Consider the following 113,690-nt stretch of genomic DNA (forward strand, 5'->3'; position numbering starts at 1 on the left):
CACCAAAGAAAAACCATACTTTCGGTGTTCACACTACGCTCAAACCCTAATCATATAAATCGATATCAGTTTTTCTTTTTTAAGTGGTATCAATTTAACTATCAAGTTCTTATAAAAATTAATCTATATTGCAAATAACCAGTACATGAAATTATTTATGTTTCAAACGTCATGCTCTCTAATTTTTACTAAAACTTCATTAATGTTTAAATTGTGAGACAACTAAATACACAAACATGTAATATTTTTTCTATATTTGTATAGTCCTTTAAAAAAAAATATTAAAATGCATTATTTTATCGTGTAAACTTAAATTCCCTTTACAAAATACATTATTTTGATACAATGTTAACCAAATAAATTTACCGTAGTATGACATTTAAATTAAGAATATAATTAGAGAAATTGACATTTTAAATATTTTTTAAACTATTAGCTAATCATCATGTAAATGATTCATAATGTAAATCCCAAAACATGAAAATTAAAATAAAAATGTTTTTTTTTTACTGGTTAAGATAAAATATTTCGAAAAAAGTATAGTGCGTCTTTTACAATAAGAGAGGTGCCGTGCTTGATAGTACATGAAAGATGTCTTCCTTTTGGGCAAAATGGGACAATACTCGTAATTTGCATTTACAATCCAACCAACCAAGTCAAAATCAATTAATTGAAACTCTGAAAAATAAAACACGTATGTTATGTTGTACCATGCCAATAGCATTAACCTTTTCAGTAAGGAAATTCCCTCACCCCATTTTCAGCATGTTGTACATGCTAACACTAACACTACCTCTCTTGTCTTGACTTATCTCATTTATCAAAAAGCTCCACAAATCAAACAATAGAGAATCATAGAGTACAACTTACTTCCACAAGTAGGCCACGTACCAAATTAGAGACTATTTAGTATAAAATTTCGTATTTAGCTCTTGTTGTGTATGAAAATTCTTCGAATCAACAGTAGTCACAGAACTATGAGTGTTGTGACCTAGTGGATTGGGATAACCCGTAGCAAGATCTAAAAATCAGACACTCACTCCTCTGTTTTGTTTTGCTATAAAATAAAAAGGTCTTTCAAGCTTCTCACTCTGAATTCCAATACTCAAAAGGCCATCAAATTCAATGGCTTATGATAAAAACAGAGCCTCCTCTGTTTTGGATGGTTTCACTCTGAATCCCCTGCCATATCCTATTCTGCTAATCTTAGCACTCATCTTCGCCTTCCTTGCCATTTCATGGTACTTTTCCTACGAAGAAGTGGTTGAAAGTGCTGAAAAACAATTGAGTTGGCTACTTTTTGCCACCCCAGTGGTGCTAATACTCATAGTTCGTTGGTTATCATCAATGGAGAATTCAGATTGGTTCTCTGCTTCGTTACCGTGGGAGAGGCGCAGGGGAACCAACCAAAGCCCTTCAGAAGGAAGCTCTCCATGGGGTGTGGCTGCTTTGATCCTGGTGTTGCTCGTAATGGTGCAATTTCAATCCAACTTTCTTGACAGCTGGTTTGTTTGATTTGGATTTTTGGTTTTGTTTTTTATAGGTTGGTTTTATTTTTCTATGCCTTTTCATTTTTGGTTTTTACTTGCTATGAATCTGTGATAAAAATCCTTTCAATATTGTAATATGTTAATATGTAGATACATATATGATGGTGATTGTATGAATATATGAATCGTGTTCAAGGTGATTCTCATATGTTTATGTGTCACTTCTAAATGATGGCAAAAATGAAACTGAGATTTTTGGTTTTTCAGAATTTTTGGTTGGAAAAGAGGGTTGCTTTGGTGTGGCATAAGTCCTTTACCATTAAATTTGATTAAACAAAACCGATATTAGAGTCATAAAAAGTTAACCACTAAAATCAGTTCAGTGGTAATATTTGATTAGATGTACAAGAATTTAGGTTCGATTTTCATTATTGTCTATATATTATGAACTATTGATCCGGAAAAAGAAGTTCATGACAAAATTAAACAAGTATTTTTAAACACCATTTTCATGAATATGCTTATCCTTTTGATATAAAACTATGGAATTTCTCTGAGTCTTGTTCAAAACTTAGTTATATGCACCAGTTTTTTTAATTATTATTTATAGGACTCTCGAATCAATTAAAAATAGGATAGTTATACATGAAATTATGAACACATTAACATTAGAAACACCCCATTAACACTTGTCAAGCCGTGTGGTTTTCGTCGACAATGGAAAAAGGTTGCTATGCATTCCTATTAAATTAACTTGGTCTGCTTTCATAAATTTCACCAACACAAGAACAATAAAAGATTTAATTATTCATTTAGTCTCACCAATACAATCTTCACGTTTTAGTTCCTACACCTAAATATTACTCATTTTAACCCCTACTCATACACTTTTGAATTCGTTTAGTCCCTATAATTTTGGACATGAGGGGCCAAATTAGATTAAAAAGAGTTTGTGTAGAGACTAAAGTTTATGCAGATATAAGGATCAGATGAACAATTAAACTCACGAGAAAAGGATAGCAAAAACAAACCATTGAATTGCTACGCGGAGATCAAATTCCATGTTTCCACAAGTGAAACAACTAAAACTTAATTTACATAGAGAATATCAGCAAATAATTCAGTAATATATCAATATATGTGAATATATATGGCCTGCATGTGAACAAGAACATAGAATTTGCTACAAAGGCTTCTCTATAACTAGTGTGGTGATACCATGTGGGAATTCTGTCTCCTTATTTGAGAGGTCCTAAGAACCACTTAGAATAAAATGAAGATTAATAAGAAAATGATAGCAGTAGCAGTAGTAGCAACAAGATGAGTACATTCCAGCTTCAAGGGAGACACCACAGCTCGTTGGAGTGACTTGTGCCCAGAAAGCATGAAGCAAAAGTTGAGCCTTCCACAGTAGGAATATGAGAGCAAGAAGAGTATGAACAAGATGGGTGAGAAGAAGAGGAATAACTGAAAGTATATGACTGTGTGATTCTGCTGAGCCTTGTAGGTGATGTAATGGGAGAGCCACAACAAGCTAAGGACAATGCCTAATATCACAAGCAAGTGAAGAGTTGGAGAAAGAGAAGCAGTGTCCATGCTCTGCTCTGCCAATTTGTATCCCTGCTTCCATTCTGAACTTTTCTTCTTTGGGTAGAACCACCCCATTTTACTGTCTTTCTTTCTACTCAATGACACATGCAGAACTAGACTGTATCATAAGCACACTAGGTTGTCTTCTAAGGTTTATATAAGCTTCTTTCTTCTCATATCAAGTTAGCTTTGGCATATATTCTTTGAGTGCAACTTCTGTCCTACCAAATTTTTTTCTCTGTACTAGTAGTTCTTGCAAATTTAGTTTTTTCTTAATCATGTGCAAATTAACTTAATTGAATTTCCTTATTATTACCCAAATGATATGAAGTGAAAAATCAGCTTTAACTCACTTTTAACAACTATCAAGATTATCATCATTTTTTGGAGAAATTTTGATAACCAATGGAATGCAGAAAATACTTACATTAGCAGCACAACAATCATACATTGAACAAGATTGATGGAACGGAGTACAGTAATCTTTTTGACGCGTAATATTGTTAAAATATTGGTGTCGATTATGTATTGCCTTGTAATATAGTTTTTAAATCTGTTCAGCATTTCTTTTTTAGTTTAAAAAGCAAAATATCAAATTAGAATATCGTCATATCATAAGCAACAAATATATATTACACCTCTGTGTCTGCTTTTAGTAGGTACAGGTTTTATTGTTCTTGATTCTTAATCTCTTCTTTTTAACATACTTGCGTCATATTTTTAGTCCGGCTAATCTTGTCATTTACAGCCAACAAAAAGAACGTTGCAATATGTTAGACTGCTCAATAAAATTTTCTACCTACCTAAGAAAGGCCAACAATATTTACTTGTAGTCTGGTACCAAAAACCATAACCCGCTAATAATTTACAATGTTTGGATTGGCGTAGAAATCTACATTAAGGATATAATCACAGTGAAATCACTTAAAAAATAACTATTTGTTGCTTAAAAAATCCATGTCTCGCGGTGTTACCAACATGTGCGGCACGCTCGCAAAACACTTGAATTTTACTCAATAATTAAAGAGAGAACTTGCAAAGAGTGCCACTGGCGTGCTGGCATTAGTTCTATTGTTTACACCCATGTCAATATTCAATCAAGAATCTAATGACCATTAGCTGCTCCCTTTGTGAGATTCTTTTTCTTTCCTTTTACATGTTCGTGCAAGACACTGAAAACAGCCGTTTTTACTTGTTTATTATTATAAATTTATAACAACAGGTCACTCGCCAGCTGTTCGATTAAATTTATTTATTTCCCATATATATATATATATATATATATATATATATGTATATATATGTGTGCATGCATTCTCTTTGTGTTGCAGGGGGGCATTCTCTTGCTGTCACGTGGTTTAACTAGCACATAGAACCATCCAGAGTCTAGTTTATATAGAATTATATTATTTATATAGCATTTTACAATATTACTTTTATTTTTATCTCCATTAAACCAACAATCTTATCTCACATTTTTTTATCCTCTTTCTATATCTCTGTTGTATAAAAAAAATGATGCATATATACATAAATACAATTTCTGGTCCACGGTCGATAGGTGAAGGGATTTACCTTCCCTACACATTAGCCACTCTCGTCAACTTGGTAACAGAAGTGACTTTTAAGAAAGAATAATAACAAAACAAGTGACTTACATACCTCCAGAGAGTTGCAGCAATTAAAATATGGAAACATAAATACATAATTGTGGCTGCAAAAGCCATAAGCACTTGACTAAAACTGAGTCATTTCTCATTTACTAGCCTTTGTGCTCGAGAACTACACTACTTAATGAACTATCCTGAATGCTACAACAGAAGTGACTTTTAAGCCTACTTAGATAACAGAAGTGACTGTTAAAAAGAATAATAAGTAAACAAGTGACTTATACCTCCAGACAGTTGTAGCAATTAAACTAATGGAAAACTTAATTGTGGCGTCAAAAGCCATAAGCACTTGACTAAAACTGAGCCATTTCTCATTCACTAGCCTTTGTGCTCGTGAACTACACTACTTGATGAACTATCCTGAATGCTACAAGACAAGGAACTCCTACCTAACGAACTCAATTCAGTGCAACTGCTTTCCTTCCTTGACAACATGCTACATTTTCTTTGTCCAGATAACAAGTCCTGCAAAATCCAACACACAAACTCCACTTGAATCCAATACTTTTTGTATCATAACAATAGGTTACAAGATTTCCTTGAAAAGCAACACTAACCTGATCTGCAAACCCAGGAGTCAGGTCTGCAGTCACATCATTGGAATCCTCCTGTTTTTCAGCCTTGCTCTCCTTGGATGATTTGTTACTGGATTCTTGTTTTCCTGACACACAGGACTGAAAACCTGGATGAAGTGGTGGGGATATATGCTGGGTGGATTGCTGTTCAACAAAGGTATTGGGGACTAAATAAGGAACAAATGTTGAACAAGGGTTAGGGATGATTCCAGAATGTTGATTAGCATAGAAAGGGTATGGTTGCATGCCAATTGGAGCAGGAGGTATTGGCATTGGCATTGGCATTGGATACGGATATGATGGTGGAGCTAGCATTACTGAATGATCCATTGCAGTCCATGGAGACATAGTCCTGAGCTGTTGCTGATACTGATTATTCAACCTCTCAATATCCGATTTAAGAGAAGCCTTCTCTTCTCTCAGATCATTTTTCTCCTGAGACAACTTAAAATTTAACGAAATATCATTATTTCCTTTATCATTTTACGTAGTCATGTCCCAAAAGCATCAAGGCGAGATTCATCAGAGCAAAATGAGAAAATATTACCTCACATGATTCTTCATTAAGTGTAGTATATTCATCTTTAAGTTTACTAACTTGAGAAGTAAGGTCCTTTAGCAATTGAATAGTATCACCTAGAATGGTTGCTTTGTCATTTTTGGGCCTATCAGGGTCTGCATTTCAGAGTCACCACAGGCAGAGTTATTTAAGACGCTATTTAATTAGTTTTTACCATCACATGGACAAATTCTAAAGAAGCCACAGGCAACACTTTGTTTGATGCAAATTATCAGCATGTCTAACCTAAAGTAACCTCTGTTACATGTAGTTGAAAAAAATTAAACTCCAATCAGATTAATTCCAATACTAAAGTCATTGACATTATGCAAGTATGAAGATCCAAAGAAAACTCCTTTTTTTTTTTAAAATGACAAAGCAGCATAAAGTACTTTGTGGATGAACCAGTGTTTTGGGCAAGGCAAAAGAAATACAAACCAATGCCACTTGAATAACATAAAAACAATATGGATAATGTTAGTTACAATGCTTCAGTTATTATTAACACATCCTGTAGTTGGATATCATTAGTAAGTCAAGAATAACAATAGAATATCAAAAACCCATTACATTTTTTACCAGTCTACTCCATTTTTGTAATTTTAATGTGAGAAAGTGAAATTTGATTTACCTAAAATGTTGCCCAGTTCTACAAACTGTTCATTGAGCCGATCCCTCCTAAGCTTTTCTCGGTCAGCCTTTAGTGTCTTTCTTGCAGCTGTACAATCCATTGGTTCAACTTCAGACATTTGGCAGCAGATACATTAGTTACAAAAGGAAAAATAGTTTAATCAACGTTTAGATCATTTGTTTCAGCTTTGGAGAATAAGGAAAACCATAATTATCAAACTAATGTAAGCATTTTACTTCAACTAGTAATCTTTGTCATGTCCAAAAGCAATGACTTGAAAATTTATTTCAACACATTTAGATGAAGGTATTCAATTTCATAGAATTATAACCTAAATTCTCAGTAACTATGTAAGCTGGTGCTTATCCCATAGATTTTTTCCCGTTTAAAAACTCCAGAGCTTTTAATTTTCTCCATTTATTTTAATGTTTGTGTTGTTCTGTTACTGCTTAAGGAGGAATAGGGTATAGGAACAAAGCAAATTGTCAACATAACCTATTACTGCTATGAGCCAATAAAATTCTCTAATGACAAGATAAATCATTGAAGTTATTATCAGGCAGTACAATGACATGCTCGCTTTAGTTTTTCTTATTAGTAAATCAATACAATTCCCAACAGAATATCACATTATTTATAAGAATACCCTTATGATCAAAGCACGATTATAAATTTCTAACAATGTACAATCAATTTACTACACAATACTAGTTTAGGATTAAACAGATTAGCATGGGAAAACCCATGTCAATTAAGCCATAAGAATGAAAAATTCAACATTGGAAGGAGAAAGAAAAGTAAGACAAAAAATTGTACCCGTAATCGGGTTGAAAACGACGACAAGGAACTTCAATTATTGGAAGGAATTGAAGAAAAGGTATATGAATAATGTTTGATGATGAGAAAACATGAACGATAGAGAGTTTACCTGATTATCTATGGTTGATGATCCTCAATTTTGCCACTTCCCAATTCCCATTGGGATCATCAACTGTTTCCCACTTTCCCCTGTTATCTCTTCTCCCAATTTTTTTGGAATCAATTCCCAATGACAAATGTAAGTCACTGCCTTTATTTATTTATTATTCGGTGCAAAGGTCACTCGCATTGGATTGGACTATTCCAGTATTCCTAATGGATTGCGCTGTGCAATGATAAGAACAGATACATGAACATTCAACATATCATATTTGAATTAGAACATAACAGGTTAGGGTTTAATTGTATGACATAAAACAGTTTGCATCGCCAACATCACAAATCATAGTAAATCAAAGACTAATCACTCTATTTTTTAATATTCAACTTAATTTTATTATTTTTTAAAAATATAATTTTATCCTTTAATTATTAAAACATGTTTAATATTGTCATTATGGCTAGATTTAAAGTGTTAATAAAATTAGATAAACGAAGATCATTAAATATTTTTTAAGAAATTAGATAATCAAATTAAATATTTTAAAAGTAATTGGACTACATGGAACATTTAAAAAAATTAAAATCAAATTGAATAAAAAGTTATCTATTATTATTTTTTAGATAAGGATTATGAATGACAACAAATTGAGTGCTTGAAATTAAAAAAAAATGATCACAAAATGAAAGAGTTATCTAATAAAATAAATTATTAAATAAATAAAAGAAAATTCAAATTTGACTAGGCAAAAATGTTAAGATAAAATTTTGTCTAACTTAATTCTTTTGTTTATGAAATATTTAATTTGATCCTACTATTTTAAAATAATTAAACTTGCTTCTCTAATTTTTAAGTAATGTTTAATGTTATCTTCTGTTGTATTTTATTAACATCATTGATGTTAATTTGATGAAAAGATAACAAAAAAAAATTTTAATATAGAGGCTAAATTTTATAACATTTAAAATTTTTAATAAATTTTAGTTATGAAGAATATTTAGAGTACAAATTTATTTATTGGATTTAATATTGTCATATCAAATTTAAGCAATTAGCTGATAAGATTTTAAGTAATTTTCAAATTTTTTAAATATGATTTATTGATTATTTTTTCCTTCATTTTTTTCTTTATGATTTTTGAAAGTTTTTTTTATTAAAAATAAATAATAATTATTGGCAATTTTTTTTTATAAATATCTTTAAACTTAATAATATATATGTTAAAATAATATTTGATTGGTAAAAATTATGTTTTATAAATCAGTTTAGGATTTAGAACTCTACACAACATGGAAAAAAAAAATAAAATAATATAACAGTTTTAGAACACTACATTACATAGGAAAAAAAAAGGTGTTTTATATTTATTAAGTTTTATAATAATTATTTTAAAAGTTGTTTCAACAAGATTTATTAAATCTGTCATTGATGAGTATTTATTGATAAAATCTATAAAGATACTTAATTTTGAATAAATTTTAATCAAGAAAAAAAAATAGAATAATATTAAAGAAGGTGTTCCTAATAACGAAAATAATTAAAAAAAGTTATTTTATATCAGTGTATCCTCTAATAAATGGTGAGAAATCAATTTCTTTCGCTAAGTGAAATACTTAAAAATATTCAATTATCTACAGATGTTGAAATTATATATTTTAAAAATATTATTATTGTTTTAATAATTATTTGGTGAAGATAGATGGCTTGGATTTATATCGATAAACAACGCACGTGTTGTGAAGCTGTTGTACTTGTATGTCACGTTTAAATGTGTCTTGGAGTGTTTGGATTTTACTACTATGCATTATTTATATTTATAATATTAGCATACAAAATATATTTCATTTTTTTGGAATTATTTTTATAAATAATAAATAATAAAAACATATATAATAGTAAGTGATTATTTAAAATTTAGGTAATTATAAAAAAATTTACATAAAAACAAAAAAAGTTATAATTTATAAAAAGATAGTTATAAAGATAAAATTTTTTAAAAATATGAATTTCAAATGAGATAATTTTCTTTATTAATAATATAGATTATGTGCAAATATATTTTGTACACCATGAATATGATTTATTAAAAAATTTATTTTACTTTTAAAGAAAATGTGATATACTTTTTTCACACCTTTAAATTTATTGTGATTATTATTAATATTTTAAGTTTGATATATAATTAAGTCATAAAGACACTTATTTGTTATTAGTAAAATAAAAATACTTTGTACTTTTATATTTTATTTTATAAAAATATTTAAGATTTTTTGTTAGATGAGATGATATAATGTTTGATACTTAAATTTCAAGATTTTGAATTTAAATATTGTGTTTGTAAGGGTAACTTTTATTTATTTATATATATATATATATATATATATATATATATATATATATATATATATATGTGTGTGTGTGTGGTAGATAAAGAAAAACTTCAGTAATAGTTTTAATTTTTTGTTTAAGATCATGCGTTATATCATGAAACTCAGGTTGATAAATTACATATTGTAGCTTAGTTGAAACTCGGATTGTTATATTTCATGATAACTTCTATATTTATTTATTTCTGTTTTTACTTAATTGTTTTTTACTTAATTAATTAACCTTGATGTAGAAAATATTAATTATTTAAAAAACATGTACTCATTATTATTTTTTAAAATTATTTCTATATATTAAATATGATTCACTATTTTACGTGAAAGTAATTTTATGGACTTTTTCTTCAACAAATAGTTTTATTTATAGATTCTTTTAAGTTTTTATTTTATTATTGTTTTAATGTGTGCAATATCATTAAATGTTTATTATATATGTTAGTGTATAAAATATAATGATTTATTAGGTTATTACACTTAACAGTATAATTATTAACGATAAAAGGATATAAAACTACAATCAACTAAGATTAACGTACTAGTAATGCATGGATATACAAATGATAATATATACATGTACAACTAAAAGTTTTTATCAATTACTAAATTATATATAGTGTATACATGTCTGTACAAAATTTTGGTACTAAAGTATGAAAGAAATCCCAGTTGCCGGATAAACAAAACTACTAACAACTAGTCACACTATGATAACTCAAAAGATTTGTACCGTCACCATCCAACATAACCTCGAAACAAACTCCAACAGTGATCTATCCCTACTTTGTTTTCATACAAAGTATGATTACTCTGCCACGTAAAAACATAAAAAGGGTAAGGTAATATTCAAATAATCAACATAATTATTATAAAAGTAAAAACAACTATATTATCAACATAAACAACTTAATTCAACACACTATCAACTTACAACTTATTAATGTAATACAACATTGTTTCCAACTTGAACAACACACAATAATACCTCAAATATAACTCATCACAATTCAACATAGCATATGAACCACACATTTCAATCGACACAAGTAAGCAATCTAAGTGGATTGACCCTACAAAAATAATTACTCAATATTTTTAATCCAGTTAAATCAACAACTAGTTTGGATAAAATCTACAACACAACATGATTTCTTAGATATTGTCACATAAATTAGGAAGTCTAGTATTTTTGTTACGGTATAAAAGCTCGGATGTGAAACTACCATTACATTAGCTAGCATAACTAAGTCGCCTATGAGATTAGCATGTCGTCTATCATTCAAATACTATGTCATTTCAATACTTGATTAGTTATTTTAACCCTCAACATTGTACCTTGCTCTAATTTGGTAATTTAATACACGTAAGTTTCAACCCTACCCACATAAGGATCAACATTGATCGCTTGTAGTCAGTATGTCTCATCCTGTCCCATATACCACATCAACTAAGATCCTAGAAAAGACTCAACTGTCCACTTTAAAGGTCAACTTCCCAATAACGATTTTCAACAAACTCCTAGAGAACCACAACACTATCCTTATAATGAGATATACAACTTTATAAATAACATCTATTCTAATCCTAAATTAATGAACACAACTTTCAACACCATCTTAAGCATTCTCAACATAACTCATCAATCATCAATATACAACTCAATATACAAAACATATAACACAACTCAACCATCATACAACATGTAGTAGATCCAACTATATTATACATGGTCACCAATTTTCATCAAAACAAGGTAAATTAAGGCAACCCGCGCCTGACCCTATCCACCATACGCTTGGCACCATCTAGGTATTAGTTACTAGTTGCATTATAAACTCTAATTTTGATGTGTTGGTATTTAGTGTTTTACTACGTAACAGTTGTTTAGTAATTAGTGTGGTGGTCTATTGGATCGTTACAAATTATACTTTGTATTTATGGATAATAATTTGTATTGTAATATAAATTATTTTATCTATTCATAATTTATTTTAAAATATTAAAATATAATTAATAAATAATTATGATCAAGAAAATATTAAATTAGATTAAAATTAAAAGAATCTCTAAAATTTCTCTCATTATTTTTTTTTGAAAATAATAATGCGCAAAACAATTATCTGTGTTTTATATATAGAGATTTGTTTCAATTTGTTTTATTTGTAATTATTTATAAATAATTTTAATATTTAAAAAAAATTATAGTAAAAACAATATCATGTCATTATATAAAATATGGATCACAAACCTAACATATAATTTATTTCTTTAAAAATATTGATTTATATACATTTAAAATATAATTTATATTATCAAATATAGCATTTATATTATATATAGTTTATTATTATAAATTTTAGTTATATATGATAAATATTTGAATAATTTTACTATATAAACTTTATTTTTCTATATATACATCATTAAATTTTATAGTCATATATAATAAATATTTAAATATTTTCATTATATAAAATATATTTTTCTTTATATACATCATTAACTTTTTATTATAATCTACAAATTCAAATATATATAAAAAAATTTATTTACAATTTATATTAGTCATTTAATTTTTTAATAATGAAACACAATTTTTAAATAAAATAATATTTCTTAAATATAATATAAAATAATTTGTATTGTCAACATTTATTAAAATTATGCACATTAGAACCATGCAAGTGTTCAGCCATATACATAATATAAATATAAATTATATACAAATATGAATATATTATAAAGATAATATAATTTGAAATAAATATTTATACAAATTAAAATAATATAAATTAATATTTATAATTATTTAAATATTTATAATATAATATAATATATACTTAAATATAATTAATATTTTAACATTTATAATGTACATGTTAAATATTTATTTATATGATTAAAATTTAAAATAAATTATGTATATAAATAATTATTATATTTACATCTAAAAATAATATTTAAATTTTAAATAAATAGATATTTTAAACATATAAATTATCTTTTAGGTTTGCAATAAATAATTTATATTGGACTAGAATTTTTTTATATATTGATAATTTATTTTAAAAATATTAAAATTTAATTTATAAGTAATTATCATCAAATTAGATATTAAATAAAAAGTTATAAAAATCCTGTCTTTGAAAAGATCATTAAAAATATTATTTTACAAAATAGTTGTTTTATATAGATATTATATTTATTTATATAATTGATTATAAATTTTATTTATATTTAATAGATATTTGATATGTGAAATGTAAAATACTAGTTATTATTTAACTAAGAATATTATAGAAAAAAATATTATATTTTTAAAAACAAAAAGATGAATAGATTAAATTCCTTCTATTTCATAAAAAAAATGTCTTCTTAATTTTTGTTTTTTTTTTGAAGCAGTCTTAATTTTTGTGAACAATTAAGAAAAATAATAAAACTTTTAAATTTTTTAATGATATTAAAAATTTGTAACACAATTATAAGTTTTAGATACATTATGAGGAATAACAATTGTAGTTAAAAAATAGTAATTAATATTCAATTAAAAAATTAAAATAAAATTATTTTATTTTATTTTCTAGAATAGCATAATAAAACACTGAAAAATGAGTCAATTATTAATTTTGTCTTAATTTAAATGAGTCACCAAGTGCCACGTAAAAGGACCAATGAAAAGCGACGAATCCGACATCTAAGCTGGGAGAGGAGAGTACGGTATTTATCTAAACGACATCATTGTGAAAGTCGTTCGTCAGATACGCACCACCCCCATTACAAATCTCTGCATTTGAGGGTTGAAATTGAAACTGCTATTTGCGATACCACTAACCCTACACACCATGGCTTCCATCCCCAAATTTTGGGTCTTCGCTCTTGCACTTCTCCTCCTAGCTTCTCCTCTTCTCCAAGGTCTGCTTCCCCAGATCTAGATCCGATCCATCTTTCCTTGCATGTCACTATTATCGAGAGTTGTTAGTTGATTTATGAAAAAGAATACCCTATTAGATTTACTTTAGTGCCAATTGCTCTCTTTTCGGCTCCCCTTTTGAGCCCTGATCTGCTTTTCGATTGTTAAATTTTGAATATTTTTTTGGAGTTCTGATATTCGTTGGGACCATATGTTTTGTTCTGTTATCATTTTTTGTACTGAATTTTTACTTTGATGTTAGAGAGAGTGAAAGATCATTTTTTAATCATGGGCATTTTGTGATCAAGCACTTGCATTTCATTCATTTTTTTTATTGTTTGGAGCGACTGTCGAAAACAAATTCAGTATGTATTTGCTAACACAGGTTTCAAATTGAATTTCGGAGGTAGATTCACTTGTCGGGTGAAAATAATGCTATAATGCTTTGTTTTTCTGGAATCTGGTTCTGTTTGTTGCACTCTAATGTTTTTTGTTTCAAAATCAGCATCCTTTTGGCTGGCTACTCGTGTCTGTTACTCTGTTATTTTGTATTTTCTTTGCCATACTGGATTTCTCAAATAACTTGATAGGCATGTTTTGCTGCATCTTCTGCATGGCCATGATTAGATGTGCTTCTTTCTACTTGTTAGTTGCTAGGTGTCAGTCAGACTCAGACGATGCTGTTGAGACCACTGAAGAATCAAATGATATTGGCATCGTTGGTGATGATGTACAAGACTTTGGTGATGGGAACTTTGCTTCTGCTCCAGGAATTGATACAGTCAGTGTATTCCCAAAAAATAGTGCAAGATGTAAGAATCATTCTTTCTAGTGCACAAAAATATGGTTCATAATGCATTCTTTTGTTTTGTTTCATAGTGGATTGAATTTGTTTGTGCATGTAATATGATGCAGTGATAACAGCTGGAGAAGAGACAGAGCTGCTTGTTGGTGTAAAAAATGATGGTAATTCAATCACATTTGATACTTGGTTGTATTTTAGTTTGCAGTTTGATGCTTTTGACTTTTCAGTATGTTAACTGTTATGTTTGACACTACTCAGTAGTTATGCATGTCATTTGTGTCTTATAACAATTCAACGTATCTTTATTTTCCTTGTTTTTCTTTTACATTTTTTTTTGACTGATGTCCAAAGAGTGCAGAAACAAAAAAAAAAAAAATAAAGGTATTCATGCATTAGCAGATTAGCTTATTCCGTTCATTGTGTGGAATGAAAACAGGGGATACAAGCATGAATGTTATTGCAATCAAGGCTAGTGTTCACCTTCCTTTTGATCACCGTATGCTGGTTCAAAATCTTACTGCACAGGTATAAGTCGTTGAATGCCCAAACAAATTAAATGTGGCTAGTTATTTGTGATAAAATATTATACTGCCCATATTACTTTAAAGAATAGGGCATGCTTGATAAGTATTGATGAAGATTCTACAGAATTCTGAACAATTACTGGGAATATGTTAAATATTTATGTTAAAAAGAGAATTTAAAATATTCCTGCAAAAAGGTTTGGCTGGTAAAATGTAAAGTATTTTTTGTTTGGGTGTCCAAGAGTTTGAAGATAACACTTACTAGCCCCCCGCACCCCCAGTTTGAAAGACTATGTTTTAAAATGCTAGAACTGTTTCATATGACAAGGATTGCTATACTTTCCCTCTGTATTGACAATTGCTTTTCCACATATTTGTGAATGAATATCATAGATCTGACATGCCACTAGGTATGCTGGAAGGGGGTATGAGGAGGTGTTTGTGATGTTTTTCATTTCCTTTTAATTCCATCCTTAATCCATGTTCCCCATAAAATGTGAGCCTATGATTTTGTCAAGTTAGATAATGCTTAGCCATCTAAAGTAGATCTGCAAGTCCATTTGGGAACATTGGATTACCTTGAACAAATTAATTTGGGAACTTATGGTTAATAGGGCATTGCATATTTATTTTAAATGCAAGCTTTTGTTTTAATTGCAGGGTTTTAACAATGGTTCTGTACCAGCCTCAGCACAGGCTACTTTCCCATATTTATTTGCAGTCAGTAAGTTCTTGCAGGTATGTCCATTGCTTTAAAGGCCAATGCTTTTAGCTTCTGAGTGTGTAAAGCATCACAAGGGAATATTATACTCATTATGCCTAATGGTTTTTCTGTTATGCAGCCTGGGACCTTTGATCTTGTGGGCAGTATTATATATGAGATAGATGATCAGCCATTCCAAAGCACCTTTTTTAATGGCACTGTTGAAGTCGTTGAATCTGGTGGTTTTCTTAGCATGGAATCTGTTTTTCTTGTTACTCTTGGAGCTGCACTCCTTGTCCTCCTTGGGCTATGGATTCATGGTCAAATACAACACCTATCTAAGGTACTAAAATCTTTGATTTTTCAAACAATGTGCTATCAAGGATTGCCTTGTTAGAGTTTGCTAATGGTACTCTTCATAATATGTCCTGATTACTTGCACTTTGTTCTTGTTTGATTTGCTAACTACAATGTCATAACTCAAAAGAATTATTTGGTACTCCTTCTCTTGTTATTTGATTTCTAGTATTTTAGCTTGTGCGATGCATAGACTTGTTTATTATATATAATTTAATTAAAATTTGTAATAAATTATATCTGAAAATACTATATTTGAATATGTAAATTATATTTAAAATAAGCATACATAAATGTTTTTAAACGTATAAATTATATTTTAGATTCATGATAAATAATTTGTATTGTAAAAAAATATATTTTTATTAATAATAATTATGATAAATAAAAATTAATTAGATAAGAAGTTATAAAAATCCTTACAAACTCTATTATTGAAGAAAAACTCCTAAAAAAGATAGAGGTTCATGTTTAATATATAGGGATTGATTTTTTGCTAACTATGGTCTGTTACGAGTATGTTACTTGTAAAAGAGTTTATTGGTAGTTCCTAACTCCATGGTTCATTCAAAATTCCGGCTAAACTCTATTTCATACTAGCTGGGATTTGGCAGTATATTAGTTTTAGATTTCTACCCTCTATCCATTACCATAATAAACTCTACTACGGAATTTTCATTTGTCAGAGATTGTTAGATGGTCTAGGTCTGAGAGAAATATAAAATAATCTGCAGCTTTGAGTGTGTTTGTTTTACCGTTTGAACACTGTTCAACAGTTTTTTTCCCCCCACTTTCCAAGACAGAAATGTAGAAGCAAGGAGGATGGATTGGTGTTCAGTTGGATGAAATGTAAAAACAAACACACACTTTGTAGTAGAAGTCATGTTTGCACGGTTTTAAGCTATAACTGGTAGGGTAATGTACAACAAAAATTGTATATCACTTTTGTGCTTATCTCTCTCTATTATTAATAATATTTCTCTCCATAATAAATGAAGTCATGGATAGAGATAGGTACAAAAATGTTGTATGAGTTATTGTACAATTTTTGTTGAACGTGTAGCATCACTCTAACTGATATGATTGGTGTAATCTTGGTTTGGGTTCTTAGTTAACTGAAGCGAGAGTCCATTTACTCTTGTAGCATACAAGAGTTTCTCTCTTGTTTTTTAGGGAAGGTCTTAGTTATCAGATCTTACACATACAATATTAAGATTGGTGGCTTATTAGAATTTTAATTTAAAGAAATTCTCAAGCTTTTCTTTTTATTTCCTACCCAAGCCACTTATTTGCATCATTTTTCTGATAATCTCATTCTTGCACATGAATATTTGGTCAGAAAACAAAGAGGGCTCCAAAGGTTGAAGTTGGAACTAGGACTACAGATGCTTCAACAGATGAATGGCTAGAGGTCTGTTCTTATGCTTTATACTATACTTATTGAAATGTCATATTTAATGCTTAAACTTGTAATGTAACATTATTGGGCTTATGAATTTTTTTCTCTTCCCTTTATTTTGACACCAGGGAACTGCATATACCCAGTCTCTGTCGAGCAAGTCAAAGAAGAAGAAGTAGATAAGCAATTCTCACGTTCAGCCACACATGGAATACAGAATCCTGTAACAGACTAGCATCGAGTTTGAGAGAGCACGAGGAAATAGTTGTGAAATTTTGGCTGAAAGATCTAGCTTTCTGTTGTAGCTTAAGAAAGTTTACATTTTCCCTTTCGAATGAAGTTGAGCTTTTTCTAAACTAACAGGGATTTGAGTTAGGAAGGATACGACATTTGAGATGTGGCAAAAATTTTATTAGATAATGTTCATTTTACCTATATTTTGTGTTTATTTTGGGCGACTTTGGAATTTTGCTTTCTAATCCATGCCTTTTCCTGGTTTTATATTTATTAACACGGACCTGGTTAATGGAATGGAAGTTTTTGACATGGGATTAATTGAAAGTGGATTTGTGGGGGTCGTCAGATATATATCTTGACCTAGTGGAATAAGATTATTATTGTTGTTACAAAGATGTTAATGTTGAGCTAGTATTATATGGTGTCTGGAAGTTAGATCTTAAGACACTCTTTGGAACCCCATAGGACACAGGAAGAAAGAAAATTGGAGGGAGAAATCCTTACAAACTGGCATGTTGACTTTTATTCAAGAGGAATAAAACTAACTTTTTGGATGATGAGAAAACTTTGGAAAAACTGGAGGTGAAATGTTTGTTGGTTTTGAAGGAAATGCAATAAAATGTGGGTGAAACAAGATTAGGGATTTGAACGCAGTTTATGGTGTTTGATTATTGAGAATGCAGCTAATAGGAAGCATCCTTCGAGGTTTTGTGTGGTTTTTATTCCTTATGTAGAATGCTTCTAGTCTAGCATGGTTAAACTTGACCAGAATTTCATGGAATAACCAGTTGAGAGATTTTTTTTTATTAGTTTAATTAAATAATCGATTTTATCCCAGTTGAAGAAACGTAAATGCACTTCACTAATTGGTTTTTCTTTTGTTGGTATTGAAATGATGGCAGGTTCGTGCTAGAGCTTAATACTTTATTTTTTATTTATAGAAATTAAATGATCATAACAGGCATCCTATTTTAATTTTTTTACCATTATTTCAAAATTATTACAAATCATCCGAGTGATGAATACTTTGTTTAAAATGTTTTTATTTAATTTCATCTTATTTCATTTAATTAATTGAGATGATTTTGATGTAATTGTTTACACAGTTATTAAATGAGGGATATGACTGGAAATTTTCTTTTCAGACCTTAAATTTCTTAAGAACTTTTTTTTTTTAAGTCTAAAAAGTATAATTTGAGAGGAGATAAAATTTATTATTTCCTTTTTTCCACTTGAATCAAATAATGTCATGTAAAGCATTTTTTTCTTCTTCTCTTCTGTATTTTATTTTTTTTATTTTTTTTCTTTCATTTCATTACTTTTTCTTTATTTCTAAATAGACTGAAAAAAATCCGAATATCACTCATTCATTATTATATCTTGATAAATGATGAAAATAATTAAGACAATTTTAAGGAAGAATAAAAAAATGTAATTAATGAAAACAAAACTTTTCCAAGTTCTTAATTTATTTAATGTTGTACTTTTATTTAGCTTATTTATTTATTTCTTAACAAGTATTCTTTAAGATTTTTAGCAAAATTCTTTTTTTTTTCCTGTGAAAAAATATTTTTTTAGCAAAACTATTATTTTCATATTTCTTCCAAAATGTTTGTTACATTTAAATGTTTTTTATTTTAAATTATTTTGTTGTTTTAATTTTTTTTTTGACACCTGTTGTTTAAAAAGTTAAAACAACAAATATACGACAAACACCAGTATTTTTCTTGATAATTTTGAAGAGTTGTAACTTTCTTTTTTTAAAAATTTATTTACTTCAAAATGTAAATAATATTTATCATTTTTTATAATTTATTAAATAAAGTATATTTATCTCTAAAATGTATTATTTGCATCAATGATGTAAAGTAGGCTATTTTTTAGATTTAAATATATTTTTAATTTTCTATAAAATAAATGAATATTATTTTTGGTTATTATTTTTTATTTTTTTTATTTTTATTACTATAAAATTAAAAATTATTGTTTTTAGTCTTTATTATTATTATTATTATTATTATTATTATTATTGATTATTTGCTTATATGTTGAATGAAGTTATGGAATGTTAAATGATCATCTTTAATTGGAAACACTGGTTAATATTTATATCCTATATTAACATGCCATACTTCTATTTTTTTTTTTAATATTTTATATACATGTTATTTATTTATCATAAAATATTGTCGAGGGATTAAAATTAGTGATTTCTAATTTTAGAAGATGAAAATCAAATAAAAATATTTTACAATGATGAAAATCAAAATTTAATTATTTTACATAAATAAAAAACAATATATATATATATATATATATATATATATATATATTTAAAAAAAAGTTATGTTAAATCAGTAAATATCTGTAATGATTAATGACTGCTCTATCATTCTTTGACTAACTGGAAAAAGGAAGAAAAAAAATTCACTGTAATTTGGACTATATGATGCCATATAGTTAACCATACAAAAGTAATTAATAGATCATAGGCAACGGGCACTTGTATTTCAATCTCGATTTATATATCTGTCAATGATCTGTCACAGCAAATGCCTACAGCCTATATCACAACTGATTCTGTCCGGAATGTATCAACTAGTTAATTTGTGCTAATGTTTCATAAATTTATACGTACTTTTATAAGATTAATTTTAACTCCTAATATATTTTTCTCTAAATAATCCTTTCTTAGTAAAAAAATTAAATATCAATTTGATATAATATTAAATACATATATATATATATATATTATACAGACTATTGAGAACATTAATAACAATTTTATTTTATAAATAGTAGTATAACATTTCTCTATAAAATTATTAGGTAAATGAATCATAAATTGAAAAGAAAAAAAGTAATAGTATCTAAAAGATGTTATTAATGCATTCCCACTATAACACAAATTTTTGATTAAAAAATTGTTCATTCTTTAACTAGTGTCATAAATTTCTGTAGAAGACTAGAAGTGATGTTAATCACGTGGCACTAGGCACCTGGGGCGACTGGATGCATTAATTATATTTATTAAATGCTTTTTATTAACTTGGGCTTATATTTAATACTCCCTCTAATGAAATAAGAAATCAGTTCACACTGATTAAAAAGATAGTTACATATATTTAATTTTAATGATTTTATATAAAATGTGTATTAAATATACTAAAACATTCTTAATTATAATAACTATAGATAGTATTCTCATTTTTAGCATCCTAATAAATGCGTATTAATTATCAACATGTTAATTAAAGGTGAGACGTAAAAGTATAATTGATAAAAAAAAATAATTAATGACATCTTAAAAGATTGAAATGATAATTAAATAGAAAGAAAATTTTACGATAAATTCGACAATTAAGAAGGAAGAAGAGTACATGGGCAACGATTAACAAAATGTTATATTTGTTTCTAGATGGAACTCTCTTCGCTTTCGGCACAAATTGAATTGAATACGCCGCTTAGGCCTAACCACCAATTATAGTATATGTATCCAAGTCAATCAATGAAAGAGATAGATGGACACATTTTATCTACTACTGTATTGAAAATTGAAATGCAAACCCAGAAACAGGAAAATCGGCTATTAAATATATAACATCGTGACTAAAAGTATCCCACTATGCATTAGAAGAGTGTAACTTCTTTGTTTTTCTGCTTTTCTTTGGAAACATTCCACTTGCATAACATTATTTGGTTTTGTTGCTGGAACCTGTAACGTGCATGGAAGACAATACTCACTGTAATGCAAATTATTTCTTGTCAAACAGTTTCATTATGTTGTGAAAATCTTAACCACTACAGAAAGAGGATAGTCGTTTTTACATTATTTCTTGGTAACCTATATCCTACTGTAATATAATAGAAAGATAATCCTCTAGCGTGAATAAGTATAACAATTCTTGTCTTAATTACATTAATTTAGGAGCTTGATATAATGTGTATCTACTTGATTATATTAATCTAGGAGTGTAATTTTTTTCTTTCACTAAGAACCAGCCTATATATGTTGTATTTTTTTGGCCAGTATCTCTCAATTCACTAAACTAAAGTGTATTGTAATTGCAACTGTTCTGAAGGATTTTTCCACACATCTTGTTAGTGTGTCAACCAATTAAAATTAGTCGTGCACACTTGTAGGACATGATTTTACTTATTAAATATTATTTTAATACAGCTAAAAATGGAACATGTGAGCATCAAGCCTTACAACCACAGGACTTACTAAGAGGCTTGATTCATACTAGTAATTTACATATGTAGTAAAGTAAAAAATAAAAACTGTAATTTGAATCCTTGCGGTTACGTAAATAGTGTCTAACGGATGTGTTTTTCATAAAAAAAAAGTTACAGAAGAGAAGTTCGTAGAAACTGTTCTCTATGTGTTTAGCATACTAAATTACTAATCCTGGTAAGATTTGTCTTTGACTCGATTTCGCGTTGAGGACATTGTATATGTGGCGAGAAATTAATCACACAAAAATCAAATGCGGAGTTGGGAGGTTGGGAGGACAATATATATCTGTCACAACCTTCTTAAATGGTTCTTATCTGTCACGGGGAGGACATTGTATATGTAGCTTCTTATTATTCCCTTTTGATATTTACGGTTCTATCAATAATAATTAGGTCAATAACAATTCACAAGCCATTTCATAACATTCCTGAACTGCAGATGAAACATTAAATAATGACTATGAATTATGATCAATTTGAGCAACAAAATTGAAGAATAACTTGTTGAAAACAAAAAAAAAAACTTTTTTCCCTAGGTATAAAAGTGAGAGAATACAAATAAGCAAACACTATAAAGAAATAGAAAAAAGATTACACAAAATTTTATTTAATAGGATTCATTCTTTTATACCTATGTCTATAAAGATATTCATTATTTTCAAATGTATTACGTGTGTGTTTTTTAAAATTATTTTTACAAATTTTATGAATAAAACTTAAAATTTCTCCTTACAAATTTTATGGATGAAACTTGAAAACCTTTACTTACAAGTTATATGAGTGAGTCTTGAAAACTTATCCCTCATAAGTTTTATAGATGAAACTTGAAAACTCTTCTATTACAAGTATTTTGACAAAAATTGGAAGCTCTCATTCACAAATTTTTTAGCAAAATTTGGAAATTGTCTTTCATATATACTATAGAATAGGAATATATATATATATATATATATATATATATATATATATATATATATATATATATACATACATATATATATGAGACCTCTCATTTAAGGTGGTGACAACTCTAAATAATTACACCATCGTTAGCTCACATCAACGAAACACGTAACCTAACATCCACACTACTAGGAAAACTTTCAATTCAAGGGATCTGTCTCCCATTACTAAATATTTATTCGAGACTTTGAGTCAGTCACTTGAAGCTTTGATACCACTGTTGGAAAAAAAGAAAAAAACTTCTTTTTTAAACATAAGGATGAGAGAATATAAATAAGCCAACACCATAAAGAAATATAAAAAGATCACACAAAATTTTATACAATGTGGTTCAGCCCTTCATATCTATGTTTATAAGGATGTTTATTATTTTCAAATGTATTACATGTATATTCTTGAAAATCCTATCTTCAAGTTTTGTGAATGAAATTTGAAAATCTTTTCTTACAAGTTTTATGGGTGATACTTAAAAACCCATTCTCACAAGTTTTATAGGTGAAATTTGAAAATCCTTTCCTCACAAGTTTTATAGGTGAAACACAAAAACTCTTTTATTACAAGTTTTTTAAACAAAACTTTGAAATCTTCTTTCACAATTTTTTTGGCGAAACTTGAAAACCTTCTTTGACATGATCCCTTTTTCGTTTAAGACAGTATATCCCTTTATAAGTTAGATGATTTCTTTTTATGTTAAAAATTTTTATTTATTGCCCTTACATCTTAATATTAGAAGAGAAAATAAATATTTAAAATAAATATAATATATTTCAATTATACTCAATGTCTTAAAAAAAAATCAATATCTTTTAAAATCTAAATAGTATCTCAAATATTTGAATTATTTTCTTAAGTCTCAACACCTATGCAGGTGTTTGAGCACAAGGTCATATATGTTGTCTTTTTTCTTCCCTAGTGACATCAACACCAATATTTTGTATTTTTTATAAATTTTCTAAATGTGTGGTTTGAGTGATAAAGAAACGGTTGACTTGAATGGTTCACGTTAATCTCGGTAACAGCTCAAGCTAGGAAACTTTCTTGGCTGTTAGCAAGAATCAACTTCATCCTTTCATGCGTGAGGAAGAGAAAACATTGGAATTCTTTGTCAAATCAATTAACATCTCAGTAATGCAATAAAAAGCATTTATTAGAGTACCATTTAAGTAGGTTGTGACAGATATTTCACATAAAGACATGCTTTAGCTGTGCGGTTGAGAAACCATGCATTCAATGAATTAGATAGTAATTTGTTAATGGAAAGCTGGTGTGAGCACGTTATAGTCTTTTTCTTTGAGGATCCCTACTCATATATCGGCCCTTGCACCATGTGAAGTTCTTAATTTCAGTGTCGGTGACATAATATCCAAGGTTGTATATATTAGGCTTCAGAATCAAACAGTATAGTCACAAACCATAGAAGCTTAACAGCTTCTCAGTTCTAATTCTGCTTTATTCTTTTCTCTCCCTTATTGCATATTGTCATTAGGAACTGTAATAGCAGTTCCTTATGCAGATTTTCACCCGGCGCCAAGGAGCACTTCTGTGCTTCTGGTTGTCTGTGCTTTTTGTGGTAGTAGAATTTTGCTATGGTGACCATAGCACAGTTGAGGTAGTTGGACTTGGAGAATGCGCAGACTGCAAGGAAAAAAATATTAAAACTAGCCAGGCTTTCTCAGGTACATTGTCTCAATGACATAGTACATGCACATTATAGATTTTTTATGTTTATTTTTAACCACAGTTGCATCAGTACTTCTGACCACCCAGAAAGGTGTCCATTACACGCCCATTTTTGTAGGCTATATATTTTTACGGTCTAACGTGGCAGATAATTTTAGTCTCATGTTTCTCCTACCTATTTGGATATAGGAATTTGAGATTCATGGTTCCTTCTACCTATTTTGAGTTTTGACTTGAAAAACTAGTGCAAAAAGTTGATCTCTTCTAAACATGCATGAGTGTAGAGTGTAGACCATAATGCATGGTTATAGCCGCACTTAATTGATTGGCTTTAAATTACACTTGTAAAGAAGCCAAATTGAAGAATACATAAAACTGATGATCACTCATACATATATATCAAACGCTTTATTTATGTTAGTTTCTTATACTTGTTTCTTTATCTCTCTCTAGATGTTAGGTGTGCAAAAGTTATTAATCTTGTGGATTACTTTTCTGTAGGGCTACGCGTGTCAGTAGACTGCAAGGCAGCAAGTGGACACTTTGAAAGGAGAGGGGTTGGTGAGGTTGATGAAAATGGAAACTTCAAAGTGTCCCTTCCTCATGACATTGTAAAAGCTGGTGAACTCAAAGAAGAGTGCTATGCTCAGCTACTCAGTGCATCAGCTGCACCATGTCCTTCCCATGATGGCCCTTTCAGCACCAAAATTGTCTTAAAGTCAAAAGCTGATGACAAACACACCCTTGGTCCAGTTGGGAAACTCAAGTTTTTATCAGTGACGTGTGCTTCAGCCTTCTTTTGGAAGCACCCCCTCTTGCCTAAGTTTCCTCCTCATCCTCCTATCACCTTCCCCCCTATAGTAATTCCACCATTGCCACCGAAGATTTTCTATAAGCACCCTCTCTTTCCTCCTTTCCATAAACCTCTCCCTCCTCCTGTGCCTGTCTATAAACCTCCTCCATCCCCACCAAAGGTTGAACCTCCTCCATCCCCACCAAAGGTTGTGCCTCCTCTTCCACCAAAACCAAAGCCATGCCCACCAAAGGTTGAGCCTCCTCCAAAACCAAAACCTCCAAAGCCAAGCCCACCAAAGGTTGAGCCTCCTCCAAAACCAAAACCTCCAAAGCCAAGCCCACCAAAGGTTGAGCCTCCTCCAAAACCAAAACCTCCAAAGCCAAGCCCACCAAAGGTTGAGCCTCCTCCAAAACCAAAACCTCCAAAGCCAAGCCCACCAAAGGTTGAGCCTCCTCCAAAACCAAAACCACCAAAGCCATGCCCACCAAAGGTTGAGCCTCCTCCAAAGCCAAAACCACCAAAGCCATCCCCACCAAAGGTTGAGCCTCCTCCAAAGCCAAAACCACCAAAGCCATCCCCACCAAAGGTTGAGCCTCCTCCAAAACCAAAACCACCAAAGGTTGAACCTCCTCCAAAACCACCAAAGGTTGAGCCTCCTCCTCTTCCACCACCGGTTCCAACCAAGAAGCCATATCCACCAAAGTTTAAGCATCCACTTCTACCACCGGTTCCAATCTACAAGAAGCCACTTCCTCCACTCCCTAAGTTGCCTCCACTCAAGCCACTTCCACCACTTCCCAAACTCCCTCCAAAGCACTTTTTCCATCATCCCAAATGGCCTCCACTACCTCCAAAGTCCTTTTTCCATCACCCCAAGTATGGGAAATGGCCTCCACTACCTCCAAAGTCCTTTTTCCATCACCCCAAGTATGGGAAATGGCCTCCACTACCACCTTTTTCTACTCTTCCTTAGGCTATATATATTGCAGAGCTAGATGACTCTCGATCGGGTCTACAAAATATGCATGCATGTTTTCTGTCATCTTTTGTGCTTTCCGTATCATCAAGGATTTAGAACATCTATTGTTGCAAATAAAGTCTCGGAAGGATATATAGGGCAAGTGAAGAAGGGCATCAGATGAGAATATAGAATTCAAAAAGATGAGCAATGTGATTAAGAAGTTTGAAGTGGTATGAAGTTTGAGTGTGATCAATTGTTGTTTCGGATGAAGATCATTCTATTTGTTTTAAATTAATGTCACGTGTATATAGGTGCATTATATATGAATGAATAATTAAGCTTCCAAGTGTCTTTTTCAGAGCATAAGAATTTGTGATTTTATGTAAAAAATAAATTTGTGATTTAATAGCAACCATTTTAATATACTTAGCTTTTTTTATTACTTATAAGTCTCAATACAAAATAAAGAAAAATGGTGCATGAATCCGATACTAATAAACACTAAAATAATATATATATATATATATATATATATATATATATATTTTCTTCCTATTCTAGTATATATAAGTATAAGATTTATTATTTTATGATTATACGTTAATTTAAATTAATAAAATATCAAATATCAAATAATCTCTAATTTTTTTAAATACTTGCAAATTACATCTATATAATAAAAATTAATATAAAATATAAATTATTGTTGATATAAAATATAAATTATTACGTATAGTAAGTTACTTTTAAAATAAGTAGATGTTTCATCTTTTTATATATATATATATATATATATATATATATATAACCCTAATTTAAAAAACTTATCATTATATTTTTTTTCTCGTATTATCTTTTTATTTTTTTGACATTACACTAAAATAACGTGTATAGTTCAAGACATTTATATGTAATCCTCTATATGAAAGATAGAATTCTTTATTTCTTATCCATAATGAAATCAAATATTATTCATATTCACGACGAATTATTTCTCTCTCCTCAACAATCCTTGCTCATCCTTGGATATTATAATAAATGTTACATATAGTGACATACAAAATGTGTTATTATAAGTATAATATATGTAGGTATATATCTATTTAGCATATAGCTACACACAATTTTAGTGTTAATTTTGAATGAGATTTAACAACATATTTTGTGTATTACTATAACTTATACCCACACTTTTTAACAATATATCAACATATATTATATTTATTGTATAGGTAAAAGTAGATAAGTGTCATTATAGGATTTGTCATTATATGACAATTTTCTTGCAGTGGGATCACGTAAAATTTATAGTTGTGTTTGAAAATCAGTTCAAAATCAATCTGTCTATAAAGTTGCTTTATGTTGGTGCGATGAAATTCGATAAAACTTGTTCAACTTATTTAAATGAGTTTTTGAACACACTATATTCAAGCAAGTGTATAACTCACACTATGAAACTAGTGTGTGTAACAAATGTTTTTTAGTATTAGTTAAAATAATTAAGAAAAGTAAACAAATATTTTAATGGGATAATTGATTAGAAAAAGTTATTTTAATTTGATAAACATGTGTTGCAAAATATGGAAATTATGCGATTCTTTGAAAAGTTGATAATGTACCAAGGTTATCATGTTTAAAAAAAAAACATAATATAAAAATGACTTAATATGTTTTAGTCTTTTAAATTTAAGATAAATTATTTTTATCTCTCAAATATAAAATTATTGTTTTTGGTTCATGTATTTTTAAAGATCTTATTTTAGTATTTTAAGTCATCAGTAATATATCTAAAAATGATAAATTTATACAATTATACACTATTAACTAAATTTAATATGATATTTTTATTAATAAAGATAATAATAAGTAAATTTTACGCGATAGTATTTGATACATTTTCTAATAAAATTTGAGTATCAAAATTATTTTTTCTTTTAAATAATATAAACTAAAAAGATCAGTTTTATGATTAAGAGAATAAAAGTAAATTTGTTTTAAATTAAAAATTAAAAATATATTTATACCTATAAAAATGAATATGTTTGTTGTATGAAATATTTAATGCTTGTCATTTTGAACCCTAACTAATTTGAGTTGTTTTTTTTTTTGTTTTTTTTATTTATCGATACTAATTTGAGTTAAGTGAGTTTTCTTAAGATAAAAAAATATTAAATTCTTTTTATATTTTTTCCCATTTGTTTATATTTATAAAAAAATATTGTTACTTAAATTAAGTAAATATTGACAGATTTATCAACAAAGTGTAACACAATTGTTTGATACTTAAGTTTCTTAAACATATTGCGAGAACTTCAATTCTTCCAAAGAAATTAGAAAAAGAAAACTTTAATTTAAACTTTAAATGGATGCAATTAGTTAAGTACTGCGAGATATCTCATGTAATTATTTGAGTATATGTAAATTAAGGTAAGAAGAAAAACATAATTATAAAACATCTAAAACAATATTGATGCAATTAATAATATAAATATTTTATTGATAAAAAAAATATAGGCATTTGATAAAATATTTAATAAACCAAATACTGTTTTAGTAGCTATTCAGGAAAAAAGTTATGCTTAATGTTAATAAAAAATATATTTTGATAATAAAAATAAAATTTAATTTATTTCCAAAACATATAAAAAAAACAAGTATTCGAAAATCAAAGTAAAAATGATTTAGATTGATTAAAAAAGGTTAAAGTAAAAATATAATTTATTTTATTTAAAAAAGGCTTAAATTTATTACATAAATAAGATACAAGGAAATTTCTTATGAACTTTGCTACTTTGTATCATAGTCAAAAAGTATTCGATACCATTGATCAAACTCCTCTAATTTTTTTTTTTGACGTTTAGGAATTGTTTGTTTGTGTCTTTTAAGTTTTGTTTTGTTTTGTTTTCTTTAAACTTTTTGTAAAAAAAAATCACTTATTTAAGTCCCAAGTGTAATGAATATAAATTAGTTTGGCTAAAAGGATGACGGATTCTAGCATGAAGCAGTGAAAAATGTGCCCATAGATGAGACACTACAATGTCTTAGAATAACAGATTTTTAATAAAAAAATATAAAAAAAATCACAAAAATATTTGAGAGTCATGGTGATCCCATTGCGGCCACAATAACGCTGTTGTGCGCGCGATTACGGTGATGAGGCCACTGCGCGTGCGGCCACGGTGAGAACATTGTTTGTGCAGTCATGATAGTTCGACAGGATGACATTGTTTGAGGAAAAAAAATTATTTTACCGGTTATATGAGTTGCATTTCTTTAATCTTGTAGGTTGATTTTTTTATTAATATATCCAATAATTAAAACTACGCTAAAAATTTATTTTGGTCCCTTATAATAATTGTTTGTTTTAATTTAGTCTCACTTTTATTTTTTGTCTCAATTTGGTCCCTAATAAATTAATTAGTTGTAATGTCGGACTTCCGCTCAAATTATTTAGACGGAGTTAACTATTGGTCACGTGGAAGCTACGTAGATACTACGTGGAAGCTACGTAGATGCCACGTGGAAGCTACGTAGATGCCACGTGGATATCAAATTTTGTCATGCATCTGGAACCAGAACGACCTGTTCTGAAACCGGAACAGCCCGTTCCGGTTGCACTCATGGTGTGTAAATTTTGCATCTGGAATGACCCGTTCCAGATGCATTATTTAACACCAATGCGTGCAGCAGAACGGGCCGTTTTGGCTTCCAGAACGGGCCATTCCAGAATGCCAACCAACATAGTACACCAGTGTGGTTCAAAAATCGAAAGCAAACCATTTACACATGCGCAATTTTTTTTTTATCTAAAAAATAATATATTTTAAAAAATAAAAAATATATTCTAATATATATATATATTTAAATTATCGTATGTATAAAATATAAATTTCAAGGAGTTATTTATTTATCTGATATTTGTCAAACTTTTGTACTTTTATTATTTATGTTGATAAAAAAAATTAAAATTGTAAAAATTTATATCACATATTAAAAATATCTTTATATGATAAATAAATTAAACTTAATTTTTATAAGATTTAACATATTTATTTATATGTTTTTATTAGTGTTAAATTATTATTAAATAGGTTTTTAAAATTATTATGTAACCAAACATTTTAAAAAATGTCTATGACAGATAAATATATAATACTTATAACATGTATTTTTAACAAAAATTAGGTTTAAATCTGTTAAATTATAATATAACATAATTTGACCTAGTTTATTTTCATTCTTAATCATAATTGTAGATATAAAAACTTGTAAAAAATAACTATAATATATATTTATACTTTTAAAAATTATATATAAAATTTTTAATATTATAAATATATGAATAAGTATTGTCCTCACAATTTAAAATTTCTTGATATAATTATCAACCCGTTCCGGATGCAAAATTAATACATCAGGAGTGAAACCAGAACGGGTCGTTTTGGTTCCAGATGCATGACAAAAATGACATCTACGTAGCTTCCACGTGACTTCCACGTAACATCCACGTGGCCAACAGTTAACTCCGTCTAAATAATTTGGACGGAATACAACCAATTAATTTATTAGGAACCAAATTGAGACAAAAAATAAAAATAAAACTAAATTAAAACAAATAATTATTATAAGGGACTAAAATAAGTTTTTAGTCTTAAAACTAATAATTCACACATTTTTTTACTATTTCATATTAACATTCTTTTTTATATATTTTTAAGTAAAAATGTTGCGTAGAAAATGATTGATAAATGTATGTTGTAAATAAATACTAGACTGTCCGAACACAGAAAGCGCGAAAAAGAGAAAAATCAAATGAAAAGATTAAACTAAACCCTCCCATTGCTGGGTTTTTCCCTTAGTTAGGGTTTAACTTTCTCTTCTTCTTCGTCTTGCTCGTTCTCTCCTCAAGCAATGTCCGATACAAGTTCCGTCGATGCTTCTCTGTGGTGGGACTCATTCACTGTCCTCCTCACCGAGCTAGAAATTTCCTCTCTGTCCTCAGATCTCCCACCGAATTTGGTACACTTTCAATAATCTATGCGTGCCTTCGTGCGCCTCTGAATTTGTGCACTTACATGAATCCTTTTCATGTTTATTTAGGCGAAGAAGTTGAAGGACAACCATGCCTGGTTCGTGGACTTACTTTCGCGCTTCAAGCCGCCCAATCAGAAATCCAAGCAAGCTTTGAATTCAAAAACGCTGAAAATTGGATCTCACCAGCTCACTATTCAACCTCACCTGAAAGATAAAGCGTTGCAGATTAGCTCCTGCTTGGTCAGTTACTTCCTTGTTTGTGTTTCTGCTCGCTTAATGATCATTACTACAATATAAGTATCATACTATCTTTATGTGATGTTCTGCATGTTTCAATTGCTGAGTGAAATGTTCTGACATTGAAATTTGGAAGTTTATTTGGTGGTTGGAACTTTGGAAGTGATGTTATCTTTGATATGTGCTGCCCATGTGTGGGGACAAGTGTTGTTTTTCATTATCTATTATGAGGAATTTATCTATTAATGTCAGTTATCCTCTATCCAGTGTGTTATGCTGAATTTTGAGAACCTCATGGTGTCTTTCTATTGCCATTCTTGTTTATTTCAGCTGCTAGATGAGGTTCAATCATACATTCTTGTCGAAACGTCCATCAAACATAACAATACTGCTGCTGATTCCACAGCTCCGGAGTTTCTTCACTTGGTCAGTAGCTTAATCCCCTAACTGCTTTCCTGTATAACACTGATGTGGTCAAGTGCTGCTTTTTACAATGGTCATGCTTTGTACATTTTAGAAGGATTTGCTGATCTAATATTCTTTTACTAGCAACTTTCAAATAAAATAACATTAGTGGACTGTGTGAACTGGAGTCATGGTTGATGGATTCTCAAAGATTATTTTTAAATTTTTATGTGACAATCTTTGTTTGGGACTTACAGAGTAGTGGTTGGGAGTTGCGAAGTTCATTATAATAATTTAAGTGGTTTTATACTCGTACACAATGCATTTCAAGCTACATGTTGGACTTCAGTACATAGTTATTGTTAGGATATGGAATAAATGGGATTAGAGTAGTTATTAGTTAGAGGGATATCATGGGCTAGGCCCATCACATCTATAGATAGGAGGTTACTTGGTAGAGAGGAGACATTCAGATCTTTTCATTTGTAAATTGAGCTTGGGCTCTTTGTCAAAGGAGAAATTCTTTGTGGAGGGGAAATCCTTGGAGGAGATATCTTTTCATCGTATTCAATACAATCTTTCTTTTCTTTCTCTTTCCTAATTCTTGGTTCCTAACAATTGGTCCAACTTGCTGGCTGTTGCTGAGAAGAAGTGGAGACTACAACAATGTTCTGGAAAAAGTGGACCAGTGATCTATTAGAGGTTAAGTGAATGTTGCAGCAGTTGGTGAAGGAGCAAGAAATCAAACACATTAATAGAAACAGAGAAAACTCAAGAGAGAGATAGTGTCAGGAAACTAAACTCAGAAAATGAATTTTATTATTGTTAGTGAATACAAGTGAACCAGCTATATATATAGCTGTAAGGAAAACTAATATGTACCAAATGTAATGCAAATTACATAGAAATGAAATTACACCAGAACATAAACTGAACTTAGTTATATCTCTAATACTTAAAAAATGAGTGAGACGGGATTGCTGACAGTATTTTCTCCATTATACTTGCTTTTAAAATTTAAATCCTGTTCCTTATTTCTTTGCTTTCTTTTTATGTAGATGTTAATTCAATATTACAAAGAGCGACAGTGCTTGCTGAAGTGCATCAGGTGGATTCTAATGCATGCTAGTAAGTGTATCGTGTTGTTTTTATGGCCACTTAGTACTTGTTTTGTTAATTCTCTATATTGGAAGACATGCCTTCATGAGCACACACGTTGAGTTTGCACAGGTTTATTAAACATTTTTTTTAATAGACATTTAGTAAACATTTTTACTTTATGTTAATTTCTACTTGCTGATATTTCTTTGGATTTTGACTCTGCATTCAGTACACGATGGTCCTGTGTCTGAAGGCAATACCATGAAGGAGGAGGCAAGAAAACTGTTTCATGATGGACTGGAAACTAAATTAATATTGTTCTTTGACAATCTTTTGTCTTGCAGTTACCCAGAGCAAATGGTATGTTTAGTCTCCACCTAACATCCTTCTTTAATTATGCATGATTATATTGGATGGGTAGCTAACTTGTGTTTGGTATGCAATCCTCACATAATTCGATGCAATTCTTTTAATCTTTGTGTATGTTGTGACATTATTAGCTGAGTTTTGTTGTATAGCAGTTGCCTTCCTGCCCAATTCTTTCATGTTGATTAGTGTGTTGTGTCTCCAAGCCCTGGGATGTTGTACCTGTATTTGATCATATGGAGTATGTGAAACACTAGACATTGGAATAATATTTTTTCATCCTCTAATGAAATTTTTCTTTTTTTTTCTTTGATTAGTATCTTAATCATATGAATGTTGATTGAAAAATTTATTGCTTGATGACTGTGAATTCTGAAATGCTTGAAGGATGTTGATCTTTTTACTCTGTGGGCTGAGGAGACTCTAATAGAAAACAACTTGGTTCTAGACATTATTTTCCTAGCATACTACGACTCATTTTGTACCTGTAGCAGTGAAACATGGAGGAAGTTTGGCTCTCTTTACAAGGTATAGTGATATACTTCTGCTGGGGCTTGTCTTGTGATATTTTATTGCATCAAATCATTGCTTAAAGTCATCTTTTGGATCCAGGGGGTCTTAGCTGGTGATTTTAACTTGGGAAAGCTAGCAATTACTACTGAAGCACAGCAGTTAGCTTATCATGCTAAAGTTCAGATGCTGCTTATTTTAATAGAAACCCTGAACTTGGAGAATGTTCTTCAAATGGTTCATGATGAAGTACCTTACAGGTTAGTATAGTATTTATTTATATCATATCATAATCTGAAACCTCATCTTTGATGCAATGACTGGCTGGATGCTGAACTGAATGTGGTCTTCCTGGCCGTGTCTTGAATCTAAAATAAATTTCACTTTGTTATAGAAAATATCTTGCTGTCTAAGGCAATCATGTGATGTTCGATTCTTTGAGGCCTTCCTTCCTTAAATTTGTCATTTCATTCATAAATCAAGTAGAATATCAATCTGCAACTAGATTAAAAATTGCATACTTCTGTCCTATTCTGTTCTTTAGTGATATCTAGCTATCTCTCACCTTGAAGGCTCTTGTTTTTGTTGCTTCTAGTTTTTGGGATGTTCAGAATAGCAAAGTTATATGCTATAGGTCATTGTTAGAGTTCATCGATTTTGCCAATAAGTCTATTTTTATTATTGTTGATTTTTTTTTAATTTGTCAGCTTTGGATATGGAACATTTCCATTTATTTGGTTTCATATAGTGGTATTCCTTGTCTAGAGCTGTGGGTTTTGAGTCAAATTTGTCATTCCTAGTATAATACCTATTATTTTATTAGTTATACAGTGTTGCATAATATAACTGTTAGTATTTTACAGTTGATTTTTTAAATCAACAAGTTCTATTGATTGTTGCAATTCTGTTTGGATTTCCCAGGAAAGGTGTGTCTACTTTTTCCATGACTGATGTCCAAGAGATGGACGCATTAGTTTCTACTTTCAATGCTTTTGAAATGAATGAAGCTGGTCCTCTAGTTCTAGCGTGGGCAGTATTTCTTTATTTACTCTTGACACTTCTGGAAAAAGATGAAAACAATGAGCTAATGGTATGTGGTTAAGTTTTGTGTGAATTTCTTGCTTACTACTTATCATGTGTGTTATATATTTGACTCTTTCTTTTTTTGTGTCCAGGAGATTGATCACATTGGTTATGTACGTCAAGCCTTTGAAGCGGGATCCTTGCATTATTGTCTTGAAATTCTTGAATGTGACATTTTGAAGGAATACGATGTGCGTTATTTGGACTTGGGTAACAGAATTTGTTATAGTGGACTAATTTTTGTTAAACCTTGACCAATTGCTTTCTTTTTTATTATGAATCATTTAGATTTTACTTTATTAAATTATGTTTATAAAAAGCGAACTAAGCTTGATATATTCTTAATTTTGTATGTTCTTCTGTATAAATTATATTATAAATGATTTCCCCTTTACATTCAGGGCCCGGTGTCTGGATATCGCAGTGTTTTAAGAACATTCATTTCTGCATTTATTGCATCTTATGAAATCAACCTTCAGGTATGGTTGTAAAATCTGTTGTTTGTTTTTAGGAGATTATTTACATTTCTCATTTGTTCTGCTTCAACAAAGGTACAGTCTGAGGACAGTAATCCGAGTTTGATACTGGATATTCTTTGCAAGATTTATCGTGGAGAGGTTTGGAAGTGTAATCTTTGTCCTTCATTTCACTTGTTGCTTCAACATCATGATATCTGCTAGTGATCATTTATCAATTCAATGAATGTGCTCTTTAACTTTCAGGAATCATTATGTATTCAATTTTGGGACAAGGAAAGTTTTATTGATGGTCCAATTCGTTGTCTTCTTTGTAACCTAGAGAGTGAGTTCCCTTTCCGGACAGTAGAACTTGTACGATTGCTGTCATCCCTTTGTGAAGGAACTTGGCCTGCAGAGTGTGTGTAAGTAAATAAATAATTAATTTCTTTTTGTTATCTCATATATTGAAATAACAGTAGCATTGGTCCATTAAATCCAAAGGAACATTTTGGTTTCTTTAGTTGTTGGTTGCCTTTCTAATGGATGCATTTTTTCAACAGGTATAACTTTCTAAATAGGTCTGTTGGTATATCATCCTTGTTCGAGATTAATACTGACTCACAGACAGTTGATGTCTCTCGCATAGTTGAGGCACGACAGGCAGTGCAAGTTCCTGGCATTGAAGGTTTTTTTATTCCAGCTGGAACTCGTGGGCGTGTCTTGAGAGTTGTTGGAGAGAATACTGCCCTTGTACGATGGGAGGTGAATTATGCCAATATTTTACTAACTAACTATGCTTTAATTTACATTTCTAAGTGCTTTCTGTACTACCTTGATCTATAATAATAAATTTTCTTCACAACTGGTTATTGGTGGTCTGGAAATAGATGAGTTATATTTTAAAATGTTATTGCTTGTTCTAGTCTTTATTTTGTCTCCTCTTTGCATTGCACTAGGATGGGAATAACCAATAAACTGAAAATTATGCCAATCATATTTATATCTAGAGAGGCTTGTTCCAATAGTTCCTACAGTATTTATCTGTAAATTCTTTGATCATATATTATACTTTAAGATTAGTTTCCCTATTTCCTCTTTTATCTCTTAGGATTAGTTATCATATTTTTTTGTCTTATCATAATTTGTTTCCTTAATTAGCTAGGATTATGATTAAGATAAATAAGGGTTAGTACAATATGTTTTATGAATGTATTATGAATATATTTTAAATCTGTAATACTTCTCAGTTAATATCAATTAAGTCTTTCATTTTCTTTTATCTCTTTTCCACTCTTAATCTAAAAGTAGATAATCTCAACAGTGATAATCAAATAAATGAAGTTGTTTTGGTTTCCTTTTTTCAAATGTTGTAATACTCCTTATAAATTTTACTGTAATTTGAAGGCTATATTGTTACATGGTGTGGGATTCAGACCTTATCAATATTATTTCAATTTCTCTGTTCATGCTGACAAAATCTTCTTTTTTCTAGCATTCACCATCTGGGATGTTTGTATTAATCCTACATTTGGCCCAAGAGATGTATTTGAACAACAAGGATGAAGTTGTTTGCACTCTTGACCTGCTTAGTAGATTGGTGTCCTTTAACACTGTAAGTTGGTGAAGTTTAATTGACCATTTATTTTCATTTGGTTCTTTGTAAGGATGCAGACACTGCTGGGTAATTGTTGCAAATCCAGCATTATATTTCTTATGAGTGGCATCATGTATTTTTAAGTAGTATGTTTTTAACTTTAACATCTGTCAATTAATAGTTACTACAATAACCTTTGTCTATCTATGACATTTGGTCCTTGATTCTCTTACCATGTGCACAGGGTATTTGCTTTGCTGTGATGGACATTAGCAACTCTCTGCAATTTCACGCTGTTGACTCAATGAATGAGCAGGTTGAAAAGAGGGTCTGGTAAATTATTCAATTTGAATATTTTTCCTATTGTTCGTGTATTTTCTTTGATTAATTTATGATGTATTCTGTTTATCTCTTGCTTGGCTTATGTTTTTAAAATGATATATTTTTCTTGTCTTTACAGGGTGGTTGAGATAATTTGCAATCTAATAAAAAACCTGTCTCTGAATGCCTGTGGTGCTGCACTTATGTCAATGGGTATCAAGATTTTGGGGATTATGTTGATTTGGTAATTGAACTTATTATTGATCAAATTTCTGCTAATCAAATGTTTGATCTGTATGTATATCCTTTTTGTCCTAAGAGTATTTTGATGGATTGTTTAAGGCTTTCTACTTGTTGGCTCTTGATGATTTAATTTGTTAATGGACCTTCATTAGTTTTTGAATTAATGGTGTGATAAATAAAAGGCTAGCTAATTGTTTTCCTTTCATATCCAGTTCTCCATCGAATGTTGCAGCAGCCACTCTAAACACAAATCTGTTTGATATCACTTTGCAGACACCTGTGTTCAATGTAGGTGGTAATGGCTTGTCAAGGTAAAGCCTTATCGTTAAAATAGCATGCATATACAAATAGGCAACTTATGGTCTTCACAAGATTGGTTTAGAACTGTGTGCTCACATAAGAAGAAATGGGTTATGTTGATTAATCCTTTTGTCTCCTATTCTATGACTTTACATTTTCTTATAGATTTTTCTGGTGGCATTTGGTCTCACAGTGTCATATAGAATGTGAAGTTACATCTCCCAGTCATTTGTCTTTTTACAGTGGGTCATGGTTGCTTTCTTGCAAGCTGGCCAGGATGCTTTTAATTGACTGTGAGCAAAACAGTAATGACTGCCCCTTGGCAATGTCAGGTATGGCAAAATTGATTTCTTATCCACTTTACTGTTATAATGGTATTTATCTGTTTCTTATTGTTTGTCTCTTGCTTTCTTTGTGACTTAACTTGGTCTGGAACTTGGTTTACATAATAATAGATGTTGTTTCCCAAATGCTAGTTAGCAGCCTGTGCAATGTACGACGATACTTTTGTTCTAAACACAATTTATGTGAATAAATTATTATTATTTTACAATTGGACTTCACTGACAATATAAAGGTTTTCTACCATCAACTAATCATGTGTTGTCATATTATTAAAAGATTGTTGACTTTTATGATATTTATTTTAAAAGTCATATATAGGGTGTTATTTAATTGATTGATTATATAAAAATCTTTCTGTTGTCAGTATATCAAAATTAAACAATAAATTTTGTATAAAAATTCTATGCATTAAATCTTAAAGGATTAATTCAATAAAGGATTAATTAAAACCCTAAACCCCAAACTTGCAATAAAGGATTAATTCAATTGAATTGTTTGTTTGCCATGCTTTGTTACTTCTGTGCTAGATTAAATCTATTTTATCTCTAGTCTTATGTAGTGGTCTGAATCTTGCAGTGCTAGACTTCACCATACAGCTTGTAGAAACAGGAGTAGAGCATGATGCTCTCCTGGCATTGATCATTTTCTCTTTGCAGTATGTCCTAGTCAATCACGAGTATTGGAAGTACAAAATGAAGCATATTAGATGGAAAATAACATTGAAGGTATATCCTGCTTCTGTTCAAAGACAATTTTGTACTCAGTTTTGAATAAACTTTACTGGAACACTTCTAAGATTCCTAGTGACTGTGATAACTTATGAAAGAATGAGAATGAGCTAGAAAATACAAGTAATTGTGGGAAACATTGTAGTTAGACCGGTACGAAACTTGTGATTTGTATTCCAATTTGAAATATTTCTAAAGAAATTGCTACAAATTGCACGGGGTTTGTTTTTTTACCTCGAATCCTGCAAATCTCTTCTGTGTTTGATAAATTGCTACTCTTAGTTGGATCATGGGATTCTAGCACCGTTGGGTCACACTGAAAAATAGGGTCAGGTTGCACGATCCATTCAGAAAAGAAAATTCTAGGGTTTTATTTGCAATTTTTTTATATATAATTCAACGAAAGGTGATGTGAATTTTCCCTCCCATGAACCGATGTCAGATTATTGACGAATAAAGGCATATTTCAAGTTTCAGTTCAAGTTGCAGAACAGAGTTGGCAGTTTGATTTTCATTCAGATCTATAAGGGGATGAAATTTTTTCTTTCGATGGGTCCAGTTAATACAATAATCCAACTAAGGGCAAAACTTAATGATTATGAGTGCGATTGATTCAGCGCAGAGATGAGGTTTGGGTCTAGTCACTACTCAGTACTCACTAGTCACTAGTGTCTGCGGGCGTGGTTGCTTGTCTGTTGGGCTTGGGCCCATGTTTGTGTTTTCCCATTTGTAGTTTGGTGGTTTGGATGTAATGGCAAAAATATAAAGAATTAAATAATTATGATTATAATAATTTATAAAAAGTTGAAAGATATTAAGGTATTACAAAGTTTAAATGATAATTAAATTTTATTTGCTGTTTTTTAAGGGCTATTCACCTAAATTTGAGTAATTATTTTTTTCCCATTATTTTGAAGTTTATGTTACAAATTCTTTTAATGGCATTTTTTTATGATTGATAATGAATAATACCAGTCATGGGAAAATTATTATAATAATTTTTAAAATGATGATAGATATTTAGGTATTACAAATTTTAAAGTTAATAATTGAATTATTTATGCTTTTTTTATATATTTTTTGGGGTGATAGATCTGTATTTGAGTAATTATTATTTTTTTTTATAATTATTTTGAAGTTTATATTTTACTTTTTTTAGTTATATTTGAGCAATTTGACTCAAATTTTGGTAGGTAGATGTTTTTGATATTTCTCTATGTGAAAATACTTTTTATGGCATTTTAAATGATTGATAATGAATCTTACAAGTTGCAATTCGGGACAGTTCAATTCATGAATCAGAAAATAGACCTTCCAATTCATGATACCAATCTCTATCTGACAATCATGGTGGGGAACAATGAGAAACTGAGAGTAAAAACGAGAGAGCATTCCTTGAGAAACTCTAATTCATATTCTGTAGAACCCAAGTTCTTTTATTTATAAAGTTTTTTTGTATAGTTTGAGATAACTGTTATTACTGCTAACAAACTATAACCTACTGAGCTTCACGAGTACTTTGAAGAGCTGACTAACAATCACAATTCTTTCTGAAAATTGGCAGTTTGATTTTAATGTAAAAATAAAACAAAAGAAAAATTTGGGTTCCTTATATGAATTTTCACGTTAAAATTATGATGAATTACTCTTTATATGTTGAATTTGGTTTGTGTTTCTAGTGGTTCTCTGTTGGCCTTTTTGTTGATGGGAAAAGTCTCTGTAGTTATGTTTGATTTTTACTGGTTTTCTTGTGCTCCTGTGGTGATTCAAAATTCCAGATTTTACTATGCTGTGCATTATTTTACGCAACTTTTTATTGCTGATGTTTCAAAGGCATGTCCAAGGCAATAAATTAAGTGCATTAGTTTTTGGTGCTTCAAAGTCGACGTCAATTGCATCATTATTGCTATCACAGTGGGGCATGATTGTGGAAAATAATAAATTTTTAATGTGGCTTTTGTGATTAAAATTATGCCATTTGTGATTAGTTTCAATTTTTGGGGGTACTTTGCAGGTTCTTGAGTTGATGAAAAAATGCATTTCATCAATTCCTTATTATGGAAAATTGGGTGAGATCATACGCAACGTGTTGTTCTCTGATTCTTCCATCCATAACTCACTTTTCCAAATTGTTTGCTCTACTGCTCATGCTTTGGAGGTGACATTTGTTACACTTTTTGGGTTTATTTATCACCCATTTGTTAGTCTTCTGCTTATTCCTACATCTTATTGAGAAAATCATTCCCTCTTAACAGAAATTGCATGTAAGCCGCCTCCTTGACCCAGTGGAAATTGAAGGGTTACAGCTTGCTATAGGTTCTGTTTTAGATATTCTTTCAGTCATGTTGACCAAACTTTCTAAGGTACAGAATCATAAATATGCATGGTTTTATTAATTTCTATGATTGCAGAAATCCATATTGATGGAATATCATATTATTCGAGTTATGTGTAGAAGCTTAATATAAACATTGTTTTTGCAGTGTAACTTACTATTTCCTAGTTAATATCATATTGATGGAATGATTCTGTGGTCCAGGATACATCATCAAACTTTCCAGTTTTTCTCCAAGCAGTGTTCTCATGCACGAAACCGGTTCCTGTTGTCACTTCTGTTTTGTCCTTGATTTCATACTTTGGAGATCCTGTAAGAACACTATCCTTGCTTAAATTGGAGTGTCATTTTATTTTTCTAATTCTTTTTATGCATCTACATACCATGCACTGCACACTTGCAGTTTTGGTAATGAGTTTTTATTGAACAACAAGAAGCATCTGCCTGTCTTCTTTTTTCTTCCATGAATTAGATATCTGTGAACTTTTCGGTGTACTCTACTTAATTAGGCACAACTCACATGTGCTGTAATATATTATAATGGTATTAGCTTCAAGGGACTGATATTGTTGCATTTAGTTTGGCATGCTTGCTGACACATAGTATGCGTTTCATTGTGCATATGATACTGTAATCCACTCAGTTCTAGTGTTCTACATATCTTATAGATTATGTCATTTATTTTACCATTCTTTCAGAGTGAATATGTACTTTTTAATATCTGATGTTCTATTGCATTGCTTGACAACAGCCATCTTCTTGTCTGTGTAGGCCATCCAATTTGGTGCTGTTAGGTTAATTTCAATGTTATTTAGCATAGCAGATTGTATTCAACCATTTTCGTATGGAATCACATGCTTCGTTCCAGATAATGAGGTTTGAGGTGTTAATTTCTGTTTCTTTAAATTTATTGTCCTTTTAGCTTTTAAGCTTCATTTGAATAAATTTTTTGTAATTGGTTTTAGATAATGAATTTGAGGCACTCTGTCAGCTACATACTGCTGGAGCAGTCAGTTTCAAATGAAGATCTCTTTGTTGCAACTGTTAATCTGTTTACTTCTGCTGCACATTACCAGGTTTGAATTAAGTATAGTAAATTAAAGAATTACACTTTCTCGGGAAGTACAAGGTTACTTGCACTGATACCAAACTTGGTTTTCTTGGTGCTGGCAATACTAGAATTAGAGAGAAAAGTAGAAGATTTGAGTGAGAAACTTGCTTGGGAGAGTCTCTTGGCTCTATCGTATATATAGAAATAAGTCTTAGAACTAGTATTTTAGATTGTGCGATGCACAAGATAAATTTTTATTTTATGTTACTAAAATTTATAATAAATAATTTTCAATATATAAATCATATGATAATTGAAATTTATTATAAATTAATATTTTTTTATATTTTGATCTAGGGTTGTTTTTAATTATTCATGATTTCTTTTAAAAATATTCAAATTTAATTTAGAAATAAAAATGATAGATTAAAAATATAATAGGTTAAGAAAATTTTCTTAAAACACTCTTGTTAAAAAATAGTCCCTAAAAACACTTTTGTTCAAAATAGTTATTCTAATTTATATATATAGAAGATTTAGGATTAGGGTCTAACTCAATCCCATAAAATTTGCTTGTAAGGTAAGGATTACCCTAGCTATACAATCTCTATTAAGTCATATTTCTAGTGGATGCAGAACTAAACACACCCCTCGGGTTTGCAAACAAGGCACAACCTAAAGAGGCCTCAATTAAGGTGGGCCAAGGTGGCTGCAATTAAGTCTTCTTTCAAACAAAATTAATATTACAAGATCTACAACGGAAGGCTCGAGTTGTGGCAAGGGGAGGGTCTTGATTTGCGGCAAGGGGAGAGATTTAAGTTATGGCACTCCACTTGGATGCTGGAAACCACAAGCACACCAGCATGCAAGTGGAGTACCATAACTCAAATCTCTCCCCTTGCTGCAAATCAAGACCCTCCCCTTGCCAAAATTAAGAGTCTTCCATTGTCACTGAACTTCTTTGTAAATTTAACAATGAGGAATATATCCATTGTCACTGAAATTTTTGTAAATTTAACAATTGAGAAATATATCCATTGTCACTGAACTTTTAGATTTGCTTATTTGTTGTCAAGAGAAATATATCCACTGTTCTTTTTTTTTTTTAATTAAAGTTTATCAGTTTATTGCTAGTATTAGAATATTCTTTTATGTTAATTTGTGTATCAGTCAGTTTGGTAGTCCATTCTCTGTCAACTGTTGCCAAATATTTATAGTGCTTTCACCAAAGGAATGATGTGTGCACTGGACGGGTATAACCTTGTCAAGCTTAGAATGCTGTAAATGCTAATTTCAAAAGTTGTCAGAATTCTGCTTCAGTCTCTTTTTTGGGGGGAGGGGGATGCTCAAAGTGACTTTTCCACCTTATTTAAGTTTGTGCTCAATCACCCTTTTCTTATTTGACATTCCTTTTTGCAGCCTTCTTTTATTGTTGCTATCTTTGCTCCAGATGAGAACACTGAAGACCACTTGAGCATTGGTGATGCAAAGCTGCAAAAAAATGAAACTTCTCCTATACCAGTAGTGTCTAAAAGATCAAGTCTTGTAGATGCACTTATGCACTATATTGAAAGGGCAGATGATCTGATCAAGAGGTTCAAACTGTGTAGTAGTTTTTTATTTTTTGGGGAGGGGCAGGGGTTTATCTATTATTGCTTATGCAAGTTATGCTTTTTGCTGAGTAATCATTGTATTTTTTCTATCTCCAGCAATCCCCGCATTCTTCTTTGTGTACTTAACTTCATGCTTGCCTTATGGCAAGGGGCCCCCCAGTATGCCAATGTCTTGATGTTGTTAAGAAGGCATGGAAAGTTCTGGAAACACTTGGCCAATGCAATCTCAAATATTGCTGGCAGTGAAATTCCCCTGCTCAGGAATCTGAAAGAAAAAGATGCTTTCAATCTGGCATACTGTTTCCACTGTCAATCTGTCATACTGGAAATCATGGCATATGAATTATTCTTGCAGAAAAAGTTGTTTCATGCAGAGTCACTTGTGAAGGATGCAGCTGATTCTAAGGACAAGGAGCAAAATGCCACAAAAATTGATAAATCTAAAGCCACAGATCATCATGATCTGAAGGGAATCTGGTCTTCATGGTTCAAAGACTCTGTTCTAGAGAAACTAATAAAGTCATACACTTCTGGTGGATATAGTAATGATATATATTGTGGTGCAAAGGTTAGCCTGATGTTATTTTACTTGTTGATTTTGTAGCGATTCTTTTCATTTCAATTCCATGCATGTGCCAGGTCATTGAATTTGTTATACATTCACCGTTCAATACATGTTCCATACTTCCATTCTTATTTTCCGATTTTACTTGAGTCTCCACATGGTCTTTTGTAAATCAAATGATAAAATTTCTTCTTGTTTAAGTATGCATGTGATGTAATTATAGATATACATTATGAACTTTTCTTTCCTTCTGATTTACTTTCATTATGTGAATATTTTTATGTGTGCTTGCATGTAAATTTTCAGGTTGCCACCAGTTTATTCTCTGTTCATGTGATGATGAAATTAGCAGTTTGTGACTCTGGAAGTTTATCTGTGTCGTTGCTTCAGAAGATACATGAAATTCTGATGAAGGTCCAATGTCTAATTTCTTTTATTCTATGAATATCATTATGCTAATTTACTATGTAAAGTGGTAAAGGGTATTAATCCATATCTCTTTATATATCATACAAATCTTTATGAATATTTTAGGTTTCAAAAGTCAACTTTTATGTCTAAACTTTTTGTGTTACATATTGAAATTAAACCATGTGTTTTTAGTTGACTATTAATTCAACATTTTCTAATATATTGAAATGTTTCTATGTTTGCAGTTGAGCGTTCATCCTGCTTTTTCTGAATTGCTATCTCAATATTCACAACGTGGTTACAGGTAACTAGACTCACGTGTTTGCTATTTGTAATTTCTCAAAGAATTTTTATTTCACTTACATGTTATCTAAGACTGAGTTGGAACATCAACAAACAATTCATTTTGCTGCATATAGTCATGCATGTCGATTTCATGGAAAATCACTTACCATTTAGAACACACTGATTTATCTATGATAGAAACCAGGTATCTTAAAAGAAAGAGTCCAATTCCCAAAGGCCCTCTAGAGATCACCTCCAATGCCCAAAGGCCCTAATTCGCACACAATCGACAAGACATCTGTTCCTCTCGACCTCTCTTATTTATAGCCTACAAGTCATAATTCTTAATCATCTCATCTCAGCCCAACTAGCTCCCTTATTAACAACTACTAACAAATGGTAGCAGAAATCTAAATTAACAGACGCCTAACACTATCATTTTATCGCAAAGAACTGGGAGACTGAGAATTTAGGAAACACCCTTTTTAGGAAATCTTCACTATTAATTTGTGAACAGCCTTGCTTTTCCTTTCCCCCATACAAAATTCATGTCTTGAATCTACCTTGTCTAACCGAAACAAATGCATATTTTCTTGTTATGTATATCAATTATAATTTATTTCTTTTCTTAATTTGAAGTGAGGGGAAGGAACTAAAGAAATTGATACTCAGTGATCTCTATTATCATTTGCAAGGAGAGCTTGAAGGGAGAAAAATTGGTATTGGACCATTCAAAGAATTATCTGAGTTTCTTGTTGAATCAAACTTTTTGGGAACCTATCAACACCAGTTCAATGAAGACTCTTTTACAAAGAACATGCTTACAAAGAATGTGTACTTGTTTGACCTTACACATTTGCGAGCAGATTTGAGGTTACATGTGTGGGATTGTTCTAATTGGAGAACGTCGAAGGAGATTGCGGAAACCATGTTGCGTTTCCTGCAGGATGCAAACTCAGTCATGTTGCTTTCAAGTTCAAAGCTTTCTGCATTAAAGGGACTGATAGCTGTGTTGGCTGTCAACCATGATGATGTGAGAATTTTAATTTTCTGATTTCCTTTCATAGCTTTTCCATATCTTAGTAATAGAATTAGAGATGTAAGTTACAAATGTTGAAATGTTCATGTGGTAGCTCAACTTCTCTGTTGCATGGTCCTCATGGTCGTGAATTTGAGCCCTGCAGTTGGTTTAAGCATAATTCTTATAGGTAAAAAGTATGCTTCTGATTTAACAAAAAGCAGCATTTTACAGTTTGAAACATTATTCTTTGTATTATTGCACTTAAAATGTCAAGGACTGATTAAAAATGTTTGAATTGGTTTTACTGTGTTGAATAGAAGTTATCAGCAGGATTCTTTGTTTTCTAATTATCATTGCTTGACTGCAAGGAAGTACAGTAAAAATGTATTTTTGTGATGAGGTTTTATGGATTATTTTGAGAAGGGTACCATATCTATTTTGCAGTTTGTTTACGTTAACAGTGGAAAAAAAAAATAGCATTGAAGTTTTAGCCTGAATTTATCTGAATATTAAACACATACAGGAATGAAAAATCTGTCTAAGGACCATTAGAATTTAGGAACATTTTAGTGTGTGAGGTACTTAAAACATTGATGTTACTGTTTTTTTTCCTTAGTTTTTAGGTTATTCTTTTTGTATGGTTCATTCATAAATGACTTCTTCCTTCCTTTTGTTTCTGACCTGTCTCTGTTCAATCTTCATTTTTCACATGATCTTGCAGTCACAAGGAAAGGCTACAACTGGAGAGACCTCTGACAAACTCATATTCACTTTCATGGATAATATATGTCAATCTTTCCTCGCTACCATAGAATCATTATCATCTGTACTAGATGCCTCTGAGGATATTCTCAGTTTTCTTGCATGTCAAGTAGAATTACTCCTCCACTTGGAAAGAACTGTTTGCAAAAGCCTCCCCTTACATGTATCCCTACTTGTTCTGAAATGTGCCAGTTCAGGTCTTAAACTATTGAGTGCGCTGAAGCCGTTACCTTCTGAGGCTAACATGATCATGAAACTTCTACTCACATTGCTGCTTTCAGTACTACAGTCTAACTCCTTCGATGCACATTCAGGTGGGGCAACCGATGAGAGTTCTGGTGAAGACTTCTCAAAGGTTTCAAATACAACCCTAGGAATCCTACCCATTATTTGCAACTGCATTGCGACTTCTGAGCATTGCATGCTATCCCTGTCAGTTATGGACTTGATACTGAGAAGCTTCTTAACACCTAGGACTTGGTTACCTATCCTGCAGAATCATCTCCAACTGCCAATTGTTATGCTCAAACTACATGATAAAAATTCGGCCTCTATTCCAATAATAATGAAGTTCTTTTTGACCCTTGCACGGGTTAGAGGAGGTGCTGAGATGCTTTATTGTTCTGGCTTCTTGTCATCTGTGAAAGTGCTATTTGCTGAATCTGGTGAGAATTTCTCAAGAATTGGTAATGAGAATCTCGGCAGCTCTAGCGAAAAGTTAGTAGTACCTCGAGATATTTGGGCAATTGGATTAGCTGTGGTTACTGCTATGGTTAAATCCTTGGGAGACAATTCTTCTGGCACTGCTATTGTGGACAGCATGATACCTTACATTTTTTCAGAGAAAGCTCAACTTATTTTCTCTTCTCTGAATGCCCTAGATTTCCCTTCTCACGATCATGACAAGAAAAGACCTCGAGCACAGAGACCATTGATTTCGCTTGCTACTCTTAAAGAAACAGAACATACTTTAATGCTCATGTGTGAGCTGGCAAAACATTGGAATTCATGGATTAAGGCAATAAGAAATGTGGATAGACAGCTTAGAGAGAAATGTATCCATCTTTTAGCCTTCATTAGCAGGGGATCTCAACGCCTTGGTGAATTGTCAAGCAAGAATGCCCCTCTTTTGTGTCCACCTACTGTAAAAGAGGATCTTGAAATTTGCTTAAAACCTTCCTATGTCAATAGCAGAAACGGGTGGTTTGCTCTTTCACCACTTGGCTGTGTTCCAAAGCTAAAGATCTCTTCCTTCTCAACTGCATTATCTACCTATGATCAAGTAACTGAGAGTACCGCTCCTGTTCCAAAAACATGCTTCTCTGACACTGTTGCCCTGCAGGTATATAGAATAGCATTTCTTCTTTTAAAGTTTCTCTGTTTACAAACTGAGGGTGCTGCTAAAAGGGCCGAGGAGGTTGGGTTTGTTGATCTTGCACATTTTCCTGAGCTTCCAATGCCAGAAATCTTGCATGGACTACAGGTACTGTGAATTTCACAAATGACATGCATGTAACGTTTATATTTTTATAATATGCCCAAATATACTAGTATGTGAAGTTCTGTCGATGGTTTGGTTTGAGTGTGCTTAAACCTTTAAGCCAAAATTTACTTGTTTTGGGGTGCCTAAATCCAAGAAACAAATAATTGGATGTCTGTCAGAGCTTATTTTCTTTTGGGTGCAGGATCAAGCTATTGCCATTATTGCGGAGCTCTGTCAAGCCAACAAACTAAAGGTCTCCGCAGAAACACAAGATGTTTGCAATTTAATGTTGCAAATACTTGAAATGGCCTTGCACTTGGAACTCTGTGTTCTGCAAATTTGTGGCATAAGACCTGTATTAGGGCGTGTGGATGATTTTGCAAAGGAAGCCAAATCTTTATTTAGTGGTAATATTATTCTTCATCCATTAGGTTGCACCTGTGTTTGATTCCATTTCCCTTTTATTTATTTTATTTATTTATTTTTTTCAATATTTCTGACGTGTGAAGAAGTGTTGAATATTTCTTGATGCCTTGTGCAGCATTGGAGGGCCACGCATTTCTAAAAGCATCTCGCAACTCTCTAAAACAGATGATATCTTGTGTCTATCCTGGATTGCTGCAAGCAGAGAATTTCGTATAAGATTTGATGTAGACAAAAAGAGCACATTATTAGTTGTACAGAATTTCATAGTGCCAATTAGTCCGCTTTCTTTCACTCTATGTTGATAGGTATTCCTTGTGTTGATATATAAATGTGGATTTTTTTTATGACCGTTCTTTGTGCTTCATATTCATATCTTTTTCTTTTTTAGAAAGGGTTGCCGCCACTCTTCTACAAGGGGATAATTCATAGGTAGTATGTTGGCATGATTGTCGGTAGAAAATGAATTCTTTCGGGAGGGCCCTGCACGGTGAGTCGGTGATGGTGATTTTGCCCAATGCTATCCTGGTTCCGCCTGATCAGGACCTATTTAAAAGGTAGATAACTTTGACCCAGTTTTGCAAGGTCAAATACTATATTTAAACCACAGTTCGATATTTGTGGTAAAAGGAGTATCATGTCTCAAAATGAATCATAGTTTGTTGCCATATTGTTAATCATGTCTTCAAGGTTTGCTTTATACATCGTTTATTAATTTGGATCTCTTCAATAGGCATCGAACGACTTCAAATATGGCTAAACTTGGTCTGCAATTCTATTGGTTTTTATAGAATTCTGGAAAAAATTGTACGCGACTTATTTACCCATTTTCGAGTACTGAGGTAGGTGCAACCGTAACTTGAGATGGTTATTATCGCTTCATTCGGTATTGCCATGCGCGAGGTTCCTAATCCACAGAATTTCATTATATAGACCGATATAAAACAGAATAGTAGACATGCGAAAATAACCGGGAAAATGTATGTAGCTATCTTAAATTTTCTTTTATTATCAGGAATTTTGAATTATAATTTCAATTATGTGTATAACGCACCTCATTACTATGTTAAAAAATGAAGTTTTCTAACAATTCAGCTATTGTCTGTAAGTTGTGTGCAATCCATCGTTGTTGATTTGAAGTGATCAGTGGACTTTATCTTTAACCATTTTATTAAAAAAAAAAAACATTGTTACCATACCACCATCCGCGAAACGAAATACTTTACACTTATACAGTAAAAAAAAATTAATAAATAAGTATCACTTCAGCTTTGTTTTTCTATTTATTAGGTTTTTATTTATTTAATTTTCTTTTCATAGATCAAAGATATATATGATTGCGATCAAAAGGAGATAAATATGTATATTTATTTGATTTGATAATGAACAAACTTTTACATTATTCTTTATTCTTTGAGATGAATATTTTTTATTTTTATTTCTAATATTCTAAGTATTTTTATTTTAATATTAATTTTATATAATTTTATCTAAACAAATATTTTATCATATTATTGCACAGACTAAATATTTATTATATGTAATTAAATTTATAATAATTATATATTTAAGTAAATATTATATTTAAATATATAAAAATAATTGACTTAACAATATCTTTAATTCTTGCAAAATGCTTTCATCCTAAGAAACGTTTTCTTTGTTTTTTATTTTCTAAAATTTATAATTATTATTTTTAATCCTAGGTAATTATTATTAACTACTTATTTGTTTATTAAAAAATTAATAACTATATCGATGCTGATCTCAACCATTAGTGTATTATATAAACGTGTAACCTAAAAAAAGTTTTATAAATTTTTAAAATAAATTATTTATATATTTTAGAATTATTGTTGAGGATAAAAAATAGTGATTTTAAATTTTTGAGATTGATAATTAAAAAAATATTTTTTTAATAATTAAAATTAAAATTTATTCATTTTATAAAGATTAAAAATATGGAGACTCAGTGTCTTGATTGTTTTTTGTCTTCTTTAGTTTTCATACTTTACCAAAAAAAAATATTCTATAAAGATAAAAATAATCTTTATAAATTTTATAAAAAATAAAAAAATAAATAGTATTTTCATGAATTTAAATAAAAAAATACTCATTTTACATAAATTAAAAACATATATAACTTAGGATATTTGACTCACATGAAATTAGTTTGAAAAATGAAAATTCTAAAAAAAAAAAAAAGTGTAGCGAAGGTGGAAAAAAATTACTCATTTTATAATGCTCTTTTACCCTTTTTCTACTTTCATGCATTTTATCTGTTAGATTCTTTTACGGACTTCATTAATTGTCCTAAATCACAAAATTCACAATCTCTTCCACCCTCCCATCCCCACTGTGCTCGCTGAAAACTCCTGATTCCAAAATTTCTTTTGTTCAAGATAATTGTGGTCAACGCTTTGGAATTGTGTATCCAGATTAACATCATTATCTTTCTCTTTTACTTTATTAAATGAATGTGTGTTAAAGAGACTCGATCTTTAACTCAAGTTTTTATCAATACGTTTTTTTTCCTTTTTTTATTATTATATTTATTTATATAATATTTAATTTAACTTATTCTGATTTTAATAATAATAAATTTTTAGTCTCAAATTAGAAAAGAAAAATATTCATGTATATGTTAATGATTTTATTCAAATGTTTTAGTGAAAGAAAATTAGACTAATCAAAATGTTATATTACGTGATAATTTATTGAAGAAAAAAAAAAGATTTACAAGACATTCTTATGATAATTTCTAAAAAAATTAAGAATATATCAATAAATTACCGATAACAATATTTATCTTAGGTTATTGATGAGAAACTTTTAATTGAAATATTTCTTCTTAAAATGTTTATTTTGAAGATTTAGTTCATAAGACTTGAAGTGAAGAATTACTAAAAAGGCATCTCATTTGTAAAGACTAATAGATACAAAAAAGTATTAGATGTCAGCATCAAACATAAAGAACAAAGTAAAGGGAAGATAATGTTCTCATTTTAAAACAAGCAAGAATAAAAAAAATAAAGAGAAATCACTCAAGCTCAACAAGCTATATTATTTGTTGTTTGATTCTCTAATTTCAAAGAAACCCGCTTCATATTTATAACTCTAATTTGTAATAGAAAAAAGAAGTGAGATGTATTCTTCTTTAGTGAATGTTCCATAATAAGATATTAACTTGTGATCTTTGCTTGTTACAAGAACACAAAAATCTTTTTTCTTGCAAACATTTTCTAGTTAATATTGAGAGTATAATGGTGTAGGAAAGAAAGGAGAAATCAAAGAGTTGTTGTGTGTAGTCTCATAACAGGTGATCGTGAGATTGTTCTTCTCAACAGGTGGCTGAGTGAAATTTCTCAGCATGTGACCATGTAGTAGTTGTTTGTATTAATATGTGGCTAAATTTGTTCAACAGTTGGCTATGATTTTAGTTAAAAATCTCACAAAGTTGTGTGGGGACTAAGGGGGGTGTATTGGATTAGGATTTTAAAGGACTTTTTTAGTTAAAAAAAATCCTACGGATTTTAAAAGATTTTGCAGGATTTTCATGACTTTTAAGATTTTGCAGGATTCTACAAGACTTAAAATCAGGATTTTAATAGATTCTGTGGGATTTTGTAGAAATTTCATGGATTTTTGACATTTGATAAGATTTCAAAAAAAATTTCATACATTCAAATTTAAAGAGTCAAAGACAAAAAAAAAAAAAAAAATAATGTCTAGAGAATTAATAATAATAATAATAATAATTCTCCATAATATCTTGTCCTCTTAAATAGCATTCACTCACATATTCATATCTATACTAGTCCTCCAAGCATTAGCGTATTTTCGCTCTTGTTCCTGGATTTGAATAATAGGTTCAAAAGTATGATCTTCATTAATTGGTAACGTTGAAGATGAAGGTTCATCCACTACTTTAATTGGAAATTCATCAGAACGACATTCTTTACGTAGAAAATTATGTAGTGTTACACATACTAACACAAGTTCTACTCGTGTCTTAAATAAAAATGGAGATGCTGACTTAAAAATTGTGAACCTTGATTTAAAAATACCAAATATTTTCTCGATCACATTCCTTAAAGACGCATGACAAAGATTGAACAATTCTTTCTCATTTTCAGGGTGATTACCCGGACCTGCAAAATCTTGTAGATGATACCTTACACCTCGAAATGGAGCTAAAAATTGGCGTCGATTAGGAAATCCACAATCCACCAAAAAAATAGTTACCTAATTACATATGCAATATATATAATATTAGTATAATAATAATAATAATAATAATAATAATTATTATTATTATTTAAAGAATAAGCATTTAGATATAAGGAATATATATATATATATATATATATATATATATATATATATTATTTTAGTTATATATTATATGATAATTTTTAACGATATTTATAAATATAAATTATTCTAACAAATATTTTAACAATATTTCCTCTTTTAAAAAATAAGCTAATGAAGGCATAAATTCTAAACCCTAAAAAATTAGATACTGCAACGTTTTATGTTAATTTTCTCTTTTAAAATATAAAAAAGTCCTAATTTCACAATATAAAAAGAAAAAGAAAAATTCATAGTAAAAAAAATAAAATAATTGTTGAGTCATAAAAGGAGGAGAATAAGAGTAACAAACTTAAGGGAAGAAGATAAATCGCAATTTTTATGCTAAGAGGGTTCTTCCCCCAATTAAGATCAATTTTCATCTCATTTTACTCACAGAAACCCTAACAAATTCATCTTTTATATATATATATATATATATATATATATATATATATATTGTAGAGATTATAATATCAATTTCATCTTTCACTTTTTTCTTTTCTTGATGTGTGTTATAAAAAAAATTACCACTTAAAAGTTAAAATTTTAAGCATTTTTTTGTGTTATATAAAGGAACAAATTCAACTACATAGAATAAAATAAAGCAAGTCAATTAAAGAGAACGAACAGAAAAATATAACAAATCAATGACACTATCATTTATATATCAGAGTTTCACAAAATAGGAGAATGAGATGAGAACAATATTACAATATTATATATGAGCAATGAACAATAGTGCAGTATTATTAGCAAAGAAAAAATGGAGAAGACAAGAGCATAGAAAAAAAAGATAAAAAACTCACTTGAAAAGTCACTTCAAACAATCCTTCGAAATCCAATGGGTTTGGATGGGATTGTTTTATGAATTTGGTATTTATAGATAACACTAGAAAGTCCTTCAAAATCCCTCTCACACAACAATCCTTTAAAATCCTTATATTTTTGAATACCAATGGATTGTTTTTAAGTTGTAAAAAATCTCAAATGAATATCAATGGATTTTAATGGACTCTTAAAAAAATCTTGAAAATCCTGATTGAATACCACTGGATTATTTTTAAGTGACATAAAATCCTGATTGAATACCAATGGATTTTTTTACTCAAAAAAAGTTTTTTAAAATCCTACGAAATCCTAAACCAATACACCCCCCTAAATGTAGCCTGGTTGGAATGAAACAATATAATGATGTGTCCTTTCTCTACTTCCTTGTCTCTTTACTTTATTATTTGGCTTACAATATTTATTGTTATATCATTGCATAGTCTGAATCATAAACAAGTAAACTCATAAATTGTTCCAACAAAATACACTTAGTACAAAATCAAATTTTACTCAAACAGTTTGTCTTCTGAAAAATTGATTTGAAAAAGAACAATTTTTAAAATGAAACAATTCAACACTCCTTGTATTTTGACATTCACTTCAATTGGCATTAGAGTTTGACTCTTAAAGTTGATCACACTTAATAGTGCAAGATAAAACATCTTGAAGAAATGATGACTATGCAACTCCCAACTATATTCATTGTTGAAGGATCCTCAACAAATAAACCTCCTAAATTTGATGGAAAAGATTGATACTATTTTAGAGATAAAATGAAATTATTCATGGGCTCACAAGATGTGAATCTACTATAAATAGTCGAAGAAGAGTCATATGTATCATTGAAAATATCGGAGTTATAATAAAACTCAAAACAAGAACGAAATGTTGAAGAAAAAGCAAGATGTTTATTAAATTTAAAAGAAATTCTATTTGACTTACTCTAAGAAGAACTGAGTATGAATGTTTGCAGTGTGATATTATTTGATTTTTATCTTAAAAGTCATTCAAACCAAACAAGAAAATTACGTATGGATTAGTTTGAATGAATTATGAAAACTGAACAAGATCAAAACAATCTTTTTATATTTTTGTTTAATTTGATTTTTGCGGTTTTTAAATTTTGTTATTTTAAAATCAACTAAAATATATAATATTATGTTATTTGTTTAAGATTATACGTAAAAAAAAACATAAAATTAAAAGTATGCAGATATTTAATATTTAAGTTATTTTGTGTATTTAATATCGATTCTTATCTTATTATTTCTAGTAAAAACATTTATTTAATACAATCTTAGTTATCATATTAATTTTCTTTTTCTTATATATATAGATTGTCACTTTAAAAAAAATCTTATTATAAATAAATAAAAATTTCTCATTCTAAAATTTAGTTTATAAAATATATTTTATGTTATGTGTCAATTTTATATACATACACTATGTATTTGGAATATATATAAACTAAATTATATATATATATATATATATATATATATATATATATATAAATAAATAAAAGTAAGTACAACTTGATTTGATTTTGAGATATTAAATTTCAATATAAAAATCGAACAAAATCGTACAATTTTAAAAAGTTTATAATCAAACTAAACTCTAATTTATGATTTTTTTATTAGTTTTTAATTTTCAAGATTGATTTGCGATTCTTTTTAGTTGATTTGATTTTGAATAACTCTAAAATTAAGTATAATATAGTCAAAGAATACAACACAACAAAAGATATGTGCGTGGGAAAAATTAAGAGTTACTATGAATGTACACATCAAGTAAAAGATTGCAAAGTGAATATAACTTAACAATTTGAAATGTTTGAATAGCCTTTTAATTTTGAAATAATTTTAAATTTTTGTAATATCTCACAATATACAATAATTTTTTTTCTTAATATAAAATATTTATAAAAAATTTAAAATACAATTATATGTTTAAAAATATTTATTTATATAAAATTTAAATATAATTTATATATTTATATATATCATTATATATTTTAGTTATATATAATAAATATTTATCATGTACATTGTACGAGTTAAAATACTAGTACTAAATAGAGATTAAATTAGGTCAAAATTATAAGAAAAAAAATTACAAATCATTTAAATGATATTAATATATTAACATTTTTTTATTTGTATTTATCATTAACTTTTTTGTCATAATTTATAAGTTTATACACCAAATTTTTTTTTTTATAATTTACATTAGTCATTTTATATTTTTTCATAAAAAAAATTAAAAAATTAAAAAATTAAAAATTTAAAAAATTAAAAAATAACAATTCTAAAATATAGATATATAAAATAAATATATGCACAGTACTTACAAACATACACAACACATATACACAATATATACATATGAATATATACTATTTATAAAAATTATGTCTTTTTAGTGTACATTTCAAAGTTTTTTAATTTAATTTAATTTTTATTACACCTACTAATTAATTATTTAAAATCACTCTTCCTCGTTGTTAAAACGCTGTCTCATGTTTAATTTTAATTATTTACACATATTTTAACATTTTAAAACTTTAACTAAACGAATTGATTCAACTGATAATTGAATCAGAAGTCAATCTGATAAAAAAAAATTAAATTGACATATTCCATTGTAATTTTCAAACACTTTTAGTGTGTGTAAAATTAAAAAATTTAGACACAACCTAAAATTGTAAGCAGGTCATGTAATTTTAGGGAGAGTACAATGGTTATTAATATAATGCTTCTATTCACTATATATGTGCACATTATTTTCACATATTAGTTAAAACATAAATTTTATGTACTAATATGTAAACCATGAAAATAATTTTTTTCACTAATCTAATGTTTTTGTTTGTTATATATGTTGCAAATTTTGTATATATCATCTTAAATATAAATTTTATATATTTAATATGTATATTGTGAAAATAAAAATCTTCAATCTTTATTTATTTATTTAAAAACATCTTTAACACATGGTATTAGTTTTATTAAAATTTATGTGTATGACATATACATGATGTGTATATTTTTTTTAAAAATTTTTTTAATAAAAATTGAGTCATAAAATTTAATTTATAACTTGTCAATCGACCAACTTTTGATTTATTGACTAAGTATCCTAACTGACTTGATAATCATATGATTTTTAAAACTTTAATTTTAATTTTAATTTTATAAATAAAATACATAAATATACAAAATATTTTTTTATACTAATCTATTATTATAAAGATAATATTGTTAAAAATAAATATTTACTTATATATACAATTTATTATAAATTATAATTATATTTTGATTAATATTTAACATAGAGGTTAAAATACTGGATTAAAACTTTTTTATATTTAATAAATATTTAATCTGAAGTTAAAATACTGGATTAAAAATTGTTTTACGGGAGTTATCTGTACATTTCTTTGTTCCTCTGTACTCTAAACAATAAAAAGAAAATGAGTGATATCACTTAAACTCTGCATTGTTTTTCTATTTATTTTTCAGGTAGTTTTTAATTTTTATTTTCTACGATCAAAGATATATCTGATTATTTATTTTATTTAAAAGAAAAAAAACTTTTCCTTTATTATTTGAGATTATAAATATTTTTTAATAAATTTTTATTCTAATTATTAACTTTATAAAATATAAATAATTTTTAACGTAATTTTAATCATAAATTTTTTATTTTTAATTCAAATAACATTTTCCAAAATTTAAATTTAATTTAGAACAAATTTAGTAGAAATGATTGACTTGACATAATAATGCATGTACCTTATCTGGCTTATCAACTACTTGTAAGAATATTAATAACAATTTTATAATTAATTAGTTTTTTTTTACTTATTGATTTAGTAAATTAAATTATTTTTATAAATACTTTTTTGACAACATAAATATTAATCAACATAAAAAAATTATATTAAAAAATGTGATAGAAATTAATTAATTTGCAGTTTTTCTATTTATAAAAATCTAACATGGTTTCTTAATTTTGAATTGACAATGACTAATTTTGAAAGAATTGAGGACGATGGGTGGTCTTGTCCAATCCACATGTCTCTTTATAAAACAATCCTTGTCGCATTAGTTTGGCCCCATCTCATCTCTCTCTACTCTCTTTTCTAACATCAAGTAATTCTCACGCAATCTCATTAAAATAAAAAATAAAAAAAATTCTCACAATGAATATATAAATAGTTTTTTTTTTTTTTTAATAATATAAAGATAATTTAAATTTTAAAAAAATTAAAATAGAAAAGTATGAAGCGGCGTCGTTTGTTGCGGCCTGAAAAAAGTCCACAACTATGAATGAAAGTCATTGGCATAATGACAAGCATATCCGCGACCTAGGATCCGCTCACTAACCCCAGTCAAATTCAAACTCAACCATAGTTACTCCATTTCACCAAAACATGCCACGTGTCCCAATCGAACGGTCATTTCCAAAGATATTCAGCATGACGCGCCACTATAAATATCTCTCATCTTCACTCCCAAGGTCCAAACCCTAATTCATCTTCTTCATCGTCACTTTCATCTCTGCAACTATGGCTAACCCTAAGGTTTTTTTTGACATGGCCATCGCCGGTCAGCCTGTCGGCCGTATCGTGTTTGAGCTCTACGCCGACGTGACTCCCCGCACCGCCGAGAACTTCCGTGCTCTCTGCACAGGCGAGAAGGGAGTCGGCCGCAGCGGCAAGCCTCTCCACTTCAAGGGCTCGTCTTTCCACCGTGTGATCCCTAACTTCATGTGCCAGGGAGGTGACTTCACTGCCGGAAACGGCACCGGCGGTGAGTCGATCTACGGCGCCAAGTTCGCCGATGAGAACTTCGTGAAGAAGCACACCGGTCCTGGTATCCTCTCGATGGCGAACGCGGGTCCTGGAACCAACGGATCTCAGTTCTTCATCTGCACGGCTAAGACCGAATGGCTCGACGGGAAGCACGTGGTGTTTGGACAGGTCGTTGACGGAATGAACGTGGTGAAGGAGATCGAGAAGGTTGGATCCAGCTCCGGCAAGACCTCCAGGCCAGTCACCATCGCCGACTGCGGTCAACTCTCTTAGATAGACGGTGTTGACCCGAGGCTTTTATATGTGCTGGTGGCTCTGAGTCTGTGTTGTGTTTCCCGGTGTCGTTTTACCTTTTCTCTTGTCGTTTAGGGATTGTGGTGTTATGATGGAAAACCCTTCCCTTTGAATCCTTTTATTTTCTGTCTAATATCCGTATGTGGTTCATAGAGTGAATGGAGTCTGTTATCAGAAACATAAAAATGATGAGCTACCTCAATAAAACTTAGGAAATTTCGCATCGCATCTGATTATCCTTTCATTTCTATGTATTTTTCTTGTTTCTGGATGTAGTCTTTTAATTTAACTGATTAATGATCACCAGTACTTAAATCAGATACTAGAAACATTCTTACTTTGATAATTAACTACTAAAACTGAAAATTTGGTTTTGTTTCTCTGATGTGGAAAAACTAAATTATGACTGTTGGTGAGAGTTTAATTTTCTTCAGTTATTAGAGTTTTTGATAAATAGTGATCAGTACTGTAATTTTATTTATTTTCTAGACATCTCAGTGAAAAAAATCTGATTTGGTTTTGGATGGTTTTGACACTTTGCCTTAACTTTGTTGGACACTTTTGACGTAACAAGGAAGTTGATTTAGTGTTGATGGGAGATGACACGTGCTAGTGTCCGTGTCCAGATTGTGTGAACCTAAAGCATGGACAATCACAATTGAAAATATCTGGTACTATGTGATGTGCGGACTAAGGATAATGTAATATAACTCATAATAAAATTTAAGATGAAATTAATAAATTGATTGGGATGTGGTGTGCCGCCACCGCAGTTTTCCTTGCACGAGCTTTTTTGTGATTTTTTTTTCATTTGTTGGTTTTGATGATTCAGTTTTTTCATATCTTCTTTAGTGTTTTGTATGGTACTGAACTACCAATCTCCTAAAAATTGCTTGGTAGTTTTTAAATTTGAGTTGAGTCTTGAATCATTAGGAAACAATAATAAAGTTGGAAGGGACCATATTCATGCCTACTCTAGCAACTAATTGAGAGGTTAAAACAAGGATAACATAAATTCATAGAGGTGAACCCTTAGATGGAAATTAAATGAAAAAGTTAAACCTGTGTACAATACAACACACTGATTCCTCGTCCTCTTCTTAAACCTTGATCAAAACGCTTCTTGTTTTCATTTAATCATTACTAAAATGCCAAGTTTTTCTTTTGGTAAATAAGAACTGTGCCATTCCCGCTATGACAAATTGACAATTGTGGGTGCAAAAGGTTTTCTTCTTGACTGGAAGATTATAAGACTGATTATGAAATTTCATGATACTTTAAAGTTGAAATTAATTGTGTGAAGAGATTATGTTTGTACTTAAATTCCACTGTGCTCATGTTACGCACAAAAGTCTGTCATCTATATTGGAATAGAATGTATAAAGATTCACATATACATGTAGTTTTTTTTTTTATTATTTAAAAAAAAATTGAGTCGCGGACCTGTTGTATTCTATGATGGTATTTTTATTTTTATTTTAATTTTTAGAGATTCCTCTGTCAGTGGATAGTCTTTTTAGGCAACAAGATGCTGCCTTCAATTTTTTATAGATCAGACATCAGAGAGCGTAGAAAGAAAGCATTCGAGTAATAACCACTCAGCATGGGTGGTTGGGGCTGCATTCAAAGGGATATAACATGCAACGTATAAAAAATGTTTGCAAAATAAATAAATAAATAATGTAACACATAAAAACATGAGTGTAATTAGATTTTTACACATAAAAATTGCATTTTTTTAGATTTCATATAATTTATCTATAAATATCTTTTATATGAACTCATGTTAAATGTGCATTGTGATTTTGATAAAAGGAAGTGTCTAACTACTTTAGAACATCAAGTGATTTTTTGTTAAATAAAAAAACTTATAAAGTGAATAAAGAATTTTCAAGGTAAAAACCAACATAGGGGTATATTTAAACATATTTTTTTAAAGTAATTTCATGTTCTTTATTTTTTAAATTACTTGCAAAATTTTAATGTAATTATGTTTAAAATTGTTATTTTTATTAGAAAATGGACCATCCTAATCCTTGGACCTTGGTGGAGTAACTTGTCCATGGTTCGGCCCAAAGTCCGTCCTGTTGTGCCTAAACGTTGGGTCATAGGTCAATAACTAGGCATGCATATTTGGTTGAAGAATTATCAAGGTATTAACACTAGTCAGCGGGCAATAGGTCAATTACTAGGCATGCATAATTGAGTTAATTTATTTAAAAAATAATCCTTTATTTTTTATTATAACTTTTAAATGATTATCTTTAAAAAAAATCTCTCGTACCACCCTTAAACGTTTTTAAGAACTTTTCTTGAGAGAATTTTTAAAGATTTATTAAATTTCTTATCTAATTTGATTTTTATTTATTATAATTATTTATGAATTAAATTTTAATATTTTAAAAATAAATTTACCCACCAAATATTTTATGTTAAATACAAATTTTTATTTTATGTGAGAGTATTCTTAAGGGATTTTTTTTTCAACGAGAGCGTTTATAATTTTTTTAACTTATTATTTAATTTAATTTCTATTTATCATAATTATTTATAATTTAAATTTAATATTTTTAAATAAATCAATTTCTATATATAAAACATAAATGACTATCTTTGTAGGGAGTATTTTTAGAGATTTCCTTTGGCGATAATTTTTAAATATTATTTCAAATTTATATTTAATTTAATTTTTATTTATGAATTAAATTTTAATATTTTAAAATAAATTATCAATTAATAAAAATATTCTTGCACTACAATATATATATATATATATATATATTTATTCAAATTTTAAATATAATATATATATTCAAATATAATATTTATTTATATATATTTATTTTAAATTTTAGTTATATATCATAAACATTTAATATGTGTATTGGACAAATTAAAATACTAGTTGATTTAATGATAAGGAATTTTTTTCCCCAAATTTTAAGGGTGAATAATAATTTGATATATATATATATAATAGATTGATAGAGAGGGGTTTTGAGGAATTTATGACTGATTATTATATTAAAACGTTACATATTATAAAACTGACGAGAAAATGTATTTTTAGTAAATAATTTCATTCTGTAGATTAATAAAACTTGGATAAAAAAGTCCATTCTTATTTTTTTATGAAATAATAAGCATCTCAATTTTTATAATTATTTATCGTTCACATGTTAAGCACTACTTTTATATATATGTACAACTCAAAAAATTATTGTTTTTAATAAATAATATGTGAAAATATATTAATAGTATAAAAATTTAATATTATTATTTAATTGTAAATTATTATTTATTTAAATTTATTAATTTTTATAATAATTATTTAACAAATTAAATTAATATTTTATTTTTATTGATATATGGTGTAAAAATTATTCCTCATACATTCATAAGATTAACATTTCTAATTGAATTTATGTTTTATTGAATAAAAAATAGTGTATCAAGTTGTTATTACCATTTTTCATATTGTTTATCTTTAAGCAATAGTCGTTATGAAAATAGGTTATTATATTTTTCTTATCATTTATCTTATGAAACTCACTCTTTACACAAAATAAAATTTATGTAAGTTTTATTAAATATGTTTTATTTATAAAACTCAACTTAAAAAAATTATTTATTTCTTTATATAAGACTTCATAATATTTTATATATTCATGTTTGTAAACTAAAATATTTCTACTTAAAACATGTTCTCTAAGTAGTATTAATTAAAAAATAAGTAGTATAGAATATTTATTCTAATTAATTAATAGAGAGGATGAATGTTAATTAAGAGAAAAAATAATACAAATTAATTTTAAAAAAAGATATATAAAAATAAAATAAATTTATTTTATCAAGTAGATTAATTATTCTTCTTAATTTGAATGATAGTGTATAAAAATTAGTACCATTCCATAATTTTACATGGGTGTATATTAGAAAGAGAGTGTTTAAAAGGCAAACTGTCCGGCGAGCGGAGCTGAAAAATACGGTTGGGCTGAGTGCGAATCTTCGTTTCCTCGGAAACCCTAAAACATAGAATCTTAGATGGAACTGACATGGTTGAGTGCCATTCTGGTCGGGGCTGGTTATCTTGCTTTCGGTTACTTCATTGGTTCTCAGTATCCCCCTCGTTTCCTCTTCTCTCATAAACTGTTGACTAAACATAAAGATGATGATTCACTTCTCAATGACACCGATAATAAGAAGAGGAATAGTAAGTCCAAACTCAAAGACCCACTTGAGATTGAAAAGCTCGCTAATATTCTCGATGATTTTAAGATGGTACTCCTCAAAATCCCTCTTTTTTTTCTTCCTCCAAAACCCATGTACTCAATCTTACTTGGTTGCTTCAAAAATCGTTCGTTTTTCTGCAGATACTCGTTGTCAGGAATGATCTTAAAATGGGTAAAGGGAAGATTGCTGCTCAATGCAGGTACGTAATCTTTAATAATATTAACTTTGAAACTTTGAATATGCTTAGAATATGAGACTTTTATTGTTCTGGTTGTTTAGTTTGTTGAAGTAGACTAACATAGAGATCCCCCTGAAGTCATTTATCTTCGTATTTCAATTCTGTGGACTTTATTTTTTAATTTTTTAATAATTATATTCTTATTCTATGAAAACCTGATAAATGGTTCAAACTCACTACATTGTTTCTCTTTTTCTTTTTTAATTGCAGTCATGCAACTTTAGGCCTTTATAAAAAGCTCCTTCATCGAGCACCAAAGGCTTTGAATAGGTACTGCCGTAACCTTGGTTGCACTTGAAGGTTATCTTGCATTTTATAATTTCATTATGAAGATTCTCAATGTCAATGTGCAGGTGGGAGATGTCAGCGCAGCCTAAGGTTGTTGTCAAAATTGAAAGTGAAGAGGATATGCTGGCTTTGCAAGTAAGTATTGTTTAGGGCAATTTTGTGCTACATTAGCCAAGTTATTGTGTAATATATGTAAGATTTGTATTGGACACTTCCCTGCTATACATAATCAGTTATTGGTTATAAATTTATAATTATGATCACAATGAAATTAGATTGGAAGCCAATTTACTTTTATTTAACAGTTATAACTCCTCACTTTTCCCATAAAGTGAACCAAATCAAGTGGTCTGGCCATATTTAACAAATGGATTATGGATGTAAAGGAGGACAATGAGAGAATACTTTAATGATCATAGAGCAATGTAAGGCAGGCAAGTTTGGGCTCTAGTGCGAAAATATTGACTGTAACACATGAAACAAGAGGAAAATTGCTTCTATACTTACTAGCAGCTGCAAATGTTGTGTGTAATTTTCTGAGGAAACATGGATAAGGCAAAGATGTGAGAGCTCTTACATAGTAGCATGCAATTTGGCTGTACTTGGTGAATGTGCAGGGAGAGGAAGTGGAGGGAAATTCATTCAACATAAAATATTGATGTCCAAAAATGAAAAATTAAAAAGAAAAAACCCTATGCATTTATTAGGCCCAAATGCTTATTTGAATGACATAATCTGACTGCTGTTTTAGCCTTCAGCGAATTGAATGGTAATTGGTAAGTACAGAGGAAGTTGGACTTCAGAGTTATGGAAATGATAGAAGTGAGAGCTTTGAAAGAGTGTAATTTGGATTATACACAATTAATGCTCACAGAGACGGGAGGTATGAACTTGGTCATCCAAAAAGATGAACATTCAACTTGAGGCTTGGAACTCAAACTGAATGTCACATTTTGTATTATTTCACCTTGTATTATACACAAAAGCAACTTCACAATCTTTGTTAGAAAGTGCAGTTAACTTGTGAGGGAAAAGAATTACTAGCTTGTCTAATTTAACAAAACAGGATAGCATAAAAAGGATTATTATGTTATCAGAAAAATATATTTTCAGAATCTCAAGTAAGAGCAGTTATCTTGTGAGGACAAAGATTACTAGCTCATCTAACTCAACAAAAAAGGATAGCATAAAAAGGTTTATTTTGTTTTCAGCAAACTATATTCTTAGAATCTCAAGTAGTTTTAGCTGTGTTGTTTTGTCTACTGATATTATATAAATTGTAGAGCCATTTATTTCTGTCTTGTTTTTGTAAGGGTAAACATATTTTTTAATTAATGAAAACATGCCTATAAAAATTGACGATAGTGTCTGGTTTGCATTGCTCTCTTCCATCATTTTCCCTGAGAGTACATGTTTTTTGTTCATATTTATCTTAATAGTTTATATATATCGAGTAAGTTATTTATTTATTTATTATTATTTAATTTTAATTTTTTTTATAATGCATGGCTCCTTTATTTAAAGCTGGTTTTGTATTAGTAAAATTATTGTTTGATGTGTTAGGAAAGTGCTAAATCTCTGAAGTTACCTACCCATATCACAATTGATGCTGGCAGAACACAGATTGCACCAAGTGAGTATTTGAAACTTCCATTATGTAGTTTTTTTAATAGATATCCAGTAGTTTTCATCAAGTATCATATAGCTGTCAAATTATATGAAAATTTGAAAACTTAATCATTTTAATGAGAACTTTCTATTCTTAAAAAAGTTATTTAAAAGACAATACTTCATGTCAATTTTCTAGATGTTTATTAAATTGTGTCTTTGGAAGCCAATGTGAAGTGTTGATGCTTGCTTCTGCTTCATGTATGTATCTGTATCAGTTGTTGGATATGTATATGATGCTAATACTCTTAGATACTTTACTGTTATTCATGAAGTATTTAAGTTTTTTTTTTTTTGAAAATCTAATGAAGGTATGAGATATAGATGATTGAATAAGATAACGCATAGAAGCATTGTCTTTGATTAACTAAACATGAAAGTTGTCGTCTTTACCAATGATACTCAAGGAGGGAATAAGATTGGTACTATTCCTATTTGTAGGCAATAGGCAATGATTTCTTATGACAATGATTTATAATTTATATTTTATCATTGTTCAAGAAGTATGCTTTTAATTTAGATTTTTTGAATTGCAACTAAATATTTATTATGTGTTATGAACTCTTATACATATATTAATATTAATATATATTTTAAAAGTAGTTGTATCGTTGTGATGCATTTGTATTATATCCAATACCTGATCTGATCCTTTGGAAGCTGTGTCCAGCTAGAGTAGAAACTAGAGATAGTTTTCCTGCATCCCCCTAAAATGAAATGGTCATCTCATGATCCTTTTTTTAATATTGAAGTTTAAGTCATGCTCGAATTATGTTGTTTCATACACACATACTGTGAATATAAGAGTTGCTAAGTTGGCTCTTTTGGACTGTCTGTGTCTCTATCTCACGTGAGAAAAGATGATTTGATTTACATTTTAAATGGTAAAGTTAGATAAATGACAGGCTTTTCTTTGGTTATTCGATACATATTCTACTTGTTGTAGCTGTATGATATAAAATTTTGTATATATTTAATGCTTATGAGTATGACAGTTAATTTACATTTTTTTCCCTTTTCTTTTCTAGATTCCAGAACAGTGATGGCAATTCTCGGTAATACTCTCCTCTAATGCACTTTCTTGGTTATGCAAATTTATGACCTGTTTACTTTGGTTTTTATTTTTTTCCATTTCTTGTTATCACTTTTAATTACAAAAATACCTCTTTATTTTTATTGTCTATTTTCAAATTTTTGTATATGAAATAGTAAAAAAAAATAAAATAAACCATTTTCAATATTTTCTATACAAATATTTGAAAACGAAATAAAATGAAAAGTAGGTGAGATTTTTATAATTAAAAGTGAAAACTAAAAATGCAACTAGAAAATATTTTCTTAAATCAAAGAGGTCCTTGCATTTTGTTCTTATGCAGCCAGTTGTTTGACCTAATATATGATATTCATGTGCAGGACCTGTTGAAGTGGTAGATGAGGTAACAGGTGGACTGAAACTTCTTTAGTTTTCTGTCGGATCAACATGTTGCATTGTTTACCATGAACCTGAGTGTTCGTGAAGGATAACAGACTGCACTAATTATGGGCCTCGTGAAGACTTACCATGTTCTTTGCCCACAAAAATTTACGATTAATCTTTAGTTGACAGTAAGGATAATGATGATGATGAAAGCTTTTCTTTGGAGATTTACCATGTGCAATTCAGTTTGTACTAGATATATATTCTGGTGATTCTAGGCACGGTGCCAAAAAGTTTTGTTCATGGCGGTACCATGATTGATGTTGGAAGGTATATGAATTTATTTAGCCACCAAAATAAAATTTGGACATGCCATATGGAATAAGAAAATATAGGGAGTATATTATATAGCACTCACTACGCATGGATTTAATCTCTGATAAATGAACGACGTGAACGCTGCCAACTAATGCATTTTTTTTAGCATATATGGATATAAAGTCACTCCCTTGATTCTAAAAGTTGTTACTATCAGAGAAAATCCGACATCAGGTGGTTCATTTCAGAATCATAATGTTAACTTGGCCATTCTACCATCAAAGATAAATCGTGAGACGGTTTTTCTTGTTTTATTACTTTTTTTCTTGAGTCGGTAGGTGTTCGAAAAGTTTTTCATTAGGGCTACGCTAAAATTCTGAATTGGTAATGATTAAGTCCACGAAGGATATGTTCTCAAGTTTGGGGTGGAGGGAGGGTAAAACATGATCTTGTACCTGAAACAAAAGGTTCGAGAAAGTTGTTTTCTGTTGTCTGCAAATGACTAGGTCGAAAACAATGATATTGTTGTAATTAAAAAGTGAAAAAAAAAATTAAAAAAAAACACAAATAAATGGACTATAGTATTTCTCATTTTTGTTTGTTTGTTAAATAGATATAACTATTTTTTTATCATAATTATTTATTAGAGTAAAATAGTGTGTTTAATTGCGACTTTATATTTAAAGTAAAAATGGAATATAAATGTGAAATCATTTACTTTTTTAATATTTCTCAATTTTTTTATATCATTGTATAGAGATGAATGTATATAAATGTCATTTCATGAAAAGAAAAGGAAGGACAAACGTACAAAGAGTGTCCAATCCTTTTCTTCTTAATTTTACACTAAACATAAATGTATCTTATAACATTAGAAAAGAAACATTAAGCGTATAAAATAAATGACGCAAAAATGAGATATATGATAAGAATTGAATAATAAAAAAATGAAAGCTATAATAATGGAGGGAAAGGAAATAGAACTGTTTCTAGAATAAGAGACATGAAGGAAAATATCAACAATTATACAAGAAAGAACAGGACAAACGGAGAATAGTCAAATTACTCACCTTGTTTTCTTTGCTTGTTCTCCTTCTAACTCTTGTAACTAGGACTTGTTTTTCCTCTTTTTCCTTTATACTTTTTTCGTGTGACAACAATCTATACAGTTTTAGTTACTATGACTATTTTTAGATGAGTACGTGTTCTTTATCTTACCTTTATTTGTAGAGATGTTTTATGGTAAGGTTTTAGTCTTTTTGGTGTGTTGACAAGGGTAATTTGTATCATAATTAATTCAATTACTATTGAAAAATAATTTGTATAGTAATTAATTCAATTCCTATTAAAAATATAACTGTTATTGTTAATTAGTAATTAGTTCAATTTCTCATTTTTTTTCTCATCGCTTTATTTATGGATCACATGTTTAAACTGTACTTTACAATAGATATGCTTGGTTACAACCTAGCATATAAAATGATTAAACCTAAATTCATAATTAGTGAAAGGAATATAATTATATAATTTTGAAATCATTGAATTAATTTATAAAATTTGGAATGTTACTAATAGTCGCCAATGGCATGCGAAAACAATGAGTTGCAAGGAAGTGAAGAAGCAAATTGAAGTTGAACCGTGGTGAGTGGTGACTAGATCAAAAGGAGCGTGTTTATTGGTATTTTGGTGGATGAACAAGTTGTGTGCTGGTTGGCACAAATCATAGATTTGAATCTTCGTTACTCCAGTTGCTTGACGCCAAGCTTCAAGATATCCATGTAAGTCTCTGATCTCGGCATGAATGATTTGTCTTCGGCCAAACTGGAGAGGTGATCAATTTATGTGCAAAAGATGGCCCAATCATTACTTATCTGCGACATCAAAATAAAAAATGGTGACTGACTACATAAAAAAAGGTGTATTGATATTTAATATTGGGTGAAAATGAGTCTTAAAGTGTTAGACTAACATTTTTAGGCAACTCTCTGCTTTAAAAATAGAAACTCTTCTAACTAACTTCTATTGAAGCTTTATTTTTTGGACATTTGTTCACAGTAAAATGTTACTTTTGTCTTTTAACAAATTTTTGTAAAACTGTTTGACTCAACTTTTCCTTTTAATTAGTAGTAGAGAAGTCCCCAAAAAACCTGCCAAACACTACCTATTGTTCATGAGCTATAAATTTTGTAGTTTTCTTGTTCAATCAGCTAAACCAAAATTTGTATCAATTGCTTCACAAGCAGTCTATTCTTGTTTCACAGCACTGTATGTAAGCACCACTCTTGACAACAAACATAACAAGCTACACAAACATTTCCTACATACAAATAGGCCTTGCAACTAGTTTCAAATCTTTTAACCGGTTCTTTCACTTCAGGAAGGTTCAACTTTTCCGCTACAGAAAGAACTAAATTGTAAGTGATACTAACCTTTTCCCGCACTCTTCTGATTTGGATACGACACCATATCATAGTACTTATGCAGACACCTACACGTTCAGGCTTCAGACACCCCATCTTGTTTCAGGCACCAACCTCTTTTCCAGACAACTCAGCCTTAAGAGATTCTATATACTTTTGTCTTGGCCTGACCCTTTTCAACATGTCATTATTCAACTAAATGCTGTGTTAAGTTCTCCATTACAGTGACAACCATAATACGGGCTTAAACTTTTTCTAGAGCATGCATGTTATACCAATCTAATTGGTGCTTCTATATTAACCCTTCTGCAATGCTTTTAAATTTTGTCTTGGCTTCATTCCTCTCCTCAACATGTCATCACGCAATTCAAATGCCTTGTCGATCTCTCCATTAACACAGCAGCCGTATATTAGCAAGTTACATGCAACCAAATCTGGTTCGAGACCTTTGTTTAGCATGTTATCCCATAATTTAACAGCTGGTCCTACATTGCCACTTCTGCAATACTCATAAATTAAAGTTGAATAGGTAATACAGTCAGGGAAAATACCATTTTCAGTCATTTCAGAAAGAACTTTGGTGGCTTCTTGAAATCTACCCAGTTTGCAGAAGCCACGAATAATAATGTTATATGTTACAGTGTTTGCTAAAAGCCCTTTAAGCATTGCATGGTGAAGCCCTATAGCTTCCTTCATATTTCCCTCCTTCGAAAGACAGTTAAGAAAACAGCCATATGTGATTGAATTGGGAGAGACGCTTGCAGCCTGCATTTTTTTAAAAAGATGACCTGCTTTGTCCATTTCACCTGCTTTGCATAAACCATTCATCAAAGCAGTATAAGTCACAACATTAGGAAAACATTCCTCAGTAACCATCAAATCCCAGCATTCAAAAGCTTTCTTAAAAGATCCTGCTTTGCTGTACGCGTCAATCATACTTGTATATATTACATTATCAGGTCTTAATCCTTGATCATGCATATCTTTTAAGAGACCAAATAATGTTTTCCTGTCTGGCAGCTTTAAAGCACCATCAATAAGAACAGCATGGCAAACCAGATCCATGTTGATTCCTCTTTGAATCATTTCACAGGAAGCACTCAGTGCCTCCATCAATCTTCCTTCCTGGCAATAACCATGTAGAAGTGCACTATAGCACATTTCATTTAACTTTACGTTCTGCTCATGGAGACCATCAATAAAATCTTTAGCTTTAGAAACCCTACCGGTAGAGCAAAGGCCACTAATAAGAGGTCTGTAGGTATATGTGTCAGGAACAAGGCCCTTTTGAAGCATGCCTTCAAGCAATTCAAATGCTTTATCTATGTTGCCATCCCTACAATACCCTTCAATCAAAACATTATATGTCACCTCAGTTGGCTTGATTTTCCTTTCAACCAATTCATCAAAAAGTTTGGATGCTTCAGCCATCTTATTTGTGCCGCAAAGCCCAGAAATAAGGGCAGTGAAAGTATAAATGTTTGGAGTAATTCCTTTCTCAACCATCTCATTGTATAGCTTAAATGCTTTTTGCAGTTGTAGGTCTTTGCAATACCCACTGATCAATGATGTAAAGGTTGTAGCAGTTGGCTCCACCCCTTTATTGATCATCTCAGTAAACAGAGACTCGGCAGCACTCAAATCCCCAAACTTGCATTGTCCATTGATCAAAGAGTTATAGGCATATACAGTCTCTCTTATACCATCTTCTATCATCCTATCAAAATAAGATATTGCAACATCCAACCTCCCCCTTCTGCAGAAGGAATCAATCAGAATAGAATAAGTAATACCATTGGGACGCAAGTTCATCAAACGCATATTATTATAAAGCGACTCTGCCTTATCCAAATCTTCACCTTTGCACAAAGAGTTGATTAATGCATTATAAACAAACAAATTCGGCATAAAACCGAATCTCCCCACCTTAACTACCAAATCATAAGCATCATCAATCTTTCCTTGCTTTCTCAGTCCATCCACTAACCCCGACACAGCAGCCTCGGATGGAGTAAGCCCCAATTCAACCATTTCATCCACAAGCTGTATGCCAGCCTCAAATTGTTGCACCCTACAAAAACCAAGCACTAAAGTACAGTATGTAACCACATCCGCTTTTAGACCCTTTTCCCCCAACGATCTTTTAATCTCAACAGCTTCCCAAACTCGATCACCCTTGCACAGCCCATGAATCAAGACATTATAAGTTACAATACTCAGATCAAACCCATTAGATTCCAGCCACAGAATCTTCTCCTTAGCTCTAAAAAAATCTTTCAATTCACACATGCTACGGATCACAGCGGAGCAAGTATAAGGATCAGGTTGAACACCCGCATTCACAGACTCATCAAACAATTCCCAAACCGTTATAAATTTTCTCACTCTCAAAAGCCCGTTGAAGAGGGCACTCAATGTTCTAACTTCAGGCAACAAAGCGTTGGCAAACATGAGTTTTACAACGACCACAGCATCAAAAACTCTGGAACTGAGCACGTAATTCTGAACCAGCAAATCGAAACCCGAAGTGGAGGAAAACTTACATCGCTTGTGAGAGTGTAGAAAATGAGAAAAAACGAATTTTGGGTGGGACCCACGAAGGAGAAGGGTGTGCAAGAGGGAATTGGCGGGCCAGAAGAGCCTGGAGTGCACGAGGGCGTGGACCAAGATGGCGAAGGAGGCTGTGGAATGGTTCATGTTTTTGTGCAAACCCAGAAAGTTGAAGAACCTCAAAGCTAACTTGGAATCGTCCAACGTGTTCAGCAACACCTGTTCCACGTGATGGGGCCTCAATGTCGATGAAATGGAAGCGTCGTTCAAAGCCACCTTCCAACTCTGCTTTCCGCGAACGATGTCGCAGAGGAGTGACACGAAACGACCGTCGTTTTCGTCGTCCAATTTCGATGCGGAGAAGTGGCGGGGAAGAAAAGGGGTGGTGGATGAGGCGGGGAGCGCCGTGCGACCAAGTCGGAGCTTCATTCGCTACCGCCACACTGCACACCCGCACTAGATTGGAGTTTGGGTTCTTCTCTTCTCTTCATCATAAAATAATATTTTTATTAATACTTTGATTTAAAAATAAAATGCTTAAATGATTAAAATATAATTCTTTTCTTTTTAAAATTATCGAATTAAAAGAATCAATTATATTATTTTTTTAAAAAGGATGAATTACAGATTTACTAAACAAATAAATAAAACCCAGTAAATCACTTAGTTTCTTTCTCCTAAAATTTTTAGGACCTAATTGTCTTAGATTGTATGTATCTGTAATTGGTAATTTCGTGAATGTAGTAAGAAGAAATCTATTAGAGTGTTGTGTAAGATGCTGCATACATTAAGTCGAAAGTTATTTTTTCCAAACACACATATAAATGTGAGAAAAAGAAATTTTTAGTTAAATGCGCACTCTAACCCTATGTTTGGTTGGGGATGGAAAATGAGAGAGAAAAAAAATTGAATTTTAAGTCAAAAGGAAAATGAAATTTATTTATTTTTTCTCTGCAAGTCAACTTTTTTCTTTATTATTTCTACTTTTTCTTCAACTAAATAAAAGAAAATATTCTCTCAAAAAATAAAAGACAATACATTGTTTTTTTATGGTTTTTTTTCTTTCTTTCCATTTTCATCTCTTCCAAACATAGGTTAAATGTTTGATGCAATGTTAAATACAAATTAGATAACAAAAAGAATATTAGTTAATTCATGAAAATCAAGTAAACAGTAAACTTAATAGGAACAAACATTGATACATGCAAGTAAAGTGATAAGAATACTAGTTCATTCATGAAAATGTAGTTTTTAATTTTCTTGTTGAGCATTAAGGGCAAACCCCGTAGTTTTCCCTTTCTTTCTAAGGCTTTCTTTTTAATTTCTATCATACTTCATTGTTGTCTCATTGATCGTTTCTAGATTGACCTTGATGTTGTTCGTTGTTCTCCCTAATCTAAAAGAATTATGTGTTCATCTGCTGCTTGTCTATTTATGTTGAGGATTATTCTGTGTAAAACCAAAAATACTTGTGCCAAAAGAGAATCTTTTACAAAAATATAATACTTGTGAATGCATTCGCTTAATATATATGACAGAGGCTACTTATCTCCGTAACCAATCCATTTTCCGTATACTACGGACCGGATATCTTCTTGTTCAAGTCTTTTAGCAGCATCTTCCATTTCCAACATGTCATCCCTCTTCAAGATGGTATATATGCCTCCACAAGAGCACTTATGTGATTTATTGTCTGAACGCATATAAAATAGAGCCAAAAACTATGTTAGTAAATTATAATGATAATAACAAAATGAAGATATGTGCAACTGATTATCCATGTAACAAATAATGGTCAAACCATCATGGACTATGTTGTATATTAATGAGGAATAAGTTCATCAACCAGAAGCAATGGAAATAAACATTCTCCAAATGAAGAGTGTTTTCTCACCATGGTAAAGACAAATTGGATAAGAACAGCAGTGCTTGCCGCACAACGTGTAAGCAAGGTAACAATCTCTGTTGCATTCTCGACATTCTAATGTACTTGTGACATTTGAAGACTCTTTTGAACCTTTGAGTTTCAAGAGGGTCTCCTTATAAAATTGCATAAGATGCTTGAAAGACAGTACAATGGTATGATAATATATTAAGTCATTAGGTTTTTATTTGAATCTACAACTTTCAAGGACTTGTAAATCTCCATTGCTTCTTTACAAAGAAGTTCCTCGTGAGAAATTATAGGAACACTTTGAGGTGGACATAACGCTTACTAGCTGCAGCCCCTAATGGAAACCAGTCACCAATTGTAAAATTCACTGCTCCTCCACAGTTAAAGCCTAATTAACAAAAAAATCAAATAAATGATAAATGGTAATCTCAGATAAGTATGTTCTATATTTCACTGAGACAAACACAGACACATGTAGAAAGATAAATAAATTACCACTACTATATCCAGAATGATATGCTCTAGGAAAGGCGATGACAAACTCTCCTGGCTTTTTGCACAGCCTTGTAAACCGCCACATCATTTTGTACCAAGATATTTGGAGGAAACATGTTTTCTGTGAGAGAAGTTGAAGAGCCCCATCCTCTCCATGTTTTGATAAGATTTTATTACAATAAATATACATGATTAAAGACAACATTTTCAAATTGAGAACCCGCATGGGGAGGCACACCATACCAAGTTTTATTCGCACCAGAATGGTGATAATTTATGCTGGAAAATAAAATAAAAGATAAAAGAAACTGTTGAACAATGTAAGAAAAGGATGAGACAATGGTGCAACAGACTAAGTATGAGAAATACCTGTACAAATAGTGATCTTCAACATGCCATGCAAACATGCTGAATAACATCCCGATGTAAAGCTTTGGATCAGTTGCCCCCTTAAGAATTTTTCGGGTGGGATTAATAATCAGAAAAGTATTTAAATTCAATTTTAGTTTCAAGAATCATTTTCTTACGGAAATTTTATTGTCAACTAAACGCAATGTGGATTGTGGAAACCGTGAGAAATTCTGATAAAAAGGAAATCAGATGTGAATATAGTGATCAAACAATAAATATGCACACCCCACATGTAAGGGGAAAACAAGAAATGGAGTCAGCATAAAATCTGAAGTTAACCTTCAAATTCCATCTACTTTTCCCTAGCTTGTCACATGAGAAGGCACTATCCTCAATATTGATTCCATACTGAACTTTTCCCTTTTTTCCACGTCCCATCTCGCACCAGAACTCCTTTTTCCACATCTATCGATGAAAGATCTGTTATGAAACTTAAATTAGGAGTTTTATTTTGTTTTAATAATATTAATGGTGTGAATTATGAGAGACATTTAAAGATGTAAACGTTGTGTTTTTCTTTCAACTACAAATAAGTGTAATTTCATTTGCAATATGAATGAGAACAATAGAGAGTTTGTTTTGCTCCCAAATTTATGCCTTTTATCATTAATAAATTGGCATCAGAGCTTGTGTGCGTGAGGTGAGAGTGAGCCGACCTGAGCTGACCTGATCCGACCTGGTGTACCCAGCCCGTGAGAAGAGAAAAAAATTCTTGTGAGGTGTGTGAGTGGAGCGTATACACTCAAGAGAGATGACAGGTTTAACTAATGGCATTCCATTACCCAAATTGACTAAAGATGTCAATTACGACAACTGGAAGCTGCAGATGAAGGCCCTTCTCGGCTCCCAAGACAACTGGGATGTGGTTGAGAATGGGTACGAGGAACCGGTGACCACTGAGGGGTATACAAATGCCCAACTGAATGCATTGAAGGTTGCTCGGGCAAAGGACAAGGCAGCACTGTATTTGCTGTACCGAGCTGTTGACGAGTCGGGTTTTGAGAAGATAGCTAATGCTAAATCTTCAAAAGAAGCATGAGACATACTCGAGAAAGCAAAAAAGGGAGATGAACGCGTGAAGCAAGTTCGGCTTCAAACCCTTAGGGGTGAACTGGAAAACATGAGGATGAAGGAGTCAGAAGGTGTATCCGAGTTCATTACTCGGGTGGAGACTGTGGCGAACAAACTAAACAGGAATGGAGAGAATCTTCCCTCAAACCGAGTTGTGGAGAAGATCTTAAGGTCATTGACAGATGACTTTGAGAATATAGTGTGTGCAATTGAAGAGTCCAAGGATCTGTCAATGCTCACTGTCGAAGAGCTTACTGGGTCCCTGGAGGCGTATGAGCAGAGAAAGAAGAATAAGAAGGAGAAGGGGGAGTCCCTTGAACAAGCTCTCCAGGCAAAGGCGACAATAAAGGAGGAGAAGGTGCTCTATGCTCAGAATAATAGAGGACGAGGAAGAGGTAGAGGCCTAGGTGGTCGAGGAAGAGGAGGACGAGGTAATGAGTATGTCGGCCAACAGAACTGGCGTGGCCGAGGTCAAACTCAGGGTGGCCGAGGTCAAGCGCGGGGAGGCCGAGGTCAGACCTGGGGTGGCCGATCAAACACAAATAACATTATTGAATGTTATAACTGTGGGAAGTATGGACATGTGGCCAAGGAGTGTTACTCGATAAAATGCTACAATTGTGGAAATCTGGGTCATATTTCCAAAGATTGTAGGTCCGAGAAGAAAAAGGAGGAACCAACCAACTTCCTTGCCGAGGAAGAAGATGAAGGATTGTTGCTGGTGACAACTATTCCAGAAACCGAGATCAAACCGAGCTGTTCTTCCGAGATCAAACCGAGTTGTTCTGATAACTCAGTTTGGTACTTGGACACCGGCGCAAGTAATCACATGTGTGGTGACGAGCAGTTGTTCAAAATACTTTCAAAGGAGGAGTTCGGATCCGTTTCTTTTGGCGATGCTTCAAAAGTAACTGTTAAAGGCCGAGGAACGATCCGATATCAACAGAGAAATGGGAAAATCGGAGAGATTAGAGATGTATACTACGTACCCGATCTCAAAAGCAACATACTAAGCATGGGACAGTTAATAGAGAAAGGGTACTCGGTTCTGATGAAGGACCGAGAACTACAACTGAAGGATAAACTCGGGAGGCTTATTGCTCAAGTAGAGATGAAGAAAAATCGCATGTACAAACTTGAACTGAAAATAGTTCGAGATGAATGCATGCAACTTGATTTGGAGGATGAGGCCATGAAATGGCATCGGAGGTTCGGTCATCTTCACTTTAGGGGGTTGACCGAGCTGGTGAAAAAGGAGATGGTGATTGGACTGCCTAAAATGGAGTTTGAAAAGAAGTTCTGTGAAGAATGTGTGATCAGGAAGCACGCGAGGACTTCTTTCTCAAGGAGTTCTGAGTACCGAGCAAAGGAGCAACTCGGACTGATCCATACCGATCTATGTGGGCCGATAACTCCAGAATCATTCAGTGGTAAGAAATATTTCGTCTCTTTCATTGATGATTTCTCAAGAAAGACATGGGTTTATTTTTTGAAGGAAAAGTTAGAAGTATTTGAAACCTTCAAGAAATTCAAAGTGATGGTGGAGAAAGAGATGAGTACATTTGTCAAAGCAGTCCGATCTGACCGAGGTGGCGAGTTCACTTCTGTTGAGTTCAACAAATACTGCGAGGAACATGGGATTAAGCGTTTCTTGATTGCCCCATATTCTCCGCAGCAAAATGGTGTAGCGGAACGGAAGAACCGAACTATTCTTGATATGGTTCGATCTATGTTGAAAGGGAAGAATATGCCGAAGAAGTTTTGGGCAGAGGCAGTGCAGTGTGCAGTCTATGTGCAAAATAGATGTCCACATGCAAAGCTAGGAGAGAAGACGCCTCAGGAGATCTGGAGTGGCATGAAGCCAAGTGTTTCTCATCTTAGGGTGTTCGGTAGCTTGGCCTATGGGCAAGTACCAAGACAGCAGAGGACAAAGTTAGAAGATCGAAGCAAGAAGTATATATTTATTGGATATGATGAAAAATCCAAAGCATACAAGTTATTTGATCCTGATAACAAAAAGGTGGTGGTGAGCCGAGATGTTCACGTGGAGGAAACAAAGCAATGGTGTTGGAGTAACTCGGCCGAAGAAGAAACCAGCTCGGACATTGTTGTACCTTTAACAATAACTACGACCGAGCTCTCAGATGAAGAATCCGAGCTACTACAGCCAAGGATGAGAAGCCTGAGGGAAATTTACGACACTACAAGTGAAGTCCATGCTGTATGTCTTCTTGCCGACTCTGAAGACTTGAGTTTTGAGAAAGCTGTCCAAGATGAGAAGTGGAGAACAGCTATGGATGAGGAGTTTGAAGCGATTGAACGTAATAAAACTTGGGAATTGACCAACCATCCTGAAGGAGCTCGGCCTATTGGAGTAAAATGGATGTATAAAAAGAAGTTGAATGCTGAGGGAGAAGTTGAGCGTTATAAAGCTCGGCTTGTTGTGAAGGGCTATAAACAAAAGGAAGGAGTTGACTATGATGAGGTTTTTGCTCCTGTCACGAGAATGGAGTCAATCCGACTTCTGATCTCGTTAGCTGCTCAGAGACAATGGAAAATCCTACAGATGGATGTGAAGTCAGGCTTTCTAAATGGAGTGCTGAAGGAGGAGGTGTATGTTGAGCAACCACTCGGGTACATGAAGAGAGGAGAAGAAAAGAATGTGTTGAGATTGAGAAAATCCCTCTACGGGTTGAAGCAAGCTCCTCGTGCTTGGAATGAAAGAATTGATGGGTATTTCAAGAAAAACGGGTATGAGCAATGTCCGTACGAGCATGCCTTATACATAAAGAACTCAGGAAAAGATATGATGGTAGTTGCTCTCTATGTAGACGACCTCATATTCACTGGAAGCAATGCAAAGCTGATTAAGGAGTTCAAGGAGATAATGAAGAAGGAGTTCGAGATGACTGACTTAGGCTTGATGAAATATTTTCTTGGCCTAGAAGTGAAGCAATCGGATGAAGGGATTTTTATATCCCAAGAAAGGTATGCACTTGAAATCCTAAAGAAGTTTAAAATGGAGGATTGCAATCCGGTTTCTACTCCAATGGAACCAGGCAAAAAACATTCAAAGTTTGATGGAGGAGATCGAGCTGATTCTGGGAGATATCGGAGCTTAGTCGGAAGTCTGAGGTACCTTACAAGCACGAGACCTGACTTAATGTTGAGTGTTGGGATAACGAGCAGATTCATGGAGGATCCGAGTTACACACACTGGAAGGCCTTGAAGAGAATTCTGAGATATGTTCGAGGAAGCCTATCACTTGGTCTTTTCTATTCAAAATCGGACGATTACCGATTAGTGGGTTACTCGGACAGTGATTGGTGTGGAGATGTTGATGATCGGAAGAGTACCTCGGGTTATGTATTTATACTCGGGAATACGACTTTTACTTGGCTGTCAAAGAAGCAGCCTATTGTAACTCTGTCGACTTGCGAGGCCGAGTACGTGGCGGCATCTTGGAGCGTATGTCATGCAGTTTGGCTTTCAAATTTACTGAGGCATATGGGAGTAATCCGAGATGAAGCGATTGTGATCCGAGTTGGTAACAAGTCGGCAATCGAGTTAGCAAAGAACCCGGTTAATCATGGAAGGAGCAAGCACATTGACGTCCGATTTCATTTCATCCGAGAGCAAATCAGACAAGGAAAAGTCGAGTTGGAGCATGTCGGAAGCCGAGTTCAAGCAGCAGACATATTTACCAAGCCACTACCGACTACACTGCTGGAGAATTGCAAAAAGCTGATTGGAATGAGAGATGGGAAAAACATTTAAGTTTAAGGGGGAGATTTGTTATGAAACTTAAATTAGGAGTTTTATTTTGTTTTAATAATATTAATGGTGTGAATTATGAGAGGCATTTAAAGATGTAAACGTTGTGTTTTTCTTTCAACTACAAATAAGTGTAATTTCATTTGCAACATGAATGAGAACAATAGAGAATTTGTTTTGCTCCCAAATTTATGCCTTGTATCATTAACAAGATCCCCGTAATTGTGAAATCTACTAAGAAAAGCCTCCTTTGCCAGAGCCTCAAATTCATGAAACGTGTAGTTTCTGACGAAAATAATATAAGTCAACAATTAATTACTTAATTTACATGGTTTAGTTGGTGAAAAACTTAAAACATGATCATATCATTTTTTTTACCTTCCCGTAGAAAAGGACATCTTGTCTTTCTCATTCCACTCAGAAAGTCGAAGAGGTTGTACACTAGTTTGAAACTTGAAGTCCTCTTTCTCTTTGGTTAAAACAACAACAGCATAAATGGAGGCAACAATAGGAGAAGCTATTTTATAAATGCCTGAGACCACAGAAGGGAATTTAGAGAAGAAAAAAATCTCCGCATCTGATAAGTCGAAGTTTGTGACATGCGCATGATGATATATAGCAAATATGACACATTTGTTAATGAAACTAACATGTTACGTTAACTTGTGACTTATGGAAAATTCTTTTATTTCAAACATTTTTAAAAGAGAGATACTCATACATTCATAACCTACTATTACATTCCAAATTTAGATGCCTCTGGAGCAATAGTTTGTAGATAAAGGGTCCTCAAATTCGTTCTCTGATGGGTGGTACACTGGACACTCTGGAATATTACTGGTCAATTATTCAAATCAAATTTATCCATTTTTTTAACCTTTTTTTTCCTTGGTCATCCACGTCTGGCAACTTTAGAATGACAACAGAAATAACATTGTAGTGTTTCTACTTCTCTTGGTTGCGTCCCAAACTAAGAATACATGTAACTCACTCATTGACAGTGGCAGTTACACCAGTTAAGAGTACGCTGTTTTTATTTATTTTTATTTGGGCACAAGAGTTCTGTTTTAGAGTTACACTAAGACATTTTTATCTTTATATATATTTTATTTTAAAATTTAAAATAACTTATCTTTTAAATGAATTCATTTGTTTGCATATATTTGTGTAAATAACTTTACACTTTGATTTATTATTATTATTATTTATTGATGAAATTCATTTGACCCATTTCAAGGCCCGAATAGCTCATTTTAGAAAATAAAAAAATGCATCGTTTAGTTAAAAAAATATTTATGCTATTGTTTTTTATTTTTATTTTCTTAAACAGTGTAATTCAGTTTAATTTTTAGATTAAAATGTGAAACTAACTCATACTAAACTGAATCGTATTTAAATATGAATATTTTTTTAAAAATATATATTATACAAAATTAATACATAACATAAAAAGTTTTGTAAAGCAATAAATTTCTAAATTGTTAGTTATAAAAAGTTTTTTTTTCAAAAATATATATTATAATATATTTGATTTAAAAGGTATTTATAATTTGTAAACTAATAAAGTAAATATTGAAATAAAAAATTATATATTATTTATAACATTTGAAAATAATTTTATCTTAAATAACAAATTATATATGAGAAAAATATTTAATATGAAAAAATATATATGATAACTAAAATTGCATTAAAAAAATATTTTCACTAAAATAATAAAATAATAAATAATATTAAATACTTTTAATTTATTTTTACATGCAAATTTTAAACCAACGAATTTTAAACAAATAAAACAATATAATATTTTTAATTAATTTTAAATAATAATTTAAAAATAAATTTTAAAAATCACAATATCAACCAAACTAAAATAAAATTAATTTAGGTTGATTTGAATTTCATAATATATTCAAATCAAACCAAATCAAATTAAGTTACACTTAAATTATTTGATTTGATTTGAGCGTTTTTAAAGTAAAAAAATTAAATCAAATTGCACCATGAACCACATTATTAAATACATACTTTTAGGAAATAATGCAACTTTTTAAATTATTTTAACAATATTTTCTTTTATGAAAAAATACAACTCTTGTAACTGAATTTTTTCTCATGAATAGACACATATTTTAATAAAATAAAATACAACTTTTGACTCTTTCCAAAAATTGTTGACACTATTAATTTCTAAATGTGAAGTTAAAAGACACTCGTAAATCAAAATTACAAAGTGAATATCAAATTTGAAAAGCAGAATGACTAAATTCACAATAAAAGAGAATGAAAAAATGCAATTAAACATAATTTTATCAATATATTTTTTTATCACACATCCAACGGTTAGGTTTTCATCCAACCACTGTTGGACCACGGTTTGGGGTGTACCATACCATATTATACGGCCTTTAACAAAAATACAAAAACAAAAACCCTAGGATAGGTAGTGTTTGGAGCGAAACAATGACGCGACCTTACGGTGTGAAGGGGCGGAAGCGAAAGCACGCCGAACCCAAATACGACGCCGAAGAAGAAGACCAACAAGCCCAACAGCCAAACAGAACTGTGGTCGAGAACGATGAACCAACGCCAACACGGAAGAGAACTGTGGCGGAGAACGAAGAAGCAACACCAACACCAACACCAGCTTCAACCGAGGACAATGAATTGAGCGGTATTCCAATTGCGCCAAGCGAGAACAACACTACCAAACCCAACGTCATCTTCATTCTCGAAAAAGCTTCATTGGAAGTCGCCAAAGTTGGCAAGGTACTCCACTTCCTCACACTCTTCAATTTCTTATTCTCCTTTTCTTCATTACTTTCAATCAATTATTTTTCTTTGCTATCATTCATTGTACAGACATATCAGCTTTTGAACTCCGACGACCATGCCAATTTCCTCCGCAAAAATAACAAGAATCCCGGTGATTACAGGCCCGACATTACGCATCAGGTCTTAATTTTGCTATTAAAATTGCTTGTTTGAGGTTATGCTGTTAAAATGGTTCGCTATCTTTTTTTCAATTTATTATAATTTTAAACCTGATTTTATGTTCAATGGTGCTTTGTTTCCAGTCCCTTTTATCTATTTTGGATAGTCCACTGAATAAATCTGGGAGATTGCGAACAGTATACATAAAGACTGAAAAAGGTGTCCTTATAGAGGTTAAGCCCTTTGTTCGTATTCCCAGAACATTCAAACGTTTCGCTGGTGTCATGTGTAAGTCTTAGTTAGTCTTTTTGATTTCCTGTGCCTCATTTTCTCTGTGAGGTTAAGTAAGACTACTAAACTTTACTATTCTGCAGTGGAACTGCTTCAAAAATTGAGCATATCTGCTGTTGGCAAGCGTGAAAAACTTCTCCGTACTGTCAAGAACCCTGTGACACAGTATTTGCCTGTCAACTCGCGAAAAATAGGTACGTTGTGTTCTTGAATGGGTTTGTTTTCTAAATGGTTTCAGGGTTGCACATGATTGTTTTGAAGGTTTATTTTTGTTAGACATACATAGGAAATGTTGCAAGGTATTCCTGAATCCTAATGTTCACTTATGTGTTTATCTTTCTCTTTTTATAAGTTATTTTATCAATACATTCAAAATAATTGAAGTGTTTGCTTTCTTTTAATGTCAGGTCTATCATATAGTTCAGAAAAGCTTGTAGATATGAATGACTACGTATCCACTGTTCCCAACAATATGGACCTTGTCTTTGTGGTACTATTATAATTACGAGTTCAACTTTTAATTTCTATATTGTTATTGTTTCGGTAGATGCTTAACGTTTAACATAATATATAATTTCAGGTAGGAGCAATGGCCCATGGGAAGATTGAGACAGATTATACAGAAGATTATGTAGCAAGTATGTTTATTCATACTTTTTTTTTTTAATATTCTCTCTTCTCAATAATTATAGATACTCGTGAAAGTCATGTCCCTTTTGGCTTAATTGATTTGACTCTTCTGTCTTCAGTGTGTGTTAGCTGATTTCCATTTCCCCTCATGTATAAACATGGGAGTTTTTTTTATGCTATTGTTTCGAATATTAGAGGTTTCTGATTGATGTTTATATTTGTCTGATCAAATTCCAAAACAATGAATGAAGAGTTTTGTGAATTTTGCAAAATTTAAACGGGTTAGACTACCTGATCTCCGTTGATCTGGTTTTCCTTTCCTTGTAAAAAGAATAAAAAGTAAAGCTTTTCTAGATTTGTTGGCAAAACTTCCTTTGCAGGTTTATGATCGACGGCCAAGGTTGGACTAGACTAGTTTTAATAAAATGGGCAAATACATGTATCTGCTCAGCCAAGCAGAGCAGTATTCCTCTTTGGTTCTTTTATTACATTTTTATGAGAGAGTAACCACAATCTTGCAACTAATACACATTTTTATAATATAATGGCCACAGACACAACCAAAATGGGATGTTTTGCTTTCAAGCCAAACATTACTGTCTTTCACATAAAAAATATAGGTCGTGTTTAAATTGAGCCCAATTTAAATGGTTAAACGATGTGGTTAAACTGAGTAAAAGCTGCTGATTATTTTCACTTCTCCTAAAAATTTGTTGTCAACTTTTTTGTATTTACACCGGTCAGGATATTTGGTAGTTGCTCACTTCATTATGCTTCCTGTTTGCAGTTTCGGAGTATCCTCTAAGTGCTGCTTATTGTATTGCAATGATTACTGTCGCAGTTCAGAAGAAGTGGAAGATATTGTGATTTAACACCTTCAGGTCATGCCTGAATTGCATTTTACTAATTTAGGTACCACAGTCAATTTATGTAATATCAGGGAGAGGGCCTTGCATAGCAATTATGTAGGACATACAAGATTAGTTTGTTTTTTGGTCTTGAGGATTTTTAGGGTCTGATGTCCTGGACCAGAGTGATGTTTCAATGTCGTATTTGAATTAAATGTGGTATACGTGGTTTGATAGTCTCTATTTTATTACTGGTTTAAAGCTGAATCCATTATTTGTTGTAATGGCAGAACTTGCTTACGTTCATCATGTGCTGCTACATTTATGGCTTCAATTACAGAGATGTCACTTTTAAGTTTTATAACATACAAGTCTAGTAAATACACTGATATTAGTATGAATTATATTAAAGAGTTAAATATGTTATTGACTAGAAGTCTAAAAGTGATATTAGTAAACCTATACGCGGTTATTACTCGGGAATATTGTATTCATTAGCATCGATTATTGCCCATTTCTAACACCTTCGTTGGAAAGCATTTTTTTTAAAGTCTCAATTTATGAGTTGAAAATGTTTATATTAAAATAAAACTTCATCATATTGTTAATTTTTGAGTTTGAGTTATGTCCAATTATAGTTTTTTTTTTGGAATTTTTTGAACTAATTAAGTTCCTTTATTTTTAAAATTTAAAAAAATTATTCTTTTTGTTAATTTATAATATTGAATATTCTTAAACTTTAGTTTTTGTTCAAATATAAGGAACTTTCGATAGAATTGAAATAGAAAATTAAATTAAAAGCTTAGAATTAAGAAATTTAATAAAAAGTTGGAAATTTGATACAATTAAGGTTCGAAGAAACTGAGTTGAGTTTTTAGACGTATGTTAATATTTTGTTTAATGAATTGTGAGTAAAAGATAAATTAATTAGTTTAATTTATGAAAATTAAAAACTTTTAAATTAAAAAAAAATATGAAAGAACATAATAGACTAAATATTAGAATAAAAATTAATTATTTTGAAAAAAAAATTGCATAAGAGACAAAAAGAATAATTCTAAATCTTATCACAACTTTTTCTTATTAATCAATCCTTTATGAAGCAAAAAAGTATAATGCATTTTATATTTTAAAATATTAAATATATTTAGTTATTCATTTAATTGTTTCTTTTAAAAAACGTTAAAGCAATACGTAAAAGGGAAGTGTTCCCAGAAGCTGTGGTGAAACCGAACAAGAAAAGAAGAGGCTCAAGAAAAATATAAACAAACAGTGACGTGGTTTGCGATTCATTCCGGAGAAGAGAAAATTGGAATGTGTGAACTGTGAAACTTATCAACCCCATCTCCTTCTCCTCACGCGCAACGCAAACCCATTCTTCTCTTGTAAGCAACCCAATCACACACACACACGCTTGCATCAATCGGCATGGTTCAACCGGCGGTGACTCAGTTCCTGAACTCCGTCCTCTCCCAGCGCGGCCCCTCCGCCGTCCCGTATTCGGAGGACACAAAGTGGCTCATCCGGCAGCAACTGGTGTCCCTCACCACCGCCTTCCCCTCCCTCGAACCCAAAACGGCGTCGTTCACGCACAACGACGGTCGCTCGGTGAACCTCCTCCAAGCCGAAGGCACCATCCCCATGACCTTCCAAGGCGTCACGTACAACATCCCCGTCATAATCTGGCTCATGGAATCTTACCCTCGCCACCCTCCCTGCGTCTACGTCAACCCCACGCGCGACATGATCATCAAGCGCCCCCACCCTCACGTTAACCCTTCAGGCCTAGTCTCCGTCCCTTACCTTCACGATTGGGTCTACCCTGGCTCCAACCTCGTCGATCTCGTCCTCGATCTCAGCCTCCGCTTCGGTCGCGACCCTCCCCTATATTCCCAACGCAGACCTAACCCTAACCCCAACCCTAACCCTAGCCCTAACCCCAATCCTCCTCCCAATTTTGGAAACTCCCCTTCTAGTTTTGGAAGTGCACACGGCCACTCCCAACCTCCTAGGACTTACCCTCCCAGGTCTTACCCTCCTTCCCCTTACCCTGCTCCTAGGGTTCAGTCCACGGAGGATCCTTCCGAGGTGTTTAAGCGAAACGCGATTAACAAGCTTGTGGAGATGGTGCACGGCGATGTTGCTTCCCTAAGGAAGACGCGGGAGGCTGAGATGGAGGGGCTGTTCACCTTGCAGGGCGTGCTGAAGCAGCGGGAGGAGAGCCTCAACGGCGGTTTGAAGGAGATGCAGGCGGAGATGGAGGCGCTGGAGCAGCAGCTGCAGATGGTGTTGATGAACACCGATGTTTTGGAAGGGTGGTTGAGGGACAACCAGGGGAAGAAGATGGCGGGCTTGGAGAATCCCGAGGATGCGTTTGACTGTGTCGATGTGCTATCCAAGCAGATGCTGGATTGCACTGCGGCGGATTTGGCCATTGAGGACACGCTTTACGCCTTGGATAAGGCGCTTCAGGTGGGGGCTGTGCCGTTTGATCAGTACTTGAGGAGTGTGAGGGCGCTGTCCCGGGAGCAATTCTTTCACCGCGCCACCGCCGCCAAGGTTAGGGCAGCACAGTTGCAAGCTCAGGTTGCCAATATGGCTGCTCGGACTCAACATTATGGTAGCTGAGGCTTGGCTTGGTTTGTGGGAGATTCAGATGTTGAAATCCGCCATTGTGGGTACATATTGCTATTTTGTTGCTTCTAGTTAATTGCATGAATTGGTCACCCTTATAAATACAGCCTGCAGCATCTTTGAAATTGTTAACCAGAGGCTGTGTCATTGTTCTTATACAGACTTAATATGATTTTCTTGAAAATTTTGGTTTGAGGGGGCTGTTAGCTCGAGTTTTTGTTTTCTTTTCAATTTTATTGTTTAGGAGTATACATGCATATGGATCATAGATTTGTTCCACCTTGTAATTTTAAAACAATGGGTATATTACCATTACCATATATATAATTATATTTTTTTGGTGCTTCTATGGCTGTCTTCATTGGCCTGGTCTATTCCAATTTATTTATATGCAATATGTTAGGAAAAGAATTGTAAAGAGAAAATATGCAATATGTTGGGAAAAAAATTGTAAAGAGAAAAGAGAAGAAAGATTTATTTCTTGACTACAAAAATAACACAAAATAAGATAGTAATTCTCATTCGCCTCTGCAAAGGATTTCTCTTTTTACAAAAAGAGCTAATGCTCTATTTACAAATGAATAACTATCCTGTTAGCCACCAAGTTACCTCTTATTTATAAATACGATGGGTTGACCCATGATATCCTTCTGACTAATAACTATTCTAATTACCTTTATTTTATTTACACAGTAGTTAGATATTAGGACTTTGTTTGCACTGCTGGTAGGGTTCTGTTCTGAAAAATTTATTAGATTGGAAGTCTAAAATTCTGTTCTGAAAAATTTATAAGATTGGAAGTCTAAAAGTAAAATTATACACTTCATTCATGTGTATTTGTTTCAGAAAGTATCTGTTTACTTGTCTTATGACTGTCAATAATTAGAACCCTGGTACATGGGAATTAATAATGATTTCATTACTATTTGCCCTGTTCATTCGGTTTTTGATTCAGTGTAATATATAGCCAATGGATATCGGGACACCCATTAGGACTTGACTATTGCATTAATATAGTTATAGCAGAAAGCGCTGATGTTTTACACAATTTCTGATGGGCTGGTATCTTAGCATAAACTTGGATGTTTTATTTTGATTGTGTTAATTGTGCATATGTATAGTTGTGTAGTGTATTTGTCCAGAGAAATGTAAACATGTGTCGCATCAGAGTTCATGTGGCGCATGTGTCGCATCAGAGTTCACCCATTAGAGTTCACCCATTAGGACTTGACTATTGCATTAATATAGTTATAGCAGAAAGCGGTGATGTTTTACACAATTTCTGATGGGCTGGTATCTTAGCATAAACTTGGATGTTTCAAAATCAATAAAGTTTATTTTGATTGTGTTAATTGTGCATATGTATAGTTGTGTAGTGTATTTGTCGTAAACATGTGTGCATCAGAGTTCATGTGGCGCATGTGTCGCATCAGAGTTATGTGGCGCATCAGAACTTTGCGGTCTAAATTTATAGAATTGTTAGTTTGATTGCTATTATTTGTTTCAATAACTTGGCACAAATGTATTGTGTTAAAAGGTGGTCAGACACATTCTCTATATTAAGTGTTAAAATTATGAATTTAATAAACATGTTCCCGATTTTATTTACTATTAATATTAGTTTTTCTAGAGCTTTCTAAGTTGAATCTAATTAAAAAAAATAGATACAATGGTATACCAAAAAAAAATTGATTGACTAGCGTGGAAGAAATAATTATAACACAAACAAAACTACTCCACCCTTTTAAAGTTTGATGGAGTGAGATAGCTGAATTATATTAAAATTAAATAAATTCTAAACAGTATTAAAATTCAGAAGAAAAAAAACATTAACACATTGTTTTTAAATTATGAAACACTTGAATAGGAATGTGGTTTAGAATAATTTCTAAATCTAGTTTGACGTTGTTCAATTCTTTTTTTTTTTTTTTTACAAGATATGTGTTATTTCTAAATTCTCGGTGATACAAAGACAATATTGTTTCTAAATGATGGGTTATACAAGACTATTAGTAGATACTACTTAATATAGGATTATTTTGTTTTGAGTAAGTTTCAATGTATAACAAATATATTTTCTACAATAATAATTAATTTTTTGGTGAAATTTTCATTGAATAATTTTTATTTATTTATAGATTTTTAACAGTATAATCCATTTTCATCGGGTAATCTCTCTTATTAAAGATAATTTCTTCATTTGTTATCTTAATTCTTCAAAACTTTTATTTATAATTTTTATCCTAACTCTTCAAAACTTTTATTTATAATTTTTATCAAGACATTATCTCTCTTATAAATTTGTTATTGTTAGGATTTGTGACATTATCTTTGAAATTCAAATAGGAAAAAGAGGGTAACTAAAATGCATTATTATGACAAGGTGTCGTGCTAAATTCTGATTGTGAAGTACATTACTCATAAGGCATGAAATTTCATGTTAGTTCATAAACTACACGAAATTGTTCTTTAACAGATTATGCAAGGCATTGTAGTCTATAAATCTCTTCTTGATATCTAATTAATTCAATTTAATTAAAACAATTACTTGTTCATAAATTATGTCTATCATTTATATCTGAATTATTTATATCTGAATTATTAAATAAAGATGTTAAAATATTCAACCGTGTTTTGTCTCCATTATCATAAGATCATTTTATCTATAAATACATATAAATATATTAATTATCATTCTTCTTCACTATTTTTGACAAACTTTTCACTCATATCTATAACTTTTTCACTTTTATAATTATCTTTACTTTTTTATAATTATCTTTATTTTTGTTAATTATTCACATAATAATCATCAATTTTATTATTTTTAATTTTTTTAAAAATTAGAATCACAAAATATTTTTTTCCTTTCCAAAGTATAATTATTATAAAAGTGATTGTTTTATGCATATATTTTTGTCTGATGTTTTATTCCTTAATAATAATATATATTTTAGTTAAAAGGTACAAATTTAAAATCCTAATTAAACGTGTCTAAAATAATAGTATATATTATATAATAACTACTATTTTTTTTAACACTTTCAAATTGCGCTCTACAAATTTTTTAAAACAAACATAATAATAATTTTAAATTTTTATTCTTTTCTTTATTTATCATTTTTTTTACTTTTTTAATACAAAGGCATGATATATATATATATATATATATATATATATATATATATAATTTTTATATGTCTCCTTTATTTTTTATTTTTGTTGAATTATATTTTAATTATTTCTTGTTTTCTTTATTTTTTTTCCTGTAATTTTTTAATAAGATTTGGTAGAAGAAAAATATGTTTTTTAAGTATAGCCTTGACCAACATTAATGAATTTAATCATTAACTAATAATATTGTTTGTTTGATTAATTGGTCAAAATATTTTTTTTTTCTCATATACTAATTTTAAAAACTGAAAAATATCGATTAAATTATAATTTTAATCCTTTTATTTTTATAAATTATTTAATAAAATATTTAAATAAAATTTATTAATAACATATTTAAGCTATTATTATTAAGCATTCATTATTTAATTAAAATTAGTTTCTATAATATTTTGATTATTTAATTGCACAATTGTTATAATTGTTATAGTTAAGGGATAAAAATGCAATTGCCCATTATTTTGATTATTTTAGTTTCTATAATTTTTATGTGTTTATTTAATTTTTGTCGGTTAGAAATTTTTTTTGTTAAATGATATTTTAAATGGAGCAATATGTTACTATATCACAAATGATTTACATAAGTTAAAATAATTATTGAAAATTAAAAAACAAAATACTAAATTATAAGTATTGTTGTGTCCACATCAAATTTTTATGTTCTTTAAAAATTAAAAATAAATAAATATATATATATATATATATATAACTATTTTAAGATGAATTTTTTTTAGAAATATATGCAAATAAAAAACCAAAAAAAAATCAATTTTAATTAAAATTGTTTTTATAAACTAAACACGATTTACTATTTCGAGTGATAATATTATTAGGAATTTATTTTTAATGAAAGTATTTTTAGATTTTTTTTATTTTTAATAAGAGGTTTTTCAGAATAATTTAAATTCTTATCTTATTCAATTTTTATTCATCATATTTATTTATAAATTAAATTTTAATATTTTTAAAATAAACTATTAATAAGTAAAAGTAAGTTTATATCATAATATAAATTATTTATCATAAATAAGATATTATTATATTATTATCATTGTCATTAATAAATAATGTTGTTAAGTTGATGAAATTATTGTTAAAATCCCATAAAAACTTTCATTTAATAATTTTTATAACATTATCATAAAGAATGACATATTAAAACTTGACGTTTTATGCATGTATAAAAATAAAAACTAATAATTTATTATAATGATTAAAAGTTAAAATTAAGACAATGAAAGAGACAAAGTGAATAGTGTAAGTAAATTTATATTAGAATGACTTTTTAAACAAGTGAATCATGAAAAATAATGCCCTAATGCTTTATTCATGTACATAAAATGCAATCCTAACCTAGAAACGAAGTTCTACTAAATGATGAGTTGATGACAATCCCACAAGAAAGGGATGCAAATCTGTTCCTTGTGATTGAACCTCATTGACTACAAGTTGTAAATCAACCCAACATTCCACATTTTCATCATCAGTTTGTCAATTTTTTAAAATTACAACAAATCTTGCTTAATATTATCTCTTCTTCCAAGTATTTATACGTTAAAAATACACTAATTCATTAAGTCTCAAAAATGAAAAATTACCATGATAATTCAAGTTAAGACGAGAACTAATAAACTTAACTTATTAATTTTTTTAATGTCACACAACTAGTTTATGATAGTAACATTACTAACATACACATTATGTAAAATGATAATCATTTTTCTTTCACACTTAAGGTACAAATCATGATAGGAGTTTAATCGAAAAAATAATTAATGGTATAGAAATATAATTTACTTTTTTTAATAAAGTGAAAGAGAATTAAAAAAAAGTAAAAAAAAAAGTCTTAGGTTGATAATGTTAAGTTCTTAGAAAATTTTAAAAATTAGTAAGAAAAATCTAATTTTTCTAATTTTTTAATGAAGTTTTTCACTGAAATTTTGCTATGAATACATTTTATTATAATGAACTATGATGATCAAGGACATATATGTAAGCAAAGGTGTGGGGCATATGTCCCCACTAAATTTTCAATATTTTCTTAACGTAATACATATAAATATATAATATTATTTTCACTCTTAATAATGTATATTTTAATATTATAACAAGTTAAATTATTTAATCTTATTACAGTACATCTAGTAATTTATACTATACATAAAATATTACTTTTTAATTTTTATTTATTTTAAGAGATATTTAAAATTTATTATCTCTTTTATTTAACATTTATAAATTATATATATATATATATATATATAAACACAAAAGCACACACCTCACTTTCTACATGCTGAGTGTCTTATAAAAATAAAAGATGTTTAGTAATTTTTATTTATTTTTTAATCAATGAACTATTCTTTTGCCTCATAAAATCGTATTAAAATACCTATGGAGAGAAAAATGGGATCACCACCATATAAATATAATATAAGAGCAATCTTAATTCTTGTTCCATATAAAACCCATTAGTGTCTGTGATTGTTTCGAAGCAAAAAGAAAGAAGAAATGCTGAGAAAAGTGTTGCGCCAATGTTACTCACTTCATCGTCCCACATACGCAGTGCCAAGGCTTTATCGAAGGCTTTGTTCTTCTCCTTCAGAGACCACTGCTGCTACAATCTCCATTGACCGTTCTTCCCTTTACAACCCACCTGGTACTCTCTTCAATTCTCCTTCATTTCTTTTCCTATTGAACTCTTCCACTCAACTTTTCAATCTCTCTCTTGTGCCAGAGCATTCTCATCACCCAACTTCCGATTCTGAGCTCGTCAAGCACCTCAAAGGCATCATCAAGGTTCTTTCTGTCTAATTCCCTCTAATCCAATTTTCACATCATAAAAATTGAATTTTTACCACTTGGGTCTCGCCGTTTTTGATTCACGTTACTCGTGATTATCAGTTTCGGGGAGGCCCTATTTCCCTAGGTGAGTACATGTCCGAAGTTTTGACAAATCCTAAAGCTGGGTACTACATCAATCGAGATGTTTTTGGAGCAGAGGGTGATTTTATCACCTCTCCTGAAGTTAGCCAGATGTTCGGTGAGGTGAGGTCAAGTGAATTATCCATTCAGGCATGTTTGAGTAAAATTCTCTAGAAGGACTTCTAGAGAGAAAAATAGGAAGAAAAATTATATAAGTTTTTCCATAAACTAATTTATAGAAGCTCTTAGCCATTAATATCTCTAAAATCTTATTTTTTATTTATGTATAAACTAATCTTAGTTTATGAAAAAATTTATTTCAATTTTTCTTCTTACTAAAATATCAGATAAATTTGTTTAACCAGACTCTTAATTAATTATGTCTGTTGGGGTATCTACTAGAGTTAAAGCTTGTCAATGACACAAGGATTCTATTTCTAATCCCTAATTTGTTCAAACATAGATGGTTGGTGTCTGGGTGATGTGTCTTTGGGAGCAAATGGGACAACCCCAAAGAGTAAATCTAGTTGAGCTTGGCCCGGGACGAGGAACTCTCATGGCTGATCTCCTTCGTGTATGATTTGTTTTTATGCTCAAATTTCTATATGAACCTTTTGTTTTTACATTCTCAATTACATATACAGAAGGCATCATATCATAGTTACTAGTAAACAAAGTTCTTAACTTCTTGTAGGGTGCTTCAAAGTTTAAGAACTTCATTGAGTCATTGCATGTGCACTTGGTGGAATGTAGTCCAGCATTACAGAAGCTTCAGCACCAGAACTTGAAATGCATTGATGATGAGAATGCTGGTCAAGATTCTGATAAAATAACTGCCAGGTCTTCGTTTGGCACTCCTGTGTCATGGCATGCTACACTGGAGCAGGTTCCTTCAGGATGTATGTAATGCTTTTCCAATGAAAAAAGACTTTTGGGCATAAAATATGTATGATGTTCAACTTTTTTATATGAAATTCTAAATTTGTTTTCTGTTCCGTGTTACTATTAAATATCTTATTGAACTATATTCTAATAATGCCCTGACCAAGTTATTGCTTTTGTTGTGCTCCAGCGCCAACAATTATTATTGCGCATGAGTTCTTTGATGCCCTACCGGTTCATCAGTTTCAGGTAATAAAATGTTTGTGCTGTTAAGTTGAATTACATCTAAGAACATCTATCAAGCTGCACAATTAAGTTAGGAAATTTGAAATTCTGCAATTTTATGCTTTCAATAATTCTTCTAGTGTCTTTACAATTTGTCCTTCAGCATTCAATGGTTTTATCCTTTGTTATTCTTTTTAATTTTTACTGGCACTTCATTTGAGTTAATCTACCTACTAGGCCTTTGCTATAATGCTATCTTACTGGTTGGCATATCAAGGGGGTGAATAAAATGTAAGATGCGTTCAATGGTTTGAAATTTGAACCTCAACTGTTGCCTTCCCTCTTGTTTAAACAAATCCAAATTTCCAATAACTTTCTGTTTCAAAGAGTTTGAGCTTGCTCAAATTGTAGTTTTACTTTTATTCCTTAATGTCCTTTAGAATCTAAGTCATGTCATACTATACCTTATATAAGTGTTGTAAAACAAATAAACTCCAACTTCTCTGTCAATTCCTACCTTTTTTATATTGCTCTTGGTGTTACATTTCTTTGAAGCATGATTTCTTTTTTTGGGTTCTACAGAAAGCATCTCGTGGCTGGAGTGAGAAAATGGTTGATGTGGCAGAAGATTCATCGTAAGTATTGTAATGTATCTGCTCTTGAAATTGTATTTCTTCTGGGTTTAGTGTATTGATACTTACATATATCGAATAGGTTTCGTTTTGTTCTTTCTCCACAGCCTACACCTGCTACTCTCTTTCTATTAAAGCGGTGCCAGTGGGCTGCACCTGAGGAGATCGCAAAACTCAATCAAATTGAAGTTTGCCCCAAAGCTATGGAGTTGACCCAGACCATTGTTGAAAGGATAAGTTCTGATGGTGGTGGAGCTCTAATCATTGACTATGGCTTGGACGGAGTAATCTCGGACAGTCTCCAGGTCTAGCATCTTTTCCATCCTATTCTTAAAAGTCTTGCTTTCTAGTTTTACTGTGTTACGTATCCCAAGTATAGTATCCTGTATCCTAATTCCAAATTTTGTCTTATCTTGTCTTGTAATACCATTGAGTTAATAACAACAAGCACAACATGTTGGACTTGGCAATATTTCCATTTGATAGGGTGGTTGATATTTAGATTGTGTTTCCTTCCTCATGCTTTTCTTCTATGATGTATGCAAATTGCGCAGGCAATTCGGAAACACAAGTTTGTGAACCTTCTAGACAATCCCGGATCAGCTGATCTCAGTGCATATGTAGATTTTGCTTCCATTAGGCATTCTGCAGAGGAAGCTTCAGGTGTGTTTCCAAATGCTTATAGTTGTAACACAGTATTATGATTAGAATCAGACATGAGAAGTATACATATTAGGGTTTGTTTGAATAAATATTTCCAGAAACATTTTTAGGAAAAAAAAAAAGGAAAGAAAATCAAATTAAACTTTTATGTAAGCTAAATCTAGCTTATGTACAAATTAAAAATAATTTTTTGAAGAAGCTAATAGAGAGCATTTTTACAAAATTAGCAAATTAATAAACTAATTTTAACTTATAAAAGTTTATTTTATATGTTGTATCTATTTTTCTCTACTAGAAGAGATTTTGGAGAAATTTACCAAAATAGATCTTTAGCTCAAAAAGTAAAGATTAGTTTCTGACTAATTTAATAAGATGTATGCAGGTGAAGTGTGTGTTCATGGGCCAATTACTCAATCTGAATTTCTTGGTGGGCTTGGAATAAATTTTCGTGTTGAGGCACTCCTTCAAAACTGCACGGAGGAGCAGGCTGAGTCATTGAGGACAGGGTACTGGCGTCTTGTAGGTGATGGTGAAGCACCCTTTTGGGAAGGAGGCGATGAAGGTGTTCCTATTGGTATGGGTACTCGCTACAAGGCAATGGCTATTGTCAACAAGAACCAGGGTGTTCCACTTCCTTTTCAGTAAACCAAAGCAAAGCCTAGTCAAATTAAAATTTCCTACCAATTAGTGTGCCAGAATTGAACTTTCCTCAACACAGTTGGTTTTGAGGTTCACTTGACTTTATGAGGTACTCGATCAACGGTTGGCACTTGTAATGCTTACAATTTTTTCTTCTTCTATTGATTTATTTTTAGATGCCTGTTTAACAGCTTTTTGGTGTATTGCAAGAGATACACGATGTAACATTCTTGTAACAATTTTAATGATGCAAGCATTACTTTTATACGTGTCAATAGAGTGGCTGTACTCTAAGTTAATTGTGCTTCCTCGCCTTAAAATCTGTTTGGTTGGGTTTATTTAGAAAGATAGAAAATAAGAAGAAAGCAATAGTTTTCTAAGGTTTGGATAAATGAAAATTAAAGGAGATTAAATTTGTAGGACTTCCTACAAAAATAATTTTCTCATTTTCTCATCATGAGCTGAGAAATGGGTGGGGAAAAGTTCCCAATTTTTGTTTAAAAAATCAGTTTTTATGAAATAAAAAGAATTTATTTTAGAAAAATGCTATAATGAATAGTTCATGTTTTTTAAGTTAAGTTTATTTTTAATTAATTTAAAAATATTTAATTATTTTTTCATTCTTTTTTTATTCATTCAAACAAGTAGAAAAGCAATTTCTCTATTTCTTTTTTTCTCATTAAGACATTTTTTTTCTATTATGTTTTTATTCCTAATCTAAAGAAAGCACTAGTAATTTTTACTGTCAAGAATTTTACATGTCTTGAGAATTACCATTGTAAGTCCCTTATATTACTTTAAAAATGATTAAATCTTCAGAAAAAAATGATTTTTTCCCAAGTTTTTTCATATAATTGAAGAAAATAAATTAAATATACATAATATTTACTCTTCCGCTCCATAAAAATTGCTCTCATAGGTGAGTATTCAATGATTTAGATGAAAAAAATGAACAAGAAATGGTATTGATGTGTGAATCAGATATAAAGATTGTGTGTAAGTCACGTTTCTCTAATTCATTTCAATGCACAAAAAATAGACAAACTTTCGGATACACAAAGTTCAAAATATATTGAAGGCTTTGGCATACACAAAGCTCAAAGCGTACCAATGGCTTTCCCCTTTGTTTTATATAATCTTATATCCTTAATTTATTTCCTCTAAACCTGGACTGAACATTCTATAATTTATTTCCCCTTGTGTACGTAATAAATAGTAATGGTTATAAATTATTATCTTCATAGCCGCACACTTTGTGCAGATTCTGAGAAACCTTTCCCCTTAGCATACTAGCTCTGCCATGAATACCAGTTATGATTTCAGATAGTGCAAATTGAAATCAACAAAGAAATTAAGTACCATCGTAGTGAATAATCCACTACAAACCAATGCCCATTAAAATTCAACTGGCATGAAGCATAGGTATCACAGATGAATTATCATTACTAAGATGCCTTGTGAGTACCATTTCCAATTTTTAAGTCAGTTCATTTCCCTTCACCTCACCCCATTTCAGCGAACACCTCATATGCATAAAAAAGAAAAAAGAAAAACTCATATTTCCTCATTACAAATAAAATTGAAATGCAGACAAAATAAAAGGAAATTACAGTGTACTAGTGAACTCAACTAAAACAACATGAATGTGGTGGTGGAACTAAACAATGGCAATTTTGGCACCAGCTTCTTCAAGTTGCTTCTTGGCATCATCAGCTTCTTCCTTGGAAACCCCTTCCTTGAACTTCTTGGGCAAGCCTTCGATCAACTCCTTCGCCTCCTTCAGCGCAAGGCTCGTCAACCCTCTCACCGCCTTAATCACCGCAATTCGAGCGTTGCTCGGCACCTCCTCGATCACCACGTCGAACTCCGTCTTCTCCTCCACCGCCGCCGGGGCCTCCACCGCCGCGCCTCCGGGAGCGGCCACCGCGGCCACGGGCGCGAACGCCGCCGCCGACACCCCCAGCTTGTCCTGCAGGAAGTCCACCAGGCTCTTCGCCTCCTCCAGGGTCAGTCCGGCGATTTCGTCGCCGAGTTTCGTGATTTTCTCCGGCGCGGCGACCGCGGCGGCGACGAGACGGCCGCGGCGCGCTGCGGAGCGGCTGGGGAATTGGAGGAATGGCCTTGTGGCAGGGTAGGAGGAGGGTGTAGGACAAGCTGGGGTGCGGAGGGTGAGGGTTGTCAGAGTGGTCGTGGCCATTTTTGTGATGAGAAAAAGGAGTTTTGGTGTTTTGGGATTTTGAGGGAGTGAAGAAGAAAAAGTGAAGGAGTGAAGTTAGAAGAAGATAGGATAAGGGGATTTTGAAGGGTCTTGCTTTTGGAGTGGGTTCACCTCAGTGTTACCATATTACCCCCAACATTCAATATCACCAACTAACGTATTTAAGGGTGGGAATTGGAAAATGAAGTTTACTGGATAAATTGTCCGAAACTATTTTTTTTATTCAGCACAGCACAGAACTGATAAATGTGTTTTATTTTATGTTTAAATTAATGGTTTCCGATTTTTATGATTTTAAAATTACTTACCTTTTAATTCTTGAAGTTATTATTTGTTTTTTATAATGAATAGAAATTTCACTTTTTATATTAAAAAAAAATGATCCAAAAAGGATATTTTCAATTTTGAAGACTAAAATTTAAGTTTGGTGTTTTTTCGGGACTAAAAGTATTCTTAATTCTGAAGGGAAAAGTGATTTTGTGGTTTTTTGTAATGTAATTTAACTTAAAGAAAATAATCTGTCTGCAAGATTCGTTGTCTTAAAATGTGAAGTTTGTGAACCTTCTAGAGAATCCTGGACCAGGTGATCGCAGTGCATATGTTAATTTTGTTTCTGAGGCATTCCGCAGAGAAAGCTTCAGGGACGTTTTAGTAAAGCAAAGCAAAGTAAAATGTAAAAGTGGAGGCAATTATTGAGCCAGGATTTGGGGGTGCAATAAACATTATAAATCAAGATTTTATTTATTTATTTTTAGATGATTGTTTAATAGATCACTGGCTCTACCGTGAATAGCAGTGAAGTTTCAGACAAGTCTGGAAGCACACAATAAAATAGGATAGTGCCAAGTGAAAAGAATAAACGAGCATAGGGTGAAACATATTGTGGTGTACAATGTAATGTTCATTAACATTAAACTAACATGGAGCATAGGCGTGACTAAATTAAACATCATAGTCCACTCAAATGAAGTATCATTGCTCCAGGTATTTGGGATTATAGTGAAAAGTTGAGGAAGTAGTAATGGTAATGTAGAATAAATTGGAGGGTAAGCATCTGAATCTCAGTAGCGGTACTTGGTAGAGTAATCTTTGGGAGAAATGACAAGACCACGTCCCTTCCTAGCACCGCGATAGACAGTTTCGACAATATCAATGAACTCTTGCTTGTCTTTGAGAGCCCAGTTGATCTTATTGTTGTTTCCGGTTCCAAGGTCTATCATGATGTGTTTGTTCCTGAAAAAGAACATTACGGTGCACGGGTCATACAACTCGTACATGGTGTTGAAGTCCGGTACCTCCGTGATGTCCACCAGATAAATGACTGCGAAATTTTTTATGGTCTCCGCAACGGATGCCAGCACTTCATCCATCTGATTGACAAATAAACACTGTTATTCATGAATTCATTCCACAACATGACAAAGAAGGAGAATTAATGGAGAAGAGTTATGTATAGTATACCTGCATGCATGTGTCATCCCAATCGTGACCGAAGCGTATGACAACTACTCGTTCTTCTTCGGAGAGAATAGCCTGATCCACTGCCCACCCAGAATGCAAATGTGGTAACAAGTATGACATTCCTATTTCCTGATCTCTGTCTATTCTATTTTCTCCTCCAAGGATTCAAATATATGCATATATATGAAGAAGGCAACGGAAGTGTCTAGAAACACCCCGTACTTTCACTCTTACATTCTATGCGTCCACTTCATCATCACAATTATAACCCGTTTCTAAAATATAAGTATTCTTCAATTAAATTAATTTCCAACCTATATCAGCCAATAAATTCTATATTTAATAACTATTACGCTAATTGGGGTTTAAAGGTGCTGATACATGCGGGCTTTTTTTAGCCTGTGGTAAATTCTATATCTTTTTTTTTTTAACCCCCTTCTTTGCTGAGAATATCATAATTATCTGACCTACAATAATTTTAACTTTTTAGGCTTTGTGATAATTAGGTCCAAATGTCTATAACAGGCAAGATTTTCAAGAATTTCGGAATGGAGAATGTTCCGTAAATTTAAAAATCAGTACTATCTGGTGAACAGATTATGCTCCCATTAAAATAATTAAGCATAGGTTGACACACACGAACGCTAGTCATTCACTATTCAGAGTCGATGTCACCATATCAAAATTTCGCATACACCACGTATCATTGCCATTTTTCTTGGATTTCTGACCGGCCAGCTTGACCCGTACAAACATTTTTAACATTCTCAACAAAACCAGTTTGAACAATTCCTGCGTTTGTTTCTTCCAAGGCAAGATGGCATTTCTCTCATCTTTATCACTAATTTTGCGACTTGCACGATTCTGCAAATGACCTCTTTCATATTGAATGTTATGATCTGAACAAGATCCCGGATTTTGCTAAGCTAGCACAACATGAAGTTCCTTGAGATAAACAAAACGCACCATAAAATATTAACTTTGGGTTGTCAACTAGTGGACACGCATCTATCATAGTTGAGATACATATTGAATCTACTCCCATAAGTTTGAGTAAAAATGACATGGATAATTATCGAACCAACCATAGCTATGACTTTCATCCCAGTTAAAAGGTAAGGTGCTGAAACATAGTTTATGTTCATGACATCATGAAAAAAAGAAATATCTTCTTTTACAACCAATTTATTGAATTAAACAAGGTAAAATTTGAACAGCACACCCATAGCAACAGACTCTTCTTCCTGTTTTTGGAGTTCATGCCTGCCAAGAAAATCAATACATAAGTTATCATCATTATATAAATTCTTCTGTGAACAATTTTTTTCCCAAGTTCTTTTTTGTAGTAATTATGGCTTTAAACATGTTTCTAAATCTCAATCCCTAATCTCCAAATGTTGAAGAACACAAAATTGTATATTATTAAATAAGTATAAATTAACAATCACTCTTGTAAAAGTAAAAATGAAGAGAGCAAAAATAAAACATAAGGGTGCGTTTGTTTCATGAAATATTTCCTGTTTTCATTTCTATGTGCAATTTTCATTTTTTTAGAAACATGGTCTGCGTTTTATCATTATTTTCATTTCCTCTGTGGTTTCTTCCTTACTCAAATTCAAATAAGTTCCTTTCTTCTGATTTACTCTGTTCCTTCTCCTCCTTTCAACAATCGTTTTCAAATTAACAACCCCAATTCAAAACACATCTTCACCTAGAAAAACTGTTGATTCAAATTTCAAACTATACTGATTCTGCCTCCAAAGTCCAATGGCAGAAACTAAGAGACACCCAAAACAGCTTAAGCTCAGCTAAGAAGCTTAACATGTAAAACAGGCATTGCTTTACAAATTTCAAGTTGGCTTATGTGCAGGGGGCCCAAGGCATTGATTTCCAAGTGCATAGAAGCATATACCAAATAGCCATTATCTAGCTACCATTTGAGAAAAAGATAATCATGATTACATTGTTGTTTTGACACCATGATTTTAAGTTAACTGCACACAAAAGTTTATGGGCAAAGAGTACAGCTCTTCTTAGAGCTCAGTGGGCCTTACAAATAAGAAGTGAAGATCCAATCTTCTTTGATAGGCCATGGGGGTTGCAGTGAAGTGAGGAAGAAAAATCAAAGAAGAAGTAATGTGAAATAAGAGAGGAAAAGAAAATAATTCTTTATAATTACAAATATGGCACCTAATTATATGCAGGCCATTGAAACAACATTCTGTTTGCAAAAACTTATAATTTTCAGGAATGCAAACTTCCATTTCTAGGTAACAAAAGTGAAAATAAACATTCCAAACATAACTCTTCTATCATTTTATATTTTCAGCAAAAATAGAAAATAGAAAATTGTAAAACCAAACAGCCCCTAAATGTCCTTGGCTCCAGCCTTCATCAAATACACATCATATGAAAAAGAAAGAATATGAATGTTTTTTTTTCGTATCAAATTTGAAAAACAATTATTTATAGACTTCAATTTCAAAAGTTTGTCACATCAAAAGGTTTATTATGATATATTGATGATAAATACGAATATATGTGAACACATTTTTTGGGAACAAAAACAGCCACTAGATAAACAATCATGCAATGTAATCCCAGAATAAAGCGTCAATGAATCCTAATTTTCCAAGTAGAGACTAGTGACTACGCTCAGCTAGCATTCAAGGTCTCATACTAGTGTCTAGGCTATAATTTAAATCAAATACAACAGAAGAGGGTTGGGGGTCATCTTGTGGAATACAATAACCCAGATTTAAAATGTCATCTAGTGTTTTCCAAGATGCATCCAAAGATAACAAAGAAAGCAGATTTTATGAAGCAACACGTAAAAATGATGTGAGGAGGCATATAGGGCATAATTGCAGGGAATAGATATTAAAAAATGGTGTGATACCTGAGGAATGCTAATTAATGCCCCTTGCCATGATCATCATGATGACCCTCCCAAGGGTGCCTCCAGCCCTAGAAAAAATCGAAAAAGAAACAATGTTATTGTTAGGGCGAGAGTGAAACAAATTGATTAAATTATGATACAGAGTGTTACTCACCAATACAACAGGACCATCTTGCTTTGCCCTGTAGAGCACCCAAAACCTGGAATCATAGAATGAATGAAATTAGGGCAAACGAAGGGTGAAACAAAAAAGTGGCATAGGAAAGAAGTGAAGTGAAACTAACCACATGACAGCGCACAAACCCTTGCCGGTGACAGTGTGCCAGCGCTTAGGGTGATGAATGGTAACACCTTTGTAGGTGGTGCTTTCACCGTGGCCGTGTCCTCCCATCACGATTCTCACGTCGATGAACCAAACCTCGCTTCCAAGATCCCTATTTCAGATCCCCTCTTTACCCTTTCTTCTAAACCTTTTCATTTTCAATCGCAAAATTTATAAAGTGTGATTTATTGAAATATTTTATTTTTAAAACTTTCCATTACAATGCCTTTATTTTGTTTGAAAATAGGTCAAAATTATTTTTCATTCATATATTTTACTTTTATTTATTAAAAAATTTATTTTTAGTTCTTTGGAAATGATTATCATTTTTCATTGTGTAGTATGATTTTGAATTGTTTTTTAATGTAAGATATGAAATTTCTCTCTTTAAGTTTTCTTACACGAAAATGATATTTATAAACATAATTAAAATTATTTGAAAAATAAATTTTACGAGTAATAAAAAATAATAATAATTCTTGAAGAAGAATAGCAAGGCGGAGTTTCTAATTTACTACATAAAAAATTCTATTTTCCTTTAATATTTTCTTTCCTTCTCTTGTTACCTATCGTATAATGAACAAAGAGATGCATTTGCTTCTTCCAATAAATTTGTTTCCTATTTGTTGGATATTTCATAAGATAGTGTGTGACCTATTCAATTTTCAATTTTTTTATTTGAATTTCTTGGTTCTAGGAACTATGGTAAAGTAGATACTTTGTTATATTTTATAACTAAGAACTTCATCATGCATGGATTTTGATGGATGGCTACAAAATTGTCACACGATCGAGTACAACCAAATGGAAGAATGATTGTTTATAAACAATGGGTGGTCTAAACTACATAAACTTTATGTATTGGTAGTTAACCATTAAAAAAAAAATTTGTTATTTAGACAAACTTTATTCTCATTATTCACATTATTTATATGTAAAGTTTATTCTGTCACTACTATAATTAGAACACAATTTTTTCAATTCAATTGAAGAGGTGTTATTTATGATTTTTTTACAAAATAATAGGTTCTTTCAATAATTGTTGTGGTGTTTCAAGTTGTAACATATTAAAAAGGAAGAAAATTTGCAACGTAAATTTTCCATCACCAATATCATTCATCGTTAACAAAATAGGGTCAATTGGTGTGCAGTTCAATAACTTCAACTCATATTCATCATTTGTTTCAAGTTGATAACTCATTTAAATAAGAAAAATAATCTTTTCTTATGTTTAAAAAATTAAGTGAATTATTTTTGTTCCAAATGTAGGTTGTTTTGGATCAACTTCAAAAGTGAGAATTTCATTAGTTCAAATTTGTCAAGGGAAATATATTAGATAATCCAAAACTATATTGGAATGTGTTGGAAAATAAAAGTTGAACTTTGAATTTGAACTTGAAGATCAACATAATCAGGAAACTACGTGTTAAACAAGTAAAAACATTTTTAATCATTTATAAATATTTGAAATCAATGAAATCGTGAAGAAAAAAAAATTACTTACTCACACTACATACATGTTGATATAGTATACATTGTAGATTATATTGCTGTCAACAAAGACAATGTTTTATTTTCAAAAATTCCTTCACAAAATCCTAATGCATGCAATTTAGTAAATCAACTAAATTCAAAAGCAAAAAAAGAAAGTTAGATAAAAAAAATCATTTGTATTAAGTTGATATTAACATTTTATTAATTGATCCTACTTAAAAATACATAACTTTGTCTATTTAAATCATTTAATATAACTAGTTAAATTTGGTCCATCACCCATTCAATGTCAATATTATAATGTTAAATTGTAGTTTGAAGAAAGAGCAAAAAAAAAAAAAAAACAAAGGAATAATGAAGTGAAATTTTCTTTGTGTAGTTAAAAAGGAAGAGTTCAAATTTCTTTATTAGAAAAACCATCAAAATTGCTGATGAATTTGAAGTCATTTTTAAGGAAAATATCATAACATACAATAACATATTTTCATTAGTGATAAGGTTGAATCTTCATTAAATGATGAGGTGGTTTGTCCAAATTTATTCTAAATGATCAAAATTACCATCAAACGAAAACTTTGTTACCTCAAAATGGATGTAAACCAAAGTTTACACAATTATATATATATATATATATATATATATATATATATATATATATATATATATATATATGATACACAAAATTAAGTACATAATAGAATAAATCATTTTGATTATAAGTTCATTTGACATATAGTATCATTATTTACTCATAAAAAAGAAAAAAATTATTTTTAAAATGAAGACAAAGTTGTATTATTAAAATAATTTTTATTTTTATTCAAATTCTTAAATACAATCAATTATCCTCTGTGAAGGTACGAGTTTGCTACCAGTAACATAAAACTTAATCCTTAACATGGTATATCATCATTTGTTAATAGCGTAATTAACATCCATTGTCAATTAGAGTAACTTGACCAATCAAATATATATCTAAAGAATAATTTGCAACTTTGATTTTTCAAGAAGTACCTTAACAATATCTTACTCTTTCAGTCACCAAAATAATAATGTCCAATCTTATTGTGAAACACAAAGTTCAAATCGATACATTAAAAAAGTAAACTGATTAGATTGGTCGAGATGGTATATTCCTATTCTGTAGGAAGTGACGAACCAACTGCAGAGCTGGCTTGGGAGTGAACCTAGGAACTTCATGACCAGCACCTCTTATTGTCACAAAAGTAAGTCCTTTGTAAACAACGGTCCATCCTCCCACCTGTTACACCCCAGAAGATTATTCTTTATTCATAAGTTAAATCAACATATATTATATGTGAATCAATGAAAATAAAATGACATAATCGTGTTAAAATCATATTTTATCATAGAAACATTTAAAAGATGAAATGTTAACTTTATTAGTTATTACATTTATTTTATTCATGACCAGATATTCACAACTAAAATTCTGAAGGAAAGTCTGAAACAGAAGATGTTTTTTAATTAATTATTTACCTGTGTGCTGGTATACCAGGGAGTCCAATCTTGAACAATTTCAAGCCCCAACTTTTTAAGAGCGTACCTTGTTGATGTCACGGGAACTCTTCCATCGGTATCTCCACTATATTCAAAAATAAATAAAGTAGTGAAAAATTATATAGATTAAAATAGAACAGAAATAGTATATATTATATGAAGCAAGTGTACCTGTAAACCCAAATGCGAAGACCACCAGCAATAAGCTTCTTTATGACAGGAAGAATGGAATGTGGCGAGTCTCTCCAACTTCCAATATTATCGCTAAAGACAACCATATGAGATAATTTTAATTTATTCATGATTAAATTTATCTACCCATGCCACAGATTAATGTTGATTTGATGATATTTTCCAATGTATAATATGTATAATATTAACCTAAAACATAATTGATCACATAAATAAATGTCATAAATTGATAAAGGTGAAGCAAAACCTGCACTGAGACCATGGATAGGAAATTTTGGTAACATTGGCATGCAATGCCTTTTGGACTTCAGGCGTGTTAAGGTATGCTTCAGTATAATCGGATGAACAAGGATCATATCCACCTGCTGGTTTTCTACGCCATCCATCCTGCTCAAATCAAAACTTTTATCTTATATTTTTATTTTTTAACTGAAGTTTACTCATTACTATAGAAATTGTTTAAAATACAACCTTAAAAATATTTTTAAAAATTATCTATTGAAAATAACATTTTATTTTTAATAAAGAAGTTCTCAAGATTATTTATAACTTATATTCAAACACAGTAGTAGAATTATACTACAAGACAAGTAGAGTTGGCGAAAACTCACAATTTTAGAAAAAGCTAGAGGGAGTTTGCCTCTAACTATAGGGGATTGCTTTCTGGTACTGCTATAGTTTCTGTAACAAGCAGGAGTGTACAAGCTATATATGTCAATATTTTCATACGCATCGAAGAGCTTACCCATTTCTACATCGCAATCATCTGTTAGATTTTCATGTCTGAAATTGCATTTGGTTGTAATGTTATCGTACAATCCATCAGATATCACTGCGTGACTCCACGCGTAATCTACCAAACCCTGTTGATCTGTTTCGTCATCCAATGCTGCATTTCCAATCTGCACAACCAATGTCATCGTGTCAAATTAATATTCGTTTCATGTCAGGTACAAGAATAATTGACAACATGAGAGAATTTTACTATGAATCCTTTGAAGTTAATGAAGTCTTTCTTGGCAGGATTCCGATTATTATCGAAAATGAGCTCAGCAAGTTGCGGAACATAGTGCCCTGAAATGTCAAAGCAAAACATATTTAATTTAAAATGAAGAAAGGCAACAAATCATATCATATCATATCATATTCATTTTGTAAAGAAATTTCATAACATAGATACCTGCATAGCTTTCACCAGAGATGAAGAACTTGTGGGATTTAAATTGTGGAAATCTCTTAAACCACTTGACGATAAAGGTATGTGAATCTTTAGCCGTAATGGTGTCACCAAGCTCATCCAGGTCACTGCTGGTGTTGGTGTAGGAGAATCCCACTCCAACAGGGGATTCCAAAAACAAAAGATTGGCAGCTGTAGCAATCATATTGGTTAGGAATAGGATCATTGCATTTTCTAACATGGTTTTTTTATTTATTTAAATAATAAGTACATATATTGATGTTTATAATAAAAAATACTAATGACCATGTTTTGGCATGTAGCAATTATAGATTCACCAACCATTGTTCCAAGAATAAGGGTTCAACTTTAGCTTTGGTCGGTAGCTGTTTTGGGGAAAGAAGGGTCCCAGCTCCTCTGTTTCTCCAGCACCAATTGAGGAACAGCCAGGGCCTGAAACATTCATGCATTTTCTTCATATTAATTGCAGTAATGTACAATATTTGTATCACAATCAGTTATAAATTCGTATTTCTAATTGTTTTGTATATTTCTTTAAAGTTTAAATTTTTCTAGTTTATTATAATGTAGTAGAAAACATGCATCGGAAATACTAGGGTATTTAAATCCTCTCCTATTTTTTGAATAACAGAAAAAAAATATTTAACACAAAATACATGGTTTTTATCACTAACTGGCAAGTTTCCTATGCATTATAAGACTTTAAATGACTCAAGAAACATATAACCTGTCTAAGGACTACTAAATAATTTATTAAACGATGAAGGACAATTGTAATAGAGTAAAAGATTGACACTTTTGATCACTATATATTTAATTATAACTATCATATATTGTAAGGATATCATTAATTATGATTTTAACATAAATAATTTTTTAAACATTGTAAATGTTAAAAATGAGGTGTGTTTTACTTTGTTATAAACGGTCGAATATTTCTGTTGTCTTCCCAAATAATTGTCTCATTTTTATCAACATCACGAATTATGTTATAATAGAAAGAGAAAGAAGATGTGGATGATTGTATGGTTAACCACTTTGTGGTCCTACTGGCTTCATCGCAATGAGGTATTTTAGGGAAAACTCTTGTAACAAGCAAAATGTTCTTAATGATATTGTGTTTATAGCATGGATGTGGGTGAAGGCAAAAGCTTCTGGAGCTGATTTCTCTTTTTATCAATGGTTTTCACAACCACTACTAAACATAATAGGAGCTTGCTTTGCAACTTTAATCTATTCCTTTTTTATGTCTTTCTTGTGAAGGAGGATTCATGACAGATTTAAGGGGTGCTGAATGATATTTTCTGGTCTTGTTTCTTCTAAGTTCTCCGTATATGTTTTGTTTTAGGCTTCATCTATCGGTGTTTTAGTGGAGTGCATGTCGTGTCCTTTGTTTTTGTTTCATGATTTTGGTATTATGAGCATGCGCTTGTAATTTGTCCTGTTAAAGAATATTTTTTCAACTGTACTGTGGATAATTTTCACAATTTGTGTTTATTGTCTTGTTATATCAATAATACTTTTCTTTGCCTTTAAAAAAAATGATAATTATTTTTTGTAAGTTTGTAAAATCAATAGCAACTAAAAAAATGTATTGATTCATAATGAATCACAAAAAATATATATTATATTTTTTTTTATGTAAATAAACAAAAAAAGTAGATGCGTTATTACAGGAAAATGTAAAAAAATATATATGTATGAATTAATTTATTACTATTTCATATAGAAGAAGAAAAATTAAGGCAGTCAGGCAATCGATTAAAATAAATCAAATATTTTATTGATTTGTCAAAATTAAATGATGGTTAAAAAAAATTAAAATACTATTTAAATATTTTTAAGAATATTTTGTACAAGGTTAATTTTAAGATTAAGGAATCTACAATAATTTTAATTTATTTCTGAATTCCTCTTACAAAAAGATGTTCCAGTATAAGACATAAGTTCACACAAAAAAAAATTATCATCATAAATTTTTTTATCCAAATATATCATGTTTTAAGTATTTTAGTTCTTTTTTTATATATTTTTTAAATTTATTTTGATTCAATGTTATAAGAACCGAAAATACTTCATGGCACCACTCGCTGATGTAACTCAACTCTACCACTTGCTACACAATTTCTTAGGCACTCATCAACACCTTGTGTTAGAATAATATATTTGAGTTTAATTCAACCTTACAAAACTCTCTGTTCTAACTCAACCTTACCACTCACCCTTTTTGTTAATGATTTAGGATAAGTGATATTTTTTAATAATTTAGGATAGATCCGTTACCATATTAGAATAGTAAATTTGAGTTTAACTCAACCTTATAAAACTAACTTGTAAAGTAAAGGTTATTTTTCACTTATATATTATTTAATTATTTAATTTTTAGTCAACGTGAAACTTGATTTTTTTCTAATACCTTGGACCATGAGAAAGCATCAACCGATCCACCAAGTTTGATAACACTGACTTGACTAAATTCTATTATTGCTCTTGTTATACATAAGATCATTATTAATCATTCTACACGTTGTATGAGAAACACGTAATGTTTGCAAAACCGCAGACCAACACTGAAACGTTTACCCTCCACGCCATTGTAATAAGAAAAAGAACATACCAACTCCTTAAATATATTAAAACTTGCTTTATCGTAATTTATATACGTACTCATACTATGATAAAATTAACATAAACTTTTCGTTAAGTTTTCCCGAGGTGAGTTGTGTATTAATAAACATAAAACATGAAGGTGAATACTAGATAAAAACGCGCGATTGCATGCATACATGAAGATGTTTTATTGAAAAGGTACCTCCATTGAGCCATAAGAGAACAGGCTTATGTTGTGGTTTGTGAGTGGCCTCAAAAAACCAATAGAACAGTGCTCTGCCATGAGATTCATTGACAGTGATATAACCAGCATATTGTTTAAACTTCACCTCAGGCTGACCCGGTAATTCATACACTCTGTCAGCTTCTTGCTCTGCCAATACCTCTTTGTTTAGTGCCACACCTAAAGCTTGTTTGGTGAAAGAGATGAGAAGCACAACATGTACAACAAAATTCAAAACAACTGAACACAAACCCATTTCCCTTAACTTCTTCCCACTCACTTCCTTTGCACTGGCCCTGAGATTTGGTTTAAACAGGAAGAGATTAGACAGAACTAGAAAGAGCCAAATGAATTAATCACCAAGATCATATATTCATTTTCAAATAAATTTATTAAGGTAAAATATATTTCGTAAGGAATTTTTATTTAATATATCGGAAAACTCATGTACAATTTTCTATTTAGTTAAAAGTATTTTAGGAATGTTATATAGTAGACGTTTTCTTTATATTTAATAATTATTATTCAAAACAGAAGAAATTTACTTTCAAAATAATGTTTATATTTAATAATTCACTTCAGAGATTTTTTTTTTATAAGGATTCTTTCATAATTAGTAATAAAATATTTCCTTTATTTATAATATCTAAAATTTGGTTTAATTCTTAAACAGAAATATTTAGAGCTTTTGCATAAAATTAGTCAAATTTTTCTTTATTTAAAAATAGGTTAAAATATTTTTTGTTCCTATAATTTAATTTACTTTATATTTTAGTCCATATAATTTAAAATAGACATTTTTAGTCTTATATTTAACTTTTTCAATTATTTTTAATTTTTATAGTTTAAGATAAATCTTCTCATAAAAATAGTTTAAGATAAATATTTTTAGTCTCTATATTTATAATTTTTTTTTATACATTTAGTCTTTATTTTTAGTTTTTTTTTATAATATTACTTGTATAGTTGTGAAAAAAGGTTAAATTTATTTTAAATCTCGTGATTTGATATAATAGTTAAAATTCTCGCTTGTATGTTGTGAATATGATTTATTTAAGAAATTTAATATTCAATATTTGTTGTATGCAAAAACTTTTTAAATTAATAATAATCACAATATCGTAAACGAAATTATTATTTAAGAGATACATATAGCAAAACAAAAGAATATGATAAAAAATTTTGCATTGTCATGAAATAAACTTCAGAATAATAGAGTAATAGTTTGTTTCGATATGGTGATAGAAGAAGATGCAAGGATCAAAATTACATTAACTAAAAATAATTATTTTAATTTTAAAAAGTTAAAAATAAATTTATCTTAAATTTAAAAAATTAAAAATATTTAAGTTTAATAAATATTTTAAGAGAGATAAATATATAATTTAACTTTTTATTTTATTTTTTTAAAGTTGCTTCACATTCTTATTCGTGTTTGTGTATTTTAATTTGACTTGATAAAATAAATTGTCCTACTATGGGTACACCTATTAATAAAAGAAAGATGGAAGAATATAACTATTTTTAATTTTTATTTTTTAGTAAATTATTATACTTTTAATATATAAAAATTTAAATTTTTATCTTATTTAAATAATTATATAAAATCTTTTAATATTATATCAGTTTATAATTATTAGAGACACGAAATATTCGACATCTCTAATTTAATATAATAAGATTTACGATTATAATAGTTTTTAAATAGGTGGTCAGGATATTTTAATTTTTCTTTTATTTTGTTTTTCATTTTCCGCATTTCCTAATATGTCCCTAAATAACCCTAACACCCTCTTTCTCTCATCCAACGTAGAAGGAAACAAAAGGGGAAGGAAAGAGAGAATGAATGAATGGTTGCCGCTGGAAGTTGGATCTCGGGGAATTGTCAAAGATAGGATTTCCCCCCTTTTCTTTTCCGGTTGCAAATTTTGGGCACTTTCCTGTACATATAGTGATGAATCCATGGTTAGAAGGATCTAGAGCTATGATGCGGCCGATCAACAAGATGCATGTATTCTATAATTTTCCCTTGTGGTTGTGGCTTCCAGTGTCCGTTACATTGCCACATGGATTGGGATAGAAGGGCAAATTGGGAAAAAGATGAAAAAAATTAAATAGAAAAAAGGAATAAATATCACCAAACAAATTAACATGAAGGAGAAGAAGTACCAGAACCAGAACTGGAACTTTAATTTCCGGCCTGGAAGCTCATATTACTGGATATACGAACACTTGGAAAATATAAAATAAAAATATCAGACTATATAGTTTCTTAGTTGACACATTGATTTTTTATGATGAAGAAAAGGAAATAAAATAAACTTAAAATAAAGGTAGACTTTAATATGTTTTTAATTTATGTAAAGTAAATGAATCTTGATTTTAATTTTTATAAAAACTTATTTTTTATATCATTGGTTTTTGTCCCTATTATTAGAACATGTGCAATAGAGTTGTTTATAAGCAATTCTCTGTGTCATGTCACTGCTAAATCAGCTCTAATTCATTTTATCGACTGTTTAAATTTTAGCAGAGTTACTTGTAGAAGCAACTCTATTAAAATTTAAGCAATCTATAAAGTGGGCCAGAACTGATTTGACAGTGATATGGCACAGGAATTACTAATAAGCAATTCCATTGGAGATGCTCTTATGTGATGTTTAAAGTGAATGTATAAACTGCTCTAACCTGTATAAAGTTTTACTTGAGAAGTTTATATTTTAAACAAATCACACAAGTTTGATCTACAAAACAATTTGATGTTTTTTTCAAGTCATTATTCCATGTGAAAAGTGAAAACTCATAAATAAATAGTTTGATCAACAAGTCTAAATAATGATTTGAAAAACAAATACTTAAAAACATAAACTAGAAAGAAAAAATTCTTTTATTTTAAGTTAAAAACTAACACGCTAAAATATACAAACATTTTAA

General features: G+C 30.8%; 15 protein-coding genes and 1 pseudogene across 23 annotated transcripts; 9 read left to right on the forward strand and 7 right to left on the reverse strand.

Moving 5' to 3' along the window:
- The first annotated feature begins 750 nt into the window (after positions 1 to 750).
- LOC109788549 (uncharacterized) lies at positions 751 to 1,698 on the forward strand. Its single transcript, XM_020347295.3, has one exon. It carries the CDS (start codon positions 1,126 to 1,128, stop codon positions 1,513 to 1,515), a length of 390 nt encoding a protein of 129 aa, XP_020202884.1. The 5' UTR covers positions 751 to 1,125; the 3' UTR covers positions 1,516 to 1,698.
- A 3,017-nt stretch (positions 1,699 to 4,715) lies between these two features.
- Positions 4,716 to 7,718, reverse strand: LOC109788543 (transcription factor bHLH121). Of its 2 annotated transcripts, none has more exons than XM_020347290.3 (5): positions 7,444 to 7,718; positions 6,516 to 6,623; positions 5,873 to 6,000; positions 5,308 to 5,760; positions 4,716 to 5,215 (listed from the first exon to the last, which is right to left on the reverse strand). In XM_020347290.3, the coding sequence occupies exons 2-5, from the start codon at positions 6,613 to 6,615 to the stop codon at positions 5,069 to 5,071; spliced, it is 828 nt and encodes a 275-aa protein (XP_020202879.1). In that variant the 5' UTR covers positions 6,616 to 6,623; positions 7,444 to 7,718; the 3' UTR covers positions 4,716 to 5,068. The 2 variants fall into 2 exon arrangements, with proteins under 2 accessions (XP_020202879.1, XP_020202878.1); XM_020347289.3 differs by having other exon boundaries at positions 5,308 to 5,769; positions 7,444 to 7,717.
- Positions 7,719 to 13,554: 5,836 nt separating this feature from the next.
- Positions 13,555 to 17,964, forward strand: LOC109788546 (Translocon-associated protein (TRAP), alpha subunit). The gene is made up of 8 exons (XM_020347293.2): positions 13,555 to 13,730; positions 14,379 to 14,540; positions 14,644 to 14,694; positions 14,970 to 15,058; positions 15,718 to 15,795; positions 15,900 to 16,103; positions 17,457 to 17,528; positions 17,645 to 17,964. Exons 1-8 carry the CDS (start codon positions 13,661 to 13,663, stop codon positions 17,693 to 17,695), a joined length of 777 nt encoding a protein of 258 aa, XP_020202882.1. The 5' UTR covers positions 13,555 to 13,660; the 3' UTR covers positions 17,696 to 17,964.
- Positions 17,965 to 24,348: 6,384 nt separating this feature from the next.
- On the forward strand, positions 24,349 to 26,743 carry LOC109788544 (uncharacterized). The gene is made up of 2 exons (XM_020347291.3): positions 24,349 to 24,631; positions 25,137 to 26,743. Exons 1-2 carry the CDS (start codon positions 24,463 to 24,465, stop codon positions 26,402 to 26,404), a joined length of 1,437 nt encoding a protein of 478 aa, XP_020202880.2. The 5' UTR covers positions 24,349 to 24,462; the 3' UTR covers positions 26,405 to 26,743.
- A 4,431-nt stretch (positions 26,744 to 31,174) lies between these two features.
- On the forward strand, positions 31,175 to 50,475 carry LOC109788542 (nucleoporin (DUF3414)). Of its 7 annotated transcripts, XR_002238749.3 has the most exons (34): positions 31,175 to 31,411; positions 31,493 to 31,666; positions 31,994 to 32,089; positions 33,127 to 33,196; positions 33,399 to 33,529; positions 33,923 to 34,063; positions 34,148 to 34,305; positions 34,967 to 35,135; positions 35,221 to 35,319; positions 35,530 to 35,607; positions 35,680 to 35,745; positions 35,851 to 36,008; positions 36,147 to 36,348; positions 37,079 to 37,198; positions 37,425 to 37,513; positions 37,641 to 37,745; positions 37,957 to 38,055; positions 38,288 to 38,376; positions 38,966 to 39,114; positions 41,132 to 41,275; positions 41,373 to 41,480; positions 41,657 to 41,764; positions 42,224 to 42,328; positions 42,418 to 42,528; positions 43,923 to 44,098; positions 44,213 to 44,684; positions 44,988 to 45,095; positions 45,338 to 45,396; positions 46,017 to 46,410; positions 47,120 to 48,643; positions 48,846 to 49,050; positions 49,185 to 49,374; positions 49,458 to 49,623; positions 49,800 to 50,475. XR_002238749.3 is itself a non-coding variant. In XM_020347286.3 (32 exons), the coding sequence occupies exons 1-32, from the start codon at positions 31,304 to 31,306 to the stop codon at positions 49,283 to 49,285; spliced, it is 5,916 nt and encodes a 1,971-aa protein (XP_020202875.1). In that variant the 5' UTR covers positions 31,175 to 31,303; the 3' UTR covers positions 49,286 to 49,413. The 7 variants fall into 7 exon arrangements, 1 of the variants encoding a protein (XP_020202875.1); XR_002238748.3 differs by having other exon boundaries at positions 49,458 to 49,893; XR_014428551.1 differs by having other exon boundaries at positions 49,462 to 49,893.
- An 8,288-nt stretch (positions 50,476 to 58,763) lies between these two features.
- Positions 58,764 to 59,591, forward strand: LOC109788538 (peptidyl-prolyl cis-trans isomerase 2). The gene has a single exon (XM_020347283.3). The coding sequence runs from the start codon at positions 58,824 to 58,826 to the stop codon at positions 59,340 to 59,342; it is 519 nt and encodes a 172-aa protein (XP_020202872.1). The 5' UTR covers positions 58,764 to 58,823; the 3' UTR covers positions 59,343 to 59,591.
- Positions 59,592 to 63,284: 3,693 nt separating this feature from the next.
- LOC109788536 (uncharacterized) lies at positions 63,285 to 67,597 on the forward strand. The gene is made up of 7 exons (XM_020347281.3): positions 63,285 to 63,644; positions 63,737 to 63,795; positions 64,045 to 64,104; positions 64,188 to 64,257; positions 65,686 to 65,755; positions 66,819 to 66,845; positions 67,204 to 67,597. Exons 1-7 carry the CDS (start codon positions 63,408 to 63,410, stop codon positions 67,251 to 67,253), a joined length of 573 nt encoding a protein of 190 aa, XP_020202870.1. The 5' UTR covers positions 63,285 to 63,407; the 3' UTR covers positions 67,254 to 67,597.
- A 1,444-nt stretch (positions 67,598 to 69,041) lies between these two features.
- On the reverse strand, positions 69,042 to 72,984 carry LOC109788529 (Pentatricopeptide repeat (PPR) superfamily protein). The gene is made up of 2 exons (XM_020347274.3): positions 69,955 to 72,984; positions 69,042 to 69,396 (listed from the first exon to the last, which is right to left on the reverse strand). Exon 1 carries the CDS (start codon positions 72,922 to 72,924, stop codon positions 70,243 to 70,245), a length of 2,682 nt encoding a protein of 893 aa, XP_020202863.1. The 5' UTR covers positions 72,925 to 72,984; the 3' UTR covers positions 69,042 to 69,396; positions 69,955 to 70,242.
- A 1,052-nt stretch (positions 72,985 to 74,036) lies between these two features.
- On the reverse strand, positions 74,037 to 75,700 carry LOC145950751 (lysine-specific demethylase JMJ13-like; annotated as a pseudogene).
- Positions 75,701 to 82,568: 6,868 nt separating this feature from the next.
- LOC109788535 (uncharacterized) lies at positions 82,569 to 85,150 on the forward strand. Its single transcript, XM_020347280.3, has 7 exons — positions 82,569 to 82,910; positions 83,004 to 83,096; positions 83,219 to 83,363; positions 83,450 to 83,560; positions 83,774 to 83,856; positions 83,947 to 84,004; positions 84,784 to 85,150. The coding sequence occupies exons 1-7, from the start codon at positions 82,605 to 82,607 to the stop codon at positions 84,861 to 84,863; spliced, it is 876 nt and encodes a 291-aa protein (XP_020202869.1). The 5' UTR covers positions 82,569 to 82,604; the 3' UTR covers positions 84,864 to 85,150.
- An 894-nt stretch (positions 85,151 to 86,044) lies between these two features.
- Positions 86,045 to 87,825, forward strand: LOC109788534 (protein ELC-like). Its single transcript, XM_020347279.3, has one exon. It carries the CDS (start codon positions 86,273 to 86,275, stop codon positions 87,470 to 87,472), a length of 1,200 nt encoding a protein of 399 aa, XP_020202868.1. The 5' UTR covers positions 86,045 to 86,272; the 3' UTR covers positions 87,473 to 87,825.
- Positions 87,826 to 93,101: 5,276 nt separating this feature from the next.
- LOC109788533 (NADH dehydrogenase ubiquinone complex I, assembly factor-like protein (DUF185)) lies at positions 93,102 to 96,893 on the forward strand. 2 transcript variants are annotated; one of them, XM_083062681.1, is made up of 10 exons: positions 93,102 to 93,311; positions 93,390 to 93,451; positions 93,557 to 93,700; positions 94,041 to 94,151; positions 94,272 to 94,476; positions 94,650 to 94,708; positions 95,267 to 95,319; positions 95,399 to 95,621; positions 95,871 to 95,979; positions 96,352 to 96,491. In XM_083062681.1, exons 1-10 carry the CDS (start codon positions 93,164 to 93,166, stop codon positions 96,363 to 96,365), a joined length of 1,128 nt encoding a protein of 375 aa, XP_082918807.1. In that variant the 5' UTR covers positions 93,102 to 93,163; the 3' UTR covers positions 96,366 to 96,491. The 2 variants fall into 2 exon arrangements, with proteins under 2 accessions (XP_082918807.1, XP_020202866.1); XM_020347277.3 differs by having other exon boundaries at positions 93,105 to 93,311; positions 96,362 to 96,893.
- Positions 96,894 to 98,147: 1,254 nt separating this feature from the next.
- On the reverse strand, positions 98,148 to 98,910 carry LOC109788537 (large ribosomal subunit protein bL12c). The gene has a single exon (XM_020347282.3). It carries the CDS (start codon positions 98,813 to 98,815, stop codon positions 98,276 to 98,278), a length of 540 nt encoding a protein of 179 aa, XP_020202871.2. The 5' UTR covers positions 98,816 to 98,910; the 3' UTR covers positions 98,148 to 98,275.
- Positions 98,911 to 99,552: 642 nt separating this feature from the next.
- LOC109788539 (thioredoxin-like protein YLS8) lies at positions 99,553 to 100,608 on the reverse strand. The gene is made up of 2 exons (XM_020347284.3): positions 100,298 to 100,608; positions 99,553 to 100,206 (listed from the first exon to the last, which is right to left on the reverse strand). The coding sequence occupies exons 1-2, from the start codon at positions 100,415 to 100,417 to the stop codon at positions 99,898 to 99,900; spliced, it is 429 nt and encodes a 142-aa protein (XP_020202873.1). The 5' UTR covers positions 100,418 to 100,608; the 3' UTR covers positions 99,553 to 99,897.
- A 761-nt stretch (positions 100,609 to 101,369) lies between these two features.
- LOC109788541 (NADH dehydrogenase ubiquinone 1 beta subcomplex subunit) lies at positions 101,370 to 103,676 on the reverse strand. The gene is made up of 4 exons (XM_020347285.3): positions 103,481 to 103,676; positions 103,351 to 103,396; positions 103,197 to 103,264; positions 101,370 to 101,560 (listed from the first exon to the last, which is right to left on the reverse strand). The coding sequence occupies exons 1-3, from the start codon at positions 103,585 to 103,587 to the stop codon at positions 103,211 to 103,213; spliced, it is 207 nt and encodes a 68-aa protein (XP_020202874.1). The 5' UTR covers positions 103,588 to 103,676; the 3' UTR covers positions 101,370 to 101,560; positions 103,197 to 103,210.
- Positions 103,677 to 105,980: 2,304 nt separating this feature from the next.
- LOC109788531 (serine carboxypeptidase-like 34) lies at positions 105,981 to 111,969 on the reverse strand. The gene is made up of 9 exons (XM_020347275.3): positions 110,736 to 111,969; positions 108,245 to 108,355; positions 107,906 to 108,094; positions 107,711 to 107,799; positions 107,337 to 107,627; positions 106,973 to 107,112; positions 106,705 to 106,797; positions 106,513 to 106,618; positions 105,981 to 106,273 (listed from the first exon to the last, which is right to left on the reverse strand). The coding sequence occupies exons 1-9, from the start codon at positions 111,010 to 111,012 to the stop codon at positions 106,124 to 106,126; spliced, it is 1,446 nt and encodes a 481-aa protein (XP_020202864.1). The 5' UTR covers positions 111,013 to 111,969; the 3' UTR covers positions 105,981 to 106,123.
- Between the last annotated feature and the right edge of the window lie 1,721 nt (positions 111,970 to 113,690).

This window comes from Cajanus cajan, chromosome 8 (genome assembly GCF_000230855.2).
Source record: "Cajanus cajan strain Asha chromosome 8, NIPB_CcT2T_4, whole genome shotgun sequence".
Classification (NCBI taxonomy): domain Eukaryota; kingdom Viridiplantae; phylum Streptophyta; class Magnoliopsida; order Fabales; family Fabaceae; genus Cajanus; species Cajanus cajan.

Coding starts and splice junctions, on each gene's coding strand:
- LOC109788549 (XM_020347295.3), top strand. CDS start 1,126: ATGGCTTATGATAAAAACAGAGCCTCCTCTGTTTTGGATGGTTTCACT.
- LOC109788531 (XM_020347275.3), bottom strand. CDS start 111,012: ATGGGTTTGTGTTCAGTTGTTTTGAATTTTGTTGTACATGTTGTGCTT. Junction 107,628..107,710: donor TTAACTTCAAAGGATTCATA/GTAAAATTCTCT, acceptor TTGGTTGTGCAG/ATTGGAAATGCAGCATTGGA. Junction 106,619..106,704: donor CTTCGCATTTGGGTTTACAG/GTACACTTGCTT, acceptor TTTTGAATATAG/TGGAGATACCGATGGAAGAG.
- LOC109788546 (XM_020347293.2), top strand. CDS start 13,661: ATGGCTTCCATCCCCAAATTTTGGGTCTTCGCTCTTGCACTTCTCCTC. Junction 13,731..14,378: donor AGCTTCTCCTCTTCTCCAAG/GTCTGCTTCCCC, acceptor TCTACTTGTTAG/TTGCTAGGTGTCAGTCAGAC. Junction 16,104..17,456: donor AAATACAACACCTATCTAAG/GTACTAAAATCT, acceptor ATATTTGGTCAG/AAAACAAAGAGGGCTCCAAA.
- LOC109788541 (XM_020347285.3), bottom strand. CDS start 103,587: ATGGGAGGACACGGCCACGGTGAAAGCACCACCTACAAAGGTGTTACC. Junction 103,397..103,480: donor GGTTTGTGCGCTGTCATGTG/GTTAGTTTCACT, acceptor CTATGATTCCAG/GTTTTGGGTGCTCTACAGGG. Junction 103,265..103,350: donor AAGATGGTCCTGTTGTATTG/GTGAGTAACACT, acceptor GATTTTTTCTAG/GGCTGGAGGCACCCTTGGGA.
- LOC109788533 (XM_020347277.3), top strand. CDS start 93,164: ATGCTGAGAAAAGTGTTGCGCCAATGTTACTCACTTCATCGTCCCACA. Junction 95,320..95,398: donor GATGTGGCAGAAGATTCATC/GTAAGTATTGTA, acceptor TATATCGAATAG/GTTTCGTTTTGTTCTTTCTC. Junction 95,622..95,870: donor TAATCTCGGACAGTCTCCAG/GTCTAGCATCTT, acceptor CAAATTGCGCAG/GCAATTCGGAAACACAAGTT.
- LOC109788544 (XM_020347291.3), top strand. CDS start 24,463: ATGCAGATTTTCACCCGGCGCCAAGGAGCACTTCTGTGCTTCTGGTTG. Junction 24,632..25,136: donor AACTAGCCAGGCTTTCTCAG/GTACATTGTCTC, acceptor ACTTTTCTGTAG/GGCTACGCGTGTCAGTAGAC.
- LOC109788538 (XM_020347283.3), top strand. CDS start 58,824: ATGGCTAACCCTAAGGTTTTTTTTGACATGGCCATCGCCGGTCAGCCT.
- LOC109788539 (XM_020347284.3), bottom strand. CDS start 100,417: ATGTCATACTTGTTACCACATTTGCATTCTGGGTGGGCAGTGGATCAG. Junction 100,207..100,297: donor GGGATGACACATGCATGCAG/GTATACTATACA, acceptor TTTGTCAATCAG/ATGGATGAAGTGCTGGCATC.
- LOC109788537 (XM_020347282.3), bottom strand. CDS start 98,815: ATGGCCACGACCACTCTGACAACCCTCACCCTCCGCACCCCAGCTTGT.
- LOC109788536 (XM_020347281.3), top strand. CDS start 63,408: ATGGAACTGACATGGTTGAGTGCCATTCTGGTCGGGGCTGGTTATCTT. Junction 64,105..64,187: donor GCACCAAAGGCTTTGAATAG/GTACTGCCGTAA, acceptor GTCAATGTGCAG/GTGGGAGATGTCAGCGCAGC. Junction 65,756..66,818: donor CAGAACACAGATTGCACCAA/GTGAGTATTTGA, acceptor TTTCTTTTCTAG/ATTCCAGAACAGTGATGGCA.
- LOC109788529 (XM_020347274.3), bottom strand. CDS start 72,924: ATGAAGCTCCGACTTGGTCGCACGGCGCTCCCCGCCTCATCCACCACC.
- LOC109788535 (XM_020347280.3), top strand. CDS start 82,605: ATGACGCGACCTTACGGTGTGAAGGGGCGGAAGCGAAAGCACGCCGAA. Junction 83,364..83,449: donor ACGTTTCGCTGGTGTCATGT/GTAAGTCTTAGT, acceptor ACTATTCTGCAG/TGGAACTGCTTCAAAAATTG. Junction 83,561..83,773: donor TGTCAACTCGCGAAAAATAG/GTACGTTGTGTT, acceptor TTTTAATGTCAG/GTCTATCATATAGTTCAGAA.
- LOC109788543 (XM_020347289.3), bottom strand. CDS start 6,615: ATGGATTGTACAGCTGCAAGAAAGACACTAAAGGCTGACCGAGAAAAG. Junction 5,770..5,872: donor TTAATGAAGAATCATGTGAG/GTAATATTTTCT, acceptor TTAAATTTTAAG/TTGTCTCAGGAGAAAAATGA. Junction 5,216..5,307: donor CTCCTGGGTTTGCAGATCAG/GTTAGTGTTGCT, acceptor TGGATTTTGCAG/GACTTGTTATCTGGACAAAG.
- LOC109788542 (XM_020347286.3), top strand. CDS start 31,304: ATGTCCGATACAAGTTCCGTCGATGCTTCTCTGTGGTGGGACTCATTC. Junction 31,412..31,492: donor CAGATCTCCCACCGAATTTG/GTACACTTTCAA, acceptor ATGTTTATTTAG/GCGAAGAAGTTGAAGGACAA. Junction 42,529..43,922: donor CTTCTGCTGCACATTACCAG/GTTTGAATTAAG, acceptor TCCTTTTTGCAG/CCTTCTTTTATTGTTGCTAT.
- LOC109788534 (XM_020347279.3), top strand. CDS start 86,273: ATGGTTCAACCGGCGGTGACTCAGTTCCTGAACTCCGTCCTCTCCCAG.